At 42.4% G+C, this 144,179-nt stretch overlaps 2 protein-coding genes across 5 annotated transcripts; both read left to right on the top strand.

Moving 5' to 3' along the window:
* The first annotated feature begins 58,816 nt into the window (after positions 1–58,816).
* C1H21orf62 (chromosome 1 C21orf62 homolog) lies at positions 58,817–83,078 on the top strand. Of its 4 annotated transcripts, XM_045010321.1 has the most exons (3): positions 58,832–58,930; positions 76,728–76,872; positions 80,894–83,078. In XM_045010321.1, the coding sequence occupies exon 3, from the start codon at positions 80,936–80,938 to the stop codon at positions 81,608–81,610; it is 675 nt and encodes a 224-aa protein (XP_044866256.1). In that variant the 5' UTR covers positions 58,832–58,930; positions 76,728–76,872; positions 80,894–80,935; the 3' UTR covers positions 81,611–83,078. The 4 variants fall into 4 exon arrangements, with proteins under 4 accessions (XP_044866269.1, XP_044866256.1, XP_044866276.1 ...); XM_045010334.1 differs by lacking the exon at positions 76,728–76,872 and having other exon boundaries at positions 58,817–58,930; XM_045010341.1 differs by lacking the exons at positions 58,832–58,930; positions 76,728–76,872 and adding an exon at positions 62,379–62,469.
* Positions 83,079–102,411: 19,333 nt separating this feature from the next.
* PAXBP1 (PAX3 and PAX7 binding protein 1) lies at positions 102,412–137,054 on the top strand. Its single transcript, XM_045002335.1, has 18 exons — positions 102,412–102,946; positions 103,764–103,892; positions 106,294–106,470; positions 109,043–109,264; positions 109,907–110,010; positions 111,390–111,610; positions 112,563–112,752; positions 121,097–121,220; positions 124,294–124,393; positions 124,944–125,059; positions 127,002–127,201; positions 128,582–128,726; positions 128,880–129,001; positions 129,819–129,895; positions 130,220–130,286; positions 134,068–134,214; positions 134,670–134,824; positions 136,456–137,054. Exons 1-18 carry the CDS (start codon positions 102,430–102,432, stop codon positions 136,571–136,573), a joined length of 2,931 nt encoding a protein of 976 aa, XP_044858270.1. The 5' UTR covers positions 102,412–102,429; the 3' UTR covers positions 136,574–137,054.
* Positions 137,055–144,179: the final 7,125 nt, after the last annotated feature.

Below are 144,179 nucleotides of genomic sequence, written 5' to 3'. Positions count from 1 at the left end.
AGGAAACAACTATGCAGTAGGATGGTCATAATGACATAAAACATTTTTCCCATCTCTCATGTATATTATTCTGTTTTGTTAGACTGACTTAGCATCAAGCTTTAAGGTAAATATAATTGGTGATGTTATTTCTCGAACAGTTAGGCTATAGTTATTGGTATATACTATAGCAATTACTCGTAGACTGATATATCAATGAAAGGGCATAAAATCCTAGCAAATTCTAATTCAGTATGAAACATATAAATATACACTGCCTAAGTCTAGAAGGTTACATGTTGTCATCTTAATTCTAATGCTGACTGAGGGGAATGTCCATTTTTCTATTGTGAGAATTTTTTTGGTATAAATTTACATTTGGAATACACCTTTAAGTCCTTTTAGCAGACCCCCTCCTATTTTTTCATAAGGGGACAGATGACTGCGAAACAAATGCGAGTAGAATAGTAATAAAGATAGTGGGCTGAAATCTGTACAGAAAAAGCTCTTCAGAGCTGTTCCAGACTAACCCACTTAAGCCCCTCCCTGGGCTTCCTACCAACACTGGGCCAGACCCTCAGCTGAGCATATTTGTACTTTCATACTTCTAGATGCAGCTGAGTATTCCTGTTAAACTACCAGAGAAACGGGTTTATTACATTTACTTAAAGGTACAGCTACCTTAAAAATAACATTTTTTTTTGTATGATGAAAAATTGGTTGTCTGGACAATCTTCAAAGTGCTCGATTTGTATAACATCTTAATCCTCAGGAACCCGATTTTAGCTATTCTCAGTGTGGAGTATTTTTCCCCCTCAGTTCACACACCTTGAGACAAAGGCTATAGTTCAGATGAGGGGAGGGGGAGGGAATAGTTTTTTGTGCAGGATGCATAACAAATTTATTCCAGAGACAGCCTGAAATAGGCTGCACAAAATGGATAGAGTGTCTTCTTGAAGAAAAGGCCTCTAAGTAAACTCCACTGCCATTCAGAAGATTTGCTCTGACACTTAACAAGTGGTGCAGGAAGAAAGAAAAATCTGTTGTCAGGTTTGGGGTGTTTATCAGCTACCCTCTAGACACTTGACCTGATGCCGTGGACCCCCTAATCCGCTGATCTGCATGCTGCCAGTCTTGCAAGATTCAGGCCCACAACTGCTGATGAAATGGACTGGAACACTTGTACTAATACACTGATCCCTCAGTACATTGTGTGCCACTCACCTACTCCCGCCTCTTCCCCCTCCCGCCATACAACTCCCCCTACATTTAATTCTACTCACAAATTGGGAAATAAGTTGTTTGGGCTGGATTTGTAGAGTGAATTGTCCTACTAATGAAACAGTCTGTTCATTATACAGTTGTAGAAGGAAGATTTAGCGCTCCCATACCCCAAGACCCATGCAGGTTAACGTTTTTAGACTGACAATTGACAAAAGAATGAATAGCCCAACGCTGTCAAATCAGGCTTACAAACAGCTTGGCATACAAACAGTTACTGCTTGTGTGCATGTGGATTTAGGGTCCCCAGTCTCTTAATGGCACAGATTTGTAAGTACAAATCGGTCAGCCTTCAAACTGTTTGCAAAAGGAATAAAATGACCAAAAATTAGTTTGTTTTAGGCTTGTTCCCTCCCCTCTCCAGCAAGTAACACCATTAAAAAGGGGGAATGGTGTGTTATGGTAGCATCTACTTTCATGTTTTCTTGAGGGGAACATACCCAACTAACCTGTTTCTGCCATTCATAAAGTATTGTGCCCCCCTTTCCTTTCAAAGCCATGGAAAGTCCAATAGATTAATTCTAAGATCCGAATATATGAAGCATTCATTTAAATTATTTTAATACCTGCTGGTTAAAACTGTTCGCAATTTCCCCCCATTTTTAATTATTTTAATCATTAACTATAGTTATTCAGATTTCTGAACTCTTCTGTTAGGTAATTGTGTATGAACTAGATAAAAACAGTTTGATTTTCATAAGCTAGGTTGACTTATTTTGACTAATGAATTGAACTAAGCAGAAATCATACAGTGAGAGTATATGGGAAATTTTTACCAGATTTATCACCAGAGGGATTCTTTAAATCTGGATCAGTATTAATAAATTTTTCTTGTATTTATTAAAGCTGGAGCAGAAATAATAGCCATATGCAATATCACTCAAGAACTATCATTCTAAAGCAAAAGCCAAAAAATAGTAAGCCAATTTTTTTTAAAGGTAAACTCTAAACCTGTTTGAAATAACTTGAGAGCATTCTTCTGACCAGATGCACATTTCAAAAGTGAAAATGTATTTTAAAAAAACCTCCATCTATGCAATTTTCATGAGGAAATACTGTTTCTTCTTTTTGTTTTAGAGAGTGCATTGTGGCAGAATGTTCACTATGGAAGAGTTTGTAGTAAGCCCTATATTAAAATTTCCTAACACTTCCCCTTCTCCTATAGAAATATACTAGTGAAAAACTAAGAAGGTGCTTTTGAAAGAAAGGTGATCTGCAGTTATGAATGAGGAGATTGTTTTAACTCAACACAATTATTTGATCAGTCTGCTTTATATTAAATATCTCAGGGCAATTTACAAGCAAGGGATGCAGAAGGTGGTTTATCTGGAGTATCAACATAAATTGGCAGTACCAGGCTCGTATACATGATAGCCACATAGATCAAACGTGTTTCCAATCCTGACCTGATATTATTTCAAATATATTGGACAGTGTGTAAAATTTATTTAAACAGCCTTGTGAAATTGCCATGACGTTACCAGCAAAGGGACAAAATCTAAGCTTCTGCTCTTGACCATGATAACTGTTGAAAATGTAGGCTAGGAATTTTAAAGGGGCCTAGTCATACAGCTAACTCCCTAAAGCCCTTTTGAAAATTCCTCCCAAAAAACCTAATGATCTCTTAATCATCCACCAAAAAATGAAGTGGCTTGCCTCACCCGGAGAGGATGGATAAGTACAATTTTGCAGGACTATATTTCAAGTACTTATAAAATGGCCAGTTTTATTGGTGTTTAAAATATATTTGGCCAAATTCTCCATTTGGATACATGTGAGTAACTACCATTGGCTTTAATGGGAGCCATGCACGTGCATGTGCAAAAGTTTCCTCATAGTGTGATACAGGGGCCCTGATGCCCCACTGTATTGCACCAGTTGTACGTTGACGTAACACCACCGATTTGCATGTGCTTTGAGAGCGGAATGCTAGATTACACTCACACAGCTCCTCACATCTCAGAAGATCCCAGAGCACTTTCCAAGACTGCACATGAATTTGTTTGCAGTGTTGTGTGTTAAGTGCGCAATTTCAGTCAGCTATATCTCTTAATGGCTTTTAGACTGAGGGCCAAATTCTGCTCTGTCCTACGTGCAGAGCTAGTGGGAGAAGCAGGTGAACTAGTGTGAGCAGGAGAGGGAAAGGCGTCAGTGGGTTTGCGACTGGGAGGCAGAATATGGATGGCATTTTTGAGGGGTAACACTGTGAAATTGATGGATTTAGAGTGGACTGGGCTGTAGATGGACTTGGGGTGAAGGCAAGTATTTTACCCAGAGAATGTCACATGTATCATTGATTGAGGCAGAAATCCCATATTAAAGTGTTGTCATCCCATTATTCTCCATGTCACTGATTTCAGTGTGAGCTGTGGGTGTTCAGCAGCTCAGAAAATCAGACCCCAGGTGACTAAAATGGGCCGCCCAGAAACTGACGCACCCCAAATTAATGGACAGGCCTGAAAACATAGGCCTGCATGACTTGCCCACAGAAAGCCTGTGGTGCAGCTAGGAATAGAACCCAGATTTCCCACAGCCAGTCTTTTGCTTTAACCACAAGATCACCCTTAAATATACCATAGATGGTATGATCTGTCATTCTGTATTCTTTATGAAAATATTCTTATGATATGAATATGACGTAACTGAGATATACTTTATGCAAGATGGCTCATGTGAGATATCATTGAAAAAGTTATGATTTACTGAATGTGATTATCCAATTTGTATGCCTGTATCATTACTGTATCTGAAGTTAGGAATATTGACTATATATTTCAACTACACTACTTTAGGTGATGCCCACTGCTAACACTTCAGGTACAACAATGAAAAACCCAGATAGGGGGGATGGCCCATCAGGAGGACAATGAACTGTGAAAAGCTCCACTGACTCATGGACGCTGTGATCCTGCAGAGTCAGGTGGTCTTGTCATCTGATACTAAAAAAATTCCTGGCACTTCTTGTAACTTTCCACTGGAAGGGAAGGGGGGGGGGTCAAGTTTGGGAAAAAAAGGATTTCCACCTTATGTAAATCCTATTTAAGGGTGGGGAGGAAGGCAAACAGGATTCCTCCTCTCCGTGGCCTGTCTGCCCTAGAAAGTCTGCAAAAGGGAAAGCAAGGGAGGAATCCAGAGGGGTCCAATCTGAAAAGGAACATAACTGGAACTCTGAAACATGGAAACTTTGCAACCTGCCTGCAACAATATCTAGGGTGAGAAATACTATTTGTAACCAATTTCTTTAGTGAAACTAGCTTAGTTTGCGTGTTTGCTTTCATTTGCATAGTAATCTGCTTTGTTCTGTTTGTTACCCCTTCAGCCACTTAGAATCTGCCTTTTATAGTTAATACAATTTTTTTATTATTATTAAACCCAGTTTCTGTAATTTCTAACTGGGTGGGGGGAAGAAGTGTGCTCACCTCTCTCCACATTGAGGGAGGGGGCGAATTTCATAAAACCTTGGGTCTGTACCCCTTAAAAGGAGTGAGCACCAGAGTGTTGGAGCAAGTCCCTTAAGCGGAGTCTTCCCAGAGCTGATCTGCAGCTGGGTGTGACCCTGCCTGTGTGTTTGTGTTAGAGGAGGCTTTAATAGCCTGGCTCAGCAAGACAGGTAAAAGGGGGCCCAGGCTGGCAGAACTGGTAGACTTAGTGGTATCTCAGCACATCAGGTGACTTCCTAAGGGACATAACCCATCACACATGGCATGAGATGGGTGGTAGACTCACAGCATGTGACACGACTTCAGTCATTATAAAAGTATTGGTAGGAGCTTTTACTGTATTTCAGACTTGTTTGAGATACTGTAGTGTTAATGGCAGTAAGTACATTTTGTCTAGTATGTTAATGAGAGAATATGGAGTTTGTTTTTATATTTGAGAGAACAGTGCATCAAGGCAGTACAATAACACTGACTCAATGAAATGTTTTGGAACTGTTTTCCATGTCAATGTTGTTGGGCTTTTCATTATTTAATTCCAAACATTCAAACCCTCTTGATATATATTACCTTCCTATTCATAGGCTTCATGAGATCAGTAGACATCACAGCTATATGTACTATTTATAGACTATACTATTAAAACAGTGGTAAAATATATTTTTAATGGAAAGACAATATAATCCAATGTAACTACTTTATGATTATTAGTGTGAGGAAGAATGGAAAATATGAACTTTTATTCAGCCTCAGTTAAAGGTCCATGAACAGAAGTTCAATAGTAAGATTTAAAATTCAAAACATAAGAATAAGCAGCACTTCATTGCAGAGTTGAAAGATAATTGCACAATTAACTGCCTGGGGTCAATAATGCCAAAGCTGGATGCTTCTGACAGATAGGGATAATCAATGCAGCCTCTGTATAAAAGATGTGAAGGTAGCAATGGAAAATAACATAGCAAAAATGTTTCAGTGTTATAATGAACACCAGCCAAATCATTATTGATGTTTTACTTATTTTAAGTGTTCCTATGCAAGTATCTACTTAGATTAAATGTAACTTTAGAATATTGCCGTAAGTTCAGTATTTATCCTGATCTAAGCAAGGACATTAATTTGGAAGCTCAGCAATGTATTCCCATTTCAGTTTCAGCATGTACATGTGTAACTGCCATGAAAGCTAACAGGAATTCATGTCCTGGTTTCTAGAGGTGCTGAGAACCTGAGCTCCCATTGACTTCAGCCGGCAGCCAAGTTTGAAAATACTGGCCCAAGTGCATAAATTCCACGGCATCACGATGAGAATGTATTCCAGGAAGTCTCTTGATTACCCCAGGTTTGGGAGGGTGGGGGGATGTGGATATAAGGGCTTGGGGGAAGGAAGAGAATTCCACCACACATCCTCCGCTGCATAATCAAGCTAAATGTCAAGGGATGCAGGGATACACACTGCATATTAAGCCGTAAAACTTTCCATGTAAAAGATGAAAAACATAATCACAGTTTCACAGAATCTGATATTTATTCCTCCACATTATGATTTGCTTTTACTCTCCTCACTCTCTGTGCTGTATCAGTCATCCCTCCAATGGGTGGCTTCTTCCTGAGCCAGTCTAATCAATAACCAGTCACCTAGGAAGACGGTAATGAATGACCTAAGGAGGTATTTCAGTAAGGCATTTGATACCATTACACATGGGAAATTATTGGTTAAACTGGAGAAGACAGGGATTTATCTTAGCTAACATGCTCATTCATGACCTTGGCACGAAAAGTGGGAGTGTGTTAATAAATTTGTAAATGAAACAAAGTTAGGAGGTACTGCCAATATGGAGGAGGACCGGAATATCATACAAAAAGGTTTGGATGACCTGGAAAAATGGAGTAATAGAAATGGGAGGAAATTTAATAGTTCAAAGTGCATGGTCATACACTTAGTGACTAACAATAAGAATTTTTGGTATAAACTGAGGAAATATCAGTTCGAAGCAACAGAAGAGGAGAAAGATCTGGATGTATTGGTCGATCACAGGATGACCATAAGCTGCCAATCTAATGCAGCCATGAAAAAGCGTAAAAGAATCCTAGGGTGCATCAAGCAAGATATTTCCAGTAGAGATAGGGAAGAGTTATTACCATTATGCAAGGCACTAGTGGGAACTCATCTGGAATACTGTGTGCAATTCTGGTATCCCATGTTTAAGAAAGATGAATTCAGAGAAGGGCTATTAGAATAATTAAGTATCAGAGGGGTAGCCGTGTTAGTCTGGATCTGTAAAAGCAGCAAAGAATCCTGTGGCACCTTATAGACTAACAGACGTTTTGCAGCATGAGCTTTCGTGGGTGAATACCCACTTCTTCAGATGCAGATGTATTCACCCACGAAAGCTCATGCTGCAAAACGTCTGTTAGTCTATAAGGTGCCACAGGATTCTTTGCTAGAATAATTAAAGGAAGGAAGAACCTACTTTACAAGAGGAGACTCAAGGAGCTTGGCTTGTTTAGCCTAACCAAAAGAAGGTTGAGGGGAGATATGATTGCTCTCTATAAATACATCAGAGGAATAAACACTGCAGGTGGGGATAGGAATTATTTAAGTTAAGGACCAATGTTGGTGTCACAGGGTCAGTGCAGGCTCTCCCACTTTTGTCCCTGCACCCTGTGTTTAGGCTGGTATAATAAAGAGACTTCCACGCCTTCTTTTGCTGGATCACCCAAGTGTCTTTATTTACAGCATTCAGCTACTGCCCCACAGCCCCTCCCTAGGGTCTCCTGACTTTGAGGCTTCCTCCTTTGGTAAGGAGACAGCAATACTACCCTCCTGTCTCCTCCCAGTCTAGCCTCCCTCCAGAACTTTGTTCAGGGTTTTTATAGCCCTCCCATGCCTCAGCCCAGCTGTCAGTACTCAGCTCAGCATGTTCCTCTGAGCCAGCCCTGATTAGGGCTTGCAGCTGGGCTCACTGCTGAATACCTGTGTCTCTACCCTGGCCTCCTGGCCAGAGAGCAGACTGCTGCCAGCATTTTGGCAGGGCTTTAAAGGGGGTTTTACCCCTGCCCTGCCACAGCTGGCACAAAACCAAATGGATATAAACTGGCCATCAACAAGTTTAGGATTGAAATTAGATGAAGGTTTTTAACCATTAGAGGAGTGAAGTTCTGAAACAGCCTTCCAAGGGGAGTAATGGGGGGAAAAACCTATCTTGTGTCAAGATTACGCTTGATAAATTTATAGAGGGGATTGTATGATGAGGTTGCCTACAATGGCATATGGCCCATCTGTAACTGCTATTAGCAAATATCTCCAATGGCTGGAGATAGGACACTAGATGGGGAGGGCTCTGAATTACTAGAGAATTCTTTCCCAGGTGTCTGACTGGTGGGTCTCCCCCACATACTAACTGATTGTCAAATTTGGGGTCAGGGAGGAATTTTCCCCCAGGACAAATTGGCAGAGATCCTCTGCGGTGTGGGGCACAGGTAACTTGGTGGTTTGTAGTAGAGTAAATGGTGGATTCTCTGTAGCTTGGTCTTTGAATCAAGATTTGAGAACTTAAGTAACTCAGCCAGAGGCTATAGGCCTGTTACGGGAGTGGGTGAGTGAGGTTCTGTGGCCTGTGGTATGCAGGAGATCACACTGGGGGATCATGATCGTCCCTTAGAAGAAGCTTTTCCAGCCAAAGAAGCTTAATACCCTGGGCCTGATTCTCCACTGCTTTGCCCCTCTTCTAGTCATTTACCCCAGAACAAAATGGGTATAAAATACTATCATCCTGAATTGGTAGCACTCTCACAGCCGTAAATGACTACCAAGGGGCAGGCAGGGGAGACTCAGACCCCCTCTCTTTGCAGTGCTGTTGGTCCAGCAATATAAAGAAGATCAACTCTGAGCCTTCAGTTCGGATTCCTCACACCGATTCAAACTGAGCAATCGCTCAGTGGAGGATCAGACCCAGGTGGCCCAGCTGCCATTTAAAATACAAAGTGCCACAGGTGTGTAGAATGCTGTACAAACATTTCAGTGATAACATGGCCTCTTGCTACAGAGAGTTTTATGTCTAAGTGCCCGATCCTTAAGTCCTTACTCAAGATCTACTACATGACTTCTGTGGGAGTTTTGCTGGGCTAAGGTCATGTTGGGTCTATGTTCCATGCTGACAGAACGTGACATGAATGCAAAATATGTTGTCATGCATTCCATCCACCAGACAGTGCCACAATTGGGCCATTAAAATAAACCTAGGAGAACATTTTGTGAAACTATTCAACTTCAGGTGATTAAAAGGATTAATTTGGTGATGTTAAAATCACATGATTCATTATTCATCAGTTACGGGTCTAATCCACACAGCTGATTAGGGCACATCCTTTCCTCAAATTAGACACTAAAGGGACATTTTCAAGCGACCATATGGTTCTACTTCAAAAGTAGTTAGTTTACAAATTGAGCACATTGACTAATCATGTCTCTCGATGAAACGTGAATGAACACATCACATGTATTTGGGTGGTTGGGGGGGGGTTGTTTCAGTTTTTGGTTTTTTTTGTTTGCTTTTTTTTTTGTGAACAAGGCCTAATAAAGCCAGGCTTACTTTCTGGCTTGCTGTCAGAAGGAAAAGAAAGCTTCAGATAGTCTTCTTTGTTTCTCCCTTCTGAAATCATGCCGGTGGTGGCTCTTGCTGGAGAAAATGCTGGAATGGATGGTTCCTCCAGTGGGATTGGTTGTGACACACTTGGAATTCTTTGCTCTTCCCTCAGCAGAACAAGATGGGAGTTAATTATATCACCGCGGTTAAACGGAGCTAGAGCTTTGCAAACATTTGTTAAACCCCTGCTGAATATCTCTGGGAGTGGGTTGGGGGAGATGTTCCACAGCTTATAGTAGGAAAACGTAAAGGGACACTATTCCATCTGGAGCCCCATTAGGTGTAGTTAGTAATATGATGCAAAATGGGTGCCTGCGGTAATGCAGCTGATAGGACAGGGCTTAAGGGATGGGAACTGTGAATATGGAAAGACAAGTCTGAAGTCTGATTCACTTTATAAAAGCAATGCCTTTGAGCAGATCCGTGGTGGAGGAATCTTGCTAATATTAATACTCTGGCTGGCGTGCTGGATGGATTTAATAATTATTTTGAGATGGTGGATTGGCTTGAGACAGCCTATAGTCTTGCCCTTGCCAGCCTTCATACAACGTGAATGTTAATGGAAAATTTGGTTTCATGTTTATTTTTAATTTAGGGCCTAATCTATAACCCAGAGGAAAGACTCCCATTGACTTCAGTGAGCTTGGGATCAAGCCCTTAATCTTTAAGAGGCAATGTTTGGACAAATCAAAAAACAGAGGGACAGCTCTTCAGTGTAGTCAGTGGAGCTAAGACAGCTTCTACCAGCTGAGGTTCTGACCCAGACTTTTCAGTCACCCCATTGGAATACCAAAACTGATCTTCAAAATATAAATGATATTTTGACAAATTACCGTCAAATGGGAATCAAGTTCAGTTAAAATCACAGCCCATTTTTCTTACTGAAAAAACAACAACATGAGCAAAAGAGGCGGTGTGCTTTTCAGAGTGGAAGCTCCTTGGGGCAGGTGCTGTCATTTACTAGATGCTTGTACAAAGTTTGGCACAACGGGGCCTGTGATGGGGTGTACTGCTCCAACACTGCAGCCTGACACTAAAGAGTTAATAAAAAGAGTTGCGACTAAATGGCTGACTTAGTGACAGCTGGGATAAAAAACTGTAACCCAGACAGAGAGGGGTGGCTGCTGAAGAGGTGGAGAGCCACTGTGTAGGAGCACCACAGCATCAGGGAGAGAAAAACCACCCAGAGAGACCAATTACCTGGCAGAAGGATCCAGGGAAGGTTGCCCTACAGAAGCAATAGGCAGGCAATAGGTAGGAAGCAGCCCAGGGTGGCAGCAGGTGATCCAAGCAATCAGTCCTTCACTGCCTAATACAGGGTCCCTGGGCTGGGACCCACAAGAGAGGGTGGGCTTGGGTCTCCTCATCACCCTCCACAGGGGAGGGGAGCAGAGACAGTCAAGGCTCCAGAATTTGGGTGGCAGTCCCCACATAAGACTATTGGACTTCATTTTTGTCCCTGTTTTAGTTCCCCTTGTTCCTCCCTGGATGTAGACAGGAGAGGGAGATATCGGACCTATGGCTAGTGATTACAGGCCCATCTCAGGACCTTGAGGGTGAGAAACCTGTTATTACCCCAATAGGGGAAGGACTCAGATGACCCAGCCAGAGGACTAGAGCTGTAAAGAGAGCCTGGGCACAGCAGGAGATACTTCTGAACTGATACCAAAAGGAAAACTGAGGCAAAGCTGCTGTTACAAAACACCTGACCATGAATGCGTGCATTAAAGGGTGACAGGCCCCCAGCTGCTTGGCTTCTGGGCTCTTCCTCAATGAAAATGTTAAATAATGGTTAATAATTTGTGAGAGAATGGAAGTTGTCATATTCAGATCACTTCTCCTGTTTTTAATGAAAATGGCTCAGATTCAGACCCAGTGTAATTGTGTGAAGTTCCACAGAAGTCGAGCTGGTTGGGAATTCTTTGTCAAAATGTTTTTTCATTAGAAAATGCTAATTTGTTGAAATGGAGACCGGTTTTGACATATTTCTCGGTTTGAAAAAGTTTGGAAAAAAGGTTTTGAACTTGTCAGAATGCCCCGTTTCAATATTTTCTACATGAAAAAGTTCCTGTTTTCAGTCCAAAATGACTTTTAATTTTGAAATTTAAGTCAGTTTTAATAAAAATATGTTAAAAACCCCAAAAGCTCAAAATTGAAATAAAAAATTTTGAACCACCTGGTCTGATTTTTTTAAAAGAGGTTTGTTTTACAAACATTTTTGAGATTTCAACTTTTCATCCCAATTCATGGTGGGATAATTTTTTGGAAATCTTGAAAGTTCATGTGGGACAGGGAATCAATTTCTGCCCAGCTCTACAATGATATCAATTGCATCATAATTTTAAAAAAACCTTATTGTTAAAAAAATGGGAAGGGGAAACTAAAAACCAAGACACATAAGATAGCTGAGAATTTATCTGCCATAGAAACTTTATGAAACTACTTAACAGGAACTCAGACAAGAAAAGTGTGAATCAGAAAGCTAAAAGCTGAGAAAAAATTTCCTCTTATAAAAGTAAAGAGCCCATCTGTTTCAGGAATCTGGAAATATCATATTTCCCTGTGTGCCTTTCATTTCCTTTAGAAGCCATGGCATGTACTACAATTAATTCTTTACTCCTGAAGCTTTAAATAAAAGGTTGTTTCAAATCCAGAATGGCATCCACTAAATTTAATTAATTTCCCATGCAGCTTCCCTGGTAAAGGGGCAGCTGCTAATTGTGAGCAGCTTCTAAAATGTAGATTAGTGAGACTACTCTGGTCAACACAAAGAAGAGCATTACTAATTTTTTTCTATTTCTGAGCACTATGTAAATGACCATTTATAGAATGATTTTAATATTTTATTTTTATGTGAACATAGCATTTGGGAAAGGTGTTTGATTGACAGGCCTGGAGACTGAACAGCATAGGAAGCCGTCCCCATGAATGTTTATATTTATCTCATTTTTAAGGCTGATCATACATAATGCAATTAAAAATACATGGAATGTGTTTGGTACATTTACTGAAAACACTATGCCTCCGTGTTTATAGCGGGGAGGCCAAGCATGCTAAACCAGGAAATAAAAAAAATAAGCTTATGACAACAATGCTACATTGTAGATAAAACATATAACATGAAATATACTACAACACAAACAATAATCCATTAAATAATGTATTTAACAAACAACAATGGAAAAATATTATAGAAACTGGTTGCCATTCAAAAATTCAGCATGAACCAATAGTGATGGGTCTATGGTATTTGAGATATTTCAGTTATTTCACATTCTGGGTGTATGGAAAACGGGGGTATTTTAGCTACCACTGTGTAGTAATTTACCAAATGCTGACAGTTTGGTAGCAACCATGTAAGAGTGAGTACCAAATGCAACAATGGCTGACTCACCATTGCTGTAGAAACCTTATTTATTTGAATTTTATGGCTTTGTGTGCTTGATTTCTCAACTTTAGCATTGTGCCAATGTTGACATTTACATGTACATTCCCTGTTCTTATTTTATTGTTAAAGAAAAAAGTGAAAGGTTATGCTAAATTGCTTTAGTGGCACACCCTTAATTGAGGTATCTTTAAGGCCTTTACTCAGGAATCCTTAAACAGCTATGGGAACGTCAAGACTAATTCAGTCGGTATGGGCACAACATTCTAAACTGCTCAGCCTTTAATATGCATGTAGGAACAATCCATACTGGACAATTTTTCTTCAATTTTTTCATTGTTTTAACTTCACCAATGAGGACCATAAAAACAAATAATGTTAGATTATAACTTCAGCCATTTTTTGGCTTTGGAATACAACATGGCTATCACAACTCATGGAGAAAGTGTACTTTTTTCTCATTTGCCCCACTCAAAGATTGTTGAACTGATTTTCTTCAAATTTTACAAAATATTGTCTTCCAACTGAGACCACAGAGGAAAAGTTTCAGACCTAAATGAAAAATTAGGCAACCCCTCCCCCACCCAAAAAAAGAGTGGAGTTAGAATGGAATCTATGCTCAATCTTAACTATTGGATTAATTGTCATAAATTCTATACTGAATTTAAGGGGTTCAATTTTCTGCTTGTAGAACTCAATTGACTTCAGTGGAGTTATGTCAGCAGAGAAGATGGTTCAAGATTTTTAAAAATATTATACTAAATCCATTTTAGTTCCCATAACGAAAAACAATGCAATGAAAATGTTCTAATCTTTCTAAGATTAAACATTTTTTAACAGTATAGGAGTAAGATGCTACAAAGCTCCATGAATAAAAATGGCAAAATATGGTTGGGAGGTTTTTATCTATTTCAAGCACTCAGATGCAATGGTAAACAGGTTTGGAAGGAAATGAGAGAGAAGAAGAAGGTGATTAAAAGAAGAAATAAAATAAAGATGTGGATGAAATTCACCAGCTTCCCTCTAGTCTTTCTCTGCCATGAACATTCTACTTATACAGCCTTCCCTGTTGTTGTTGTAGCTGTTCACAAAATTTGCTAAAAATGCCAGAGGGTCTTATTTCTCATATACTCTCAGGTCCTTTTACAACCACAGCCTTAATGTAAATGAAAATCAGGTCCCGTATGTGCACAATGTGTGGGAAATAATTTTGTCTGTCTACACATTTATACCACGTTCATTACCATGATATCTCAGCATGTATTGGGCAAAGAACTGTACCAGCCACTCCCATGTATCCAGCCCCATGCAAATACACACATCTAAGACCAATACTGGCCAGAAAGAAGAATTTGACTCTCTCTCCACATTCATGAAAACTAGGCTTCTTGCAGGAGTGATGTATGTATGGACATTTTGGGTGAGTAAAGAAGGCAAAATAGAATCAGGTCATGCTATGTTCCCCTCAGGAGTGAGGGTAGGATTTTTTAACTAAATAAGTCAATATCATGAAATTTCACCACATATTTAGATGTAAAATGCTGATAATGTCTTCAAAAACTATTGCCAAGTCGGAGTGGTTTTAGAAAAACCACTAATGCCATAGCACAGTGGTCCCCAACCTTTTTGTGGCCAATAGCACATTCATGTTTTCAGAAGAGTGTGGCGGGCGCCAGCAATTTTTCAAGGCTTATTTTGTATTTGTACATTAAATAATATGAAAAACATCATATTTAATATTACATAATATATGAATCGCTAAGATAAAAAGGGTAATTTTACATGTAAAAGGTATTAAATTAAATTATTCGGCAATTACTCTTTCACCTTACCATGTGAATTTGCTCTTTTTTATCTACCTGTAAGAAAAATTAAGGAGTTTTTACAAAATAAATACCATAAACAGTTTTCATCTTATTTATTTAAAAAAAGTAAAACATTGTTGAACTGCTGGTCCAAATATATTTATTATTCTTACTTTAACACAGAATGAAGCCTGCAGCCCCGGAGTTCTCTGTCCCCGGCAGGCGGGGGGCCGCATTTTCTCTCCGGCTTATGCCACGGCCCCGCGCCTTCCAGGGACTGAGAACACTGGTGCCTGCAGCCCCGGAGTTCTCTGTCCCCGGCAGGGGCGGGGCCGCATCTTCTCTCCGGCTTCGAAGCCAGAGGGAAGGGCCCGGTGCCTGCTGGGGTCCGAGAACACCAGCACCTGCAGCCTGCAGCCCCAGAGAAGCCAGAGAAAAGCCGCAGCCCCGCGCCTACCAGGGACAGAGAAAGCTGGTGCCCTCAGCCTGCAGCCCTGGAGTACTCTGTCCCCAGCAGGTGTGGGACCCCAGCTTCTCTCCCCTGCTGGGCACTAGGCGGGCACCGCGTTGGGGACCACTGCTTTAGATGCTAGAAGGGTTTTAGCATGTTATTTAAATAAAAAACAAGAGTTTCAGGAAGTCATCTAAATTACCTGTTTCTTATGCTAAGAATCATATGGCCAGGGCCGTCCTTAGGATTTATGGTGCCCTAGGTAGGATTATTCAACTGGTGCCCCTGTGCCTGTCTTGCTATTAGCAACACAAACATAAGCTTACACTGTTGGAAAACTTGCCACATGCATGTTATTAAAACCAGTTTAACTTAATTAAGCACACTGTAGTGCTGATGGACTTGCACTAAAGAAGTAGCACTATAGAAAAAATTCTGATTTGACAGAATGATGCAAATAATATAATTTTTTTAATTTGTCAACATTTTTTTGGAAATTTATATGAAGAGGTATTGAAACAAAGATTAGTTGTTAATTAAAAGCAATCTTTCTGGCTTTTTTGGCTGCAAAATCAGTAATAATGTCATCGTATGACAAAGACAAACTGATGTCTTGTTTGATTGCAAGAATAGCAAGACCAGTCAAGTATTCCTGACTCCTTGTAGAGCGGAGATAGTTTTTAATGAGCTTTCGTTTTGAGAAACTCCATGTTACTGTTACAGGAATTGTCAGTAGAATACGAGTGGCAATGTACACATTAGGATATATGTCAACAAGTTTGCTGGTATGAATAAACTGTACAATGTCCATTATCGATTTTGCATGTGGCAACATTGATGACAGGGTATGCAATTCTTCATACAGTTCAAGTCCATTTAAATCAAAACGATCGCAGTGCTTCAGGAGGCTCTCTAGGTCAGGGGTCCCCAACACGGTGCCTGTGGGTGCCATGGCGCCTGCAGGGGCCTCTCAGTGCACCTGCGTACTGGCTGGCGGACGAGCATCCGCCGAAATCCCGCCAAAATTCGGCCACATTTCGGCGGCAATGCCTCTGGATGATGCTGCTTGCCGCCGATAAGCAGCGTCATCCAGAGGCGTCGCCGCTGAAATGTCGCCGAATTTCGGCGGATGCTCGTCCACTGCCACGGTCCTTTGTCTGGCACCTGCCAGATGAAAAAGGTTGGGGACCACTGCTCTAGGTTCTTGCACTTTGTCATTAGTTGCTCTTGTTTTCCTATTTTGTTGAATTTAGTCCTGTTCAGCCTGCTACCAGCTGAGTGAATGGAACCGCAGGCTGACAGCGGGTTGAGTGGCTCAGCCAGGGTATCAGCCTGCTCAGCCCGCTGCCAGCCTGGGGTTCCTTGGGGGTCCCCATGCCAGCAGTGGGTGCTGAGTGGTGCTGGCGGCCGGGACCCCGGGTGGCAATGGGGCAGCAGCCGGAACCCCAGAGCAGCGGCGGGCTGAGCCGCTCAGCCCGCCACTGCGTGCCATTGAAAATCAGCTCGCGTGCCACCTTTGGCATGTGTGCCGTAGGTTGCCGACCCCTGCTCTATACATTAGTAAGGAGATGAGCATATTACAGTTGTTGGAGGGCTCTATTTAGCAGTAACAAGGCTATAGGAAAGTCAGGGCAGGTCTACACTACGGGGGAAAATCGATATAAGATACGCAACTTCAGCTACGTGAATAACGTAGCTGAAGTCGAAGTATCTTATATCGAATTACCTACCGTCTTCACGGCGCGGGATCGATGTCCGCGGCTCTCCATGTCGACTCTGCTACCGCCGTTCGGGTTGGTGGAGTTACGGAGTCGACAGGAGCGCGTTCGGGGATCGATATATCGCGTCTAGTTGAGACGCGATATATCGATCCCCGAGCAATCGATTGCTACCCGCCGATACGGCGGGTAGTGAAGACGTACCCTCAGTCAACATTTTTTGTTTCTCTGATGAAAACTGGCCCGCTCCCGTCCCCATACCAAACTTGTCACAAATAATTGTCAACAACTTAATTTTCTGTTTTTGGCTAAGATATTGATTTTAAAAATAAAATATTGAAATTTAATTCAGGATTGTTAGCAAACTCTTTTGGCAAACAAAGTTGTTAAATGACCATCTAAATGGCAACTCAGTACTGCTTTCATGCTTGGCTCACCCCCCAGTCTGCTGGTCCAACAGCTGCAGTAGAGGAGGAGATAGGTGGAAAACCCCAAAATCCACCTCTTGGGGTGCAGAGTGGCAACAGCAGCAGCAAACCCTCATCTCCGATCACATGCCAATGGGCACCACCGCCAGCCCAACGGACCATGGTGAAGTTAGCACAGCATCTGATCTCAGGGATGGGGGCACCCATGGAGCCCCAGCAGCTCATCCTGCCCTGTGCAGCTCTCCCCGGATGAGATGGATCACTGCCAGCCCGGGGGAGAGACGTGCTACCCAGCTAGGGTGACCAGATCCAGATGTCCTCATTTTATAGGGCCAGTCCCAATATTTGGGGCTTTGTCTTATATAGATACCAATTACTCCCACCTAGGGTGACCAGATAGCAAATGTGAAAAATCGAGATGGGGGTGGGGGAGAATAGGAGCCTATATAAGAAAAAGACCCAAAAATCAGGACTGTCCCTATAAAATCGGGACATCTGGTCACCCTACAGGTGAGTTCCTTTCCCCACCCCTTCCCAGAGATCCCAGCAGCCCATTCCCTCCCTCAGACTGTGCTACATTCAGCTCTCTCTAGGACCCAGCAGCCCTGCTCTTATATGCTCCACTGCTTCCCATCTGTCCGGGCTCCCAGCAGAGCAGTGCCCCCAGACCTAGTGGTGCCCTAGGCGCCTGCCTGTTCTGCCTATGGCTAAGGACAGCCCTGCATATGGGACATAGTATTTACTCAGACTGTTTCCAGAAGGGTTAAACAACATATCATTGAATGTTATAAGTTACGCACAGGGTCTGCTGCTACTGTTGTAAATTTTCATTCTACTAGGGCAGTGGCAGCATCTTTTGCCTGCCTGAAACACATTCCCTTGGGGAAATTTGTAAGGCTGCTCCTTGGAAGTCAGTCCATATTTTACGGATTCGACTTTGAGAGCAGATGCTGGATTTCGTAGAGCGGTGCTTCAATCGTTATTTAATTAGGATTCCGCTCCCTCCTGCCAAACTACAGTACCTAGAAGCGGGAATATGCAGAGCCACTCAAAGAAGAAATGAAGGTAACTCACTTGTAAGCAGAGTTCTTTGAGGTGACCAGGGCCGGCTCTACAGTTTTCGCCGCCCCAAGCAGTGCACCGACTTGCCCCCGCAGGTCGGGGGGTGGGGCAATCCGTGTGCCCTTAGGGCGGCAGGCGCGTTTCCGCGGCGGCGGCAATTCGGCAGCAGCTTCTATGTTTAGGTGAAGCCGCCGCGGACAGCTAAACATAGAAGCTGCTGCTGCGGAATTGCCACCGCTGCGGAAACGCGCCTGCCGCCCTAAGGGCACACGGACTGCCCCACCCGCGGCGGCAATTCGGCGCTGCTTGGGGGCAAAACAGGGACTGCCGCCCCTTGCAGATTGCCGCCCCAAGCACCAGCTTGGAATGCTGGTGCCTGGAGCCGGCCCTGGAGGTGACTCTGCATAGTCACACTCCCCAGCCTCCTTTTACTCTTGCTTAGATCTTGTCATGGTTTCTCTGAGTTAGCAGTGGAAGGAAGTGGTGCAGTAAAGGACACAGCCCCCCTATAGAGCCTTGCCCTCAGACCATGCAGAGACGCTGAAGGGAGAGGTCCAAGAAGGAACATGTGCACTCTAGCAGCACTGCTTGGAGAAGGGTCTGCCATTGGGCTGCTCCAGGTGGTGCAGTGTGGATAAGTGGAGTCGTTCCAAGGAACTCTGGTTACAAGTAAATAGCCTTCATTTTTCTCACGGGCTCCAGGGCACCAAAGTATCTGAGTTCTCAACAAACTTTATTTGAATTTATTTGAGAGAGTGGAATTTTCCCCATTTTCCAGATAGGGAACTAAGGCGGTCAGATATTAAGTTCAACATTATTCACTAATTTTGGGTGCCCAACTTGAGATGCCTAGGACCTTATTTTTCAGAGTGCTCAGCATGAGACAGCATTTTATATGTTCAAAGCACAGCTCCCATCAACTTCACTTGCAGCTGTGAGTGCCCAGCACTTCTGCAAATCAGACTCCAGGGTCTCAGGTCAGGTACCCAGAAAATGATTGACAGATGAAACATTTGGTTTAAGTGTCTTGGCTAGCATCACACAAATTCTGTGGCAGAGGCAGAGATAGAATCCAATTTTCCAGGGCAGTATTTATCTGCCTTAACCATGAGATCACCCTTTCTGTTCCTGAAGTCCCCTGCCTCATTCATTACACGTCTTCCAACTTCATAACAAATGAAGCAGAGTCCTATAGACAAGAGCCTTGTCCACAACACAATTTTAATTCGTCCCCAAAGCAGCTAACATCCTGTGGGAAAAAAGCATGTAATCAGTTAGTTCATGACTGTATCCTAATGCATATGCTCAAGGGGTTTGAATTAAGGTTGTACAGGCAACCTGAATTCTGGCATTTCATAATCTTTAAGTGTTTGACTTTGCATCTTTAATGTTCGTTCAACATAGTTTTTTGTATGTAGTTTCTTGGGTTATTTTTAAAAAGTAAACTGAAAAAAACAGAAACTCCATCATGTGATGCCTATATAGGTCATCAGCAGGGCTGGACCCTTCAGATCCACCACACAAACCTCTGCCTTTGAGCTAATGGAATAACTGATAGCAGTATTATTAGGCTGTCATCCTCCATGTGGACCAACACTAAAGGGGGATGTGACACAAATTTTCCCAGTAGGTTTCATAGACCTTTGTTGACAGCACAAGAATGGTGAGACTCAGGAATCTTGGGTCCTACCCACACTCTGGCAGGGAGTGTGCTTTAGTGGGTACACACTTTTCAGCCCAGTATCCCAAACCATGACACCCCCCCCTCTTCAGCCCCATTCCTTTCAATCTATCCTTGTCCTATTCCCATTCTCCTCACTTAGCCAGGCTCAGTCTGCACCCCTCAGGCTTCTCAGCCAGGTTCCAGTCTCCTTGCCCAGCCAGTCCTACTCTCACCTCTTCCAGCTCTTCATCCAATCTTTCTTTCACTCAACCTAGCCCCCATTTTCCCCACCCCCACACACATACATTGCCCATCTGTATTGGCTCCCAGGCCCAATCTCCAGTGCTTCCCCTTTGTCCCAATCTCTTTGCTCAGCCAGTCCCAGTTCTCCCATCTCCCCAGCCCCCTAAGTCCTTTTCAGATCTGTCTTCCTGCTCCACCTCACTGGTTCAGTCCCTATCATCTTGCTCAGCCAGTCCTCGTCTCCTCCCAGAGTTCCTCATCTAGTCCCAGTGCTACCAGCCCACCTCCGTGTGGATCACTGTGGTTCTTTTTTTTAAAAAAGTATAATGATGTGAGAAATAACCTTTTGCTTATTGGGTTGTAATGCTCCCTATATCAGATGACCTACCAAGATAATAATGAAACATCTTTCTTTATAGATAAAGGTCCAACGGACCAAAAAGGACTGATGAAAGCAGTTGTTATTTAGTGGAAAACAATGCATGAAATGCCCATTTTACAAAAAGGAAATGTTTCTAACCACTGACTGTTAACAGACGCTTGAAACAATATGAACTCTGTTTCATTTGGTTAGGCTTCACCACATCTCCCTGGAACTGTAACTAATCCTATTAACTGAACAACTTCAAAGTCTTTGATTTGACACACATTGCAGGCATACAACAGATACCTCTTTGCTTCTAATTACCTGCTGGCAGAAGCTACAAAAAAGGTGTTTCTCAAAGAAATGGCCCACTGCCTGAGATAGTGCTTCAGTTGAACCAATCAAAAATCTCTTCCGTTACAGAATGCTGCTCAGAGGCAGGCAAAGGTCCTGTTTGAAGCAGTTAAAAAATTATTTAATCTGACCTCTTCTCATCGCCATGTTTAAGCTAGAAGAAACACTAGGGTTAAAAAACCTAAGGGCCATACTCCTGCAAGCCCTCTCTCACATGAATATTCCTTTTCTGAGACTTTTTGGATAAATAAGAGTCTGCAGATCAGACCCTAAGAATGGGTATATAATAACGGGAGGAAATAAAAATCCCAACTACATAGTCACAATAGTGAACAGGAAGATCACCTCCTTACCCACCTGCTTATAATGTGTATGGGGGAAAAACTGCATGACCCTGGGGGACTTCAATTGGAGTGACACATATATGCTGGAGGTTTCATGTTGCAAATACTAAAACATCGTTTGAATTTCTAAACATTATAGATGACAGTTTCCTAGTTCAAAAAGTGTTGTAGTCAATACAGGGAAATTCTATATCTTGACAGGTAAAGAGGAATTGATCACAGAACTAAAAATTAATGGTAACTTAGAGACAAGTGATCATGACTTGATCCCATTTATAGTGTGCAAACAGAATAAAATCTAGACCAGTGATATAGAAAAATTTAATCAGAAAAATGTGAATGATCATTTAGAATTATTTAAGACCACTTTACTGGATGACCAAAAAGCCACAATTGAGGAAGAAGGGCTATGTTGATTAAAAAATTGAGCTGGTTTAGAGGGGAAGTGAAGGCAGCTATAACAAGTAAAATAAATAATATATAACAAATGGAAGAAAGGGGAAGTTGATAATGATAAATATAAATATGAAGCTAGAAATTGTAGGAAATGGGTACGGTAAGCTAAGATACACAAGGAGCAATCTATGGCCAACAGAGTAAAGAACAATACGTCAGAATTTTTCTAAGTATATTAGAAACAAAAAGAATCCTAACATTGATATTGGTCCATTACTAGAAGTATATGTAGAATTATCAATAATAATGCGGACAAGACAGAAGTGTTCAATAACTAATTCTGTTCTGCATTTGGGAAAAAAACAGTTAAAGTAGACATATCATATGATAGCACTCTTTCCATTCCACTAGTATCTCTGGAAGATGTTAAACAGCTGCTGTTAAAGTTAGATATTTTTAAATCAGCAGGTTTAACTTGCACCCCATAGTTTTAAAAGAACTGGCTGAGAAGCTTCCTGGACCATTAATGTTGATTTTTCAATAAATCTTGGAACATCAGGGAAGTTCAAAAAGCTGGAAGAAGTGAATGTTGTGCCAGTATTTAAAAAGGGTAAACAGGATGACCTGGGTAATTATAGGCCTGTCAGCCTGATATCCCAGGCAAGATAATGGAGCTGCTGATACAGGAATTGATTAATAAAGAATTAAAGGAGGGTAATACAATTAATGCCAGTCAACATGGGTTTATGGAATGTAGATCCTGTCAAACTGACTTGGTATCTTTATTTGATGAGATTACTAGTGAGAGGTAATAGGGATGATGTAAAAATATAAACTTCTGTAAGGCGTTTGACTTGGTACATTTTGATTCAAAAACTAGAATGATAAAATTAACATGGTGCGCATTAAATGGATTAAAGGCTGGCTAACTGATAGGTTTCAACATGTAATTGTAAATGGGGAAACATCATTCAAAGAGTGTGTTTCTAGTGGGGTCCTGCAGGGATCGGCTCTTGGCCCTATGCTATTAAACATTTTTATCAATGACTTGGAAGAAAACATAAAATCACCACTGATAAAGTTTGCCGCTGACACAAAAATTGGAGTAGTGGTAAATAACAAAGAAGACAGGTCACTGATTCAGAACAATTTGGATCATTTGGTAAACTGGGCACAAGCAAACAATATGTGTTTTAGTATGGCTCAATGTAAATATATACACATCTAGGAACAAAGAATGTAGGCCTGCTTACAGGATGGGGGACTCTATCCTGGGAAGCAATGACTTTGAAAAAGATTTGGGAGTTGTGGTGGATAATCAACTGAACATGAGCTCCCAGTGTGACACTGAGTATGTCTACAATTAAACACCTGCAGCTGGCCCATGTCAGCTGACTAGGGCTCGCAGGGCTTGTGTTGAGTCAGCTGACTTGGACCAGCCCCAGGTGGCTAATTGCAATGTAGACATCCCCATTGTGGCCAAAAGGGCTAATGCAATCCTTAGATACATAAATGGAAATGACAGGCAGGAGTAGAGAGGTTATTTTACCTCTGTTTTTAGCACTGGTGTGATCACTGTTGGAATACTCTGTCCACAATTCAAGAAGGATGTTGATAAATTGGAGAGGGTTCAGAGAAGAGCCACAAGAATGATTAAGGATAATAAAAGTTGCCTTATAGTTATAGACTCAAGGAGATCACTTTATTTAGCTTAACAAAGAGAAGATTAAGGGGTGACTTGATTACAGTCTAGAAATACCTACATGGGGAACAAATATTTAGTAATGGGCTCTTCAATCTAGCTGAGAAAGGTATAATAAGATCCAATGGCTGGAAATTGAAGCTAGACAATTTACCAAGGGTTGTGGTGGATTCTCCATCACTGACTGTTCTTATATCAAGATTTCTAAAAGATGAATTAGGAATTACTTTGGTCTGTGTTTTCCAGGAGGTCAGACTAGCTCAGGAGTCGGCAACCTTTCAGAAGTGGTGTGCCGAGTCTTCATTTATTCACTCTAATTTAAGGTTTGCTACACACCCATCCGTTTTCTTTGCCCCTGTAAATCAGACAACTGCAAACACACATTCTGGTTATGCCACATTGACACCCCTGACAATACTCCTATTCAAGGACAATCATAGCTGTTGTCAATCACAGACAGTTTAGCATGGGACAGAAACTGGTTCCTAGATGGTTTGGGGGCAGGGATCATGTCTTTTCTACGTTCTGTAAAATGCCTAGCCTAGGTAAGGCACTGTTTAAACAAAACTAATTAATAATAATCGGAATGACCTGGCAATTTGGATCAAGGTGGAATATTAATTCTGCTGTATTATTAATTGGCTTGTTCATATGGGTAGGAGAAAATAAGAATGGCCCCTAACCTTCAACTAACCAAACCTCAGGTACAAATAAGGACCCTGTTCCTTCTCCTTAACTACAGCATGCCCACATCCCATTCTTCTCTCCATGAATTTGCAAAAGGAAGGCAGGGAGCCATGGCCTAGGAAAGCCACAGGGGGAGAGAGAGAGGTGAGTTCCAGTGTTTTGGGCCATTGCAGTAGCAAGCTTTTCATAAGGGGGATGGAAGGAACCACTGAAGGGATTTGGGCTAGGAAGAAATCCCAGGAGCCTATTGGAGCGTTCCATGGAATGGAGAAGGAAATCTTTCCAAGTCAGGAAACATTCAGAGAGTCATTCAAACTTCTGAGGTTCTTCCTTGTCTGCGCTGTTAGTGTGTTCAACACTGGGAAGATTTTACTGTAGTTTTTGCCTTCAAGATTGAGAAAAATGTTCACATTGTCAGTGTGCTAACGGGTCAAAAGATAGCTTGATATTTGTCACAATGCTGTTAAATAATATCAAATAAAGCAAACAAAAATTATCTATCATGGCCCCCGTCACCATAGTCTCCAAATGTCTCACAGTCTTTAATGTATTTATATTCACAATGCCCCTCTGAGGTGGAGCGGTGTTATTAGCACCATTTTACAGGTGGGGAAAACTGATGAAATTTCTACAGCTCAGGGACTCGGTTCTCCCATCAGTGGCCCGAGAGGATGGGGTGTATATTGTGGCCTCTGAACCAGCAAGATCAGCTACACACTATTGGTGATGTTTGCACCACTCTCCTCCCTGAGCACTCTCTCCTGTCAGCATAATTAATCCACCCACAACAAGCGATGGAAGCTATGTCGGTGGAAGAAGCTGGCCCACTGACATAGCGCTGTGCACACTACCACTTATGCCAGCATAATTTATATCGCTTGGGGGGTGGGATATTCACACTCCTGAGCAACATAAGTTTTGCTGACATAAGTGGTAGTTGTGGCATGCTGTGCCTGAAAGCATCACCCTGGCACCCCCATATTCACCACTGTCATATAATTAGGATATGCCTTGTGAGATATCCTTCTAAAAGTCTTGATCTGTTGAACATTTATCTCCTGTTGGATTGTATATGCTACCATCGTATGGGAAGTTATGAAGTTTGGCTCTGTATGTGTTACTGAAATATGGAAATACCCACAACCAGCCTTTCAGGTACAACAGTGGAGAAGCCAGACAGCGTTGATGGCCCATTAAGCGGAATCCACACTACCGAGGACTATCACAGGATCTGTATACAATGAAGACTTCCCAGAGGGAGCACGTAAAAATAATGGACACAGCTTGATTCATGTCATAGCAAAAGATCTTTCCAGCAAGCTGGGAGAACATATAAAGGAAGGGAAATGACATCATCATCGGTCCTCACTCCCTGCACAGCTCAACACCTGGAAACACGGCTGGTGAACAAAGACTTTGAACAGGGAGGTGGTCCCAGGCTGAAAAGAGGAATCTCAGACAGTGTCTGAAGGAACTACATCATCAGGGTGAGACACTTCTTGATTCAAATCCTGTCTAGTTTATAGAACTCAGATTGTGATTCTACTTTTATTTCTTAGGTAACCAACTTTGATCTGTACACTAACTACTTATAATCACTTCAAATCTATTGTAATAAATCTGTTTTATGTTTTACCTAAAACAGTGTGTTTTGCCTCAGGAACTAGAGCTGGTGCATGTCCTCTCCACACTGAGGGAAGGGTGGAGTAGGTAATAAACTTACACTGGTCAGGCTTCTGACCAGGGCAGGATCCTGGTACAGCTCTGGGGTCCTAGGCTGTGGGGTTGTGGGGAATTGGCTGGAGTCTCTCTATTGTTAGTTCATGAGAGGCTAGAAGAAGCATTCATGTAACTCAGCTGGGTGTGTCCCTGCCTGTGAACGTTTGTACAAGTGCAGTACCTGGACAAGTTTTCAGTTTGCCACAGCATCACAGTGTGAAAGGAGCCCAGGTTGGTAAGACTGAGGGTTCAGCGGTACCCCAGTTCCAGATTGCATCCTGGAGAACCCGTCACAGTAGTGTAGACATAGCCTATGACCAAGGTTGTTAGACTACTCTAACTTCCTGTGTGGACACTCTTATTTGGGAACAAACATGACTTTTTCTGGTTTATCTTAAACAGCTTTCAAAGTGACATAAGCCAAACCTGAAAAAGGACTCTTTTACCAGAGTAAGTCTTGGTCTACACTACCAAATTATGTCGGTATAACTACGTTGCTCAGAGGTGTGGATTTTCCACACCCCTGGGTGACATAGTTATACCGATTTAACCCCCAGTGTAAACAGCGCTATGTTGATGGGAGGACTTCTCCCATTGACATAGTTACCGCCTCTCTGAGAGGGAGAGTATCTACACTGATGGTAGAAGCTCTCCCATAGCTAGCATCTTCACTAACTGCTACAGCAGTGCAGCTGCACCACTACAGCACTGTAAGTGTAGACAAGCCCTAAGAGTGTCTACATGGGGAGTTAGTATCACTGTGGTTTAAATTTACACCCTTCTTTATACCAGTATAACTTCCCATATAGAGAAGCCTTTAGCCTGGGCTACACCATCTCCCCAGCCAGTGTTACCCATTTGGGGTTAAGGCTAGTTAGCTCCTTGGCAGAGAGGTGGTTGTGGACTCCATGGGCTACTGCTCAGTTTTCTAGGCAGAATTGCTGCCACCGGGTGCATTCTGCCCTGGCTTACATCAACAGAGACTGAGGGCTCAGTGCACCCTGAAATATATCAAAGTTTTGTCTGGATGTGTTTCCAATAACAGGTGCAGTGCAGATAGCTCGGCTAAATCACTGCGCCTAGAGGGCATTACATGCTGACGGCTTATGGAGCAATAAGAGAATGTTTTGATCAATGCATTTTATAAACTGAAAAGATATAGTGAGTGAAAACACCAAGTTTCAACTATTTAACAAACATCTATAGAAGGATGTGAATGGAAAACCTGGAATTCTATTAGGCTTATACGGACTGGTGCTCATGGAGATAGTTTGCTAACCAATCTTGCTCATGTTTCACAACAGAAGATTGGAAACCAACTGCTAATGTTCAGTGTCCACAGAAAAATAATCAAGTGTCAATCACTGGTTGAATATAAGACAGTGGGTGGCAGCAAGGAGGTTGCTCTTCTTACCATATGTCTTTTCTCTTGCATTGGATCCACTGTGGCATTTGTGAAGTGTCAGTACTTGATTCCTTCCATTACCTGGTTTTAATTAACCCCCTAAAGTCCCTTTGTGTGGCTGGTGATGTCAGCTGTGGCTCTGAATAGAAGCCATCCTGTCAATATTTTTCGGAACAAGCTCCTCCTGAATGGGCCCAATGAGCCAGCGGACTCTTTCCTCTTTAATCCCACATTTAATAGCACGAGCTGGTGACAATAAACAGCCCCTCCAGCCTCTTTAAGCTTGATTCCATTTGACATATCCAACCCTCTTTTGTCAGCCTCACAAGGACATTCCACCTCAATGTACTCCACACAAGATTCACTTCACAAGTGTCATTGAGATGAAACAGTCAGAGTACTGGGACCTGCAACTCTAGGCCTCAGCCTCCATGACCAGCACTGACACTTCTCTCGCATGCCTTTGTAACTATATACCTTCAGTGAATGAACCCATTTTATTTTCTAGAGCACTTGTACAGCTATAGTCATCAAAGCAATGCAACTGAATGCCACTTTATAAATTTTCTCTCTTCCCCCCATCCCCTTATATTCCTATAAGGACATGTTTTCATCAAAGAAGTAAAGGATTATAGATTTTGCCATGGCAACATGCTATTATGAATTCAAATGTACTGCTGGAAAGAAGGGAGGAAAGACATTTATTTCTCATAATTAAAATTAGAAAATGATTTAAAATTGCAATTTTACATATATATTTTTAAAACTAGAAACAGTGCTCATTGCAATGTCTCACTCTTCATTTTCTCCAGAGAGCTTTATTTACTTCAAAAAGAGATTTTGGGGAGTGGGAGAAGAAAGGGTTTTATTTACTTTTTCTAGTCATGAGGTTGCCATTTCACATGCAAGGTGTTTGGATCTGAAAGTCATTTGCTGCCTGGTGGAGGATTTTGCTATCCAAAAGGAGGAGGAAAGGTCAATGAGGTTGTTAATGCCAAGGAGCCATGTTTTAAATAAGGGAGACTTCACAAGCGAAAGCTGTGCTGGCTATTGCCTTTCATTTGTATTTACAGAGTTGGAGCCACTCGCACATTCATTAACTATTCCTTCAAATGCTCACTGCACATGGAATAAATGAACTAATTAGCTTAGTTTTAAAAAAAAGTCCTAGAATGTATACAATTGGCTAACATTGAGTTGAACACCGGGCAAAGAACACCTGTTAATATCTTTATTTATATGTTCCTATGAATTTATCCTCTTTGCTTATGCAAAAAGGAAAAAGAAAGATTAATCACAAAGTAAACACCAAACAAAATATCTCTAAGTCAGCAGATTACTGATACTCCAAGAAGAAGAGAGAGAAAACCAATGTGAACTTAAACATAGTTGTTTAAATCTCTGTTGCTATTTGCTAACAAACAAAAAGCCTACCAACCAACCAAAGAAAGTCACTAAAAGTCACTGTTCTGTTACAGCTATGTGGATATGACCTAAATTTTCAAAAGTGACTAGTAATTTGGGAAGCCTCCATTTCCAAGTGTTCAACTTGAAATAATTTTAAAGGGAGTCCAGTTTCCAGAGAGCAGGTGCTCAGCACTGTCTGAAAATTAGGCCCCATCACGTGTCTCAAGTTCAATAACCAAAAATGGAGGCACCCAAAATCACCTATATATTTATAAATATCCAGCCAGTTCTACTTTCATGGTCCTTTTTTAAAATACATTTCCTTAAAGTGCCTGCAAACCTAAGTCCTTCCCTCTAGGAAGTTTAAACCAAATTGATGATGAACACACCCACACCCACCCCATCCCTCTCTCAAAAATTATGGAACCAACAAGACATATGATAAGCATTACTGCTCTCTCACCAACTCTTTTATTGCAGCCCAACCCTAAAAGAAACTATCATATACTTGTTCTGGGTATAGGACTTCAGACATCAGAACAGACAGTCCCACAACTCTCACAACCATTTTAAAAAGTGTAATTTTTTAGATTATTAATAAATATTTTCTATGGACTCAAACACCTTTATGTTGTGTTAAACAACGTAAAGAATCAGTGATACACAATGGACAGTATGAATGAAATACTGGCCTCACTGAAGTTAGTGGCAAAACTCCCATTGACTTGAATAGAGCCAGGATTGTTAAGATTGGTGACGTAGACTAAAACATCTCTTGTGACCCTCCATACACATTACAATACAGGAGAAACCAGAGATATATTTGGAAGCCATGTAAATAAGTAATATGATCAGTAGTTATTAAGCTCTACTCAAGCACAAACATGTTGCTTTGTGGTCTCCAGCAATACCAGCCTGGCTTGTGATCTCATCAGTCCCCACACTAAGCACCATCCACCCTAGTACAGTCGAACCCATTTATCTCGACCTCGGTTAACTTGCCAACCCTATTAAGTCGACGTTTTACAAGTGGAACCGCCAAACTCCCTCTTTGTCTTATGGGTTTCTCATCCCTTATGTCGATTCCCCGAACCCTAATATCTCGAGCCCGGCTCCCTGTGTCCCCGACCCACCGTGTCCCCAGCCGCCTGCTCCCCGGCTCTCCAGCCGCGCGGTTCCCCAGCCGCCCGCTCCCCGCGTCCCCAGCTGCCCGGCTCCCCGCGTCCCCGACCCACCGTGTCCCCAGCCGCCCGGCCCCGCATACCCGGTTCCTGCCCGTCCCCGCCCGCCCGCCCGGCCCCGCATACCCGGTCCCTGCCCGTCCCCGCCCGCCCGCCCGTCCCCGCATACCCGGTCCCCGTTTCGCCACCCGCCCGTCCGTCCAGCCCCGCTTCGCCGGTCGCCGCTTCGCCGCCCGCCCGTCCGCCCGGCCCCGCTTCGCCGGTCCCCGCTTCGCCGCCCACCCACCCGGCCCCGCATAACCGTCCCCGCCGCCCGCTCGGCCCCGCATACCTGGTCCCCGTTTTGCCGCCCGCCCGTCCGTCCGGCCCCGCTTCGCCGGTCCCCGCTTCGCCGCCCGCCCGTCCGCCCGGCCCCACTTCGCCGGTCCCCGCTTCGCCTGCCGCCCACCCGCCCGCCCCGCTTACCCGGTCCCCGCTTCGCCTGCCGCCCGGCCCCGCTTACCCGGTCCCGCTTCGCCTGCCGCCCGGCCCGCTTACCGGGTCCCGCTTCTTTGGCTGCCCGGCTCCGGGTCCCCGTCCACGGCCGCCCGGCCCCGCTTCCCCGTCCCGCTTCGCCGGATCCAGCCACGTGCAGGCACCGCGGTAAGGGGGCAGGGAGGGGGTGTTGGAGAGAGGGCAGGGGAGTTCAGGGGTGGGGGGGTGGATAGGGGTTTATCTCGATCATCGGTTATCTGGACTATTTTTGGCAAACCCCTAGGCCGGCGACATAACAGGGTTCAACTGTACTTAGTTTTAATACAGCCAAATGCAAAGTTATACATATAGGAGCCAGGAATATAGGCCAGACCTACAGAATGGGGGATTGTATCCTAGAAACCAGGGACCCTGAAAAGGGCTTAGGAGTCACAGTGGAAAAGCAACTGAACATGAGCTCCTAATGCAATGCTGTGGCCAAAAAAACTATAATGCAATTCTGGGATGTATAAACATGGGAGTAGTGAGTAGGAGCATAGAGATGATTTTTCACTCCATACATAGACTTTAAGGTCAGAAGAGACTATCGTGATCATCTAGTCTGACCTCCTGTAGAATTCTGTGGAAGAATTCTTCTGTCCACCTAACTATTGCCTCTCAAGGAGGTGGATTACCTACGCCGATGGGGAACCCCTCCCATTGGTGTAGATAGTGTCTACGCTGAAGCACTAAAACAGTGCTGCTGCAGCACTGCTGCTATGCCACTGTAGCATTTCAAGTGTAGACAAGTCCTCAGTTTTCACTTATGGTTGCAGAGAGACACTTGAAGGCATGAAGCCACTGTATCCTGAATGTCTGATACCAGAAGGCACATAAAAAGAGCCTCACATTTATTATTTTAAAAAACTCGTAATTTTAAGTCAATCTTGGGATTTTTTTTGAGACCTGACTCAGGATTTTTGAATACTTGGGGTTGTGAATACTGCCTGTAGAAAACACGCTTGGTGATTCAGTAGGTGGCATTCCTTTTGAATGCACCGTCTATGTCTAACTGTGCCTTGTTTTCCTGTCACCATGTGTATGTATGTGAGAGCTTATGTATGGCTGTCATTTCCAATGGAGTTGAATGAGGTACTTCACCTGACTGGGTCTGTTAGACCTATCCTGTCATAAAGAGAAGTGTGGATGGGAAGCATTGGTATATGTAGCAGTGCTACAGCAAAACCCTTCCCAACAGGTACCGAATGCAGTTTTTAAAAGTCAGACTTTCTGCTGGAGCAGATCCTCGCTGCACCTCCAAGCTGAAGGGGAATGGCAAGATGTTTGTACTAGATGTCTCCAGCTCATGTTCAGCCTCATCTGTCGAATTAGGAGCGCTAAACATTATCTGGCACTTCTCACAAAAGTAGGTGATGTTAAATCTAGTGTCCTGGCTGAAATCCCATTTGGGTAGCAATTTTCTGCTTACCAAATTTCCCCCAGCCATGTAAGAGATCCTTCCTGAACAATTGTGTACTACTGGAATGAAGCTGGTACACTGTCACATCGTGTTGTTGTATTTAGGATTGCAAACATCATCCAGCAGCATTCTGCTTTACTGGAGACATCACTCCCCAGCTGACAATTATGTGCCTTTGCCATACAGTTACCTATCCATGCAAATTAAATAAAAACTTTTTCACGTGCTTAGTTTTAACCAAAATACCCCTTGTAGGTATTTTTGCTGGTGTGTGGTCACTGAGGAAGACCTGTGAGATTCTTTCTCCCCTGGCTAACAGAGACCATTTGTGCCACTAAGTTAACATGCCTAATCTCTAGAGTTTTGTCTACCCCACGTGCACTGCTGCAACTTGCAATCACACTGTGCTGTAGTGCAGTGCACCCTCCTTAACCATCCAGCTTCAGGTGCACACTCAGCACTCCCTGCACTCGCTGCTGGACCTGTAGATTGTTGCAGCAATTCTACAGTGTCCGACCCAGCTCCCTGGAACAGGTGCACAAAGTCTGTGGTTTACAATGTATATTTGCACCTGCTCAATTTTTTTGTTTGTTTCCGTGGATGCTAGGACGTTTCTGTCCTGCACAAGGAATGGATCCCAAACTGGGCAGCGGTTGCACCTTACTATACTCTCACACTCACAGATGCCATGGCAGAGGACCCCCAACACCCTGCCAGGCCCCCACTGTCTAATAGATTCAGGGCCTGGTAGCTCAAATCTTACTGTGAAAAGCATCGCTGCCTTTGGGTGGCACTACTCAAAGAGATACAGGACTTACATTTTTATTACTGTTACTCTTCCATTGTATGTTTTGTTACATTGATTATTTTCCTTTCTTTTGTTATTTAATCAGCTTAACAGTTGTGGGGGGTTTCTACCCCCCAGGTAGAATCATAGAATATCAGGGTTGGAAGGGACCTCAGGAGGTCATCTAGTCCAACCTCCTGCTCAAAGCAGGACCAATCCCCAGACAGATTTTTGCCCCAGATTCCTAGATAGCCCCCTCAAGGATTGAACTCACAACCCTGGGTTTAAGTATGCTGAGATGGAAGTGGCAGCACTCACAATTCAGTTGCAAGTCTCACAATCTTTGGTGTTTTTCTTACAGCTCCAGCTCTTGGAGTCATGTGACTATGTGAGACTCTCAGCTTTCTTTTTTTTTTTTTTAAAGTATCTAGTCTTTATGGGTGCAGAGAAAAGCTTGAAAATGTGATACACACACACACACACACCCTTTCAAAGCTCCTGTACAGAAGGCAAATAAAAAGACTTTTTAAAAAACATCTCTCATGATTTTTAAGCCCATCTCATGAATCTTTGGGCCCTGACTCATGATATTTGAATACTTGGGCTGCTGATGTATGTGCATGTGAATGTAGTGTGTGTGCTCTTTAATCTCTCACTGTTGGTCTTATGGAAACTTACTGGTCAAAAAATAAAATTGTAAAAAAAACTATAAAAGTGATTATTGTAAAAAAAAGTCTCAACCTGTTTTATTGTAAAAAGAGTTCTACATTGTTTAAACAGCCAAAAGAAAAATCAAAATCTATTTTACTTTGAATAGGACTCTACACCTGCATGAAGGAGATGTTAGTTGGCAGGTGAAAGACACTATGCCCTTCATTTTTTAAATTATTTTTAAAAAAAAATTGTCATTCAAAGATGAGCAAAAAGGTTCTCCCTTGTCAATTTCAAGGATTCACCAATGTACAGCTTTTCCTTATAGGCAAACCAAAACTTCTGCATGAGGACAATGATAATATTGTTCTTATAGGGCCTGGTCCAATGTCCTCTGAAATCAGTGGAAGGCATGTCTACACAGGGTATGTCTACACAGCTCTGAAAGCGAGTCTCGCAGCCCTCAGAATAGCGATGTGGATGTTGGGCTCTGAAGCTCACCCCAACTCCCTAGATTTCAAAGTCCAAGCACCAGCCCAAGTCTGAACATTAAGACAACATCCACACAGCTATTTTTAGCACACTAGCCTGAGCCTCACTAGCATAAGTCTGTTGACCCAGGCTGTGAGGCTGTCTCCCAGCAGCTGTGTAGACATACCCACATTGACTTGTGTGGCCTTTAGAACATTCCATGGCACGCCTTTCATCTGAACATAATGTGCTGGCTAGTACATTAGTTTCCTCTACTGACTGGGAAGCCAGACATGCTCATGTGTGTGAACATGTTGCTTTCAAAGGGGTGGCCTACAGAGGATATAAACCCTAGCACTCCTTCTACTACAGCTCCTTGAGATTCTCCTTGGGTTTTGGAGTTAAAGGTTCTGGCTTCTACACTTAATGTTGCATCTGCACAGATGAGGTGATGACTGTGATGTCTGTAGCTATGAATTAGTTAGGTATGGATTTTGATGGTCTGGACAAACAATAATTAAGCCTAGCATCACTTTGCATGGTGGCTAAATATTATTAGCTGGGTAAACTGAGGTACATGACTTATCCAAGACCATATTGCACGTCAGAGGAAAAGAGCAGAACCCAAAATGCTGTCTCCAACGTGCTAACCATTGGACCCACTCACTCCCAATCATAGGTTGGAGCACCCATGGAAAAGAAATAGTGGGCACAGCTCTTTGGCGGTGCTGCCAATCAGCTGTCTGGGGACACCGCCAAACAGCTGATAGGCAGCACTGCCAAACAGCTGTTTGGCAGCTCAGAGAGGGGTTTGGGGGAGGGCAGAGAGCAGTGAGTGGCAGGTGGGGGCCTCAGGGAGGGGGCAGAGTGGGGGCAAGAAGAGGCAGAGCAAGGGCAAGACTTTGGGGAAAGGGGTGGACTGCAGGTGGAGCCTCAGGTGGAGTGGGGTGGAGCATCCCTGGGGAAAAGGAAAAGTCAGCACCTATGCTCCCAGTCACAGGGAGCATGTGAGAGCTGAAGGCCACAATTAAAATTCAGCTTGCCACATCACATGAGATAATCTGAATGTTACCCATGTAACCATCAGTATATAATATTGCCCAGCAAGGACGGTTTCAAAGGGTTGGGAAAGAGTGGGATATAGTCCAAGTCTTAGGCCATGTCTACACTTACAAGCTTACAGCAGCACAGATGTACTGATACAGCTGCGCCGATGTAAGATCACTCGTGAAGCCACATTATGCCGACAGGGGAGTGCTCTCCCACCGACATAAGAAAACCAGCTCAATGAGCAGCAGTAGCTATGTCAGCAGGAGAGCATGGTTTTTTTCACATCCCTGAGCAACAAAAGATATGCTAGCATAGGTGCTAGTGTAGACATGGCTCTAAGTGTGTGCTGAATGCCAGAAAGCAAAGCAAGGGTAATTGCAGTCTCTCTAAAACACTGCTACAAACTCAGTGCTCAGACTCCTGTGGCGTCCACAATGCCAGTCAGATGTAATTTTAGAGGGAGCGTATTGCTTGGAGGTGGTGTCAGTTTATTCAGTCACTACCCTGCCCATACCTGGAGGCTCCTGCTCAAACTCTCCTTGTGAGACTCCCACTGCTCCATCTAATGAAGCTCACACACACTCTCCCTTCTTTCCTCCCAGCCATTCTCACTCCTACCATATTCTTCCTGCTTAAATAAAGGAAAATGTACAGTTTATTGCCACTTTTCCAAACCCCAACGCCTTGATTATGAGCTGGGTAAAAGCTTGGCTTACATATCCCTAACAGGGGCCCTGATTCTATATCCTGCATGCTGTGGCCTATACACAGGAAGTAGTAGAATGGAAGGTGAGGAAAGATGGTGGGAGTGTTTGCAAGAGCAAAAGAGAGCTCTCCATTACTGAGGTCTTTTTAATCTGTGTAACTGCATGTGGCTTGCTACAAAAGTGAACTAGAAGGCAATGGGCTGAAAGGGGCTCAGGAACACCGAACTAGTGAGTTTTAAAATTTTTGTCTGTGCTCTACTATTTATTAGTAAAGTCAGCCATGACACATTCAGCCATTTTGCAGTTCTGCTGAAGTTGAACAGTGGATAAATTATATTGACTCAGTGAATCAGTTTTTCTTTGCAAATCACAGTCTTGAAGACAAACAGGGGCTTGTGTTGTGAGTTCTTTAGGCAACTGCACATACAAGATACTTAAACATTTGACAGGGCCTCACTTGGGAAAATGTATGCTGAGGCTGTTGCAATAGCAGGAGCAATATTGTATTTAAAGTTAAACTGGTCATTTTGGAAGAGAAGTGACTTTGTAATCATAATCTAAACCATAAAGAATCATTTGGTGGCTGAAATTCACAGAATGTTGTGAATCTGGAGTACGTGTAAATTGGCCGCATTCAGAAGTGATATAAATGGCGGTGTATGATTAAACACTGATAAGAGGACATAACTTAAAGACTGAGGGAGTAGAAGGACAGGTTTGCATCAGCAAAATTCCTAATGGAAAGGTATATAAAAAAGCAGTAAAGAGTTAAACCAGGGATAATCTCAGTCATTGCTAGAGTTGGCCAGGAAACCAAAATTCAGTTCTGAGAATATTTTCAAGTTTTTAGAAATATTTTTTTATTCTGAATCAGAACAAAAAGCCAAAAACTCAAAAAAAATTGCAGAATTTCAGTTCTACACAATATTTTGTATCTGAAAAACTGAAATGTGTTTTTTCGGAAACAAAATATTCTCCCCAGGATTCTCGGCAGCCTGCCTGTGTTGCAATTATAAGTTATTACTTTAATTTGCAAGAGGTTTCCAGGTCCTGCATGCAGGCTAGGGGACTCTGTAGGAAAGCACGCAATCAGAGTCAGTCCACTAAGAGGTAGCTACAACAAAGTGAGGTGAGTTGTGCCTCTCTGCCTTAGAGAGCATCCTGCTTTCTCGCTCTGTGTTTTGTTTTTTAATTCCTGTGTGTTAAAGTTCATAAGAACAGCTGTACTGGGTCAGCCCAAAGTCTATCTAGCCCAGTATCCTGTCTTCTGACAGTGACCGGTGCCAGTTCTGGATTTTAAGAAATAAAGCATTGCTTTTTTTCAATTTTCCAGCAAGAATACTTCATGTTTTTCTAACTTCCCTGTTTGAATGCTGTGAACATAAACTGCCTAGCAGGCTGCAACATTGCCTGGGACCCTGAAAGCCCAGGCAGCTCTTGACTGAGGCTGATGTGATTCTTGTCAATTTCCCAGCTACCCACTACTGACTAGCCCAGGTGATGCTGACCAGACTCATGTTGTCAAGTTAACCTTCCTGGGGCCCACTGAAAGTTCATCAACATTGAATCATTTCCACTAAACGTTTTGTTTTTGACAAATCAGCAAATTCTGACTAAAAATGTTTCATTGGAATGTTTCCTATCAGCTCTGCTTATTACCTCCACACAGCACTACCCAGCAACACATGGGTGTTGATAAAGAGATATCACATATATATATAGAGAGAGAGAGAGAGATTTTTAGAAAGCATTTGAAAGAATGAACAAAATTGAGCACAACTCCATTAGAATCTATCACATTCCCTTTTATCATGCAAGCAACTCCCTCATCTCTAACAATGCTGCTTTGGAAGCATACACTACAGACAAACTGGGACCATCTCCCCCTGAATACTGAGTGCAAAAATGGATTTTATCCAAAAAGGAAAACTCAACTAACAGACAAAGATCCAGATCCTCAAAGGGTTGAGATAGGCACCTAAATTCCTTTGAGGATCTGGGCCCTGCTGCCTAAACATGGAGTCATTCAGAGGAAGAGACGTGGAAGAAAGGCACTTTTTGGAAACAGACTCTTTTCGCATTATTAACAGAGATGCAGGACTGATTTGCAAGCAGGAAAGGCAAATTCAGGGAACTGTACTAAACATCACCCAATAAAGTGATTAGCACCACCCAAGAGAGATTTGTGTGTAATGTACCCTCCAGCTCAACAGAAAATGACTCAAGTCAATGTAGCAGCGTTACTATGATATTTAGTACTGAGACTTACGTAAGGGTTTGTTAGTTATATTAACTGTCACAGAGCCAGAAGAAATGGAAGTAAAATATAATTGCATGCTGCCCTGGCTATCAATTAACACTGTTGTTCATTTTAATTCAGTGAAATTAATTGCTTTTCAAGAGTCACTTAAGAGTAATCCTCTAGAGTAAACAAAACATTTTATTAAAAAATAATTTCTCTGGGCCTATTTCTAGCATCTCACAGCAACTGGTATATGCTGAGAATGACCTTTTTGCTTAGAACAATTTCCTAATGAGTGCTCCCCATGCATCCTCCCTCTTCTCCTTCCAACAATTCCTGAAGAGTCACCTGCTCCATGAAATATTTTGGCTTTAAAGCCTACAGGTCAGTCTGTGCTGGTTCTGTAACCTATTGTCCTGGAGTTGTGCTTTTAGGCTGGGACAGAATCTCTTATTTGTTTGGCACATTATAATATAGGGCTGGGATTATCTTCATGATGAAATAAATAGTAATATACGTCATGACTGAGTGGGTACCAAACCCGTGGAACTTTCCCAAGGTCAGATACTGAATCAGCAGCAGAAGCAAAAATAAATCTAAGAATTTCTAACTTTCAGTTCAACCACAACACCTTGTACCCTTGCCTCCTGTATTTACTGGTTAATACACAGAAAAGCTTAAATGTAGTTCAGTATAAGGTCTCTCCTGTCAGAGACAATGTTTAACTGAATGTGAACCAATTTAAAAAATATTGTCTCTCTGACCACTACCTGTTCTTTCAGAGCCTGATTGCATGCTCATTAAGTCAATGGAAGTCTTTCTATTGATTTTAGTGGGAGTAGGACTGGATCCTAAGTGAATGTTCTTGGGTTTTAAATAAAAGTTAAAAATGTCAGTTTCATATACGTATCTCCCTCCTGCAGGATGATACGGAGTTAAGTTGCAGTACCCGGACATTGAGTTTATAATTATGACTTGCTGCATCTTATGTAGAACACACAGCAGCTCTGGAACTAATTGTTCAATGAAGCAGAGATTTTAAAGACGATACAGTACCTGTTGTGCATATTGGGCTAGAGACAGTCTATCCCTTTTCAAGTTGATAGTGCCTTGTTTTGGGATGGCCAGTTGGGAATAGAAAAGAGGGATTGATTTGATGAATCCCAAATGTGTATTCTTTAAATGGGAAAAGAGAGTTCTCCATTTTTCCTGTGTACATTATGCATGACTTATTTAAATTGTCATTCCTAGTGCGTGTAAAAAGATGAATGTGTAACCCAGAGGAAATGGAGCATTATAGAAATCTCGCATGATACTTGGCATAAGTTTACTGCATCAATATTTTCAAATGATTAGGATCTGATTGTCAGTCAAGATATGACTGTTTTCAGCATTTAAACACTGAGGTCTACTATTACAGGCCACTATTAATGGGATTTATTACTCTCAATGTGAACTTTCAGCTCTTAAAAACACTGAGAAAAGTAAAAGGAATAGAAATAGTCTCAAGTAAATGGAAAATAAATTCTTAAAAATATTTAGAAGTGAAACATTCTAGGTTTTTTTTTTTACTCATTTTAGATCAGATTTGTAAGAGGGTTTAATGTGTAGGTAAAATATTTGCCATTATTTCATTATTATTACTGTCTCAAAATCTGATGTGTTATGAATTTTTCTGTAAGTGTATTACTCAGCTAGGTGTCACTTCAGGAAAGTATTCCTATTCCAGACAGAACATTAAGTATATTCTTAAATCCCAGTGAAGTGTCTGGGTCTTAAGCATGTGCTTAACTGCTTTCCTAAATCAGGACCATCGGACTCTATTGTGTCTAATGCACAACCCACTTGTATTTTTATTTCTCTCTTTATTTCTATTTATTTTACTAAATAAAGCCTCCAACCCAGTCTCTGGGCTCCTTGGATAACTGTTCAAAATATTCAATTATACAGATAAATAAATGGATTATCTCACCACTCCCTAGACAACAGTACCCTGGTCACAGCCAAAAGGAACTAAAATTATAAACCCTCACTTGCCTCCCAAATCTCCCCCTTCTTAAAAGCCAGGGAGAAAAGACAGGGCTTTGCAGTGTGCCCTGAAGGTCAACAAACTAAGACTCTTTTGGAACCAGGGAAGAGGAGTGAATTCCAAAGGCAAGGGCCTCTCATGGAGAACAGCAGGAGGGCTCCCGCTCCAGGGCCCTAATTGAGCAATATGGCAGTGGGGGACTGAAGATATGCACCATCTCAGGAACACCAAGAGGCATTAGGCCTGAAGCAGACACAATGCCTCCCAGAAAACCCAATCCTGCCAGGGGCTGAGAGCCCACTAGCCAGCAGGAGTTAATTACAGAGTCCCTTGCCAGGTGAGGCCTAAAGCTGTAGAGAATGCAGTGGCAATACAGCTGCTACCCCACCCTAGAAGAGGGTGCAGTGTCCATGCCCTTATGCACATGGCCAGCTCCCTGAGAGAGTACAGGTGTAAGGCCCTGGCCCTGGCCCTGCCTTTCTTCCCTGTCCACTCTGGTGCTGGCAGTGGTCCTAGACTCGCATAGGCCCAAATCCTGAGCTGTGGCCAAGAAGCCCACAGTGTAACTGATGAGGCCAGGGTTTAAAGCTAGCTTTAACCACCGTGGTGCCCACTCGTTACTATTGATGACTAGCTACGCACAAGGCCAGTCCCCAAGAGTAAACCGGAGCAGCTTGATGACTCCTGTGCCTAGCACCAGCTGCCAATAGTGCAGGGAAGCCTCACCCATTTCCCCTTTTTTCTAGTCATGTGCCACCCTTCTGGTGGGCAAGAGAGAGGACAGCATAGGAGGTGGCTCTATGCTACTGAATGTCAGGAATCAGGGCCTGCAGCGGACCCAGTTTTCTGTTACCAGATTTGCCCATTACTTTGGGGTACGCTCATTTATTAGGGTTACTCTTCTGGGGGATGTCTGTAATTCTGTCAGTGTGCTGCTTGTGTCACTTGTGTTCTCATACGGAGCTCTACTTCTCCCTTCTGCAAGTTCCCTCCCAATGGAGCTATCCTGCAGGACCTAGGTTCCCCAGGGCAGGGTCCTTCCAGCCCCAGAATCAGACGAACACACACACACCCATTAACAGAGCGTGTCTGAGAGGACCGGGTCAATCAGCACTAACAAGCTGACCCCTTATATGTCCGTGGACTCAGCAGGCTGGGTCGAGCAGCACTTCCAAGCTGCCACCTTCCTATGTAACAGATTCAGTGTTGTACCAATATAATAAAAACCAGCAGGATCTTATTAAGAGGGATAAGGCAAAGATGCCACATTTATTGTAAATACCATAACAAAACAAAAGACAATGTTTTCCTACTTGTTTCTATTACTACTTATTCCTTATACACACACACACATATTCATTCACACAATCATTCATTCAGGTTCTGTATAGATGTTATAGTTACCAGCCTAGATGTTGCTCATGCCAAGTTACTGGCCAGGTACCTTGGTCATGAGGATGGAGCCGAGTCTGTGTCAGATGCATCTGATGCTCCTGGAGGTTGGTATCAGAACCATAGACTCAAAGTCCTCAATCTTTAGAGTCCAGTTTTATAGGGATTTTTCCCTATGTTAGTTCATAGGAGTTGCCTCATTCTGCTGTTGCTAAATCAATCAGCAGATGGCTGGCTCCATTCTGTCAGATGCTTGTTTTTCCTTCCTTTGAGGTGTGGTGGGTCATCTGGTTGATCCCACTTGACACCTTCTTCAGCCAACACTGAATTCTTCAGACTGGTAACTCCCTAATCATTCAGTCACATACATTCTCTATCTTAATCACATCTATTTCACTGTTTTGGCTTACTTAGAGTTAATTAATGTTTAACAAGTTTTATACAAAGTGTTTCTTTGAGCAGGCTTCACACAGACACAGCTGGTGGCTTGCAGGTTAGAATCACAAATTTACTTTTAACATAAACCTTTAGTTATGAGGCATCAATTAACAATAAGTCATTTTTCATATAAACCATGTCTAATATAAACCTTCTTTAATATCCCTACATAATCCCCCTTTTGACACTACGATATACATATATTCGTTAGTGTCACTTTCTATGTAACCTGTTTAAAAGAAGGTACTGTGAGGCAACATGGGTTTGTGATTCCAATCTATTGTACATTCTTTTTATCCAAAAGCACATGCTAAACATTTTAATAATACAAATACAATTTAATACTAAGACAACTATTAAGGGATGTAGCATTACTGATAGGATGCCAGTAGTGGTTGGGGACCATCCAAAGAATATATTATACCAGTAATAAGTTATTTGTTTAGTAAAAACAGTACTGACATTGCATTTACATTTATCTACTGGGGGCTGCTAACACTCTGCCCCTTGATCTATGATCATTACAGTAGTTGTTGTCATGGTAGGGCACAGGTGATCTGTTGTAAACAAACCAAACAATTATAACCAGGTGAATATAACTAAAACCATTACAATTGACTAAAGACCAGATATAACCTAAATACAAATCCAAACAATTATAGTTATAATAATTGGGAATACAATAAAACCATAACCATTACAATAATTGGGTACATTGACACATAAGATGAGGTCTAAGTTTGATGCTGCAATAGCCATCAAACAATAAAAGTTACTGAGGTTAGGACCTTTTTAAGCACACACAACAAATAAGATTTTGTTGGAGAACCACAGTTATGCAAGGTTAAGCTGATTTGGACTTTAACATTTATTTGCTAAAATGTTGCAGAATTCCCTATTTTTAACAGTTGTACTTAAGAGGTTTTTGGGGACCTGAAAGATGGGGCCCTGCAATTATGGGTCAAGGTCTTACAGGTTATGGGGGGCCCAAGAACTACCCTTTAGGACTTGGGGAAGTAGAACCAGAGTGTATAGAGAAAAGTGTGGAAAACCTAACAAAAAATAAACCTGATGCACTGGGGACCAAAGTCTTTTGGACACAAGTGGTGATTGATAAGTTGGATGGACATGGGGGAAGTAGAGAGAGAAAAAGACATTTGCTCTGTCTAGTGTAGTTTTTTTTTTTGGACCCAATGCTAGCACAGGACACCACTAGAGACAGACACAGAACATGCAACAGGGAACATGCAACACAGAACATTGAACACAGACTTTGTCGCGACACTATAACCATGGTATTTTATAACTCTTCAGCTGGTACCAGCTCTTCTGATGTGTTGGTTTTAGAGCCTGAAAAATAGAAACTTAGAAATAAATTAGCACAGTGCTTTCACATGGCAGACCCTGTTTAGTCTCTGCCACAGTGTGTTTGGTACTTGGGGCTACACAAATGCTAATTAAGTGGTGCAAAAAAAATAAATAAATTTCATTTTAAAATTCCCAGCCACTTTGCCATGGCCTGGAGGTCTGAGGCAGATGCAGGAATTCCCAGCCACTTTGCCATGGCATTCTGGCCCTGGGAGGAGGAATTTACCCAAATATCCCCCTTCCCACTCTCCAGAGGGGTCCCAAAAACCTGACCCTTTTGGGGTCTCAAATGTTTTTTTTTCTGATGTTACTGCTGCTGTAGGATGTGAGAGTGCTGTTTTAACTCTCTGTACCCAACCTTAAGGGCATCTAACTGGGTTTGAGTACTACATACATTTTTATTTCTCTGCTTTTGCAGCAGAGGCTTTAAATTTTAATGCAGTTTTTTGTTTTTACATTTTTCCAACAGTTGTGAACAACAACCAACAACCAACCAAAAAAAAAAAACCAAACTGATAAATATTAAGCACTATAACCCTTAATTCCTAAAAGAGCAGCTTACAATGGTTGTTTCACATATTTTTTTCCCATGTTTTTCGGGGGTCCCAAGCCTCTTTTTCCCAATGTGCCATTACTTTCCAATTTTCTACCCCTTTTTCCAATTGGGATAGTTTTTCTTTTAGAGCTATTTTCTCCTCTTTACAGGCTGCTAGGTGGAGGTAGCTGTCATTACAAGCCTTCCACAGCAGCCAGATCCCTGCAGCATCTCTTTTTACTGCATCTAGGGGTTTGCATATGAGGATATATTGGGCCAATCTATCCTCTAGGTCCAAAATGGTGCAGATATTTGCAAGGGCTTGTTCAGTCCAAGGACTGTGCCCATATCTTTGGAGAATTTGCTGAAAAGACGTTCTCTCTTTAATAAAAGGTGAGGTAGAAGCTACTTTTGACTTCATTTCTTCCTCTGGGACTGTTTTCCCTTGCCTTTTCTTAAACATTTTAAATTTTGTTCAGCGAGCAGCACTGTCTGGTCCCTGGGACCCTCTTGTTGCTCCTGATATATATATATATATATTTCTTTTTCTGCTACCTTCACGGAGGCCAACAGATTTAGTTAACAATTTTCCTACTACCCACACGGGGGCCAGCAGTTTTTGTTAATAATTTTACTTTTCCTACTACCCACCCGGGGGCCAGCAGTTTTTGTTAACAATTTTACTTTTCCTACTACCCACCCGGGGGCCAGCAGGTTTTTGTTAACAATTTTACTTTTCCTACTACCCACCCGGGGGCCAGCAGGTTTTGTTTACAATCTTATGAGCTCTTTATTTTCCTGCTACCCACACGGGGGCCAGCAGTTTTGGTTAACCAAGAATAGAACCGTGCTCTGTAGAGCCGGTTGTGTGCACACAGATTGGTTTACAATAAGTGAGGCAAAAATACCATAATCCCCCTTTCGCTATTCTCCACCAAAATGTTGTACCAATATAATAAAAACCAGCAGGATCTTATTAAGAGGGATAAGGCAAAGATGCCACATTTATTGTAAATACCATAACAAAACAAAAGACAATGTTTTCCTACTTGTTTCTATTACTACTTATTCCTTATACACACACACACATATTCATTCACACAATCATTCATTCAGGTTCTGTATAGATGTTATAGTTACCAGCCTAGATGTTGCTCATGCCAAGTTACTGGCCAGGTACCTTGGTCATGAGGATGGAGCCGAGTCTGTGTCAGATGCATCTGATGCTCCTGGAGGTTGGTATCAGAACCATAGACTCAAAGTCCTCAATCTTTAGAGTCCAGTTTTATAGGGATTTTTCCCTATGTTAGTTCATAGGAGTTGCCTCATTCTGCTGTTGCTAAATCAATCAGCAGATGGCTGGCTCCATTCTGTCAGATGCTTGTTTTTCCTTCCTTTGAGGTGTGGTGGGTCATCTGGTTGATCCCACTTGACACCTTCTTCAGCCAACACTGAATTCTTCAGACTGGTAACTCCCTAATCATTCAGTCACATACATTCTCTATCTTAATCACATCTATTTCACTGTTTTGGCTTACTTAGAGTTAATTAATGTTTAACAAGTTTTATACAAAGTGTTTCTTTGAGCAGGCTTCACACAGACACAGCTGGTGGCTTGCAGGTTAGAATCACAAATTTACTTTTAACATAAACCTTTAGTTATGAGGCATCAATTAACAATAAGTCATTTTTCATATAAACCATGTCTAATATAAACCTTCTTTAATATCCCTACATCAGCACATCCCTATCCCCACTTTCACATTACAATTGTTCTGGTAGTAACTCACTTGATGAGCAAACTCCTCAGGATTTTTGGCTGCTACAGGGATCTTTAGCTTAGGTAGGAGGAGCATTGCTGCAAAGCAAATGGGGAAACCAAAAACACAAAACAGAGAGAGAGTGAGAGAGAGCAACCAGCTTAACCATAAAAGTTATTTATTGCCAGGTCATAACCATACAAAGAGAGCCAAACAAACAAAACAGTACAATATTAAATCTAGCTTAAATTTGATTACAAAAGTCAGGTTTAGAAATCTATACCTCATCATACAAGTCAGGGTTAGAAAGCTATACCCAGAGTAGGAAAAAAAAAAACAGAGAGAGAGAGAGAGTTGGGTTCTCACCACTCTGTGAAGCTTGAACCAGTCGGGGGTCCCAAGTGTTGGTGGTAGCTGAGGCTCTGGAATGCTGGAGACAGGCAGAGGCCACAGCACGATCAGTCAGGAGAAGATGAAGTCCCAGGGGAACTGATGCAGCTTTTGGATCCAGGCATCAGAGCACTTACTTGAGCGTGGGTAGGGTTTTTTTTATAGGGAAACAACAATGGTTCAAGGGAGAACACTAGATTTGTTTACGGGTAAACTGATGGCTCAAAGGAGTATACCAGGGTTGTTTTGTTCAGGCTAGACCAGGGATCTCAAACTCAAATCACCACGAGGGCCACATAAGGTCTAATATATTGGCCCAAGGGCTGCATCACTGACACCTTTTCATATAAAGGTACAAAAGCCCCCCACCTCCACTGCCCCCGACCCCACCACCACTCCACCCCTTCCTGAGGCCCTGCCCCTGCCCCGCCTCTTCCCACCCCTTCCCCGCCCACATTCCAACCTCTTCCCCAAATCCCCGCTCCTGCCTCGCCTCTTCCCCGCCTCCTCCCCTGAGCGCATGGCTCCCCGCTCCTCCCTCCCACTCCTGGAAGGTGCTAAGCACTGCCAAACAGCTGTCTGGTGGTGGGAAACATCTGGAGGTAGGCAGAGGAGTGGGGACATGGTGTGCTGGGGGGGAGAGGGAGCAGGTGGGAGGGGAGCTTGGCGGCTGCAGGAAATAACTCTGCGGGCCGCGTGTTTGAGACCCCTGGGCTAGACAATAGGAACTGATCATTCCTGGCTATGGACGTTGTTCCTTCCAGGGAGCTCACAGTTCAATTAGGCAGCTTCCGTATTTTGGATACCAATAAAGGATTTATTACTAGAATTGGTCTGATAACTGCTGAGCTGGGTGTGTGCAGGCAGGTTCGTTAACATCTGGAGCAGAGATCCCCCATCATGCCGTGCTTCCCTGCTTTTCTGGTCCCAGAGTTCAGTGCGGTTCTTGCCTTGGAATCTCTGTTCTCCATTCTGTATGCTAATGGAGATGCTTCCCTGTCTCATCTCCGATGCAAAAGAGGCTAGGGGAGGTTCCTTAATCCTGTCACCCTTGTCCAGAGGGATTTAGGTGTGTCTCCCACACTGCCTTTTCATTGCTTTTTGTAAGTCTTTTTTCTGATCGGTTTTGGTTCAAGCAGAGGCTGAGGGTGGGGGTCTTTCATGAGTCAGACAGGCTGGATACTGCGCCCTGGTTCCCCAAGAACACAGAGCTGACAGGTAACACTTCAGGCAACCTAACAAGCACAGCCGGCCTGTAGTTGACTGCATGACTAGCTACCATTTGATTGGTGGGAAGAGTCATCAGATCAGCTCCTAAGCCCAGCAGCGGCAGTTTGGTGGCTGCTTAAAGCATTTGCCTATGGCTGTGATAGTTCCTGTGCCTGCTTGTTCCCAGCCTTGCCCTTGCACCCAGCCTTGGACCCAGCCTTGCCTCACTCTAGGTAACCCAGCTCTGTTCTTGGCTCTGGCTCTGACCTTGGGGCTTCTATTCCTTGCTACTGACTCCCTCTCTAACCACTGGGCATGACTCCTGCTCTAACCAGTATGTGCAACCACCCATGTCCCAGTGTCTAATACTGAAGGATCCCTCATGTAGTGGAGAGACGCTCCCATGGCAAGCTATGCTGGCGTTAGAGCCGCTTTGTGCCGGTGGTATAGCACAAAGCAACCAGAGTGCAGAATCTGCCTTGCGGTCTCTGCACTCAGGAGAACACAACTGTCAAATTGTGCCCATCCCCTGCATGGGGAAACAAGAAAGGGAGGTTCCCTGTGCTTTTTCCCTCTTTGTGAATGTGCACAGAGCTGGGTACAATCCTGACCATGTTTTACAAAAATTATTGCTTATTAAATAAAATGGGCCAAATTCTCAGCTGCTGTAGATTGTCCTGGCTGCACTGAAGTCAATGGAGCTATACTGATTTACACTAGCTGGGGATGTGACCCGTATTTGTATATGGAATGTGTCATTTAAACTGTGGTTTGGCAACAGATCAAGGTTCGAAGCTTCATGTATTTTCTGATGAAAATCTTGGTGAAATAAAGCACATTTGTAATGCTGTATCAAATTTTTTGCTGTAAAATGTAAGGAAGTGGTGCTAACAACTACAGGTCCCACTGAGCAATACCAAATTTCTGCGAGAAAGCAAGGCAAACAGTGCCCTCTATAGATAAAACTGTGATCATTACAGCTCTCCCTCTGACCCTCAGAAAATAACCCTGCTACTGCAACTCCACAGAAGCTGCAAAATGCTGACATAATAATAAAATAATTCATAAAAGGACCGATGTTTTGGAAGAACTATTTCTTTGCTCATTTATTTCCCTACATTACTATTGTTCAGTGATATAATGAAAATCCATTACTGTACAGTTCTAGGCTTGTATTTTTAAAAGCTTTAAATAATTGTGTCTAAAATCCTGTTTTGTTTAGACTAAACTCCTCTTTGTAATCAATAGGCTGACCCACTTACTATTATTATTAATTTGTTTCTACTGGCATCTTCAATGCACTCACCAAACTTAGATTGTAAGCTCATCAGGGCAGTGACTGTCACTTTGAGTGTCTGTACATTCCCTGGCACAATCGGCCCCCAATCCATGATGGGGTCTCCTAGGCAAAACCACAGTACAAATAATAAATAATAATAAAAATAGGCATAATCCCTGCTCTGAGGTGTTTACAATGACTAGCTGTAGTACATAGAATGAATTGTAAGAATAGAGCCTGGTTTTTTTGGAGGTAATAAGTGTTTTTATGTTATCTGGTCTTTGTTTAAACATATATAAAAAGCATATTTAACTAAGAAAAGACCAAATCCACATGGGCTTCAGATGTGTAGCTCCGTGTTTATTTTATGGGGTATTTTGCAATGAAAGGTCCAACCAGCAGATCAGTTCAGGAGAAAATATTTTAAATTTCAGTGTTTTTTCACTATGTCTTTACTGGTTTTAAAACAAAAAATGTAAGCAGCAAAAAAAGCTCATAAAAATAAAATAGTATAATGTAATAAAATAACAGCCAAGCAACTTTTATTTTGCAAAAACAAAATCCTTTATTGCGACCCCATTCTTGTCCAACACCCCATCCCTAGAACTCTCACTCACATCTGTGTTTTGTTTACATAAAAGTAAATTCCTCCCATGGTACAGGAAATCCCTCGATTGTCATTAATCCTATAATTGAGTGTTCCTATCATTGCAGTTTCTGGCATAGCAGTTTAGCAGACTTTTCAGATTGGGACACAAGCTTTCCCCTCTTCCGAGGATCAGTCTCTTTGCACAACCAAAGACAATTGTGGTCTGTTTATTAAAAGATTTAGATGTCTCATGCATAAATGAGATTTCATATAGGGCTCAGTTCTGCCTTAAAGGCACAGACATGTGCTGGGGACACTCCACAGCCATGGTGGCCAAGGAGGAGCACTGACACACCGAATGTTTCCTGGCGTTCTCTGGGCTGCTGGGAAAGCATGCACACTGCTACACCTCTTTATATGGTGCATCATACTTTACCCTGTACATTGGGCCTGTTTCATAGCCCAGAGGAGTCTGTGTATTCCTGAGAAAATATAAAAGGCAACTTCCCTTAGCAACTATGCCTGACCTTCAAGTGGGCTATGAATCTGTGCAAGGTAAAGCCTGGTTCTTTCCCCTATAGCTGTGCACCTGCACTAGCACAATTGTTGTGTGTGACTCCAGCGGGTACTCCAGAGCTTTCTTCTTGGGGAGAAAGTGGAGAAGGAGTGCATCTAGTTATGGCACAAAACATAAATAGCACTGGCCAGAATTTGTAAAGGGCTCTCAGCATCTAGCAGTTGTTGTTGTTCGCAGTGGGTGTTGCTTATTCAAAATCTGGTCTCAAATATACAAATACAGATTTCATAAAGCCACATAAAGTTAATAAAAATCACCTATTAAACCTAATAGATACATTGAATCCATCTAAGATGTATATGGGACCCATCACACACTTCAATGTATTTTAGCCCCACAGCACCCCATTTACAGATGGGAAACTGAGGCACAGAGTGACTAAGTGACTTGTTCAAGGAGACATAGGAAGTCTGTGGCAGAGCAGAGACTTGCACCTAGGTCTCCTAAGTCCTAGGCTAGTGCCCTAACCACTGGACATCCCTCTCTCCTTTAATGTACCTAGATGTCAAGCAATTGAGTGGTCTCAAAATTCTCTTATCAATTGTCTGCAATACCCAGCAAACATAAGCTAATTCCTTCTCACTTTTGCCCCCAGCCCTACCCCGACAAAGTCAAACAGTAAAACTACACTGGCAAAGTTCAACTGCCAACCCAGATAATATTAACATAGAATTATACAAGTCTGTGGCCTGGTCCTTAACCCTGATGGCAGTCCCACTGATTTAAGGACTACTCACACAAGTAAGGATTTGCAGGATCAGGCCCATGCCGTTCAATTCCTTAAAACAGTATGAAAAGTATCCCTTTTCCTGTGTCATACACTAGCATATGTACAATATTTGCAATATATGAAGAACATTTATTTCTTATGTATGTGTCTTGCAGAATTAAACTCCCCAACCCAGCTACTTCAGATATGACCAAGAAGATAGCTCCTGCAAGGTAAATATGTAGATAAAGAATATTTTAACTTGTGAGTTTCCATAGATTTGTGTTTGTTTGCATAGATTTTTGCAAGTAGTGTACAGAAGTCAATGTAAGCAGGGAGAGCAGGGCTGGCCTCGGGTTTTCGACAGGGCATTATATTGTGTGTGGTCCATATGGACTAAGCACACTACTCTGGGCCTCCTTCCAAGAAGAAGCTCAAGTAAAGTTCCCTAACGCAGCTTGGATCATTGCAGTATAAGCATCTCTTCATACCATTGGTATTCCTTAACCTTGACCTGGAGTGATCACCTTTAGGAGTGAGACAAACAGTAGATCAGCCTGAAAACTCATTCAGTCCCTGGCCTCTTTGCTGAGATTGTCCAGGGATGCCAGTTGATGCCAACTGTGGTGGTGGTTTTTGTTCTTTGGACACTTCTCTGCTAAGAACTAGACTAAGACCTACCATCTAACTTCACAGATGGTACTGAACAGTCACTATGTACCAGCCTTGACCAGCTTTTAGATGAGAAGAGAACATCCATTACTACTCCCCCAATCCATTCAGTATCCTGTGTTTTAATGTTGTTATATTTAATAAACCCTCCTTGCTTGTGTAGGTTCTTGTTGAAATGTTGCTTATTTCTATTGACCTATGGTTGTAGCAAGCCCTGAGGCATCATAAAGTTTCCCTCTGTTCCAAACACACTAAATAAAGAGAAAAGAAAAAGAATGTATGGTATAAGAGACAAGCTAGTTTAGCTCCCCAGGCCTATGACTTCCAAAAATTCTCCCTCAAGGAACTGTAAAACTTGAAATAATTTCCTGATTCAGGCACTGAATCAGAAAGATACTTAATTCTGTGCCTAATGTTAAACCTCTGACTTGTCATTCAAGTCAATGAATACTTACTACGCCTAAAGTTAGGCACGTGCTTAATCTTTACTTACCTAAAGAATTTAAAATATTCTGTCTCTTCCCTGTAATCAAACCTTCCAGAGGCAGCACTGCCCCCTTTCAGAAGCGGAGGGGTGGGAAGACACCACAGCCACTGGTACCCACAAGAATGTTATAGATAGATCAGATAGTAAATGGGGGTGAATTTGCTGTCCTCAGCCGAAAGAAAAATGTTCTTAATTTGTATGGAAAAAAATATATAAACATAGACACAACTAATCTTTTTCCTGTAATCTCATTAAAGACATGGGGTGAACCAAGGGACAAATGATATCAGTCATCTTAGATAAATGCATCACTAGCACTCTGCTCAGCATGCAGGTGGGAATGTGTTACCATTACCGGTTCTGGAAGTATATAGGAATAACATCAGTCATGCACTGCTGGATAAAAGCCAAACTTTGGCTCATTCCCCAGCCAGTAAAGCAGAGCTAAATACCGACAAGGCTAACACCGGTCACTCAATCTGGCTTGCAATTCAAGGTTTTGAGTCCGATCCTGCATGGGGCTGAGAGCACCTTTGAAGGCAATGGGAGTGGCAAGTGCACAGCATGTCACAGGATCTGGCCTTTAAGGAAGTTATGTCAATAAAGGGCAGAAGAAATCTGTATTTGATGGATTACTGGAGCCCAAGGATTATTATTTGGTTTTGGTAGCACCCATAATGTACTGCGTGCCATCCACACAGAAAAGAAGGCATGGTCCCAGTCCTAAGGACCTTGCAGTCTAGAGGCAGACAGACAAACACACAGAGGGCAAGGGACGCAACATCTAAGCGGAGTAGTCAAGGATCTCAGCCAACATCTTGACAAAGTAAGGCTACGTTCTTTTTTTAATGTGGGCAATATGAGTTGGCTGAATTCTCCATAGGCAGCAGAGCAGAAGTGGATTTCAATGGATGTTCTTTGTGGAAGAGCGCAGTATGTAAGAAGTCCAAATTCAGGGATGGACAAGCCTGCTGGAATGAGGGTTCACAAATTTCTTGAGCAATTTTTTAGTCTTGCAGAATTCACAATCTCATTCAAGATTGTGAACATTACCCCACCCCCATCCCCCAAATCCACGCTATGTTTTCTCCCTCACCTAGGGAGAGTTAGTTTAAAAGAAACTTAACTCTAAAATCAAAAAGAGAATCAGGGAAAACTGGACTGTTAAAATTATCCTACAATGCTATTATTGTGAAGTGGACCACTGACATCTAATTAGCACCATCAGTATAAAAGTCTAGTGTATTTTTTTAAGTCAACATGTAAAAAACAAAACACCACAACTCTTCTCCTTGCCAAAATCAGTAAGCTCTGTGTTACAAACAGCGGTGAAGGGGCAAATCAGCTCTTTTTTTTCTTTTGGCCACTTGGGTTAGAGTAATCTGTCACCGTGTAAGCAAAGCCATGGGCAGCAATACTACAAAGTACCAGAACACTCACATTTGAGAGGCAGTGTGCTCAAGTGCCAGGGGCCTGTAAATGAGGCCAGTTCTTCCACAGACCTGCTATGTGATCTGTGTCTCTCTTTCCTTCCTGCTATCTACCTTGTCTGTTTAGTTTGTAAACTCTTTGAGGCAGGGACTATCTCCCACTTTGAGTTTGTACATTGCCTTGTACAGTGGGGGACCACTTCTAGTTGGGGCGGGAGTGATAGTACTGTAATATACATAATTATAATAATAATTGGTAAATAAATGTTTTCTGTAACCCAGTAATAATCATTTCTCCATATGAGGCATTCCCTAGTTCAAAAGTCAATTTGCCAACAGACAGTAATAGTTGTGTATATATAACACTCAGTTATAAACTGAAGTGCAGCATACCACATGATGGCGCTATTGTATGTTACATACTTAAATAATTTGGGCATAACTTCCATACACAGCAATGTCAGATGAAGCATCTTGTGGAGGAGACCTGTGCCTGGGGAAACATTCTGCTCAGGCAAACTCTCAAATCTATCTCATTTGTGTAGATAAATAAACCTACTCTTGGCATTTTTAGCCCACTCAGAGCAAGACCTGAAGATAATGACATCTTGTTTTGCGACTACATCTGAATGTTTTGGCTTGACAATTAGCATTTCAAAGGCCAAGGATATATAACAACCTGAGCAAAGCAAACAGTATCTTGAACTGAATATCAGGATTAATGGTGCAGCACTAAATTAACTGACATTTACCTACTTGAAAGTGTCCTCCTGACTAACGATGTACTAATAGATGAGGATGTGAAGTCAATATTATCCAAAAAGCTAGCTCTGCATTTGGTTGTCTGCATGCTTGAGACAGGGCGGGGGAGGGGGGGGAATAGCATTTACACAAAGATCAAAATGAACAGACTGCTGTTTGGTGCAGAGACATAGCCATGGAATCAGTTTTACAACTGATTTAAATTAAACTAGTGCAACCTCTTTGCAGAAAAGGCCTAAAATTATAGCTGAAAAGGATCACAGAAAAAAATGTTTTTCCTGGATCTTTCAGTTTGTTTACTTTGTGCATTTGATAACACTTTGTGTATAGCTAGTTTCGCTGTCTGACCTGCAGTCAGTTTTCCCTGTAGTATGTGTGTGGGTGGGTCTTTCACAACTGGGAAGAGGAAAACATTTTAGAAAACAGGAAACTGTTTTTGTAAAACTCTACAAGTTGGCAGTGAGACTCACAGCAGGTGTTTATATCTGACACTGTTTTAAATTCATTTTAAAAAAAGGAAGTTTATGGTGTCCTTTTTGAAGGGATAGAGCTTAAAAACCATATGTTTGCCTTCCATATTAGAAAGTACAGAAGGGGAAAATCTGCTTTGTCTGCTCTGCTGCATGTCCGCTCAGAGACAGCATTGAGGAGATAGGAGCTAGGGCCTTCAAAACTCCCACTGATGCTGAGATCTGCATGAATAATGCATAGGAGACCCTCTGTCTCTATGCCAAACAGGGCCGGGTCCAGGCACCAGCTAAGGAAGCAGGTGCTTGGGGTGGTCAATACAAAGGGGCGGCACTCCGTCCGCTATTGGGGTGGCCCGTCCGGGTTTTCGGCGGGAATTCAATGGTGGGTCCTTCAGTCCATCTCTCCTCTTTGAGCTGCTGCCGAAGTGCCGCCGAAGAGGAAGAGAGGTAGTGAAGGACCTGCTGCTGAACTGCTGCCGAAGAATGGAGCGGCATAATTGAGCTGTCGCCAAAGTGCCGCTGATCGGCTTTTTTTTTTTTTTTCCCCGCCGCTTGGGGTGGCAGAAAACCTGGAGCCGGCCCTGATGCCAAAATGCTCGGTTCCACTCTACCTCCAGACTTTTCCCTGCTCTTGAGCATAGAAAATTTTCCAACCAGCAGATGTTGGATTCCTTCAGTCCTGCTTCCAACCTGGCAATGGAGGTCTAGTCACAGCTTGCATTGTTGCAGCTCTCATAGATTTTTCAGGATAAAAGAGAAAATCATTATTGATATAGGGATAGTTCTAGGCCCATCAGCTTTGACAACATCCCTTAAGTCATTGCTTCCCAAACTTTAGAAAACTTAGCTCCCCTTCATGAAAATAAAACCAGTCAGGGCCCATTACCTAGGAACTTGCTAATGCATGTCTTCATAATATGATCATTCCTCTCCTTTCATCCATGCTTTGAGCAGTGAATCTTTAAAGAGTTATCATTGGCATTTGAGCTAGTACCTATTAAAATAAATAAGCAGTACAGAGCTATTGTTTCAGGCTCTCTGCTAACTCAGGCAGACACTTCCTAATTGGTTACACTCAAGGCACATTTTATGTTTTGTTGGCAGTCATAACAGCTAGAGATTTACTCTCCCCCTGGAAAGCACTGCCTTAAAGTAAAGTTAAGGGTCTGTTTTAAACCCACACAAGTGGAGAAATTGAAACGTTGTCCTTATTTCACGACAAGAATGCAGTAAGTTGTAACAGATGCCTGGTATATCGGAGTGAAAATGCTGTATGTGCTATAACACAGGCACAATGGAGACAGAATTCTAGATACAACCGAAGTGTGGGATTAAAGTCAGACCTTCAGAGTGACTTCTAGTGCAGGTTTCTGCATGATTATGCCCTTTATTTTATTAACAAAAGTTAAGTCAGAGGAAACGTTCACCTGAAATCCATATGACTGTGTGGATCATTCTAGACTGTATTGACTCTATTAGGTCCAGCACCAGTCTTAGGATATGTCTATATTGCAGTTAGACATCCATGGCTGGACCATGCCAGCTAACTTGGGCTCATGGGGCTTGGGCTAAGCAGCTGTTTAATTGTGTGTAGACTTTTGGGCTCAGGCTGCAGTCTGAGTCCTGGAACCCTCCCCGCTCAGTCCTAGATCACCGGGTCCAGCCCAAGCCCAAATGTCTACATTGCAATTAAACAGCCCCTTAGCCTGAGCCCTGCAAGCCCCAGAGAGCTTTCATGAGCCAGCCACGGGTTTTTAATTGCCGCATAGACATACCCTTAGAGTTTCTGGTTTGCCAAGGTGAACAGATCAGAATGCTCTATATGAAGCCAGAGTGAGAGTTTTTAGCAGAGATCTTCACTAAGAAAATGTAAGCTTCAGGCTCTAATTTCAAAGAAAAGATAAGAATAGAAGCACATCATCTTCACAATACTTTGCTAGGTGGGATTAGTAAAATTAGCAGCCATTGTCCATTTATGTGAGGCTGTTCGATGCATGTTTAGGTCTCAGTATAGTGTATCTATTTACACGGAGATGATTAGGAAAAGGACTGGTTGATGAATATCAAGTCCCTCCATTTACCTTTTTGTGTTATGTATTGCTCATAGGAACCCCATGGAACTATGACACCATAGAGCTAATTTCAAATCTGAAGGAAGGCTGTGTAAATGGTGCTTTCAGTTCACAGTTGTTCATACAAAATATGTTTTTGGTTTCATTCTGAAGGGTTCAAATCTCCAAACAAAACTAAGCCAAATAATTCCATTTTTGCCTGGCTTTGTGTGGAAAACATGTCCAGGTATTGAACTTTGCCTGGTTTCCGACCGTTACAATAAATTACTCCTTCTTCATGTAAAATTTAGCTCAGGTTTGCCAGCAAACCTGAACAGTGAATCTGCACTGAGAAACTAGGCAAAACATTTTGCTACAAGTTTTCCACAGCCAGTCTGAAATCTATCTGAGCTGATCTTGACACTAGCTGAGGAAAATTAATCAAATATACAACCATTCGAACCCCACTCCAAGGAAACCTATCCAAAAACATAGGCCCACATTGTGGACCCACCTGTACAGCTGCATGCTGGGAAGAACTCAGGGGCTGCTGGTGAAAAGGGAGCAAAGAGTAGGCAAAGCCATTGGTCTCCATCCCTGCACATGGTAGCACCAAGAGCTGACCAGCCACAGGGAAGGCGTATGCTGGATTTCCTGAATGAGTGTTGAGAATTGCTCCTTGGAGCTCTGGAGGCACTGTGCTTCTCTGTGACAGAATGTCACCTGATGCTTTCCATGGGGTGGAACTAAATGCCACAATTGAGCCCAGAGGGCCTGATCTAAAGCTCATTGAAGTCAATGGATAGAAAAATGTTTAGCTTACAAGGAAAGGCTGTTGCTTTCTTTAATGATACTTACAGCTTTGTTTACAGCCCATTGCCATATTTCACTGGCAAAAGCCATTAGGTGGCATGATGGGCTTAGCAATGTTTACACCCTATGCCTCCCCCCCCCCACCTTATCCTTCTTCAATTGAAGTTAATGGCAGGAATGGGCCCAGAGATTCCTTCATTGGCACAGTACCAAATACTGCTATTGGCGCCATTTGTAATGTAAAAGAGGCTCTTCAGGGCATGGGTTGTGACTTCCTGTTTGTTTGCACAGCACCTGGCATGATGAGTGAGGCCTCTAACCACTATTGCAACATAATTGATAAATAATAAGTGTTTCAGAAAAGGGGAGTGAAGATGGGAATTCTAAATAGATGAGTGGTATCAGTGAGAAAACACACCTGAACTGGAAAGATTAGCAAAGAGAACAGATAGGCTCTCAAGAGTGTGATGGTGGAGTGAGCAGTCAGGAGAATAAGGGGATTGGAGGTGTATTAACAATTACACATATTGGGCCAAATTCATCACTGACTTATTTGTAATTCAAGGGCAGAATTTAACCCATCATGTAACATTAAATTGAAAAACAATATTGTAGTAAACTCTTCATATATGCTCTTCACATTTGTCTGATATAAACTACAAATGTTGTGCTGTAGCAAGCATGTTGTAGCAAATTTCTTTTTTAAAATCATGGTTTCTGAAATAAAGTTACCAATTTGATGATTCAGACTTCATAGTGGAATTCTTGGATGCAGAAATCAAAAGGCAAATTGTTAAATTCAAGATAGTTCTGAATTTCCCAGAGAAAAAAAATACTCAAACTCAACTCTTAAATCCATGGACTAAGTTCTCCCCTTCCAGCTGAACTGTGGCTCTCCTCTGTGCAGTATGAATCTCTATTAATTCATTTGTATTCAGTGTGCTTGCACAACTCCCATTAGCAATACAGATCAAAATGGAGAACTTAGTACTACACCTGTCCCTGACTGACTATGATATCACTGACCTTACTCAGGTAACACTCCAATCAATTTACAAAAGAGTTTGCCTAAATAAGCATTGAAAGGTTAGACCCTTTATTTTTAAATCTTCTCCCTTGCATCCTAATACCTCTGCCATTTATGCCATGTTAATGCCCTGCCAGAGAATTTTTGCCTCTTGCTCTGTTGTCCCAGGATTTACGGGGATTCCTCTAACTATGAATCCTTGTGACAGTGAGCTCTGCTGATATGTGTATGGTCCTTCAAACCCTTAATACTAGTCCCATTGACAACTCTGGGTGATGAGCACTACGCTTTGATAACATATGTTTGCAGGTTTGGGTCCTATGTGGTCTGGATAACAATAACACTGACCATGTGACATAGGTCTGTATTGCTACTTGGAACACCAGGTCAGGTAGAAACAGCTGTAGCAATAGCTCAGTGGTTTGAGCATTGGCCTGCTAAACCCAGGGTTGTGAGTTCAATCCTTATGGGGGCCAGTAAAAATCTGTCTGGGGATTGGTCCTGCTTTGAGCAGGGGGTTGGACTAGATGACCTCCTAAGGTCCCTTCCAACCCTGATATTCTGTGATTCTAAGTGGTTGACAGAGGCATTATGCTTGAGTACCTTAAGGGAAATTCCATTTGAAAATCTGCAGATTGTTCCAACCAGTTCCAGCTGGCCAAATAGGTTTTGGAAAGGAGCAACAGGTTTTGTGTACTAGCATTCCTGGAGCTACTGGCTTTCCACTTTAAACGAACCGAGCCTAGTCCAAGCCAGCAGAGAGCAGCAGAAGGATTCTGATGGAGCTTATGGAATTTCCACCCAGGTTGAGCACAGTGGCGCTAGAGAAGCACCCTTGGAAGCTGTGCCCTACCTGTACTAAAGCTTTCATTTGCACTCTCCTCGGAGCTGCTCTCCCAGCACTAGCAGATTGCATGGGGCAGGGAAGGATTCAGTGAGCCCTTTCTTGCCATCCTTCCAGGGCAGCTGCTCTGGGCAGTTTTAACTTGGTCCTAAATATTTAAAAGTAAACTATTTGTGCACTGAGAGCAGGTCTGATGCACAACCTCTTCTTTGTTAACCTGCCGCAATAAAAGTTCGGGGCTCCGTGTTTGCTTTCATATATTACAACTATAGTATGACACGTTTCTTGTGTGTGGGACACACTTTCAAGGTAAGTATAATGCTACCAATCAGGAGTATGGACAGAGCTAATAAAGACAGATACTTATCCTGCTGTGTTATTAATGAAATTGGTAGGCCTCGGCTGCTCTCCTGGTTGTCATAGAAACAGCCTGAGCTGTTGGCCTCTAGAAAACATAAAAGAACAGCAAGTGCAAGACCACACATTCCACCCTGCCTTGTAGATTAACCAGCCCGTCAAACAAGAGCAAAGCATCAGTAGGTAGATAAGGTCTATAAAGTGGACAGCCACACAGTAAAGAGCCTGACAAACTAAACCTAGAAAAGTAAGTACTTGTCTTTGTTTCGTCTTTTTTAAAAACATGCACTGCTGTGATTAAAGGAGTGGCATTTAGTGTCTTCTGCTTTTTTGCAACAGGCAATTTCTCTTATAGCACAATTATTTCCCTGCCATTAACTCTCTTCAGACTGAAAGTTGGTATTTCAAATACGTGGTTTTGTTTTCACAGTGAATTGATAGCAAATGCCTTAAGACAGGAGGCTTGTCTTCTATGTGCATATACAGTTAACTGTACATTTTTGGCTCACTATAGATAGTAAAGTAAACAAATAATAAATCTATAAGTAACAATGCTAAGGAATGATTTTACTATGGAAATAGTTAACCCAATCTGGCAAACTCTTTCTTTACACAAGTAGTTCCATTAAAGTCAATATGATTAATTCAGTGTGAGTAATGCCAGAATAGAAGAGTAAGAATTGGGTCCACTGTGTGTAATTTTCTATGACTAAAGCTGCCTTTTGAAAAGGAGTGAAAGAGGAGGATCAGGAAAGCAGCACGGATGAACTGTGTTTGTTCCTTGATTTAACTTGTAAATTCAGAATCATGCTAGTTATATGTTACACAATAAATGAGAAAAGCATTCTGCTGCTATTTGGCTCTGAAATCCTAGTATCAGTGACAAAAATGTATAAATAGGAATGATAATGCAATAGTTGAAGACATGGTGTGAACTATATATAGTTCTCCTTTCTAACTTCACTGTCAACTTAATCAGTGGTCATTACTGTTTTTCATCTTCTTTTTCTTTCTTTCTTTTTCTTTTTTTAATATAGGCTTTGACCCAAAGAAAATAAAATAATAAAATACACTTTTTACACTTACTAAATCTCTTTGGTCAATAGAATCTCCATTATTTTTCCAGCCTTGGAAAATGTTTTCTGCTTAACTTAACCTCTGCCTAGGACATGTTAGAAAAGGCATAAAGAAATAAAAATTAACTGCATGCAAGCTTCTTGTCCTAGGACCTGATCCTGCATACACATATAAGTGGTGTGGTTGGGAGGAGGGGGGGGAATTGATGGAATTTTTTGTTGCTGTAATAAAATGACTGTGCTGTTTAAAAGCTAGAATTAGCCCAATAGGTTCTGTAGTCAATAGCTTCATAAAACCCAGTGAAAATGAAAGAAAATACCAATAGAAACTAGTCATTTTGATGTTTCAACTTTTAGGTGTCCAACCTGAGACACCTTAAAGGGCCTTGATATCAAAAAGTGCTGAAGCACATACCCTCAGAACACATCAACCCTCCCTTATTTTTTCCACCAACCATACTACCTACATCTGTAAAGTTACTCATGCACATTTATAATGTAAGATGTCTCATATTCAAGATGATATACAATGTCTTAGATTGGACACCCAAAACTTGAAGTACCCAAAATCACTATCAGAGGGGTAGCCATGTTAGTCTGGATCTGTAAAAAGCAACAAAGAGTCCTGTGGCACTTTATAGACCAACAGATGTATTGGAGCATGAGCTTTCGTGTGTGAATACCCACTTCATCAGATGCATGTAATGGAAATACGAGGTTAGTTCAATCAGGGAGGATGAGGCCCTCTTCTAGCAGTTGAGGTGTGAACACCAAGGGAGGAGAAACTGCTTTTGTAGCTGGTTAGCCATTCACAGTCTTTGTTTAATCCTGAGCTGATGGTGTCAAATTTGCAAATGAACTGAAGCTCAGCAGTTTCTCTTTGAAGTCTGGTCCTGAAGTTTTTGTGCTGTAGGATGGCTACCTTAAAATCTGCTATTGTGTGGTCAGAAAGGTTGAAGTGTTCTCCTACAGGTTTTTGTATATTGCAATTCCCAATATCTGACTTGTGTCCATTTATCCTTTTACAAAGGGACTGTCCAGTTTGGCCAATGTACATAGCAGAAGGGCATTGCTGGCATATTATGGCATATATAACATTGGCGGACATGCAGATGAATGAACCGGTGATGATGTAGCTGATCTGGTTAGGTCCTGTGATGGTGTCGCTGGTGTAGATATGTGGACAGAGTTGGCATTGAGGTTTGTTGCATGGATTGGTTCCTGAGTTAGAATTACTATGGTGCGGTGTGTGGTTGCTGGTGAGAATATGCTTAAGGTTGGCGGGTTGTCTGTGGGCGAGGACTGGCCTGCCTCCCAAGGTCTGTGAAAGCGAGGGATCATTGTCCAGGATGGGTTGCAGATGTGTTGGAGAGGTTTAAGCTGAGGACTGTAGGTGATGGCCAGTGGAGTTCTGTTGGTTTCTTTCTTGGGCTTGTCTTGCAGCAAGAGGCTTTTGGGTACACGTCTGTCTCTGTTGATTTGTTTCCTTATTTCCTCGTGCGGGTATCGTAGTTTTGAGAATGCTTGGTGAAGATCTTGTAGGTGTTGTTCTCTGTCTGAGGGGTTGGAGCAAATGCAGTTGTACCTCAGTGCTTAGCTGTAGACAATGGATCGTGTGGTGTGTCCGGGATGGAAGCTGGAGGCATGAAGGTAGTCATCTGGGACCTCCCCAGATTGCCATGAGTTTGCAAAGATAATGGCCAATGGCTCTGCAATCACATCTGCCAACTTCTTTAGCACCCTCGGATGCAGCGCATCCGGCCCCATGGACTTGTGCTTGTCCAGCTTTTCTAAATAGTCCTGAATCACTTCTTTCTCCACAGAGGGCTGGTTACAATTATTCTTGTTCCCCTTGGGTCTGTTTTTTTATATTAATTTGCCTCACTTAATTTTAAACATCATAGCCCCAAGTCTCTGAAAATGTTTTCTTCCAACATCTACAAAAACATCTAGTGGGAGTGACAAGGCTGCTATGATACCACATGCTTGACTAAACAAAACACTAACAGTGTCAGTGACTGAACCCGTGGCATTCACTAGCTTGCTATTTCAAAAGAATGCTAATTTGCATCCTTCACATGCCCAGGCCTGAACAAGAATACTCATTCTGTGGTATCTAAGGCCCCAATCCTGCAAACACTTAATCACACATACTTTTACTTGCTTGAATAGTCCTACTGGAGTCCATGGGGCTACTCACATGAGTGAAGTTATGCGTTTGCATGAGTGTTTGCAGGATCTGAGTATAAGGTTACAGTTTTACATAGTTTGTCTTCAAAAGAAAAATTATTCAACCTATGAACAAGTCTGTGTCCTTATACCCAGCAGCATTCCTGCTACAACTGTTTGGCTGCTCCGTTTAGAGATAGCAGCCTTAACTTCCCCAGTGCAAGATATTTTAAATATAATTTTCAGTTTAATAACAAGTCATATTGTGGTCTTAAACCTGCAGCCTCAAAGTCTTTAGAACGTCAGCTTTAACCATTTGGTTATGAACCAGAGGCTATTAGTGCTGGGGGTTTTCTATATTTATCTGCAGTCTAACTACATACATACATAAACGGACTAAACAAAAAACCTCATAAGTCCTGTTCTGCCATCATCCTCCACTGTGAACCAACTACAGATTCCCTTACAGTAAACTGGACATTCTGGGCCAAACCCAGGACTTCTACTGCCTCCACAGCATGGATCCCACGATGGCTTCATGGTAAGGCCAGGTATCTCATCTGATATGAAGGCTTATAAAGGGCCTGACTCTCATTTACAGTAAGGCCCCTTTACACCATTATGCAATGTAAATATAATTTACACTTGTTCTGAGGTTTCCTTACACTGCCAGGTTGGATTTAGTGTTCTTATCATTAAGAACGTAATTTGTAATCCCATGAATTCAGTGAAGTTACTCATGTCCTTAATGTTAAGCACATGAATAAGTCTTTGCAGGATGTCCTTAGAGATGTGGTTTTACAGAGTTAGAGGTTAGGACTAAAGTTATGTCGAGGAAATTTGATAGGTTTTCATGTAAATATTAAGATAATCTTTATGCTGTGTATAGTGGGAAGAGGAGGGTGTCATTCTTGTTTCAAAGGCCAGAAAGATGCACATCAAAAACTTTGAGGTAGTTACAATTTGACATAAACACAACCATCTTAAGGAAATCCCAGGTGTTCTTTTAAATCACTTTTCTAGAGACAGTCAGTATTAAATCTAAAAATAATAATATACAAAGATGAACACAAGTTTGGAGCTCTCTTTGCTCATTAAGGCTAACTAATTCAAGTGCTAAAAAAGTTTGCTTTTTCCCCTTTCTTCTGCTTCTGTCTTGCGATTTTTATGTGAGAAGGTTAGTAACTTCATAACTTTTCTTGTGAAGATATATTTAAATAATACAAAGCAGTGATCCTCAGCCTGTGCCTTTTGAGCCTTTTCAGAGTTCTAAATGGGGCTCTTCTGCTGTGCATGTGTCTGAAGGGTTCTCTGCATGCTCTGTCTGAACCCTGTCAGAAAGCATGGAGTTGTGATTAATAATTCTCCCTGTCTACCTCATGTGTGTGTATTGCTCTATCTGGCATAAAGCTGCTGTGGAGTCAGACCCAATACCTGTGTGAATGCAAAATCTTTAATGTGGGAGGGAGGGATAGTTATTTTGAAATAGCATGGCCTGATTTAAGCCAACAAAACCAAAGGAAAATTATGTAGTGATGGCGGCTAGTCCACCCTTACTGTCGTGCTTACCTACTTATTGCAGCACATGAATTGTGAAATACAGCACATAGTTCTGACATCCTGTAATACCTATGAATAAGAGGAGAGATGGTCAGTCTTCATAGAGTTCTAATTCTAAATGTTTTTGCTTTTGTCCAACACCCTTAACATTATTTTGATATAGGTCTAGGATTGGTTGGGATTTTTTTTGTTTTGTTTTGTGGGTTTTTTTTGTTTTTTGGTTTTTTTTTAATTCAATTTGTGTTCTTTAGCCAGGCTCACAAAACTCTATGGATTTAAGCTCCTCAGTGCTTGATGCAGCACTTTCACATAGTCACATGTAAACACAAGCGATCAATGAAGATTTTTAATTAGTTTTTCTTCTGAATAGAGAATGAAAGAAAGCACCCTGTGAAGAAGTTAATTGTATAGTCGTGAGGCTTCCACTGAATGGGATTAGCTTCCCTGAGACAGCAGCATTCTTATACAACACCCACAGACTATTGCTTTTTTGGTTTCCCTAATATACAGCAGATCTGCAATTAACTGAAAAATTACTGGGCATGAACAAAGCAAATTCAAGCATTTAAAATAAGAAACAATAAATAAATAAAAATACCCCACCCCCAAATTCCCTTTATTACCAGAAAGCTGGTAAGAAAAGAGAAAAAAAATCATCTGGCAAGGAAGCTTTTTGGACAGCGTGCTTTAAAATGCTGAAAAACTGGCACAATATTAAAAATGCTTGGTTGAAACAATCAAAGCTGAATCATTCTGATGGTCAGTTTATGACCAATGTGACTTTCAGCTAGCTTTCCTTTTCTTTAAAAAAAAAAGCCAAATTTAGGTAATTTAAAATTGTCTATTCAGGATCAAATCCTCTGCTAACATATGCATGCCGAACTCTCTTGAAGTCAGTGGCATTGTTCCTGCTTATGGCAGTGATTAATATGACCTGTTGGATTGTTTCCATCTGAAAGCAAAAATTCTGCAGCTGAGGGCACAGCTTCTTTTCTACCTTGTATAATTGAATGGCCACATCACTGGAGCAGGTACAGGGGTGAAAGGTGGTTAGGTTTCAAAACCATAAGTAACTTAAAGGACTTAGCGGTACGGCGGAGTGCTGAGTGGGCATGGCCTCAACCGGAAGAGGTGTGGCCTCAACAGGAAGGGGCGTGGCCTTTCAAGATTTAAAGGCCCTGGGGCTCCGGAGCAATTTAAAGGGCCAGAGGCTCCAGCCGCTGCGGGGAGCTCTGGGCCCTTTAAAGCGCTGCCAGAGCTCGGGCGGTGCTTTAAAGGGCCCAGGGCGCCCCGCAGCAGCTGGAGCCCTGGACCCTTTAAATCACCACCAGAGAAGCCAGTCCAGTCCAGCTTACTTTCACCTCTGAGCAGGTAGCAGACTTGCTACCCCACTCCTATAAAGCTGGCACTCAAAAGATTGAGGAACTTTGGGGGAAAGTGCTGAGTTACATCTTTCCTCACGTTCTTGTGAGGAAAGAACAATACACTCCTTAGCAGTGAGTATGTATTGATTTGATCTGAATTGAAGTAACAGTGAGTCAGCATCTGGGGCAAGACTCTTCAAACGAGAAACAAGTTAAATCCAACACAGTAACTGGTTATCTATGTTTCTTACTTATCTTCTTTTATGCTCTGTCAGCAGGCATGTCTAGGCACAGGGAAAAAACTGGCCCAGAGACCCAATTCCGTGTTCTGAGTATACTTTTCACTATGCTCTATTATACATTGGTTTATAAAATCTGAAAGAGAATTGTATTTTTTTTATGTGATACTCAATACATCACAAGTTCTAGTAGCATTAGATATCCTTCAGCAGGATGGTTGACCATGATTCTGGTCTTAGACAGACAAACATACACTCTGTTTCTTGTTCAGTTTTCTTATATCAGAAATGTAATTCGTTTATTCTCTCAAAACACGGCTACCCCTCTGATACTCTCAAAATCTAGTTTTCAGTCTTCTTGGACTGAAAACTATTGGGTCACCTGCATACCATTCAGTAATCTAATTCCTGCACTGACCTTAATGATCACCTTGAAAGTTTCTGAATTTACAATCTTCTCTACTGGATCAGCTGCCTCTTGTGCTGGACATTTTTCAGTTTTAATGTATAATTGAAGGAAATTACACAAATGTAAATGTAAAGTTAGTCGGCCAAATATGTAACCTGCACTATTTGTCTTGTTTAATAGTTTGCAAAGTTCATTCATATGTACTAATTTTTTGAGGGGTGGGAGGTGGTTAGGTTTCAAAACCATACCCACAAGTCATTTCTTATCGGGGCGGCTCTAGATATTTCGCTGGCCCACGCACGGTGGCACGCCGCGGGGGTGGGGGCGCTCTGCCTGTCGCCGGTCCCGCGGCTCCGGTGGACCTCCTGCAGGTGTGCCTGTGGAGGGTCCACTGGTCCTGCGGCTCCACCGAAGCCACGGGACCAGCGGACCCTCCGCAGGCACGCCTGTGGGAGGTCCACTGGAGCCCTGCCTACCACCCTCGCGGCGACCGGCACAGCGCCCCCCGCGGCATGCTGCCCCAAGCACGCGCTTGGCGTGCTGGGGCCTGGAGCCGCCCCTGTTTCTTATAACTTGCAACAAAATGGAGGCAAAAACATTAGGGAGGAAATGGATATTACTAACATCTCACAAGCAACAAATGAGAAACAATATAAAATATATTTTAAAATTACACCTCTAAATTTTGGTGAAGGAAACAGAAGAGGTAGTTGGTTTCTAAATACAAAAAATAACTTGTAAATAGAGTCCCCTGATGTCAGGCCTGCCCTCTTGTCGTCTATCTGTGTGCTGAATGATTGTATCATAATGTGCACACAAGAGGACAGAATGAAGTTTGCATGAGCTTTGCAGCCTTAAAAACATATTTTAATGTTGTTTGTTATAACACCATTTCCTAGGTTTGGGGGAAGGGGAATTATGGAGGGGCGTGTGTGATTTTTTGTTTAAGAAAAAGGAAGAAACAGATTCTCCTGTGTGCACCTGTAACAGTCCCCCTGCCCCCTCACGAGTCATCAGAAAGGTTGGATCCACAGACTTTCAACACTGTAATACAGACTGCCACTACCTGAGCTACCCAGCTCCTGCCCCAGGGGTTGCTCTCAGCGGGAGAGACTGGCTATTGGTACCAAGGAGTGGCTGAGAAGAGCCCTGGCCCCATCTCTCTTTCCCCTCCACAACTAGATGTTGGGGAAGTTCCTACCCCATGTGGTGCCTTGGAGTGTGTGTATGCATGTGAATGGGCCACTGAGAGCATAGGCTGGGTTTGGAGATTAATGTGGGACGCTCAGCCTGGCTGTCTCTTCTCACTCCCGCTCCAGAAGCAGCATGAGCCTGGCCTCACAATGTTCAGTGATTTTGGCAGGCTGTCCAAATTTTCCTGAGGAACACAAGCGAGAGAATGGGAATGTGGTTTTTTAACATGTCATAGCTGAGCCAAATCATAACTGAATTTCATGGAGCCAAAAAAAAAGACATTCCCCCTGCCAAATATCAAAGGCCTTCTGCATACAATGGAGTTGTGAGAATTTATCAAAGAAAAGATCACAAGAATCTTTTATAATGGAAAATGTTATGCAACCTAAATTTAGGGCTTGCTACCAGATCCTCCAATAGAACTTTCACAGTGTTCTCTTAAGATACAAATATAAGGCAACACCAAGGAAATGAAATTTTAAAAATTACATTGTTGCAATATTATGGACGATATTTCATATACACAAAAGATGGATACATTTATGTTGTAGTTGTGCTGATCCTATGCTGGTGCAAATTAGCACAGCTCCATTGAACCTATACTGATTTTAGCTCAAGAACTGGCCCATAGTTCTCACAACAGCTGTAGCTCAGATACTTTGCATATAGTGGTCTAAATGTTCAAAATTGGCCTCTGCTTTGCACCCACAGTTTTTGATGTCAGTTGCTGTCATTTGTATATCTAAGTACATGACTGTACCTGGTGTTCCTTATGAAACTTTACAATCTCTGAAAACATCTGCTCAGTGTACAGTGGCAGTCAAAAAAGCTAACAATGTTAGGAACCATTAGGAAAGGGATAGCTAATAAGACAGAAAAATATCATAAAACCACTTTATAAATCCATTCTATGTCCATGCCTTGAATACTGCATTCAGTTCTGGTCACTCCATCTCAAAAATATATATTAGAATTGGAAAAAGTACAGAGAAGGGCAACAAAATTGATTAAGAATATGGAACAGCTTCCGTATGAGAGGAGATAAAAAAGACTGGGACTTTTCAGCTCGGAAAAGAGACAACTAAGAGGGGATATGATAGAGATGTATAAAATCGTGAATGGTGTGGAGAAAGTGAATAAGGAGTGTTATTTGCCTCTTCACTTAACAGAAGAACCAGGGCTCACCTAATGAAATCAATAGGCTGCAGGTTTAAAACAAATATAAGAAGTACTTTTTCACACAGTGCACAGTCAACCTGCACAGTGGCTGCAGAACTTTTGGATGTGCAAAGCCATCTTCCTGGAACTGTGTGTGAAGCTCGCACCAGCACTGCAGTGCAAGGACACCAAAATGAGAGCTGCTCCCTCAGTGAGAAGCATGTGGTGATTGCTGTGTGGAAGCTGGCAACTCCAGATTGCTACCAGTCAGTCGTGAATCAGTTTGCAGACAGGAAGTCCACCGTGGGAATTGCATTTATGCAAGTGTGCAGGGCCACTAATCGCATCCTGCTACAAAGGACTGTGACTCTTGAAAATGTTTGTGAAATAGTGGATGGCTTTGCGGCAATGGGATTCCCTAATTGTGGTGGGGCAACTGATGGCACGGATATCCCAATTTTGGCCCTGGACCATCTTGTGATGGAGTACATTGACAAAAAGGGGTACTTCTCTATGGTATTTCAGGTGCTTGTGGATCACCAGGGTTGTTTCACTGACATCAAGGCAGGGTGGTCAGGGAAGGTACATGATGCATGCCTGTACAGAAAGCTGCAAAAAGGGACTTTCTTTCCACACCAGAAGATTCCACTGAGGGATGTTGAAATGCCCATAGTTATCCTTGGAGACCCAGCCTTACACGGGATACTCCCGCTGCCCCCACTCCCCTGGTTCATGAAGCCTTACACAGGAAAGCTGGACAGTGGCAAGGAGCGCTTCAACAATAGGAGCAGCAAAGAATCCTGTGGCACCTTATAGACTAACAGACGTTTTGCAGCATGAGCTTTCGTGGGTGAATACCCACTTCTTCAGATGCAAGACTTGCATCTGAAGAAGTGGGTATTCACCCACGAAAGCTCATGCTGCAAAACGTCTGTTAGTCTATAAGGTGCCACAGGATTCTTTGCTGCTTCTACAGAACCAGACTAACACGGCCACCCCTCTGATATTCAACAATAGGCTGAGCAGGTGCAGAATGACCGTTGAATGTGCATTTGGCATATTAAAAGCACGCTGGCACTGTCTTTATGGCAGGTTAAACCTAAATTAGGAAAATATTCCCATGGTCATAGCAACCTGCTGTGTGCTGCATAATATTTGTGAGGCTAAGGGTGAAAAGTTTCCCCAGAGGTGGAGTGTGGAGGTGGATCACCTGGTGGCTGATTTTGAGCAGCCTGATACAAGGGCTATTAGAGGGGCACAAGGGGGCACTATTTGAACCAGGGAGGCTTTGAGGCACCATTTTGACAATGAGCACCAGTAATGGGTCTTTCTATAAAGCATTCTGCCACGCTTTGTTAACTTGCCGCCTTGCATGATAATTTTGATGATTGCTTCCTGACCGTGATTTGCAGACTGTGAATGTGCCAATTGCCACTGTGTATTAATTCCAGCAGCATCCACCATGTGTAGGAAACACATAAAGATTGATTATCTTTCAGAGAGTATTTTTTATTAAGTATCAATAAACAACACACAGAAAACGCTTTCTGGAAAGGGACATAACATTGACAAGGGCACTTCCCTGGTGGAGGCTCTCATAGCTGCGTGTAACTACAGCTGTCATTTTGGAAGCTGTCCAAAGGGGCAGAGTGAATGGGGTACTGTGACGGGCCGGGAAGATGCAAGGAGTGTGTGGGAGGAGTGTGGGGAGGACATGGCAAGCAGTTCTGTATGGGCTGCAGGAGAGTGGGGAGGCGAGCACACGTGTTCTGCCTGCAATGCTATTAGGGACTTGAGCATCTCTATTTGCTCCTCCATCACTTTTATCATCCACTCCTGGCCCACTACAATTTGCTCATGCCCCGCTTCCTCTCCTGACTAACTATTTTTAAATTTTCATTAATTGAATCTCTCATGCTTTGTGTTCTTGATCTGTGGCATGAGAAGATTGGAGCATCTCCCAAAACATGTCCTCCTTGCTCCTCCTCAGTCACTTCCTTATCTGGCAGAGGCGCTCTGCCGGTGTATAGGGGGTTCCCGTGAAAACCACACCTGCAGAAGCATAAGAAACAATGAACAGAGGCATGATTCTTAGTGCACTCACAGCTTCAAGTGATAATAGTAAAATACACCTCTTTCTCACTGTCCCTTGGAAGCACGAAGCTCAGCAAACACCCTACACATGGTAAGTTCAGCTCAGGAGTGGGAGGGGACATTCAAGATGGGGCAAAGGGTCTTGGTGGCTTTTTAAGGGGATCGCTGCAAGCGAGTAGGGACAAAATTGTAAATTCTGCCACCATTTTCCACATGCAGGGGTCATTGAAGCTGATATCTCATTCCTGAGGGTAAGCAAGGATGCATCTCCTGCATGCGTATGGCTTCAGACCCGGTCCTTATGCTGCTCGCCTGTGTGCTTCTTTGGTCCCTGCACAAATGATTGCCTGTTGGCACAGGAAAGTTTCCTACAATGGCAGAAGAAACAAAGCAGCTCTGCCAAGGAACCTCCGGAAGAGGATTGCCGAGTACCTCCAGGAAACTTTCCTAGAGATCTTTCTAGAGGATTCCCGTGAAATCTCAGTGTTCATTAACACACTGTTCTGCAGGGGTTTGTGACAGGGTGCTAAGCAGAAAGCTGCTTAGCCAACCCCCTGTCACTCCAACTCCAATTAAGGGAGGTGAATTGGAGCTGAGTAGATCACCTGGCCCTGACTGGGGAAGCTGGAACAGCTGCTGCCTCATCAGGCTGCAGCTGGATAAAAGCCCCAGCGGAAGGAAGCCAGGGGAGGAGCTGGGAAGAGGAGAAGCTGCACTAATGGAGAAGTAGCTTGTCCCTTCTCTGGCTGGTAGACAAGCAGAAAGGGATTGTATGTATTGTGTTGAAAAGGTGGTGGGAACACTGCTTGTAAAATAAAGCACCAGGTGAGCACTGCAACAAGGACTCGGAGTGACTTTCTCAGCCCAGCGGGGGCAGGAGGCAGGTGGGCCCAGCAGGGAACTTGCTACAGGGCCCCACTGCATAGATGTGTAGCAGACGCAAACACTGCTAGTCTTGTCCATTTCTATCCCTTAACCCACTTCTAGCATATAAAAGAGCAAAGGAGAGCTCTGCCTCATGTAAGCAAGCAGTATCAACTCAAAACAAGCACTTACCAGAGCTTTCCTCTCCTGCATCATGCACGCCAGAGACAGAGTGCTGGGACTGGCTCCAACCTTCCAGGGTTGAGAAGAGGTCCTGGCTCACCACAGCACAGGCCTGTTCCACCTCATCCTCAATTCCACTTTCTCGTCCACCACTTCACCCTCAGGGTTGAGTCCACAGATTGCTTTCTCCAGCCCCTGTGAAGTATCCACAGGACTCTTGGTGGAGGAGGTGGGGATGCCACAGAGGATAGTGTTCAGCTCCTTATAGACGTGGAAGGTCTTCAGAACAGCACCAGAGCAACGGTTTGACTCCCTTGTTTCTGGTACACCTGCCTCTGCTCCTTTATCTTCACATGGCACTTATGCGTCTCCCATTCATAGCCCTTATCCAACATGCCATGAGGCATCGAAGTTCCTACGGCTGGAGTGGAGCTGGTACTGCACAGCCTCTTCTCCCCACAGCACCAGCAGATCCAACAATTCAGGTGTGCCCTAAGCAGGAGAGCGTTTGCTGCATGGAGCCACCATAGTCAGCTGGGAAGATGCGATGTGAGCTCTCCAGGCCGAGCAAACAGGAAGTGGAATTTCAAAAATTCCCAGTCCTATAAAGGGGAGAAGGGGCGGTGTGATGGCGGGGGTTCAGGGAGAAGGGGCAGCGTGAGGGTGGGACCTTGGGGGAGTGGGCAGTGCAAGGGCTAAGCCTCAGGGGGCAGTGTGGTATGGGGGGATTGGGCCACAGATCAGGTGCCTCTGGCCCCCACACTTTTAAGATGCTTCTATCACTCCTGCTCTAAGGGGAAAGTGTCTAAGAGGTTTCAGGAGAGCTGTGGCACTTGTTCTGTGGTGTAGCTGGCCAGACTGAGGGATTCCAATGCCCAAGAAAGGATGTCAGATATGAGGTCTGCACCTGGGAGTGCATCTGAGAGACCCAGAGCTTGGAACAGTGACCAGTCAATACCCAGACCCAGGGGCCTTAGAACCACATGTGATTCAGTGGTTAGATCCAATCACAACAGACTGAAGTTCAATCAGAGCGGGGGATTGGCTCAGGCTCTGACAGTCACTGAAAGAGAGGCAACAGAAAACAAACAACAAAGGAAAAAAATAAGAAGAAATAGAAGAAGGAAGAATGCACAGAAAAGAAAAAAAATAGACCAAAGACAGGGGAAAGAGAAAGGAAAAAGTGGGAAGAAATAAAATGAGGAATGGAAGCATTTTTCTGGGGCATGGTGCATAGGAACATGAAGGGTAGGAACAGGGAGTGTGCAAGGTACCAGTCTAATGCAAGGTGAAGGCTCCAATATCAAATGCTGATGCACCTCTATTGTTCAGTAAAACTGTCTAGCCAAGAAGGAAGTAATACTGAAATGCTCCAGAATTTCATCTAATACCACTAGGCTGGGACGTCATACAGAGTGGGATTCACAAAGTTATTTAGGTGCCTAACTCCCATGAAAGTTAGCACCTAAATACCTTTGTGAATCCCACCCTCATAATCTCATATCATAATATGGGCCCCCTCAGGAATATGGGGAGAGCCGCAGATTTCTGAGCAGGATAGTCTTCTCCACTCAACTCCCTACTGTCATGGAGAAAAATATTAAGTGAAGGAGATAAATAGAACTAGAATCCAAATTGTTGGGTATGTGGAAGGAATTTGGAGTTGCATATTTGGCAGGTAGGAAATGGCTGTTCAACATTCACAAAAACCAAAATCCTGCCTCCAGCACCTAATGTAAGTGATGTAGCTGGACCCCTCCCTCACTCTTTGTCAGTCTTGTCTATTTAGACTGTAAGCTTGTCTGGGGGAGGGACAGTTTCTTATTATGTGTTTGCACAGCCAGTTATCCAATAGAGCCCTCTGTTTGTTTGAGGGCCTCTGGACACTGTTATAATGCAGTTAAATAAGAATACATAAATAATGGTTGGGATAAGATATATGGCCTTTGGTCACTGCAAAGCAGGATAGCCTCACCCCAATCAGATATATGCAGATACTTTCATTAAATTCAATAGCATCTCAGAGCAAACTTTAAATATGCAAACTTTCTTTTTCCTGCCGCATGCCAGACTGTGGCACTACTAATTTCCCCAGAGCTCCTGAACCTCTTGGTTTCCATCTGATGATTCCTTTTCACTCACTGGAAGGTGAAAGTTGTTTAAATTACAGCTTGATGTCTTCTGTGCAGTGATGGGCAACCTGCAGCCTGTGGGCTGCACATGGCCCATTAGGGTAATCCGCTGATGGGCCGCCAGACGGTTTGTTTACATTTGCATGGCTGCCCACAGCTCCCAGTGGCCGCAGTTCACCATTCCTGGCCAATGAGAGCTGCAGGAAGTGGCGGTCAGCACATCCCTGAGGCCCACGCCGCTTCCCGCAACTCCAATTGGCTGGGAATGGCAAACCACAGCCACTGGAAACTGCAGGCGGCCATGCAAATGTAAACAAACCGTCTGGTGGCTTGCCAGCGGATTACCCTGACGGGCCGCAGGTTGCCCACCACTGCTTCTGTGGTTTATCGGTTCTGTGACTGGTAAGCATGCAGATAGCTGTAAGTAAATGGGCTCCAGAGCTCTGGAGAACAGTAAGGGCAATCCAACTAGTCACAGGAAACTGGGAGAGGGAAGTGATTTTATTTTGTAGGGATGGTGGATTCTATTGCTGGATAGGATGGTTGGATGAATGCTAAAAGGAAAGGGGTAATAATATCATGAAAGAGCAGTGATAAGAAGAGCACTTCCTGATGGTGGAACCTAATTATTATTTCAGGCCTTGGCTCATTTCAGAAACTTGTAAACTTGATTAATTTTCCATCGCAATGGTAGTTCTGAGTGGCATAACTCAGAAGCTGTGTATAGCTGTCTTCTGTTCCTCTCCTTTTGTCTGCCCACTGAATTTATTTCCTCAAGGCACCATTTAAAAAAAGATTCCATGGGGAAGGATGGGAGAAAGCAGACCTCAGTCTATATTATTTATACATTTTGGGGTGGAGCTGGCAATAGCCTAACTTGTAACTGAAAAGAGGACATTATAGTCTTAGGCCATGTCTACATGTACAGCACTGTGGTGAAGATGTTCTATGCTGGTCTCCCATAGGCATAAAAAAACCATCCCCCGCAAGCAGCATAAGCTATGTTGGCAGGAGACGTTCTCCCACCAACATAGCACTGTGCACATGAGCGCTTATATCAGTGTAAATTATGTTGCTCAGGGGGGTGGAATATTCACACGCCTGAGGGACATAAGTTTTTCTGACATAGCGGATGTGTAGATGTAGCCTTACTTACACAGAGCATTAGATTTTCAAAGCACTGTAGAAAAGTTAACTAATTAAACTAGAACAGTTTAGAGACACTGTCAGTGCAATTGGGTAAAGGGTTTGCTCACACATTCAGCCCATCCCTTCACCAAGACGTCTTTCTTTCTTTCTTTCTGAAATGACATAGCTGCTGGTTCATCTTTTGGACAGTCCATTTCTTTGCTGAGTGGGATAAATTCTGATTCTGCAGAAGGCCATCCTGCATCCTGACACAGCTTAGAATTTTCCAATCCTAAAACTAAAACAGATTCTCACTGGAAGCAAAAGAATCCTATAAACGCTTGTTTAAACTGTCCCTGCACTTGGAGTACAGAACCTCTACATGTTCCAATCAGAAAGTATTTATCGGGCAAACAATTAATTAAAATAAATGATTGAACTAATTCTACATATCTGATATGAAAATATACTGATTTTCACCATTCCAGACAATTTTAAAGACTAAATATCGTGCATGAATTTGGACAAGTTTTACTGTCTGAAACTACTGGATCGAACAGTTATTTAAAAACAAAATCCATACCAGAGTCTTTCTAAGATCAGGAATACACCCACCTTCCTCGGATAATGTGGTCATACTTGGCTCCAGAATGAATATGTGAGGGTGGACAATTTCTGTTTACTGACTTGTCGTGGAAGAATAGTGTTCAGTCCACTTGCCAAGCACCAGTTTGAAATTCAAGAAGTAATGGTTCTTTTAGTTCTACAGTCTTTCAAAGTACAAATTGAAAAGCTGAAAAAAACCTGCATGTGGAATGCTCACAATTTCTCACTTTTATGGCAGTTGCTGATTCTCTGAGGGAAATATCATGTCTAATGGAAACAAATTGTACAGTGGCAGAGACTTTTCAATAGCCATGTATCATTAATATTTTAATGAGGAGTTCCCACAACAAAATGTCCCTGTTAGCCTGTGATAAACCCCTTCTTCCAAATGTGCCTGGGCGACAAAGAGGAATGGGGGACTGACTGGACAGTCTATTCATTTTTTTATGTCCAAAACACTGTCTCTTAACCATAGCCAAGGAAGGAGGGCAACAAATGTGTATGAAACACATTTCACTGGAAATGTTTATACTTTGTTTCTGAAAATATAGGGGTTATATTGATAGTACAGTGGAGTGTTTAACCAAGTGTGATTTGAAATGGGGTGTTGTGTACGACAGGCCTTTCAGGGCGGGGACTCAAGTTCCTTCTCTGGGAAATTTTATTAAAGTACCTGACATTTAATGCCATCTTCCTAATTCCATAGACTACTCTCTAGAAGTATTTTAAAGAGCTCCAGGGATAAATTGTCTCTATTAAGGTATTTAAGCAACATCGAGAGAGTGAGAGTGTGTGAGGAGGAGGGGTAGATTCCATAGCCCAGATTCTCTAGTCCTAAAGCCACTTTGTGCCATGATGTAACCTTGGACACAATGGAGAATCCAGTCCCATTAGAGGGCAGGAAATCACCCTAATCTTACCTTTAGTTTAGTGGTGGAATTTTAATAAGGAGCTTCTGAGTGTCCCTGTGAGCCCTTTCCAGCACCTCGTGGCTTTTAAAAACTCTCTAAACATTAATCCAAACTAAGAGAGTCTCCCTGCAAAGCAGTAAGACTTATGTTTCAGGAAGGTATAACCCACCATGAGTCGTGGGAGATCACAAAAATGTTGTTAAAATCCCCCCCGCCCTTTTTAAATTTAAATTTGAAATTTCAATGAAGAATCTTGTAAAAACAAAAACAAAACAAAAAACCAACCCTGAAATTGTTGGCCAGCTCTACATAGCCACACTTGTGATGACTAAACCAAATAGTTCAGAGATTTGGTTTGGCTAAGCAGGAAAAGGTTTGTCTACCTAGTTGAACCCAAAAGATTCCCATCCATGCATACTCTTCAGACCCCTTGTGTCCTGTATCCCTTTCTCTCAGGCTCATTTTCCTCACTTCACTTCTCCCCCACCAGTCTTTTAGAACTCTACTGCCTTCCCCTTTGTAACCTCCTCCACTTTTTCTTCCCTACAGACTCCCAGTGCCTTCTGAGCCTCCCTGATGCCTCATAATCATATTCCAGGTTTTCAGCTCCTCCAGACTTTCCCAGGGGGTCTCTCCTACCTATTGAGTTGTGACCCTTCTAACAGCCCCTTTTTTTTTCTTTTTTTTTGCAGAAAAGTTTGTTAAAAAATCAACAAAAACCTTTCTCAAACTCCTCAAAGTGTGCAGACAGCAGAGTAGTTTGAATAGGAGTTATGTAATGCACATGTCTTTGTAGATAATTGGAGGCTCAAATAGCAGTGCCGTGCAGGTGATTTTAATATTTTGTGCACACTCTGTAACCTACAACAGATATTTCACTGCCTGCATACTGCTTGCCAAAAACACACCAAAAGTTAGCATGCAGTACTTATTGCTATGATTGTTTCTGAGTTGCAGGGAACAAAAGAGGATAGCAAGTAGTTTTGGAGATAATGCTTCATTCAATACCAAGATATAGAACACAGCTTGTGACTAAACTAACTGTGAAACAGAATTTTCCTGTGTTGGCTGCATGAGAGTAACAAAGGAAAGCAAAGCTCAGGTGAGTGCAAAAAATTAGCAGAGGAATAACTAGTTAGATCTGATTAGAATTTATCAAAAAAAATGTTTTGCTTTTGTTTTTTGTCATGCCTATAAGCTTTCAGAACTTACTTGGAAAAATCACTAAACTCCTATTGATTTTGGTTGGAGTTTGCAATTCAGGAGAAATGCTGTGTTCCAGGCTCATATAGCACTTTAATTAAAATCTCTTTTATATACATTCATATTGCTGCTAACCTTATCTATGAATTTTGCTTGCAAAATACTATCTTTAAAACAGATAGATGCAGATCATACTTGGCAATGTGTGAGGGAAATATTACTGCATTTATTACACAATAATGATACTGTAAATATTCTGATTTATTTTATCATAGCCTTAAGACAAGGAAAAATGAACAAAATGTGTAGGTATGGTAGTAGAATTCTCATTGTAATGCATGATTGGATTCTTAGATGTTTGGGGCCAAATTCATTGCTTGTGTAACTGCATAATATCTGGGGAGTTACAGCATGGTTGTACTTGACCTTTGAAGTTTAACATTAACTAAATGGTCAGGTGGCATTTCTGGTATGTTGTGAGAGATAATGCAGTGGAATTTGGATTAAATATTTAATTTCAACAAGAAGCTGTCTGTATCCTGCATTCAAAAGAAACATGTTTTTCTAACTTTTAAAATAGTTGCTAGACATGGGAGGTGAGTATGAAATTAAAACACCTTGGCGTGAGCTCTTTAAAGATTGCTCTAGAACACTCATCTTCCTCTTTTCATGGATGTGTAAATCCTGGGGCATTTGCCAGCCATCATAATTTCTGTAAATATACTGGTGTGTGACCAAACATCAAAGAAATAAGTGGACTGAAATGTACCTCTTTTGTAAACTATAAATTTGGAATGTAATTGAGAGGACAATGAAGCCTATCTATCAAAATGCAATGATGTTTATAATTTTAAACATGTTCTTTGTTCGGTTGTCAGAAGGGACTGAATCCAGAATATCTGGATCCAAAGCATAGACTTCTACAATGTGAACAAAACCCATTAGTCAGGAGCTGTGCTCTGAGAATCAGCCACAGATTACTAATACAAGGGTAGTCTAACAAGATACTAAATGCATTTTAAAATATTCTGTTAATAGGGTGCTACACAAACTTTTGTATATTAAAAGGTTCCATTGTTTAATTAAATCAGGATTGTATTGGTACCCTGTGAATATTCATTAATTATATATGATTACTATTAGTTTCTTGCAGACCCCATTTTTTTAAACAATCAGCTTTTATTGTACTGTACTGGTTGATGCACTGGATATGTGCTCTAGAGATGAGAGAACATTTAAACATTCTAAGGGCTAAATTCTTCCCTCGGATTCAAAGAAGATTCTGGCTAGCTTCAGTGGGAACCACACCCCTGGGCAGAATTTTGTCTAATTGGTCCTACTGTATAAGATTTCAAATTAATAGGAAAAAAATATTCCCACCCATATATCTTATCTCTTATCTTGAGGCAGGATATTATGTATTAGTAGTAGTATTTACCATTAGTAGTACTGTAATATTTATCATGTGCGGCAGGTATAAGAGACCAGGGAGGCTAAGCCTCTCCAAACAAGATGCAGTGCACCTCTCTCTAAAGGCGCTGCTGCTGGCCCAGTGCCTTCAGAGTGCTGCCACCAAAAGGACATCTGGGCCATAGCCCCGTCCGTGCTCCACTCTGGCCCTGCTCCCGCTTGTCCTCTTCCCCCATGGCCGTGCCCCACTTCTCCTCTTCCCCCCAAGGTCCCGCCCTCATTCTGCCTCTTCCCCCTGAGGACCTCAACCCTGCTCACACCTCTCCACTCCCTCCGAGGAACGGTGGGCGGGGGAGATCTTGGGGGAGGGGGCGGAGAGGTGCGAGCAGTGAGTAGGGGGGTTTCGGGGGAGGGGTCAAAGAGGCATGAGCGGTGGTAGCCTCAGGGGAGGGGATGAAGAGGCACCTTTTCAAGATTAAAGGAGTCACTGAAACTCTGTCTATTGAAACGGAAGAGCAGAACATTAACTTAATGATCCTGAAAGTGAGACATTTTCCATGCCGTTGTCATCATGAAAACATAGATGTGATGATAATTTTAGTCCCGGTGTCAGGCTCTTTAGCAACTCTTCAGCATCAGGTTCATTCACGAGCAATCTCCGTTCATCTTCTGCTTAAAATTTATGTTCAGGAAAAGAGTTGTTGTATACTTGCTTGCATCATAATGATGAAAAATTATGGAAGTAAAGTTAGTTGAATTCAGATTTATGGCAAATTTTAAAAGACCCACACGCTTGCTTACGCAACCAAGTGTGTTTTTAGCATATTTGGACTGGTTAAATCTAAACTGTGCAACAGGTTAGATTCTGAAAAAGCAAATAAACTGGTAAAAGTATCTAAGAACAAATACAAAAGACTGGTGGGCCTAGCCAGATCGCAGACCGGAGTAGTCGATTATCGTGTTCTTGTGTTTTACTTACAAAATTGCAAGCTCTTCATTTTGGACAATGAATACCTTTTTATGGCTGAGGAATAATTATGCATATGAAGCGAATGTATATGTTTTGTGTTTTACTTCATAAAATCTTCATGGCTTGTCCTAGTTTTACTCAGAAGAAAAAGTGGGTTTTTTTCAGGATGATGGCAAATCACAACAGCCTGATTGTAAGATGCTGTCTGTATCTGATGTCTACACAGTACAAACACTCCATGCCCCTCCCAGCATGAGTATAAATAGCAGTGTAGACAGTGAGGCACTGCTTAGGTGAGTAGAGTAAAGACACACCAGAACCTCAGGGATGTGCTCACCACGGCTCTCTAACTTGCCCAGTCAGTGCCTCCCTGATCTACACTGCTATTCTTAGCAGTGTATTATTCCCCTGCCTCCCCCTGCTGGAGCCTTGCCCTGCTGCCCGAGTCTTTCACGCTGCTGGAGCATTTCCCTGCTGCCTCCCCCCGACAGAGCCTTTTTCTTTTCCTGCTGCTGGAGGGTTGGGACACTACACTGCTAAAAATAGCAGTATAGATGGTAGAGAGCTGTGTAGGGTATGTATCCTAAGGTTCTGTCATGTCCTTACTCATTTAAGCAGTGCCTCACTGCTGTTTATACCTATGCTGAGGGGCACGCAGTGTGTATAGTCTACATGCCACCATACGTGTAGGCTATGGCCTGAGAGAAGAATGTTCATATTGGTTTGGTACTCAACCATAGCTCTGAAGAGAGCTATAAAACAGTAAAGATTAAATGACTGAGATACAATTTGTTCTTTATAAACCTCCATGCCTTTATTATTTTTATTACAGGCATGCCTAGAGGCTCCAATGAATGTAGGGACGATATTGTGCTAGGTACTGCACAAACACAGAGTAATAGACAGTCCCTTCCCCCAAAGAGTTCACATTCTAAGGGCTAGATTGTCACAGCCCTTACTCAGCCATGCAGGGGAGTAAGAGGCAGTAAGACCCCACCTTTTACTTCCCTGCTCAGATTGCCCTCCACTGCAGCTAGTGTTGCGGGGGTTATTAGCACTCACTCAATATTCCTGGCAGCAAGCAAGTGCACTGGGAGGAGATGGATAGGAGCAAGGAGTAGGAGGAGCCCTATATCTTTGCCCTCACCCTTGTCAGCCAGAGTAGCTGGTGAAATGCACAGGGGGAAGTAAGCTGATCTATAAAAGTGAGTAAAACAATTTATTCCTCCTCCAGTGGAAGGGAATGGCTGGCAAGAAATCCAGTTGAGTCACAGTTTGTTCTCTGACCTACATTGGGATCAGTGCAGCTATGTGCCCCTCCTAACCTGATGAAGTGCTCTGTGTGGCTTGAAAGCTTGTCTCTCTCACCAACAGAAATTGGTTCAATAAAAGATATTACCTCACCCATCTTGTCCCCTAACTTAGGGTAGATTGTAAAGTGGCAATGTAGCCCTGAATAGACAAGTCAGACAATGAGTGGGAGAAAGTATTAACAATTAAGTGAACTCTAGTATAATAAAGCTACTCTTATTCTCATTAGGTAATGGCAAGTGATAAGAATCACTGAGTAAAAGAAGACAAGATGCCTGGCAGCGTGATGTCAGTATCCTGCCATAAGCACTGTTTCCTTTTGGTTGGCGTTCTTGGTTTCTGTCTTAACAGTTTTGTGAGAGGTCAGAAGAACAACACTCTGATTTTCACCAAGGAAAATACAATTCGCAACTGCAGCTGTTCTGCTGATATCCATGACTGTGACTACAGCTTGGCAAACCTCATGTGCAGTTGCAAAACCATCTTGCCTTATACAATTGACAGAGCCAGCTACCACAGTGACCTAACAATTTGGTTCACAGATACAACCGTGCTTGGAATGCTGTTGAACTTTACAGTGGTGCACTACCTGAAGCTTTCGCTCTGTGGCTCCACTCCTCTACCAAGAGAATACCTGGCCATTTTGGGATTGCGAAAGCTGCAAATAAACAGTGAGGTTAAGGGCCAGTTTCTAGAGCAAAATTTAACAATCTACAATAGCGGCGACAATGAGATGAGAGACAAACTGAAGGTGCTACACAAAGACAGGCAAATGTTTTTGTATATTTCTGTCTTGGATACATCTCTCTTCAACAGGTATTCTTTACTGAAGTCCTACAGTGTGGAAAATGTCTCCAGCATTACAGACCACTTTCCAAGTCTCCCATATTCTGATATATTTTCAACTACTACTAACAAAAGCTACGTTGTAACATTCATTTACTGAGCCATCTTCAACAACTTCAGCAGTACAGTAAGGGGGCACATTAACCTGTCAATAGAACAAGATATGGAACTTTTGCAAGTCTGCTGTGTTTGACCCAGAAAGAAAAGTAAGTGTGGGTCAGTTCTTACTGCACTCAAAATGACACTACTCAAGTGTGGGGTTCAAAATAGTTTGAACACAGAGAATTAATTCTGTAACCTGTTTCTTCGAAAACAGAGAAAATGTGTAACGATCAATTTTAAAAGTGATGTAACTAAGTTTTCAAAATGACTTAATTATTGTATGGTAAAGATTGAAATATGTTGATTAATTTCGTTATGAAATGCATTAGTTGGGCATATGAAAACATGACAATGTACCTTTGGGTATAGAACTACCTAATAATAATAACAACCCATCTGTAATGTGTTTTTACACATTCTGCTAGATATAGTAAATATGTGGAAAATATATAAGTAGTATGAATAGTAGTGAGTATATCTAGTTATATGTACTGAATCTCTTATCTTTTTACATAAAAGTACATGGACCTTTTTCAGTTATAGTTTGAAAGCTCACACCATTATTTGCCTTGGAAAACCATTAGGATAGTGTATGATGAGCAATTATGTCTCCTTATGAAGGCTGTTTAATTACTCCAGTGTTGTCTTAATTTGGTTCTCCATTAACACAAAACTTGGAGGTAGACAGGCTTCATATTAATTAAAGTAGTACTGTTGGCTGCACAGATGCAGAAATCTGACAGAACCTTTGGCACTGGTTCCAGCAGACCCTTTTATATAGGTTACCAAAGATGAATTGCCAGTGTTCACAAGAAGGCTAGGTTAATTATATCACATATATAAAGTATAATAAGTATCTAGAACAGCAGATCTTTACAGTCTTGTATTGCCAATAAGGGATATCTAACAAATCTTTCCCCCTTAGCTTGTGATAACACCTGGGGGAGTGATGGTGTTAAGGAACTGGGGAATCTATTAATTTGTTTTCCCATTTAAGAGAAATCCTTTCTCATAAATATAACCAAGAATGATGGCAGGGCCCCTGGACAAAGAACAGTATTCAGCTTGTGTAATTTGAAAAGAGAACAGGGGTGATAGTGTTGTAAGTAGTCAGAAGATAAGGAAATCTTTCCCTGAGAGAGATTTCAAAAATACTCAAAACTTGGCGCAGTCTGGTACATTCCAAAGCTGGGGGGGGGGGGGGGGGGGGAAATGCTCTCTAGAAGTATTTGTTAATGTCTGATACCAGTAGCTGATATCTCTGGCGGGCATGATTTAGCAGTTTCCAAAGCGAGGGTAAACTCACTCTGACCTCTAATTTCTATCTTTCTGATCTATATAGGTTGTCAGACCATACTCACTGTGATGTTGCACTCTATATGATTTTATGAAAATATGCTAATGTAACTGGAATATGCTTCATGCAAAAGGTTTCTTGTAAGGTATCATTAAAAACTTATAATCTACGGAGTGTGATCATCCTATTTGTATAAATGTAACACTCTTGTATCTGAAACTAGAAACATGAAATATAACTCTGAGGGCCTATTGTAATTATGCAAAGTGTGGGCCTTTAATGGTGGTTTGGAATCTTGATGACTCCAATTAACCAGGACAATTGTCTGCAGATGGCTCCGTTTTACTTGTAAGTCTCCCTGTATACAGTATGTGTGTGCTGGCAAGTGGGCAATGAAGTCTTACAGTGACATGTGATCATGTCACCTGAACTGGAATCCTTCTTCAGCCTGGTGCTTTTCCATTGAAAAGGTGGGGGTGGGAACCCAGAGAGGGACAAAGGATTCCCGCCTTATGCAAAAGAGAGATAAGTGGGTGGGAGAGAACAAGAAGAGTCAGCCATCATGAGGAATCCCCTAGCTACCACCTGAGCTGGAACAAGGGCTGTTCCAGGGGAAAGGACTGTGCCCAGACTAGGAAGGTGTCCAGTCTGTGAAAGAAACTTATTGAAACATCTCTCAGGGTGAGATTTTATCTGTATTCAGTTGTATTACTGTATTAGGCTTAGATTTGTGTGTTTATTTTATTGGTAATTCGCTTTGTTCTGTCTGTTACTACTTGGAACCACTTAAATCCTACTTTCTGTATTTAATAAAATCAATTTTTACTTATTAATTAATCCAGAGTATGGATTAATACCCGGGGGGGTGGGGCAGCTGTGCATACCTCTCTGTCAGTGTTATAGAGGTCGAACAATTTATGAGTTTACCTTGCATAAGCTTTATGCAGGGTAAAACGGATTTATTTGGGTTTAGATCCCATTTGGGGTTGGGCATCTGAGTGTTAAAGAAAAGAACACTTCTGTAGGCTGCTTTCAGTTAAGTCTGCAGCTTTGGGGCAAGTAATTCAGACCCTGAGTTGGTTTTGGAGCAGATGGATATATCTGGCTCAACAAGACAGGTGCTGGGGTCCCGAGCTGGCAGGGAAAGCAGGGGCAGAAGTAGTCTTGGCACATCACTTGGCAGTTCCCAAGGGGGTTTCTGTGATCCAACCCGTCACACTCACCATCATGATATCTTTAACTAGGAGCTTCTATTTTAAATTAAGATATTTTAAATTGAGTTAGGCCTTCCAAATGCAATATTTATTTATATCCATGAATAGTTGTAAATACCCTGATGCCATAAGTAACAACCAACATCATTTTACCTACTTTTTTCTCTTTACTCTTTTATTTTCTTTAGGGCTTTGTTTCTGATGGTTAGGGTGACCAGATAGCAACTGTGAAAAAACGGGATGGGGGTGGGGGGTAATAGGTGCCTATATAAGAAAAAGTCCCCAAAAACGGGACCGTCTGTATAAAAACAGGACATCTGGTAACCCTACTGATGGTGAGATTCAGCATTATTTTATTTTTATGTCTGAAAAGTAAAGACACATTTTCTCTTTTTTTTTAAAAACAGATTCCATCAAAGCACAAACCACTTGGATCTGAAGCTCCTTTCACCCTTCTCCCATTCACTAGACCATGGGTACTTACTCAATTTTTAACTCAGTCATTACGCAGGCAAATTCCCATTGCAAACAGCGAGTAAGCATAGAGTATATAACGTGAGTGAAAACTGAGTAAGAACCTCAGAGTTTGGCCCACAGAGAAGAAACAGCTCTTCTTATGCATTCTTCAATTTTATTTGCATATAGGACCTTTCATTCATTTATTTTTAGAGACTAAGGGTATGGCTACACTGACGAGTTGCAGCGCTGGTAGTTTGCAGCGCTGGTCGTCCAGCTGTGCAGGGCCAGCGCTGCAGTGTGGCCACACTGACAGCTACCAGCGCTGCAGTGTGGCCACATTTGCAGAATTTGCAGCGCTGTACTGAGAGGTGCATTGTGGGTAGCTATCCCACAGAGCACCTCGTCCTGTTTTGGCGCTGTTTTGCCGCTGAGTATTGTGGGAAGGGGAAGGAAGTGTGTGGGTCATTCCGCTTCCTGTTCCAACGCCCCGTGGTGCATCGCTTCACTTCCCAGCAGTACAGTTTCCCCATCCACGTTTCTAGCCATTGTGAGTGCAGCACGCTTTCTGTGTGAAATGGAGACTGAGCTGCTGAGGACTTTGCTGATGACTGTCGCCAGCACATCACGTTTGGCAGTTGAGCTATTCCTTCAGCTCCAAAGTGACAGTGAGGAGTCTGACGATGATCTGGATTTGCCTAATGCGGGTGACATGAAATTGCTTGTGGCGGTAACGGAAATGCTCAGCACCGTGGAACGCCGCTTTTGGGCTCGTGAAACAAGCAGTGAGTGGTGGGATCACATTGTCATGGAAGTCTGGGATGATGAGCAGTGGCTGCAGAACTTTCGTATGAGAAAAGCCACTTTCATGGGACTGTGTGCTGAGCTCGCCCCCACCCTGCGGCGCAAGGACACGAGATTGAGAGCTGCCCTGACGGTGGAGAAGCGTGTGGCTATTGCAATCTGGAAGCTGGCAACTCCAGACAGCTACCGATCGGTCGGGAACCAGTTTGGAGTGGGAAAGTCGACCGTGGGAATCGTTTTGATGCAAGTTTGCAGGGCCATTAATCGCATCCTGCTAAGGAGAACTGTGGCTGTGGGGAACGTGCAGGACATTGTGGATGGCTTTGCAGAAATGGGTTTCCCTAACTGTGGAGGGGCAATAGATGGGACACATATTCCTATTCTGGAACCACCCCACCTAGCCTACAAGTACATTAATCGCAAGGGGTATTTCTCTATGGTTCTCCAGGCGCTTGTGGATCACCGTGGGCATTTCATTGACATTTACACAGGCTGGCCTGGAAAAGTGCATGATGCATGCATCTTTCGGAACAGTGGCCTGTTCAGGAAGATGCAGGAAGGGACATTTTTCCCAGACCGAAAGATCACAGTAGGGGACGTTGAAATGCCCATTGTGATCCTTGGGGACCCCGCTTACCCATTAATGCCTTGGCTCATGAAACCCTATACAGGGAAGCTGGACAGGAGCCAGGACCGTTTCAACTACAGGCTGAGCCAGTGCCAAATGACTGTGGAGTGTGCTTTCGGCCGTTTAAAGGGGCGCTGGCGGGCGCTTTATGGGAAGCTAGACTTGGGGGAAAGCAGCATCCCTGCGGTTATATCCGCGTGCTGTACCCTCCATAATATTTGTGAAGGGAAGGGTGAAACATTCAGCCAGGCATGGACCAACGAGGTGCAAGTCCTGGAGGCTGAATTTGCACAGCCAGACAGCAGGGCTACTAGAGACGCCCACCACAGGGCAACAAGGATTAGGGATGCCTTGAGGGAGGAATTTGAGGCTGAAAGCCAACAGTAATGTTTTTTGCCTTGACCAGGAGTGATGTGCACTGGTTACAGTGCTTTTAAGTGCCTGTGTTTTCCTTGCTGTTTGTTACCTGTGTTTTCCTTGGGGTTTGTTATCTTTCACTTTATGCAATAATAAAAACTGTTTCATAATCAAAGAAATCATTTATTTAAAAAAAAACAAATAAACGGGCAGGGGGGTTGGTTGTTGAACTGTACATTCATAGTTTTGCATATGTACTGCCAGGAGTGCTGTTGTGCACCTCAGGATTGTACTGTTGCATGGTGATGGGGGTTGAGTGCAGAGGGTAAGGGTCGTAGTTCTCTTGGCTCATAGGTGACCGTACAGGTGTCGGGGGCAGCTGGTGATGGTGTAGGTAAGAACCTGGATGCTGGGGAATGGGACTTGGAGCTGACATTGGTGCATAGGGGAAAGAGGTTTGGGAGGGTGGGGGTTTGGCACGGTAGTGCTCTGCCTGCATTGCTACCAGTGACTGCATACAGTCTGTTTGGCGCGCCATGAGGTTTATAAGCTGCCTCGTGGTTTTCTTCAGCGTCAACGCCTTTCTCCTGCTTTCTGTTTCCTTCCAGTGCTGCATCTTTTCTCTCCATTCCTGCGCAGTTTTATTCTCTGTTGCACACTGGTTCATAACTGCCTTCACCAAATCTTCTTTGCTTTTATTAGGCTTCCTTCTCAGGTTCTGAAGCTTTCTTTCAGTCACTGATAACACCGGACCAGGACTAGTCAAGGACACTGTAAAAAATCAGCAAATGATACATTTTAATAGAGCCTGCATTGTGTATAATCTGAAGTTAGTTTCAAGTCTCACACTGTAGCATTCCTCAGACATTTCAAACACAGCTAGAGAATTCACAGCCTCCCAGAAATGGTAAGTTAGGGTACAGTGCCTGTTTTTGGGCTTTGTTAAAGGCAGGCAGCAAGCAGCACTTGGGGAAAGCAGCACTGCCATGTCCCTCAGGAATTAACCCTGGGGTTCCTGCCGCGGTTTGCTTGGGCAGGGGTGCTTTTTGCTTCATGGGTACAGTGCCTGTTTTTGGGCTTTGTTAAAGGCAGGCAGCAAGCAGCACTTGGGGAAAGCAGCACTGAAACACTCCCTCCATTTCCCACAGGAGTTAATACTTGAAGATATCTCCCTGCTGCGGGTTACCAAAGAAGCAAGGGAGGGTCTCCTACAACAATGCGGATTCCGCCCTGGCCCCTATGCAGCTTGCCTGTGTTCAGCCATGGTTCCCCCACCCCTCCTGGAACAGTGGCGCGGACGCGTTAGCCTGACTGGGACAGGGACCACACTGGCTCTCCCTTTAAACTTGGTCACGCGAATTGCCTATGCTCTTGCAGAAACTTTTGAAGAGATTACAGAGGCAGATTACCGCAACGTGATAGACCACATCAATGGGATATTCCATGTCTAGGCATGCAGGCATGCAGCCATACCACCCCCCCTCCTCTCCCAAAACCTTTGCATTGCAATAAAAGCTGCTTACCTGGGACCTGCTCCTGTGATTCTTCTGCACCAAGCCCCAGGGGCTGTGACTGGCTAGCTTCCTCCTGCCTTGAGAAGAGCTCCTGACTGCATGCCTCCTGGGACTCCGGGGTGTCTTCCCCCACCACAGTAGCCTCACTGTCTGCCTCCCCCTCCCCCTCCTCTACCGGCTCTGAACTGTCCATCGTGGTCCTTGGATTTACAGAGGGGTCACCCCCATAAATCACATCCAGCTCCTTGTAAAACCGGCAGGTCGTGGGGGCAGCGCCGGATCTGCGGTTCCCCTCACGTGCTTTGCAATAGGCACTCCGCAGCTCCTTTACTTTAACCCTGCACTGCAACGCGTCACGCTCATGGCCCCTTTCCAGCATGGCTCTTGATATCTGGGCAAAGGTATCATAATTCTTACGGCTAGAGCGCAGCTGTGCCTGCACAGATTCCTCCCCCCAAACACTGATGAAGTCCATCAGCTCGCCATTGCTCCATGCTGGGGCTCGTTTGCCACGTGGAGGCATGGTCACCTGTAAAGATTCACTGATTGCACTCCACACCTGGCTGAGCAAACAGGAAGGGGATTTTAAAATTCCTGGGGCATTTAAAGGGCGGGTCACCTGAGGCCAGGGCAGTAGAGTCTGACCTGATGAGCAGAGTGGCTGAACAGGCATTCTGGAATACATCCTTATACCCTGGAGGCCAATCACAGCACTGGTGTGTGGCCACACTTGATGACCAGCGCTGCAGCACCAGCGCTGGAATCCTTATTCCCCATGCCGAGTGAGGTGTACGGCCAGCGCTGCAGCCAGGGAGTTGCAGCGCTGGAAGTGCCCTGCAGGTGTGGCCACTTACTAATTGCAGCGCTGGTGGAGGCTTTCCAGCGCTGCAAATCGCCAGTGTAGCCATACCCTAAGGGAAAAGATGCCAATCTAAAAATTAGGCATTCTAACACTTACTTGTCCTTATAACATCCAACGACAATATGCCATAGTGCTGAGTGTCCATAGCCACGCTATTCAGCTTTACTCCAAATATCTAAAAGTTCTACAGGGCTATTACTAGGGCTATCAATTAATTGCAGTTAACTCAAGTGATTAACTCAAAATAAATTAACTTGATTAAAAAAGACGAATCACCATTTTAATCACATTGTTAAACAATGAATACCAATTTAAATGTATTATAAATATTTTTCTACATTTTAAAATATATTGATTTCAATTACAACACAGAATACAACGTATACTGTGCTCACTTTATATTATTTTTATTACCAATATTTGCACTATAAAAAAGATAAAAGTACAAGTACTGTAATTCAAACTCTTTATTGTGAAAGTGCAACTTACAAATGTAGAATTATTTTTTTACATAACTGTACTCAAAAACAAAATAATGTAAAACTTTAGAGCCTACAAGTCCACTCAGTCCTACTTCTTGTGCAACCAATCACTAAGACAAACAAGTTTGTTTACATTTACAGAACATAATGCTACTTATTTACAATGTCACCTGAAAGTGAGAATAGGCATTCACATGACACTGTTGTAGCCAGCATAGCAAGGTATTTATGTGCCAGATATGCTAAACATTCATATGTCTCTTCATGCTTCATGCCCCTTCATGCTTCAACTTGTAGATCTTTTTTTAACAGTGCAAATATTTGTGTTAAAACTTAATATAAAATGAGCACTCTACACTTTGCATTCTGTGTTATAATTGAAATCAATATATTTGAAAATTAAGAAAAACATACAAAATTATTTATAATAAATGTAATCAGCATTCTATTCATAGGCGTGTGTACGGGGTGTGCCGGATGTGCCCAGGCACACCCTAATGTCTCAAAAAAAAAGTGGCTTTGCATTTTAATTTAATCGCATGATACTTTTTTAGTTTTAAAGTATGCAATTGTTGTATTATTCAATAAGCGCCAAATGCATAATATAGATGTTGTAGAAATGTATGGAAAGCCCGCATTTGCTCGCAGCATGCGTCCCAACTACTGCGGCGCCCCATTACCATTGGTCCTCCCCTCCCTCTCCAACTACTATTCTAGAAAATTATTTGACATATATAAGCGGCCGCATCAGGCGTGCCCAGCGCAGTGTCTACAGCGTTTGTAATCTTTGTCGCGTGTACTCTACTGAAATAGCATAGCAAGCCCGTGGCTTTACATTTTAATTCAATCGTATGATACCCCATTTTAATTTTAAAATATGGATCGGTTCATTGTTAAGATAAGAAAAGGAGCAGACAAACTGAATTATAATGAATGTGCTGATAGTAGTGCAAATACCTCGGACTCCTCGGTTAAGAACTTACATGAAGATAATGCTGCCACCAGTTCCAGTGCGTGCAATAAACTGAGTAACGACCAACAGAAACAGACTTTGTCTCTTTGTTCAGGTCAGTGTAGTTCCTATTCAAAGCCATCAAACATTCCATCTGATGACCCAGTCTGTGATATTCCAATAAATAGATTAGAACGCCAGTCTCGATTATCTAGAGGTCCTTATCAGCCTAGATTGAGCATGTTTCCTAGAAGTAAAGTAGGGAATAAACAAAGAAGTTTTCAGTTCGATTGGTATGAAAAGTATAGGTGGTTAGAATATAGCCCATCAAAGGATGCCGCATTTTGCTTTTACTGCCGTTTCTTCTCCTCTAATGATCCAGCAAACAAAGGTCACACTGATCCAGCATTTATTGATAAGGGATTCAGAAACTGGCATAGGGTTAACGAATGTTTTAAAAACCACCAACTGTCAAAATCTTATATGTTGAGCTGTTCTTCGTGGTCAAGTTTTAATGAAGGGAAACCTATTGATGTATTGGTGGATGAGGGCAAGCAGGCTTATCTGTCTCAACAAGAAGAATGGTGCCATAACCGAAGTGTAATGGAGCAACTGATTGACATTGTTTTGTGTTTGGCAAAAGATGAGAGACTATTCAGGGGTCACAGTGAAAAAGCTGACAGTTTTGAGAAAGGTTTATTTCTAAATCTTGTCAATATGCTCCAAAAATATGATCCCGTAATGGCAAAGCATGTGCAACAATCTCCTTGAAATGCTACCTATCTGAATAATCGCATGCAAAATTATTTAATTGTGGCCTTGCACAATGTTGTGCAACAAAAGATTGTGTCTTCACTAAATGGAAAAATGGTCTCAATAATTGCCGACGACACTACTGACCGTGGACACCATGAACAGATGTCCATTGTGGTGCGGCATTTTGACAGTGAAAAACATAGTACAGTTGAACATTTTGTATCTGTTCAGAGACTATTAACAGTTGATGCTCAGTCTATTTTTGACCAGTTAAATGACGTCCTTGGCATTCTTAAAATTGATTGGTCATCAGTGTTATCTGTCTGTTTTGATGGTGCATCTACTATGTCTGGATGTACTGTGGGAGTTCAAATGAAATGTAAAGAAAGAAACAGTGAAATACTCTATGTACACTGCTATGTGCATTGTTTGAACCTCGTCCTAGTAGATGCATGCACTTCAAGTAAACAAAACAGAACTGTCTTTGATTTCTTTGGTGTTATTCAGACTCTTTATGCCTTCATGGAGGGGAGTCCTGTGCGACATGCAGTAATGGAGAAGATTTCACAAGAAGTAGAATCCCAGTTGAAGACTTTGAAGTCACTGTCAAACACAAGATGGGCATGCAGAGCAGAAGCAGTGGCTGCTGTAAAACAAAACTACTCCATCATTTTACAAGCTTTACAAGAGATTATCAAAACAACTCGCCTTGTTGATGCTAAAATAAAAGCCAGGGGCCTTATCCATGAACTAAATTCATTCAAGTTCATCTTTGCCCTTCACATGATGCACCCTATTCTCCAGATGGTGGTAAAAGTGAGTAAGGCTCATCAAGCTCCAGATTTCAATTTACTTACTGCAATGACAGGGGTGAAAAGCTTGCGTAACTCTTTGGCTGCGATGAGAAGTGGGCCAGAATATTTTCAATCTATTTTCAATTACAGTGTGAAAATGTGTGTAGAGAATGATATATCGATTCCCCCAGTTAAGAAGAGAAAAACGTCCACTCGGATTGATGACGCATTTGAGTCTCAGCATCACTTTGATACAAAAGAGGAGCAGGAGAGAATAACTTCATTTTACCCACTCCTAGACTCAGTGATTACGGGCATTGACCAGTGATTTGAACAGGAGATTTGTAAAATTGTGACTTCAATGGGAAAACTGCTGAGCTTAGACATTGGCAGGGACGATATGAGAATCATTGCTAACAAATTTAAAGTGTCCTTGGATGAGTTGGAAGCTGAAGTCGGATTGCTTCAGGGTTATGACGGATCTGTTCCTAAAGGTAGCACTACGAACACCACCAGAGAGTGGCTTGATTGGCTAAAGGAATCGGATCGGTCTTCTATGTTCCAGGCCTTTTACAAATCTATTCAATGCTTTGCCGTCTTACCTGTTACAAGCTGTTCATGTGAAAGAGCCTTTTCAAAACTAGCACATGTAAAAAACAAACTAAGAAGTACAATGTCCCAACAGCGCCTCGACTCACTCATGATTTTGTACACTGAACAAGAATTGGCTTCGTCAGTTAATTACAATGATGTGATTGAGGAATGTAAGTCCATAACACCTGGTGAGTGATGTCTCATTCTCTAGGACAGGAAGATGAAGAAACCTTAATCTGTTTTGGTCAATTTGGGTTAGCTCATTATCTGGTTAAAGATAAAGATCATGAAAATTGACTATATCTTTGTATACGCCTGGTTATCACTACAGCAAAAATTTGGTATTTTGTGTCTCATTTTTTAAGTTTGTATTTTTTAAGTAAAGTTTAGTTGTTAATTTAAAAAAAATTTAGTTACGTTTTAGTTTCTTTAGTTTGTTTGATGAATAAAAATAATGTCCTTTATGACTGAGTATTCAATAAATGTTCGCCTTTAAAAAAAAATTAAAATTATATTCCCTTGGTGCACACCTTAATGAAATGTGCTGCGCATGCCTATGATTCTATTATTAAGAGTTTGATTAAAACTGCATTTAATTTTTTAATCATTTGACAGCCCTAATTATTACTGATCTGGTGAAACCAGGTTAATTGCAGACGATTGCGTGGCTACTGGCAGTCCTGGGCTGGGCAATGTCCCCTCCTGACCTCAAGTCCAATCTTCAGGGCGCTATGTGCAGGGACTTTTTCTCAACTGCAGACTATATGACCAAAAAATCACCAAAAGTGACTTCAGTGCTCTCCTGGACAGTTCTCAATAATACATTCCTATTATTGATTAAATCAAACCATCTTATACCCAGTAGTCACCACTGACAATGCATATGAAATGCCTCCAGCCTCCTGATGTCTTGTTTAAGCAACATCTATGTTTCAGAATCAGATCCATATAAGAGGCTCAGAAGTACACAGGTTTGATAAATCCGTACTTTTGTATATAGTTTCACCTTCTTTTGGCTCCAGGGCCTGTGCAGGTCCTTCGTTGAGGCTACTAAACCGATTCTCCTTAGGATGTCTGGCTGGCTACAACCATTTCATGACAACTTACTGTCTGGACAGATGAAATTGTCCACTATTTCCACAGTTTGTCTAGCAGCACAGCTATCTTGTATTACAACTTTTGCACTGACACTCTGGATTTTTGTTTTTGCCCAGGAAATCCTTAGTACCAGGGCAGCTGCCACATGCAGGAAGCTCTCTAGTATGTCTGTAAGGTCATTTGCACCCTGGCTGAAGAGGATGATATCACCCGCATAATCCAGTTTGGTAAAAGAAGTTGATCCAAGTTATACTGGTATTTGTGAAGACATGTTCAAGGAGCCAATCCATTGGATGGCAGAACAGGGCTGGGGGCAGGACATATTGAGTAGTACAAGTACAGTGATATGGTCCAGTATGCCATACCAGTAAGATATTTATAGTTGGCATGGTATACCGGAAAGACATAGGAGGAGCCCACTCCCAGTACTTCCACGCAGCTGCATGTCCTGTGTCCTCCTGCCTGTGGTCTACAGGGGTGGGGGTGGGGTGCTGGGAGCAGTGCAGCAGCCATGCTGGAGGAGCTGCTGGCGTGGGGCAGCCTGGCGGCCCCATGTTCTTCTGCTCCTTTCGCCACTGCAGTTCCGGAGAGCCCTGATCTCCCAGGAACCACAATAACGAAAGGAGCAGAACATGATGCCGCCAGGTGGCCCCACGCCGGCAGCTCCTCCGGTGCGGCTGTACCACCCCCAGCCCTTCCACACAGCTGCACCTCCTGAGTCCTCCTGCCTGGGGTCTGTACAGCAGAAGTCTCTGGCACAGTGGTAGGAGGACAGAAACCCCCACTCCCCGACAGGTAACATGGGATAGATGTGGATCATGGGGAGAGGACAGGGAAAGCACGGGGGCCCCAGGCTGGGGGTGGGTGGAGTCATGTGGGAGGTCACGTGCCCCCCCCTTTGTCTCCCTCCCATGAGTGCAGCATACTGGCAAGAAATGATTTCTACTTGCACCACTGGACATATCCCTGCTTCACCCCAGATCTAATGTAAAACCTGTCAGACCTATGGGTCCCTCATTGCATCCGTGCCCGTGAGTCATTATGTAGATCTTGAATTAATCTCACGAAGATGTCGGGAACACCATTGCCTCACAGGGCCTTCCACAGGTCAGATCTATCGACAGAACTGAAGGCTGCCTTTAGGTCTATGTATGCTGCTGCCAAAGGACAATTGAATTCGTAACTGATCTCAGATAAAAGATGAAGAGGAAATATACCGTCCATTGTAGATCACCGAGCAGTGAAGCCTGAATGCTCTGAGCAATGATGTTTTACAAGGAAAGGCTGGAGCTGGGCAAGTAGGAAACATGTAAAAACTTTCCCAAGAACATTAAGCAGAGTTATTGACCTGTAGCTGCTGCACTCAGTGTGTGGGACTTTCTCCTTATAAAGTGGGTTGATGATCCCCTCCTTTCACTCTACTGGTACCTTCACAGTAGTCCACGCCTGGACAAAAAGTTGGTATAATGCTACACTTATGGGCTCTATGGCACACCTGATAAGTTTGGGTGTTATGCCAGCAGTTCCAGGGGATGCCTGTTTCACAGATTCTATAATATCCAGCAGCATTCAAAAAACAAAGATTCAAGAGGAACAAAGGAAGCCCCCAATCCTGCAAACACTTACAACCATAAAATTCCATTGATTTCAATCGGACTACTCCGAGTTAAGAATGTGCGTGTTTAATGTATTGGAACCTAACTCATCTCAGCCAGACAGTGAATCAGCTACAAACAGCCTCCTTTCCACCTGCCATCTCTGGGAATATGCCCTCAACCTTCTACAAAAAATATTTTAAATAAATAAAGGGCTTTTTAGTTGATTTTGCCAACTCTCATGATTTTATCATGAGTCTTGAAATAATTGGTGTTTTCTTAAAGCTGCAGATCCTAAAGTCACATGTCTACATGAGAATTCCAGCTTTCATAAACAAAAACAAATTTCTAGCTGATTACTGAGAAAAGCATGGAAATATGTCCCCAGTGTATCTTAAAGGCTCACAAACCAGAAGGCAAATAAAGAAAAAGAACCTAAAACGTATTATTAATTTTCATCTCATTAGTTTTCACCCAATTTCATGATGTTGAGGTCTTACTCATGATATGGAGCCTTTGGGGTTGCTTCATAAATGCTAAGGGCTCAGTTCTGAATTGTGGCTGAGTTGAGAGAGACATAGTTCTTCATGAGCAAGCAAGAGAGACTAATCCAGATTGGTTTTCTAGGAACTCCAGCCACCACCTCTCTAAGCAAGCTTATTAAGGTTGAAAACACAAATTGTTTTTGGCTGATTAATAATCCTGAGGCAGAACACTCCTGTCTTAAAAATTCTCAGAACTGGTTTATACAAATTAACTAATTTGTGGATGTTAGTACACCATATATAAAAACTGATATAATCACAAAAGTCTAATAGATTATTAGTGACTATACTGTGAGGGTCTGCTGCCCTCTAGTAAAAAAGCGTTGAATAGCAAAGTAATTAAGTCTTACCATTACAACATCTTTTAAAATGGAAGCATGCAGTACTCATAAATATGAGCTCTGGCTTTGATGGGAAGGCTAATATGGAAATAGGAAAGCACATAAGTCTTCCAGATACTGTAACTTAAAAGAAAACTGCACTTAGTTTTGCTCAGAGTAATGTTCTGAATAAAGGTCTCATAATATAATCTTCAACCCTATGCCCAGCTGAGCACAAAAGAACTCTGATCGGGAAGTAGGGAGGAATCCTTCCTCCAGCCTATGAGGGGGAAAAGAGCTGCAAAGTGGCTACTACTCCAGCTTAATAGCTGGGGTACCCTCTGCAGTCCTCATGCCCCTCTTCTGCAGACACCAAAGACTTGAAAGTCTGTGCAGTGGTCAATCAACCTTCTCCTTACCCTACCCTGTTTCTGCTGTGCTCTAAAAAGACTGCTGCCTTAGGAGATGCCACATAGCTGGCCTCCAGTGTTGCACATGTACAGTAAGTCCTCGCTTAATGTTGTAGTTATGTGCCTGAAAAATGCGACTTTAAGCAAAACAATGTTAAGCGAATCCAAATTCCCCATAAGAATTAATGTAAATGGGGTGGAGGGTGGGGTTAGGGTCCACGGAATTTTTTTTTGCCAGACAAAAGACTATATTATATATATATATACACAGTATAAGTTTTAAACCATTTAATACTGTACACAGCAATGGTGATTGTGAAGCTTGGTTGAGGTGGTGGAGTCAGAGGGTGGGATATTTCCCAGGGAATGCCTTACTGCTAAATGATGAACTAGCACTCGGCTGAGCCCTCAAGGGTTAACACATTGTTGTTAATGTAGCCTCACACTCTACAAGGCAGCACAAATGGAGGGAAGGGAGACAGCATGGCAGAGCGAGACAGAGACACACACCCTGTGTGTGTGAGAGAGAGAAACATGCATTGCCCCTTTAAGTACACTGACTGCACTTTAAGTACATTGCCTTTTTAGATCAGCAAGTTGAGATAGCAGCTACTGCCAGCAAATTCCCTCCATCTGAGCCCTGCCATGTCCCCCCCTGCTCTGTGGAGCTGGGCCAATGGGGTGAAAGAGCAGTGGGGAGTGGGACACCCTGACATTAGCACCCCCTCCCCCTCGCACAGCAAGCAGGAGGCTCCCGGGAGCAGCTCCATGGCAGAGGGCAGGAGCAGCACATGGCAGTGGGGGGAGGGACAGCTGAACTGTCCGGCAATTGATAGCCTGCTGGGTGGCTGCCACACAGGGAACTTAAGGGAGCTGATGGGGGGCTGCTGGTCCACCCTGGTTCCAATCCCTCACCAGCTAGCTAGCTCCAACAGGCTGCTCTTTCTGGAAGCAGTGGACAAAGCAGGCGGCTGCCAAACAGCATTATAAGGGAGCATTGTGCAACTTTAAATGAGCATGTTCCCTAATTGATCAGCAACGTAACAATGAAACAATGTTAACCGGGATGACTTTAAGTGAGGAGTTACTGTAGACATCATGTGAGCTGCAAACTGCCACTGTTCAGGACTCTTCTCATCTGCAGGTGAAAGGGAGGATTTGGGCCATACATAAGCACCACTATTTCTGGCTCTGTCTTGAAGCAAATAATATATCTTTGTGAAACAAGTATCGGGGTCCAGGTAAGATGCCTAAGAAATTGTAAACGACTTTCCATGCTTTAATACTGGTTGAACAATTTGATGAAGACCTGTAGTGTTTAACAGTGTATTTTCATGAAAAGGTTAATGTTTACATATGATTCTCTATCTGGCTCAGTTTGCGGCATGTAAGGAAAATGGCTGCCATAAAGTCTTTCAAATTAATGTGTGCTTCTCATTAGTGGGAACATCAATGAATTAAATATATTAAAAAATCGACACCAGTGCAAGGGCTATGGAATGGTTTTTCTGTCACTCAGTAGTTCAGCTATAACCTATAAATTTAGAACAGCACAGAAATTAGTTATATAGCACCTTTCCTATTCAACAGGGTTTACAAAGTGATGAGTTAGATGCTGGCAATACACTGACTGTGTAAGCAAGGGGATTCTGGAGGAACCTGCTCTTCTGAGTGACCTTGTCTGCTTCTGCTTCCCATTTCAGCCCCTTTAGCTCTCCATGCTGTCCATCATCTTTCAATCTCTCCCACTGATTCTGTTCCCTACTTCTGCCACTCCCCGTACCCATTCTTTCCCCACCACCCCAATTTCCCAAAGTCTCTGCTCCCCTTTTCTAGTATTCTCACCTTCCTTGCCAGCAGAACACACCAGGGCAGCCAGCCAGAGGTATCTCTGCCTCCTCCTCCCAGCTACCCTAGGCTTACTTGGATCCAAAGGAGGGAGCTGTGAGAGCAAAGGGAGATGGAGGTAGTCCGCCTGCAATTTCTCTACTATAGAAGCCAACTGTGGTTGGAAAGAGGATCTGTTGGTGTCATAAACAGATAGTTAAGGGTTAATGCCTCTTTTACCTGTAAAGGGTTAAAAAGTTCACCTAGCCTAGCTGACACCTGACCAGAGGAACCAATGGGGGAACAAGATGTTTCAAAAGGAAGGAGGGAAGTTTTCCTTTGTTTAGAGTCTCAGTTTCAGCCGGAGTGGAAAAGATCAAGGAACCAGCCTCTTACCAGAGTAGTAAGTTTAGAAGGGAATAAATAGGTTTATGTTTATTTCTTTGTAACCTGTCTTGTGCAATTAGAGGTAGAATCAAATTGGATATTGGGGTATTTTCATTGGTGTACTAAGTTTTTGCCCAGGGGAACATCCTCTGTGTTTTGAATCTGTTGTCTGTGAGAGTAGCTGGTATGCTAATCTCTCCCAGAGGGTTTTCTTTTACCTTTCTTTTCTTTAATTAAAAGTATTTTTCTTAATACCTGATTGATTTTTCCTTGTTTTTTAGATCCAAGGGGGTTGGATCTGGATCCACCAGAAGTTGGTGGGAGAAAGGAGGGGGAATGGTTAATTTCTCCTTGTTTTAAGATCCAAGGGGTTTGGATCTGTGTTCACCAGGAAATTGGTGAAGTCTCTCAAGGCTACCCTGGGAGGGGAAGGTTTTGGGGGGAAAAGGGGAGTTCCAGATGGAGGGATCTGGATAGTAGCAGCGATACCAGATCTAAGCTAGTAATTAAGCTTAGAAGTGTCCATGCAGGTCCCCACATCTGTACCCTAAAGTTCAGAGTGGGGAAGGAACCTTGACAGTTGGGAAGTTCCTGAAATCTTGCTAGATGCCTGATATCCTAGGAGGATTGCAGGGATGCCTTGGGAGCTGTTAAACAATGTCATGTGAGTTGCTAACTCTTCTGATTTTAGATGCTTTGTTTCAAATTGTATTATTTTCTGATTTCTACCAGCAAACTCATGAATTTTGCTTAGTTAAAATGACTGCCATCTCTGATTACTTCCAGTGGGAGGGACTGACTAGGCTGCCCTCAGTTCTGATTAAACCATTTCCTGACTACTACCCCTAATAAAGATGGCCCCCAACTTCCATTTTTTCTAATAAGACAGAAGCCAGGCTGTCCTCAGGGAGGATGGCTACTCTTAGTGCTTATAGCTGATGAATGGTGAGTAAACATGGGAAGGGAGGCTGCAGGGAGATTGAGGAGGGAGCACTAGGGAATAGGAGAAAGGAGTCTCTGAGGGTTACAGGGTTGAGACAGAAAAGGAAACGGAGGGAAATGCAGGGAAATGAGCACAAGAAGGGATACAGCAAGGACACATCCTGTGCAATTATAGTTGACCCCTGGGATGTTTTAAGGCCCACTGAATTTGAACTCTGATGGGACTTGTGTATGATAAATATATGACCTTGTCCTGATAACTTTATTAGTGGGATACTTTTATTTTGAAATTTAAACTATAACGGGGAATTAACCTCCCTCACTGGCGGGAGAGGCTAAGACCCAGAAACTGGAAACAGAACAAAACATACTCCTGGGGAAATTCTGTACCATTGCATATGCACAGATTTTATGTCCCCTGCAGGTTTCTTTGCTTCCCTGCCTAAAAATGACTTTCTGATGGGGAAGCAAAGGGAAGTCACAAGAGCTGTCATGCAGCCCTCCCCAGCAATATGTTTCCGGGGGCCCAGCAGAGAGAGAAATCACTGTGGGGCAGGAGGTGGGAATGGGGAAGACCTGGCTGGTGGCTCCCACCCTGAACTGGCTCAGTTGCTAGTCCCGGCTGGGCTGGGAAGGACAGGACTTCTTCTCTTGCATGACCCACCCCTAGATTTCTCCCCTGGCTGAAGGAAGCTCTGCAAACTCCCACCCCACCATCCTCTGCTTCCTGCACTCATCACTCCTCAGCTGCAGGGGAAGGGATCCCTGTACAGAATGCTGCTCCCCCATCTGCCTAACCCCTATGCATCCAGATGCTCTCCCCATATCCAGACCCTCCCACCAAGCCTCACTCCCTGCACTCAGAACTCCCCCCGCATGAGTCCCACTCCCCCTGCACCACCCTGATGAGTCACCTGCACCCAGATCTCCACCCCGCTGAGCCCAACCAGTTGCATCTGGATCCCCCCCACTCAAATTCCCCTGCTGAGCTCTAGCCCCCCCCACCAAGACCCTCCCCACTGAGCCCAAACCAAGTTTCATATGGACTCCTGCAGAGTCCCATTACCATTCCACCCAGAACCCCCAACGAGCTCCTGTGCACCCAGATCCCCCACTGAGCTGCCTGCACCCAGATTGCCTCACACAGAACCCTCTCAACCCACACCTGGATCCCCCCGGCACTAAGCCCCTCCACACTTGGATCCTGGCTTGCTGAGCCTGCACACACCTTGCACGGAGGGTCAGGGCCCTGCGGTGTTTGTAGGACAGGCCTGGTCTTTGCACTGTGTCAGGGCAGGGTGCAGCCTCCCCGCTGAGTCTGTGGGTGGAGGGGAATGCACAGTGATCTCTGTGCTGCCACTGGCCTGTGCTCCCCAATGCCATGCTGGAGCCTCCACATTTCTTTGACAATTTGCAGAATTTTAAAACAGTGTGTGCAGAATGTTTGTGTGCCTGTTTGGCACAGACTGCACTCAGGCGTGGAACCACCTCTGCAGCACACTGTCGCTCAACCACGCCTGGCTACACATGTCAGCACCGGCAGGGGCCACACACACTGGTTCCCTGCACGCTTCCCCCCCGGCAACGGGTCCTGCGTGAGGGCACGCTCCGCCCACCCCCTACCCCGAGCCCTCTGGACCTCTTCATCGGGCCCCTGCCCCGTGGACCCGACCGGCCCCCCCGCCCCTTCTCCGCCAGCCGGCTGCACGATCTGCAGCCGGTCCATTTCCAAACCGCGCCAAGGAAGCAGCTCTACGCGCTCGTGCTCCACACCCTTCACTTCCTCACCCTCGTGTCCCGCCCCAACACCAAGTGGCGAGACCTCTTGCCACCTCTGGAGGGTGAGGAGCCCCGGTGGACCAGCCTGTACTCCACCCTGTTCCTGAGGCCCGTCGGGGACATCAGTTGGCGGCTCTCCATGGGGCCGTGAGCACGGGTGTGTACTTGGCACGGTTTACCCGTCCCAGACACCTGCCCCTTCTGCGGCGTGAGGGAGACCCTGGCGCACGGTTACGTAGAGTGCGCCAGGCTGCAGCCCCTATACCGGCTCCTCACTAATATCCTCTTGCGTTTCTGGCTGCACTTTTCCCCCCACCTGCTTCTCCATGCACTCCCTATCCGTGGCCCCACGAAGTCACGGGACCTCCTGGTCAACCTCCTCCTCGCCCTGGCAAAAATGGCCATCTATGTGACCAGGGAGAGGCGGTTGGCCAATGGAGACTCCTGCGACTGTGGGACTTGTTTCTGATCCTTAGTCCGTTCACGTCTCCGGGCGGAGTTCCTCTGGGCGGCGTCCGCTGGCTCCCTTGACGCCTTCGAGGAGCAGTGGGCGCTGTCCGGGGTTCTCTGCTCGGTGTCCCCATCAGGCTCCCTTCTTATGACCCTTTGACCGCACTCCTGTCCCTGTTCTTTTATTAGTTGTCCCCCGCAATTAGTGGGTTTCTGAGGCCCTGTGGAAGCTCCCCTTAGGCTGGGGGGGGGGGTTCCATTAGCATGGGGCGGGCTTTGCCCGCCCCGTTTCCTGGAAACCCAACAGATTCCTTCCCCCCCCCACCCCCCGGCAACCAGTCATGGGGCAGCGGTGCGAGGTTCCCCGGCCCCTCACGGACACAAACCCGCAGAGGTAAGTCCCCTCCCCCACCCCGGGCGCCCTAGGCGAGCCAGGGGCAGCGCCGAGCGCCGCTGCAGCCAATGGGAGTCAAGTTTCCACCGTCCTCAAGCGCGCTCCCTTGGCTCCGCCCTCCCTTCGAAGGCCGCCACTGCAGTCACGTGATCGCTCCCCCCTCCCTTCTCTCCCCGCTCACATAAGATGGCGGCGGCTGTGCAGGCGCGGGTGGGCGCTCTAGTCCCCCGCCCTCTATGGTTGCGCGAGGCACGCTAGCCCGGCGCGGCACTCTATGGTGCGGCGCGCAGTCGCTCCCCCTTGCCGCCGCTGGGGCTGGCCGGGCGGGCCGGCAGGGGGCGCTGTGACTGCCCGGTTATCATGCTCTGGGGAGGGGGAGCCGGGGCTGGGCCGCGGCGCGCTGCTGCTGCGGGGCGAGTGTCTGGGCTGCGCGGTGCCGGGCCCGGCGGGATGTTCCGCAAGGCGCGGCGGGTGAACGTGCGGAAGCGGAACGACTCGGAGGAGGAGGACGAGGAGCGAGAGCGGGACGAGGAGCCGCAGGAGCCGCTGGGGGCGGACGGGCCCGGCGAAGCCGCCATGGCCCAGGCGGCCCCGCTCCTGCCGCTTCCCACCGGCTGCGTCCCGCTCGCCGTCCCCGCCCTGACTACGGGCTACGGGGCGGGGAGCGGCCTAGGCCCGGGCTTCGGCCCCGGCCTGGCCGCGCTGCTGCCCCCGCCGCCGCCGCCGCCACAGCCGCCGCCACAGCAGGGGAACGGGCTGCCGGGGGCCGGGCGGGCCAAGGAGCGGGAGCGGGAGCGGAAGCGGCTGCGGGAGAACAAAGAGGCGGCGGCGGCGGCGCCGCGGGCCAGTCTGCTCAGCTTCCAGGACGAGGTGGAGGGTGAGTGGGGCCGGGCCGCGGGCGGGTCGCCCCGGCTGCACGTAGCCAGCCCCGGGAGGCCGTGTCCCGTCGGGGGTTCGCGGCTACAAACCTGCCGTCCGCATGACGGCTTGTGCCCCCGCGGTGCTACGCGGGAGGGGAAACGGCCTATCGGTCCATCAGGCCAACCCCCCCCCCGCCGGTGTAGATCCTAGTTCTTCCTTCCCGGGGCCACGTGTGACTCTGAATTTACCTACTTCGGTTTTATATTAAGGCAAAATGTTGAACGTGTGGTTCCCCCACTAAGGACTAAGTGGAAAGGAAAAGTAGCACTTAAAGGGGGGGCATCACAGGGATTCACAGTATGTTGTTTGGGTAATAAAATGAGTGAAAAGGTGTCAATTTTTTATATAAAAAGTGCACATGTGGGTTTTTTCGTTTTGCCTTCTGTTTTTGAGCCTTTAAGATGCAATGGGGGTGGGTGGGTATTTTTATGTCTTAATCTGCAACTGACATAGTTACGAATGTTTTGATGTTCTTGAAGCTCAAACTCCTGGAATCACAACAGCTTTGTTATCACAAGGCTTATGATGAAATCATGAGAGTTTATAGCACTGAAAATATATGTAATTGCAGGGCCTACATGTCAAAACTTTTTATAGTTCTTGTATTTAAACTTTGAATTTAGATTTGTGGGATACTTTTGTTAGTAACTCTACTATGAGGTTGTGCTGTGCACCACGTGAAAAGACTTGACAGATGGTAAATATTTTTGTGAGTTGTAGCTGACCAATCTGTTCCCAGGTCACTTAATGTTTTCTGATTTTCTTTGTTAAAGAAGCTGAAGAAGTTTTTAAAGTGAAAAAATCAAGTTACAGCAAAAAGATAGTAAAACTACTGAAGAAAGAATACAAAGAAGATCTTGAAAAATCAAAGGTTAAACCAGAAGTCAATTCTCCAGCAGATGGTAATTGCAAAATTACTACTAGTAGTAACTTGTATTAGCTGAAAGATTAAATACTGTTCCTAAAAATGGGTTGTGTTAAAGATGCAGTGTCAATTCTGTAGGGGGACTGAGCATTTTACTACCTAGAGTGCTCTACATATTCAGAGCAGTCTGTATAAGCATTAAGTTAATCCTCCTCATAAGCACCATTTTGGCATAGATTAAATTTATCCCCATTTTGTTGATGTGGAAATAGATGTCAAGAGGTGAGGGCTCTTACTAGAAAGCTACACAGTGAATCCTCATTAGAGCTGGGATTAAAACCGTGTAGTTCTTGACTCTCAAGCCTATGCTCATTTCTTTAAATCACTCTGTACTTCTATTTTCTAACAGCTAGAATTTGGAGCTGCACCTAGCACACTCCTCTCCCAGGATGTATCCTCTCAACACAGGTGTTAAAAAGAGAGCATTGAAGTGAAATAGAAAATTGAGGGGTTGGCAGAGTGGAATTCCTTATGTTGAGATCCTATGTTAGAAGAAGTGACCTGTGTCTGTGTATTCCAAACTAAGAACTGGAACAATGAGCATGGGGAGGGGAGGCAGAGACTGAGATGGGGGGAGGGATAGCTCAGCGGTTTGAGCATTGGCCTGCTAAACCCAGGGTTGTGGGTTAAATCCTTGAGGGGGACATGTAGGGATCTGGGGCAAAAATCTATCTGGGATTGGTCCTGCTTTGAGCAGGAGGTTGGACTAGATGACCTCCTGAGGTCCCTTCCAATCCTGATATTCTACGATTCTATGAGAACAGGCTGGAGGAGTGGTTGGGCAAAAAGCTCTCGTACCATTAGAGTACGCACCCTTAGAACCTGCAATAGAATGTAGGGTTCCTAAGTTTCACCATTCCTGCTGTCAGCTAATAACCTACTACTGCTATCAGTTACTGTTAGCTTGGGTGGAGAGTCTGTGCTATGAAGGTTCATGGCCTGCTGATGAATAATGTGAGACTCAGTATGGTTTCAAATGATGGAATTTCTATTTTTTCAGTTTGCTATTTAAAAAAAAAAACCCTAGGAAATTATAAAAAATTCCATTAAGGGAATGTTAATTATAAAATCAAGCACTTAAAAGTGAGAAAATGCCAGAATGAAGGTTGCATTTGCAACCTTCATTTGCCACTGTGTGTATGTTGTTATGATAGTTTATGATCATGTAATTAAAGACTAACTTTGCCCCATGGGATCCCTGCCTCAGTCAGTGCACAAAATGTATGTTGCTCAGGGAGTCAATCATGGTTGTTTAGTTAATAAGCCTGTTGTCTTTAGGACCCCTGCATCACTTGTGGCAGAAAATCTAGGCCTGCCCAGGGATGGCATGTAGAGAATGAGGCAGAGGACTGCAGAAAGTAAAGGGATGGTTTTGTAGTTTACTCAGTTGAATGGAACTGTGACGAGCTGGATTCTATCCCTACCTCTGCCATAGAGTTCCTATGTGATGTTGGGCAAGTCATCTAAACCAAACTTTTTACAGATGGCTACTGTGTTCTCCTCATTTTTTATTTTATTTTTATTTTTTGGTGCCCATCTTGTGGCAGTTGGGGTTGGATTTGCAGAAATGCTGAGTGCATTCAACTGCAACTGAAGTCAATGAGATCTGTGCTCTGAACAAATAAAGAGCTATGAAATGTTAAATGCTCTGAAAATTCAGGCCATAGGCATCTCACATTGGGAACCCAAAATTAGTGTACATTTTTGACAATGCCTCTGTGCCTGTTCCCCTTTTGTAGAATGAAAATAATGTTGCCTTACCTCACATGGGTGTTGTGAAGATGAATGTATGTTTGTGAAGCATTCAGGTGTTACAATGGAGCGTGTCATAGAAAAGCCTCTGTTGAAATGAATAATTATGTCTTCAAAGCAGTGTTTGAGTGGTGTGCAGTAAATCAGGTCTGGGGCCACACACAGATTAATGAGAATAAAATAAAATATTGGACAGCTGCGCATTCAGTGGGTACTGTCCATCTTATGCAGTGAGTGAGGCAGGGTTCCTGTGCAAAAAAAGTGTGTGTTCAGTAATTGAAGACTGTGATAATGCATATGTATGCACAGGCAGCCTTAATTCTGACATTTCCTGGCTCTCAAATGCTTGACTATGTGAACTTAATACTTAATGTTTTCTTGGGTGTCTTCCTATCTGAGACTGGCCAGACTATATAGTGTGAACTTGAGAAGATGTAATTGTTTTTTATTGAAGCCACAACATGTGTTCTTCCCCTTGTAAGTTCAGTAGTTAAAAATTAATGCGATTGTCTGTATCTTGCTTTAGATTGCTGGCTTAAACGTTAGCATATCTGGTAGTATTCTTTAAAAGTGCTTTTAAAAAATGTTCACAGAAAGAAACTGAGTTATAGGCTTTTCTCTTATAGCTGAACAGGCCATAGAGAGAATAGGACAGGTTAAGGATGCAAACCAAGAAGATGGGACTGCAAACAGTGAACAAGGTGAAGAAGAGATGGAAGTTGAAAGTGAGAAGGAGGAAGAAAAGCCTAAAACTGGGGGAGCATTTTCAAGTGCTTTATCATCTCTGAATGTTCTCCGTCCAGGTTTGTACTTTATAGTAAATCTAATTTAGTGGGTATGGAAATGCTGTCTCTAACACTTGGAATGTAATTACTGATATCCAGTCAGCTGTATGCACTCTTCCCAAGCTCAGTGTCTACACATCTTCGAACAGATACCAGAAATGAAAATTTAAAAGTAAATGGAAGTGTCCACTTTCCAACGTTCATCTGTATTGTGCTGGTCCTGTGGAAGAATATAATTGCACACTGTTTTTGAAGAATTATGAAAACTGAACTGATTTAAGAACTAAAATAGGATCATTTAATTTCCACAGTATCAAATACCAGAGTTTAATGTGTTAAAAACAAAGGCTGTAACAAAATGTTTTGTTTTTTTTAAGTTGGGTATTTATATGAATTCCTTCAGGTGCCAAGTTCGTAGAGTAATATTTCAAAATAAATCAAAATGAAGCATAGCTCAAACTGGAGTCTCTGGTCTTTAAAAAACTAAATAAACACCCCTGTTAGTTACAGCATTTGTTTTTTCTAAAACTTTGAAATATTGAACATCCTCAAAATCCACCTCTATTTTTGATAGTTCTCCAACCAACCTATCAGAATATCTTGTGGCGCAGGTTGGCATTATCCTTAATTTAGGCACCAGAAAATGTTCTTACACTTTTGACCCCGTATTTGAGTGTATTGACTGCTGTTAACTTGATTAAATAGAATAAGAAACATTTTCTTGAGACCCTAAGGGCCAAATAAATCAGTTTAAAACATTATTCTTCATGGATTTAATAACTAGAAAATTTGCACATAAGGAAACTTTTTTTGACTGGGGAAATAAGGTTGTTGCCTGCATGTTCACAATCCACAGACAGCCATAAACATGAAATAGAAGGAAAAGATCTTTTATACGTATGCCTAGTTGGGGGAAAAAGATTTCTCCAGTCAACCCACCAGACTAATCTGTTTTGCTTTTAGAAGAAATAGCAAACTGATACAGTGGGTATACTTCAGGTAACTTCACGTCTAAATATATTACCGGTTCTAGCATATTCCTCCTTTTAAGTGAAGGAAATATTTTAATCTGTATTCTCAAGAACTGGAATTAATGTTTTAAGCGTTTTTACTGAAAATAGGTAGGTGAACTTTCCAAACAGAAATTTCCTCTCAAAATAATGTAACTTGGGTACACACAGCAAACTAAGACTGCTTGTACAGAGTTTTCAGACATGTCTTGCGCCTTGTTTCCCTTATTCACCCAACTTTCCTTAGTATCTTTGTCCTACTCTGTCAAATTCTATGGCAGAAGTTCTCAAACTAGGGTCGGGACCCCTTAGGGGGTCATGAGGTTATTACATGGGGAGGTCGCAAGCTGTCAGCCTCCACCCCAAACCCCACTTTTCATCCAGCATTTATAATGGTGTTAAATATAACAAGTGTGTTTAATTTATAAGGGGGGTCATACTCAGAGGCTTGCTATTTGAAAGGGGTCACCAGCACAAAAGTTTGAGAACTACTCTTTCTGTGGTAATCTTTCTGAAGGGACTAAACCTTGAGCAAAATGAGAGGAGAGCTGCTCTCTGTTTTTACCTCCTCACACAGCTCCAGACTCTTATTAAGAAGCTACCCTTTCTCTGAGAGTACCTTCCTAGGGGAATCACCCTCCCTCCCAGCCTAATGGGCTGAGGGAAGCAGAGTAGGGACTTTGTTCCACTGCTGCTTCTGGCTGTTACTGGGAGAGAGATGCCCAACCAGGACTTCCTATTCCATGCCAGTGACTCCAGGAGGAAACTCCCAAGGGCTTACCACAGAGGCTGAGGGAAGCAGAACAGAACTTCCTATTGGAGTGGGTCCAGCCTCCAGAGTCCCAATCTTGTTTAGCACTACTGTAATACTAATAACAGGAATTCTAGACTGATGAACCTTGATTTGCTGATTTATTGGAAGGTTAGTACCATTTTGGCTCCCCTAGTCATCAGGAACACATGAGCAAGGGAAAAGAGCTGCCACCAACAATAGTTTGTGTCTAAACTTAGAAAATTTCAAGAAAGAATTGAATCTAGAAAACTATTCACTTGGCTATATCAGCGATATGCAACAGGTGATGATATGCTGTATGTATGAAGCTTGTATATACTGCTGCATTTTCTGAAAGCCTGTGAAATATCTTTCAGGGCTTGCCTATCAGAATAGGTTCTTTTGGATTTTTTCTCTGGTTTCCTGAACAGGGAGAAAAAATGTTTGCCCTTCTTGCCCCTGGAATGTATTAAAGAAGGCCTGAAACATATATATTTTTAAATTGTCTTCTATTTTTCTTGTGGAATATCTTGTCTTCCCTGTCTTTGCTGGAGGACTCTTAAGTTCTTAAGAGCAGAAGGGGGACCTTTCTTAGGCCTCAGTGGAAAGGGGTGAGAATGCTTTAACCATTAAAAATCTTTTCTGCTTGGATTCATCTGTTTTTCTTACTGATAACAAATACTGATGAGTCGATGTCTGCAGTACCATTTTTCTCAGCTGGTGTGGCAGTAGACAAGTAGCAAAGAGTCTCACTGTGAGTTTGGTTGCAGTGATTGGCTGTTTAACCTTGTTAAACGTATGTTTCCAGGAGAAATCCCAGATGCTGCTTTTATTCATGCTGCTAGAAAAAAGCGTCAAATGGCTCGGGAACTTGGGGACTTTACGCCTATTGACAACGAGACGGGCAAAGGCCGCCTTGTTCGAGAAGATGAAAATGATGCCAGTGATGACGAAGATGATGATGAGAAGAGAAGAATAGTATTCTCAGTGAAGGAAAAATCCCAAAGGCAAAAGATTGCGGAGGAAATAGGTAAAACGTTTTTTTGAAGGAAGGTAGCATATCTAATAAATATAGAAACTATTTTCATTGTAGGTTACTCACCCTGACCTTTACAAGCCCTTAAACAAAATGTTCTGCATAGCTAATAGCAGTTCTGGTTTCCCATAATCCACATTGTACTTTGGTATAGAATATTTTATTTGAACTCAGTGTCATAAAACTTTAATGATCCATTTGAAAGAATTATGGTAAAGTAGAATCTAGCTAATAAACACCCTCAATTTGCACACGAAAATGGCCCCTTTTTGCTTTTGAGCAAAGCTTTGATAGCACAGTGCTTTTCTGAAGTTTCATGAAAACTTAATTATACAAAATATTTGTGGTGAACTCTTAGGTATAAACTAATTAAAGCTATGCTTGTCAAATGAACAAAATGTATCATGCCATATTATTCTTTTGATTATTTACTAGCTAATGTGTAAATTAACTTATGGCAGATCTGGTCATGGAAGATTAGCAAGGTTCTACTGCATAGGCTTGTAATAAACATTAGATGTTTTTTCTTACTCTGTTTATGTAAATTTAACTATTGGAATTTGGAATGAAATATTCTTGGTATATAGCCATTATCTCCATTTTTATCTTGTCTGTTCGTTTCCCCTGTGTGCTCAGGTATTGAGGGAAGTGATGACGAAGCTCTCGTAACTGGGGAACAGGATGAAGAACTCAGTCGATGGGAACAGGAACAGATACGAAAAGGAATTAACATACCTCAGGCATGTATTCAAATAGTTCAAAAAAGATGGTATATTTTTTGGAAAAGGGTTTTTAACGTTTCAGTGCATATACTGACTAAAACTTCCCCAAACTCAAACCAGTATTGTGCTGGCTGGTATAATTTGATCTGATGAGATTAGTGGTGTAACTTTAATTTATAAAGTCCTCTCATATGGAAGTAGATGTCTTGCTCCTGCTTTCTATTCATTATGGAAGAGTAATGAGCATTGTGGTAGCATTGACCAGCACTTACTAGCTAACTAGGGCCAGTAAGTAACGAAGCTTTGAAGTAGGCTTTGTTTTATTCTTCCAGTCCAGAATGTTAGGCATGCATGGCCCGATACTGCTGCAACTAAAGTCAATGGGAGTTTTGCAACTGAGTTCAGTGGGAGCAATATCAAGTCACACTGGCAAGATATTACAATAAACTCTAAAGCCTTAATAAACATACATGTTCATCCCAGATGCACCAATGCCTGAGCCTGGTTTTGACTCGAGCTAGGAGAAATGTTTTTGCCAAAAAATGCAGATTTGGGTTGAATGAAAAAATATGTGAATTCATGTTGGATTTACCAAACTGGTTTGGTGGGAGGGGAATGTGAAAAACTTCTTGTTAATAAAAAAAAAAACAACCACCCAGAAACCTCAAAACATTCAATTTTGACACTTTTAAAACAAAACATTTTGATCTTTGTATATTCAAATCAACATTTTGTTTCAAAATTTACTACTTTTTTGACATTTCATTTTGGATTCAACGAAAACTTTCTGACTCAAAATTAATTTTTTTTATTAGTACGGTCAGCAAACTGAAAACTCATTTGTACAGCTCTACCTATGACCTCTTGGGAAGACTCAGTACCTGTGTAGGATTATGCCTTGTGGTAGCTGCGATTCGTGGCTTTTCAGAAATGGTGAAGTAGCTGGCCCAGAGTTGGAAGGGGACACTAGTTGGCCTTGAAAGCTGTTTTCTGAAATTGTTTAAGGGCTTTTATGATTTGTAAGGGTTGTTATGCTGTATTAACAGCAGAGATTAGTACAGCCTAGGATATTTAGTAATTGGGTGTTGCAGGCTTGCTGAAAGTAGAACTCATTCAGTAGTATGCCATGAACTATTACTACAAATAATAACCATGCTAAGAAATTCTCCATGGAAGAGATTGCTTCTGTTAATTACTGTACACCATAATTCTGTGACCATCTTGGCTCTGTTTGTTCCCATCTATCTTTTTCATTAGGAGGTTATGAAAAATTAATAACCATTGTGATTTGAATAACTTCAACCTCTGCATATAACATGTCAAATCTAAATTACAAAATAATGTTTTTAAAATGAGTAACATAAGCATTTTGAGTATTACATGTCTTGTTTCTATAGGTTCAAGCAAGTCAGCCTACTGAAGTGAATAATCTGTACTACCACAACTCTTACCAGACAATGTCTTATGGTTCATCATATGGCATTCCTTACACTTATGCTGCTTATGGATCATCAGAGACCAAGTCTCAAAAAACAGATAATACACTTCCTTTCAAAACTCCCAGTAATGAGATGACTCCTGTTACTATTGATTTGGTAAAGAAACAGCTTAAAGACAGGTAGGGCAGACCATCTTTTTTAGACTTAAAAGACTTGTCCTCTAGCTTTCTGTTCCCTCAGGCACCCTTTAATCTTGAGCAAATGCAGAATTTCATCGCTGGAAAACCATTGACTTGGCACATTTAAAAAAAACCAAAATGAAGATGACATTGAAACTTTGTTCAAAAGTCTGCTTGGATTTCTTCTGTGGAAGTGACGCTTTTAAAATGTGGCAATTTGATCTTTTTGAAGACAGATCTGAGTTGCATCTTCTGGATACTGAAAAATCTTGTCAAGAATTGAAAGGACAGTGAGATATTTAGCTTACGAAGTAACATTTTTATAAAGTGTGTAAATCAGATTTTTTTTCTGAATACATAACAATTTTACATTTTAGGCTAAAATCTGAGGGTTTTTTAGGGCTTAAACATTGTAATCTCCTTGTTAGGTATCAAAAAGATCCTGCTGGATGAACAATCCAATTGCAATGAGAAATATTTTAGAATGAACAGCCCACACTTTTTGTAATATCTTCAAAACTGGTTTGTATGCCCCTTGTCTTAAAAACTTTCCATTAGCTGAAGTGAGTCTAGTCAGTGCAGTATAATAAAGGCTGTGTTATAGATATTTCGTGCTAGATATAGCATAATGCCTTTGCTTCTAATTTAATTTCTTAAGGCTCAGTCTTGCAAGGTTCTAAGCGCCTTCAACTCCTGTTGAGATTAACAGGAGTTGACTGTACTCAGTACCTCGTGGAGTCTAGCCCATTGTAACTTAAGCTACTCTCCTTGCTGGTAAGAACTAGAGAAGGGAGAAAGCATTGACAAATTACAGGCAGTGAATGTATCTTGAAAATATTTTCCTTATAGAAATTTGGTACTTGTGCTCTCTTACTCTGAAACAGATTAATATCTCAACAGTTTGCGTTATATAGACTTTTCGATGTAAATTTATCTATCCATTGTCCCTCAGGTTGGATTCAATGAAAGAATTGAACAAAGCCAATCAGCAGCAACATGAGAAACATCAACAAAGCCGAGAGGACTCTACCAAGGCAATTGAACGATTAGAAGGGTCTTCTGGGGGTATTGGTGAACGGTATAAATTTTTGCAAGAAATGCGAGGGTATGTCCAAGACTTGCTTGAGTGTTTCAGTGAAAAGGTAAGGATGCAAAAACATTAATCTCTTTTCAATAAAACAGAAGTAGGGAAGCTTAGTACAGGCCAAACACATGCCTCCTTGTACTTACACACACCCCAAATAAAAAAATCTGAGCATACTCAACAGAAGGTTTGGTTTTAGAGGTGATGAAAAGTGACTTTTTCATCACACTAAGCTTGTAAAGAGAAGTCTCACTTTTACAGTATAACAGATCTCTGGTGTACTTCCAGTTGGAATGTAAGTGCCGACTTGACTGAAATGTGGTTTTTTTAGAATGTTTAAGAAATTGATTTTATTTTTTTTATTTACTCAAACACTTCCATATACACAGATTGGATGCCATGTTAATGGATAAAGTTAGTATCCATTATTGGTGAATTGTTAGATTGCATTGAGGTAAAACAGGGTTGAGGTGCAACACTGACACTTTTTGGAAGCATTAATGAGTGCCATATAACACATTTCTGCTTTTTGCTGTAAATGTTCTGCTAGTAGACGGCTTAAAATATTCAGCAGTCTGTTTGGCTGGAAAAGTTTTAGAATCAGCATAGCTAGCTGAAAATTTCAGAATTTTTTAGCGCTTTTTTTTTTTTTAAGGCTGCTCTGTTGTATACTTGAAAATTAATTCTTCCAAGTTAATCTCCCATGTAAGATAATGGAAATATCCTTTATACTTCAATTCTGTAAACATTAGTATAGTTAATTGTATGGAAATCTAATCTAATTTACTGTAGTTAAATTTGGTGAAAAGATTACATGCTAATAATCTTATGGGTCATGTGTACATTACACAAGTGAATTGCAATGCAGAGGGGAGAGCATAGATGTAGGCTTTATCACTTCTCTTTTCCTGAAAGTGATTTCTATGTTATATGCAATAGGGAGTTATTTATTACATAAATTACATAAGCCAACAGAACTGATTATTTAAGATGGGGAAAGTAGCAGCTTTTACTTTTCTGTCTGTAGGCTTCCCTTCACACCTACTAAACATTCAGGTTGATAAAGTAATTGATTCTTACTATAGTGAGATTAGCCGCTGTCTGTTGCTGGTGGAGCTCTTCAGAAAATCCCCCATCTGTACTCTGAATCTTCACCACTACGTATCAAGCAGAATGCCTCTGAACAACCGCTGTGTAAGCACTTGAAACACATTACTCTCTAACTTTTTCTCTGAACAGAACAATGCCAGTTGAGACTTCATCTAATCTTTTTAATGTTAACAGTTAAACCAGTGATCAACCATTTAGGGGAAAAAAATTGGGAATAAGTAACTACCTTGGTCCTCAAAACTGAGCTGTGTGGAAGATGAACTGTGTTTATTTCATTTGATCCACTAGCCATGCTATATGCTGCTTAACTGAAGAAGCAAAATTTTTGAACCTGTAGCATTGTTAGCTGACTATAGGTAATGAAGTTGACAACTTATTACTGTCTCATTTTGTTTTTGTGTGTCTAAAGTACAATCCAGATAAATTATGGACTTGGCTTCTCTTCTCAGACCTTGTCTTTATTCAAAATTGCACCAGTTTAAAGGTGTGACTTTTTTAAACAACTGCAAAACAGTGTGGACATCTAATTTGTTTTAAACCAGGTTTATTTAAAAAAAAAAAAGGTGTCCACACCAGTTTGCAGTTTAAATCAGTCTTAAAAATCACACTTTTACATTGGTGCAGTTCCGAATATGTACAAGACATTGGTCTACACTAAAAAACTAACTGACCAGTAATGGACCAAAACCAGTTCTAATACTAACAGTTCAGTTATTTTCAACATTGGTTTAGGGGATCTGTTGCTGACAAACATGGGCAAAAACTGGTCAATTTCCTACTATAGATGGAGGTATTTGAGACTTGAATTTGTTAAATCTACCTTCCTTTAGTATGTCATTGTCTGCTCTCATCTCTCTCTGGATGTTCTATAGATGACTTTTTAGGGTAAAAAAAGGCCTTAACTTTAATATTTGCTAAACCTCGTGCCTATATAAAGCAATACTTTCAATAAGTTGCCAAAAAAATTACATGTAAACTAAGCCCTTGATTCTACAATTGACTGCACCCAAGCATACTCTTGCATCCATACAGAGCAACTTTGGCTTCGGTTGAAGTCCACAGAGGTACATACACAGAGTGAACTGTAAAATTGGGGCCTAATGCAGACAATTTGACTAATATTTAAATATAACATGAAATACCAATTGTTGGTATTAAGTATTCTCATGGTTCTATGTATTCCCTAATTCTGTGGCCACAGAATTTGCACTGGAATCCACAGCCCGTCTTTCATGAATCTGTAATGTGTTATTACAAAGATCTGTAACCCATGAAAAGATAAAACTGTGGGGCAGCATAAAATAACATGGAGGCAGCCACACTGCAGAATTTTCATATTAGGTCGTTAAAACCTCTTTTATTTTATTTAAATGAAACTGCAGCAGTAAAATTTCCAGTCTGAATTTAGAGATGCAGAATTTAGATTCAGGTTGCGCTGGGCCTTGGGTATCTCATGTTGGCTTTATTTTGTGTTAAATTTTATTATAATGCAGTTCATTTACCACTGTAGAAAACTTCACAGAATAAATTTTTTATTAAAGCTAATGTTAAAAAAATTTATATAATACACAGGTTAAGAAAATAGTGTCTGTACATCTGGGCATAGTGCTTAGATATCCACAAATACAAAGTTTGTTTTAAAAGTCATAAGATACATATAATGCATAATCAGCAATAACCCAAATTTAGGTGAATAAATTTAACAATACAGTTTAGATATTAGAATCCAAATACTCAGGTACATCACTCATGAAAAGTTTTACAGAGATGGTTGTGGAAAGTAAAATATATCAATGAGTGAAGATTGTCCTATAGTAATTGAGAATTTAGGGTAGGTTTACTATTGACGTAACTGGTGAGGATTGTGGTTAGTCATTTTCACATTAATGCTGGCACTACAGGGAAACTTTTTGCATGAATGAGCACAAATGGGTTCATGACAATACATTTTTTCTTCACAAAGAGATTGAACAGAGAGATGTGGAAGTTCTAGTGGTTTATAGACTTACTCCTACAATAATGAGAACATTTTAGTTCTATAAAATTGATCTCGTCTCCCTGCTATCCCTGTACCTCCCCCTTTCCCCCTCCCTGGGGGGGGACAGAAATCTTTATGAATTATTTACTTTTTTTACTTAGCATATTTTTAAGTATCAAGCAGTTTTAGATATGAAAGAATTGCATTTCACACAGTACTGAGGTGAAACCTATACTGTAGTAACTGTTACATACTTTTTAGGATCAAGTTGAATCATAGGACTGGAAGGGACCTTGAGAGGTCATCTAGTCCAGTCCCTGGCACTCATGGCAGGACTAAGTATTACCTAGACCAGGGGTAGGCAACCTATGGCATGTGTGCCGAAGCGGCACGCGAGCTGATTTTCAGTGGCACTCACATTGCTCGGGTCCTGACCACCAGTCGGGGGGGCTCTGCATTTTAATTTAATTTTAAATGAAGCTTCTTAAACATTTAAAAAACCTGATTTACTTTACATACAGCAATAGTTTAGTTATATATTATAGACTTATAGAAAGAGACCTTCTAAAAACATTCAAATGTATGACTGGCACGTGAAACCTTAAATTAGAGTGAATAAATGAAGACTTGGCACACCACTTCTGAAAGGTTGCTGACCCCTGACCTAGACTATCCATGACAGGTGTTTATCTAACCTGTTCTTAAAAAATCTCAATGGAGATTCCACAGCCTCCCGAGGCAGTTTATTCCAGTGCTTAAACCCGGGGTTCTCAAACTGGGGGTCAGGACCCCTAAGGGGGTCGTGAGGTTATTACCTGGGGGGTTGCGAGCGGTCAGCCTCCACCCCTAACCCCGCTTTGCCTCCAGTATTTATAATGGTGTTAAATTAAAAACACTTATTGGGGGGGGGTCGCACTCAGAGGCTTGCTGTGTGAAAGGGGTCATCAGTACAAAAGTTTGAGAACCACTGACTTAACCACTCTGACAGGAAATTTTTTTTCCTGATGTACAACCTAAATCACCCTTGCTGCAATTTAAGCCCATTGCTTCTTGTCCTATCCTCAGAGGTTAAGGACAACAATTTTTCTCCCTTTCCCTAGTAACAACCTTTTTATGTACTTGAAAACTGTTATCATGGCCCCTCTGTCTTCTCTTCTCCAGACTAAATAAACTCAGTTTTTTCAATCTTCCCCAATAGGTCATGTTTTCTAGATCTTTAATAATTTTAGTTGCTCTTCTCTGGCCTCTCTCTAGTTTGTCCACATCTTTCCTGAAATGTAGCACCCAGAACTGTACACAGTACTCCAATTGAGGCCTTATCAGTGCAGAATAAAGCAGAAGAATTATTTCTCATGTCTTGCTTACAGGACTCCTGCTAATACACTCCAGAATTATATTTGCCTTTTTTGCAAGAGTGTTACACTGACTCATATTTGGATTGTGATCCACTATGACTCCTAGATCCCTTTCTGCTGTACTCCTTCCTAGGCAGTCATTTCCCATTTTGTATTGTTCCTTCCTAAGTGGAGTACTTTACATTGGTACTTATCGAGTTTAATCCTGTTTACTTCAGACCATTTCTCCAGTTTGTCCAGATCATTTTGAATTTTAATCCTATCCTCCAAAGCACTTGCAACCCTTCCCAGCTTGGTATCGTTCGCAAACTTTGTAAGTGTACTCTCTGTGCTGTTATCTAAATCATTGATAAAGATATTGAACAGAACCGGATCCAGAACTGATCCCCGCGGGACCCACTCAATATGCCCTTCCAGCTTGACTGTGAACCACTGAAAACTACTCTTGACAGTTTTCCAACCAGTTATGCACATACCTTATAGTAGCTTCATCTAGGTTGTATTTACCAAGTTTGTTTATGAGAAGGTTATGCAAGACCGTATCAAAAGCCTTACTAAATTCAAGTTATACCACATCTACTGCTTCCTCCCTATCCACCAGGCTTGTTATCCTGTCAAAGATAGCTATTAAGTTGGTTTGACATGATTTGTTCTGGACAAATCCATGCTGACTGTTACTTATCACCTTATTATCTTCTAGGTGTTTGCAAGTTGATTGCTTAATTATTTGCTTCATTATCTTTCCGGGTGCTGAAGTTAAACTGACTGGTCTGTAATTCCCAGGTTGTCCTTATTTCTTTTTTATAGATTGGCGCTATATTTGCCTTTTTCCAGTCCTCTGGAATCTCTCCCGTCTTCCATAATTTTTCAAAGATAATTGCTAATGGTTCAGATATCTCCTCAGTCCAGCCCCTTGAGCATTCTAGGATGTATTTAATCAGGCCTTGTTGTCTTGAAGACATCTAACTTGTCTAAGTAATGTTTAACTTGTTCCCTATTTTAGCCTCTCCTTCTGCTTCATTTCCCCTAGCATTCAGTATATTAGATGTCCAATTGCTAATAGCCTTTTCGATGAAAACTGAAACAAAGTCATTTAGAACTTCTGCCATTTCCACATTTTCTGTTGTCTCTTCTCTCCCCCCCCCCCCTTTCCTTCCCCCCGATTGGCCTACCCTGTCCTTGGTCATTCTCTTGCTTCTAATGTATATGTAGACTGTTTTCTTGTTACCCTTTGTCTCTAGCTAGTTTAATCTCAGTTTTGTGCCTTGGCCTTTCTAATTTTGTCCCTACATACTTGTGTTATTTGTTTATATTAATCCTTTGTAATTTGACCTAGTTTCTACTTTTTGTAGGACTTTTTAAAATTTCTGATCATTGAAGATCTCCTGGTTAATGCAGGATTTAGCCCTTAACATTGACTTATCTTCCATGGATAATTCCATTGATTTTGCTGAAACTACTTGCATGACTAATGCTCACACAACTAAGTTTGCAGAATCATGCCTTAATACTATTTTGGTTTAAAGCGGAGGGAGAATTTTAGGCAGAATGTAACAATTCCTTGTCCTGGCTAAACTTCAATTCAAGTTAACACCTCTTGCATTACCTGCAGTGCTATAAGATCTGGAATGATCACAGATTATCAGAATCCTGACTGCATCTCATCCAAGTGATGGCAACTCCCACAGCAGAGTGCCCCACAATGCCATGCTGTCATTGGGATTTAGCTGACTTAAGTTGGGTTGAAGAGTGCCACCTGCTGATTTGGTGCAGTCACTTCTTGCAGGAGCTAGGTGGTCTCTTATTCCAAGACTTTTGCCTTCATGCTGCTTAGTTTGTGAGATGTTAGAGGGTCACAAAACAAGGAATGGCTTTCAGCTATCCTACCACCACGATTAACACAACACTGTTTTTGGCTCTCTTAGAAGGTAAAGATATTGGCCATCATATCTTGCTTTTATTGTATAGATATGGAAAAGATGTGGGAGGGTGAGACCATTTGTGGACATCCAACTGTATAGTTAGTTAAGTTGTATTGTAATCTTAATAATCACAGTATTGATATATCACCAAAGCACACTTCGGAAATAATTGTAAATAAAAACTGATGCAAATGGAATGAGATACTGTGCACAAATCTCTGCACATTGATTTTTTTTTCCTGTTTTATTTTTTTGAGAAAAGAAGGTAACAACCAAATGTTAATGGATTAAATACATATGAATTTTAAAACTATAACAATGTAATAGGTAGTGCGAGCCATCAGGGTTGATCACCAGCTGCAATATTGTGGATGTGAAGAGTACTAACTCCTCAATTTATTTGGTCCCCAGAAGGAATCTGTTTTGAATGTATTCAAACACTCACGCATAAGTTTAGTTTGTCTTTTGAAGTTCAGACACTGATTGGAGGAAACCTCTGGGGACATTTTTAAACATTCTTTCAACTCTTCAGTTAAAATTTATAGAATAAACTACTCACAGGAAGAAGCTATTTTCTTTATGAACACAAACCACAATAAAGCTAGTATATGTACTTCACCCTTCAGTTAACATTACTGTTTGGTTGCATCCGTTTATGAAAAGTCTTGTAAATCTGAGTTCAGAATTTATTTAACTCTAGAAATTTTTTAAATTTCTTTGTAATTTGCAATTAGTTCAAGAAGCCGTTCTGACCTGTCGGTGCTGATGTTCTTAGTCCAAGAATGCTAATGTGAAGAGCTGACACTTTTCTTTTTTCCCTTGCTGTCAAGGAAAACCTGACTTGTAGTTCCTTTGGGTACCTGCAGTGGCCATTTCAGCTACAGTACCTTTTAGTGTTAAGCTTTGTTGGAGGAGTTTTCCAAATACTGACTCCAGTTCTAGGTTAGTTCAGAAAACATTTTTCTGAAGCCTTTCTTTATTTTTAAAAAAAAAAAAAACCTGGGATTTTAGGTAGCAGTAAAATGCTTGATCTAAAGAGCTGAAAGATTTTAAACTAGACATATCTCAGAGGTAAGGAGGCCATACCATAAGTGTTTAATGCCAGATATGAATACATTACAGGCGGTATCTTGCCAAATAAACTGAGAATGACTGTTTGTTTATTGTATTCAAATAGAAATATGGCCAGTTTTAATTCCTTGGTGCCAGGAACTGGGATCACCCAACATAAGCTATGAGGCTGCTGTTCAACACAGTAAATTCTAATTGCTGTAATATACAATTACTTTAGAAGTAAAGGTACAACTGAAATACATTAGTCGTATTCAAAAGTGAGTAGCAGATCATCACTGACTTAGACTCCAGTCCTGCAAAGATTTACACAAGTGCATAGCTTTCCTTACATGACTAGTACCATTGAAGTGAAAATTATGCTCTTGAGTAAATTTTTTCAGGTTTGGAGCATCCATTGTCATACACAATAGCATGTGGATGATGTTTCAATGATAAAATTCAGTAATAGTAAATGTGCTGATATCAATCATTGGCATTGATTTAGTAAGTTCTGTGTGTTTTATTTCTGTACCGCTTATTGTCAATAGCGTACTTTCTCAGTAAACTAATTTTGAATCAGTATTTAGAATCTGCTGTTTACAATTAGCAGAACTCATTTTTACATCAGCACAAAACACTTTTTACAAGTACATATAGTGAAGACAATCCCACGGAATACATTTGTGGCATTTATACTCTAGTTCTGCATCTCTTTAAATCAGCCGTTAACTTACTGTTCAGGCTTTTCACACTGCTGCTCAATCAATGAAAACTATTGTACAACTTTTGTATTATAACTGAAAGCCATTATTATAAACTCTGTCAAATGCATGTATTGGCTCCAAAGATATCAGCTGGTAAAAGAAAACAACTGATGTATCTAAAAACTGCAACAGCCTACATTGCATCTTGGAATAGTATGGTACCCCAGACAATTAGGCACCTGAAGAGTTTGATATTACGTAGTGTGTTATATTTTTACAGGTGCCCCTGATTAATGAACTCGAGTCAGCAATGCATCAGCTGTACAAACAGCGAGCTTCCCGCCTTGTCCAAAGACGACAAGATGATATTAAAGATGAATCTTCGGAGTTTTCAAGCCATTCAAGTCAGTCCATCTTGAAGGTTTTTATTATTCATTAAACAACCTTGTTTACTTAGTATGGTTGAATTTAAAAATAAATACTGTAGAGCATGATTGACTTAAAACTTATCTTTTGTGACGACTAGAAGCAAATTCAGATTTTAAAGTATTCTGAGTTTTGTTTAAATACTGAATCATTCTTACTCTTGAGACTTTATCTCTCCTATCTGCTAGTCTTAACTATATATATATATATATTTTTCTCTTTCCTAGCATTCAGGATATTTGAGAGTAGTGATGTTTGGAATGAAACTTTTTCCTTATGTCAGGCTCTCTTTTGACCTACTTAAATTAATGTAGATACATCATGAATTTTGTATCTACCATTGATTTCCAAACAGGATTTTTTAAATGTTAATATTCTGAAGACTTTAAAAAAGTACAGTTTATTCTGTTAGCAATAAGTGTTACTGTTCAACAGTGTAAGTTTCAGACACTTAAAAGAAAAGAAAAAAGAAAAAGCACTTCAAAGCTAAGGAGGCTGGGGGATAGTTCCTTTCTGCTCTTAGCCAAATTTAAGTTGCAGTATTCAGATACTAACTTTGTAATATTACAAATACTTTATACACGTTGGAAAGCCTCCTTTTGAGACCATTGCTCCAGAAGTGGAAATCAATTTTTAAAAAATTGGTCAGTATCTCCGTTCTAGTGATGACTGTTAAATGCGTAAAATAAGTTCTGCAAAAAAACACAGATGCTCATTTTATCTACCATTTCCTTGAGAATATTTTATTCTACATACTAATGATATCATGTAAAATTTCACTCAGGTGCTTTTGAAAACTTTCCCTGAAATTGGTAGATCTGGTTTCCTGCTTTTAAGGAGATTTCCATTTAAAAAGTGTTCTTGCCCTCAGTTGTGTGGTGGGTTTTTTGTTGTTTTTTTTAATATATGTAGAAAACATGTCCTCTGAGCAATCAGACTTCACCTTAGTCCCCACTTTCTGGTATCCACATCTATACCCATCCATCTATTTAAGAACAATAGAAAATGGATTTTGTGCCTCGTTACAAAACTACATTCTCATGCCCACTGCAAGTCCCTTTTGAAATAATATTCAGCATGTTCACAAAGCCTTATTAACTCTAAAGTTAAAATCACTCGCCCTCTTTTGAGAGCTCAGTTGAACATGGGCCTCGTGCTGGCTCTCCCATTTACCCTGGGTGCATTGCTTTGAGGCCAGTGATATGCCAAGTATGCTCTGAGCAAATTACTTAGGGAGCCTACAGTGGGGCATGTTGGATTAGAATGTGATTTTTTTGGGGGGATGGGAAGAGTTTGGATACTATCATAAAGGCGAAGCCTTATCTGAAGCATGGGAGTCCTGAGGATATATTCTGGTAAATAGATATACATGGCTATATTCCTGAAATGTTTCAGTCCTGTCCTCTTCTCCACCAAGACTGGTAACAAGTGTCAGTCAGTTTCTCAATCAGAGGTGCACAAACACATCAACTTGACAATCAGCTCACTTTACTCCTTAAACCAAAAAGTTGTTACCTTTGGAATGGACTTAAACAGGTTCCCCAAATGGTTACTTTACTCTGTCTTGTTACAATAGGTAACATAATCTTGACAGATATAACATATTGAACAAATTACAACTTCACCCATGCTCAAAAACAGCCGTTCTCAAACTGTGGGTCAGGACCCCAGAGTGGGTCGCAACCTTGTCTTCCGGGGGTCGCCAGGGCTGGCTTGGACTTTCCGGGGCCCAGAGCCACAGCCCGAGCCTCAGCACTGGGGCTGAAGCCTGAGGACTCCAGCCCTGGGTGGTGGGGCTTAGGTTACAGGCCCCCTGCCTGGGGCTGAAGCTCTTGTGCTTCCACTTTGACCCTCCCGCCCAGGGCAGTGGAGCTTGGGCTTTGTCGCTCCTTCTGCGGTCATGAAGTAATTTTTATTGTCAAAAGGGGGTTGCAGTGAAATGAAGTTTGAGAACCCTTGCTCTAAATCTCTTGTTTTCTGAAAGGATTTACCCTTTCTTAAATAGGAACACTAAGACAAATCATCATTAACATTCTTAAATGATGAATGATTTGATAACCTGGTTTGGTAAGAATGCATAACTTTATTTTTGTGTAGTTTGAGGCTATTGTTGAAATCCTGTGATGTTTATATTCTAGAGGGTGGATCTGGTATCAAGTAATACTTGTGAGAATTTATCTCAAAGGTTAGACAAGCTGGAGACTCTTGTGTTAATTTCAGTCAATGGCTTATCACTGGCTTCACTGATGAAGAGCAGAATTTAATGTAGCTAATCAGAATGATCTATCATTGAATTGTTTAAAAAAAAAACATGGAAAAAAATTTAAGCTTTATTTCCTAGCTTCAGATATACACCTCTACCTCGATATAATGCTGTCCTTGGGAGCCAAAAAAATCTTACCGTGTTATAGGTGAAACCGCGTTATATCGAACTTGCTTTGATCCACCAGAGTGTGCAGCCCCCCCCCCCCCCCCCCGAGCACTGCTTTACTGCGTTATATCCAAATTTGTGTTAATCGGGTCGCGTTTTCTCTAGGCAGAGGTGTATATCAAACCTACACGTAACTTAGTGAACTCGATTTTATTTCAGGGAGAAAGACTAAATGAATAGGAGTCTGAGATACTGAATCTTTGTTACAGGGCTGCCTTTCTCTTCCCTCCCCCTCTTCTCTTCTCTTTTTTACTCAGTGTTTTTAAAATGTTGCATGCTGAATGCTATATTTATAGTAGCAGTACAGTTTTTCCATTTTTGTTGTATCAAGCAGTTTAAATATTTACTGCTTTAGGCCATGGAGTGTTGATAAACCTGTGAGCACCAGTATTAGAGGGGAAGACTGAAGTGTGATGAAACCAGATTTGTGTTTGAATAAATTTGGAGTATCTTCAATTTGAGATTCCAACTTCCATCACTACTTCTCTCAACCTCTAGTAGCTACAGATTCAAACATTTGGGTTTGTCTGTTTTCAGCTGCTTCAAAATATAGCTGGACAACACATTATTCCCTGTTACTGTAGATGAGTGTTTTAATTTCAATCAATGTAATCTTGCAGGTAAAGCACTGATGGCACCAAATCTTGATTCTTTTGGACGAGACAGAGCACTCTATCAAGAGCACGTAAAACGGCGGACTGCGGAAAGGGAGGCTAGAAGGTACAGTACTGAGATTTCCTGACTCTATTGGGGTTGCACCCAAAGGCTCCATGCAGTATCATGGAAGTCCCTGCATGATGTAATAACATGTAGGAAAGCACTGTCCCCACCCTGGACAACTTAGAGACTATTTTCTTTGTGTAGTAATGGAGAGAACATTTCAGTTAAATGACAAAAGTACATATCTGGTTAGTTACAGTTCTCCTTCCAACAAAACTTTCTCCTTTCATCTTAATCCCTCTGTCCAGGCACCTCATGCCTCAGCCCATGTGCTTGCCAAGGATATCCTCAAAGAAATACTCAGGCTTAGTATGTGGAAGCAGCCAATCAGAGGGTGCTTGCTAAAGTTACCGAAAATGCCTATAAGCCACTCCAGTCTTGCTGCAGTCCTTACTGCTTTTCCCTAGCTCCCATGGTGAGAGATGGAGAGGCTGTCTTTATTTTGGCTCTCCTGGGGTCAGAAGCAGGACCAGCATGGCTAAAACTGTTGTTCATTTGTACAAAGATCTTAATGATTAGTTTATACTGTAATTGTATTGCTGCCTTATAGAACCCGTCGTAGGCAAGCAAGAGAACAAACTGGGAAGATGGCAGATCACTTTGAAGGCCTTTCTAGCGATGATGAAGAAACTTCAACAGATATTACTAATTTCAACATGGAACGAGGTTAGAAAAGTCACTCATTAACTGAACATGGAAATCCTAAAAAAAAAAAAATGAACGTTACACAATATGGATTTTTTCTAGACTCAGAATGACAAGATAACAGAATCACAACAGTGACTTGAAGTTGTTTTTTTAAAAAAGCATTTAATAAGAATATGGAACTTGATGGGGACGATATCCACTCTTAAAACCAAGTTTAACAGACCTGTTCTAAAATCATGTACAAACTCAATTTATTCTATGGAGATATTCTAGCTAAAATAGAGGAATTGCTCTTCCTCCCTTCTTGCTGAACAAGCTTGTATAGTAAAGGGTAACAACATGCCTCCTTCCCCACACCATCATATAGTTTTGCACAAATTCAGTGCTCTACTTCTTTGCAAGTCTGAGTGGTTTCTATTGTATTATGAAACATATGCTCCCTCTAATGACAAAGAGTTAAATGTTTACATTTGTGTGGGTTTTGGCAATTTGTTGTTCAATAGGGGACACTTGAACTCTATCTTCTAAAAAAACCTATTTTGGGGTGATTTTTGGCATGATATTGTATTATCCCTTAGAATTCTGAAGTCGCGGACCTTGGTAGGTGAAGGACAATGTCTTTTCTGAAGTTCTGCTTAAGTGTCTATAAGCTTAATGACAATTTTTATGGAGCTGTGTTGCACAAGTTGAAATTTTAATATTTTTTTCCTTGCATACATGTAACTAAATGGGCTGTGTAGTGACTAAGCCCTGTAAGCCTATAACTCTAAAATTTCCATTGTTTTAATTGGCTGTGTTTTCACGAAAACTGCTATCAGTGCATAAGAGTAATCTGTTTGAGTTTTGTAAAGTGGAGTGTCTGTTTAGGTTTTTTTGCAGGTACAATAAAACTTTGTTAAAAACAATATTAACCTCAACTATCTAGTTAAAAACTTAGTGTCTGAACTGCTGTTTTAACTTGGCTTCTTGTGCATATATATGAGATTTAGAAACAGATACTGTGCCTGCTCAGTATCTATTAAAGACTTTTAGTATATTCATATGACACACACCATAGATTCATTTTGGATTGCAAGATGCACAAATGGCGCACATATAACTGGGACATAATGGCAGTTAAAGATCTCTGGGACAACTTAATAGGTTCTTAGTTTAGGTATCGCTGTTGTGGGAGCCCAGTGTAAAAGATACAGCTATATGGTACTGCATTGTGTAACACCTCTCATTGGTTTCCCTTTTGGAACTGAAGAGCTACAGGAAGGGCCCTTTGAAGTTTTTCCCCTTTATATTCTTGATGCTCTAACTCTAAACATTGTTTACAACAAAGAGAACTAGAGCTGCAGGAAGAAGGAATGACTAAAATGAAGAGAATGTAATAGTGTAAGACAAGGGGTGAGAGGGAGTAAAAGGATAAAGCAGGAACTTGGACAACTGCTAGGCTAGCAAACCATTAGTACGGTAAAGATACAAAAAAGTTCCTGGTAATTGTAATGTTCACTAAATGTGATACATGTATATTAACATTATCAACAGTTCAATACATTCTAAGATCCACATGTCCGAATCCACGCTTTCTGGAACCCTCATTTGTCTGGCTAGTGTTAAGGATGCCCCATCACACTTAAAACGTGGCGCACAGTTCTTCATTTTCACCCTTATTTATCATTATTGATACAGTCCCACTTCTGGCTACTACTGAAACAAAACTGACGGTGCTACAAAAGCTTACTAGATCTTAATATAAAACACAGACACTTATAGCACTCAGGCACTGTTTGCGTTGCAGTGTGTGGGAAGAATAGAGGAGCAGAAACTAGAAAACTGAATTTTTTTTGTTGCTTTTTGTCAGTTTCTAAGCTGAATCTCCTTTAATTTGCTTGAATAAACCACCTTATGGAAGCTCTTGCAGACAATAGAACATCAGCTTGTTACCTAGTTCTCTACACTTTTTTTCCCCTAGATCGCATTTTGAAGGAGTCCAGCAAAGTTTTTGAAGATGTACTAGAAAGTTTCTACTCAATTGACTGCATTAAATCACAGTTTGAAGCCTGGCGTTCCAAATATTTCTCTTCTTACAAAGATGCTTATATTGGCCTCTGTTTACCAAAGCTGTTTAATCCTTTAATAAGACTTCAGCTCCTTACCTGGACTCCTTTGGAGGTAAGATACTGTTGTTCAAATTAAGTGAACTGTTGTATAGTAGAGCGTCACTTTTTCAAAACAAGGTGAACTACCCTCGAGGTCTTTTCAACTATGCCATTCTCAGGTCTTGGGCCTCAAGCTTATAAGGGTGTAAGCTCTTTAGGCAGGGACCTTGTTTTTGTTCTGTATCTATCACATCTAGCACAGTGTGGTCCTAGTCCATGGTTAGATCTCCCAGGAGGTATTGAAATATAATTAATATCTTTTTTTTAATGGAATCATATGATTAATCCATGCCATGATTACCGCAGCCGGTCTGACTTAAGTTCAACAGCTGCCGTTATTTTTCCTTTGGGAGCAATGACAGTGGTATCCAGTAACCAAATAGCCTTCTTAAAGCAAAGTATTTATTTAGAACAAAAGCACTTAAGAGAAAACAGATCTTAAAACATTTTAAACTTGTTTACTGTTGAGTGTACCTTCTGAATAAAATGAGCTATTTTATTTCCCAGTTAAGCATGTAAGTATGTTGAAAACATGCCAGATGGCTTTCCACTTATGATTTTTAATGATTTGGCTATTCATTTCACTTACGTGGGAATATAGAAACAGGGCTGATACCAGGAAGGGGATAGGAGGTTATAAATAATGTTACTAGATGTACCCCAGTATCTGTCCATGTGGAGTAGAATCACAAATCTAATAGTGTGTGGATACATGAGACATTTTGGTGCTTGCAGGTTTAACCATTTATGTTCCATAGGCTACAAAATGGGCACATAAATGTGGTTTTCTTATATAAAATAGGCCTTTTTCTTCAGGATTCTGTAGTTAGTGTGGTATCACTAGCGTGTTCCATACTGGAGTTTGGTTACCACTCTGTACAAATGATTTGTATGCCACGAACATAAGAAAACAAAATACTTTACATCTCTCTGAAGTAAGTGAATACCCTCCCCATTTTGTTAATGGGGAAATTAAGGCAAAGTGGCTTACCCTCAGTCACGGAGAATCAGTTGCAGAAATTAATAGGACTTAAGTGTTTTGTGCTTAACTAAGGTATTTTGGGCCAGATAAAAATGCAGACAGAAGTCTGCATTGAATTCCATGTGAGTTAGGTGCCTTTGAAAATTCCATTAGGCGCCTAAACCCCTCTTAAAAATCTGGCCCTTTGTCTAATGGCTAATGTGCTTAATATTTTTAGGATATCTAGGATACTTGGCACATAATTCCAAAGCTATTTTTTTTTTACAAGGAGAAAAAAACGTAGGTCTTCAGGTGTATTATGCTGATGTTTTAGGATGGCTAAATAAGTTATTCAGGCTCTTTAAAACTACTGTTGGCTTCAAACAATGTTTAAATGTATGGGATTAACGTCTGCCTAATTAATTTTAATAGAGCAAGTGTCAAGATTTTGAGAGTATGTTGTGGTTTGAATCGTTGCTATTTTATGGCTGTGAAGAACAGGAGCAAGAGAAGGATGATGCTGATATTTCGTTATTACCTACCATTGTGGAAAGAGTTGTTCTCCCTAAACTAACAGGTATAACTGAAATGCTATTTTGTAACTTCTACAAATATTAAACCATAGTAAATTCAGGAGAAAACAACTTTCGTATGATTTAACTGTCTTAATACCTACTTTTTGAGCACCTGCAAAGAAAACTGTGTAGTAATTCTTAATTATTTTTACTAGTACTTGCTGAAAGTATATGGGACCCTTTTTCTACAACACAGACATCTAGGATGGTAGCGGTTACACAGAAACTAGTAAATGGATACCCTTCAGTGGTAAACGCAGAAAACAAAAACACACAGGTAACATTTTTTTTTCTCAGTCACACTTGTTTGGGAATCTGTTATAGAGTTTATGCAGCATAATGAGACACATTACACACACTGGAGCAAGGAGCAGAGTCTTACAACTAATGGGTGTGTCAGTGCCCAATTCCATAGCACTAAAGATCCAGTGCAGCAGCTGAGGGAAGTTAAACAAGGAAGGGAGCTAAGCCATTTGAGTCTGTACAAAATGTACAATAGGATTTGAACAGGATGATTCAAAATGTACCAAACTTAGTTATGGAGCTATAATTTCACTTTAAGGTTCAGTTGGAAACACCGTTGCTTCTGTTTTCATAGCATATTGTATTGATAGAACCTTCTCTAGATTGAGTGCCACATTTGCTTGTCTTATATAATAAAAACTTTGACAACTTAGTGATATTTTGCAGTGTCATAGCTGTATACTTACAGTATAGGAGTTAACGGAATGTGGATGCAAACCTTAGAATAATAAGAGACCTCCCAGCAGAGTTGATAGATTAAGACTGTGTAAGACCCGGATCCTGCAAATTGTTAAGAATTTGTTTAAAGTTAAGCACAGGACTAGCCACATTGACTTATGTTCCCTTTAAATTGAAGTCCAGTATTTTTATTGACTTGTTAATTGTAGATATTTCCAATATTTGACTTCAGTAGGACTACTCGCATACTTGAAGTTAAGCATGTTTATGTATTCTGCTGAATTGGGGATTAAAGCACTTCTCTTTAGAAGTTAATAAAGCAGTCTTTAATTTAGCTGACAACCAAAGCAGGACTGCAAGAATTTTTAGCATTTTCATCTCAACTTTTTCAGACACTTTTGAAGGCCCTGTTACTTAGAATGAGAAGAACGCTAGATGACGATGTATTCATGCCATTGTACCCTAAAAAGTAAGTTGCTTGTTAAATGTGCAAAACAGCCATAAAAATCTTGATTGGCAATACCAGTTGCCTTTTGTCTTGCCATATGGTAGCTGAGGCTTTTTCATAGCTCTGGGCTGATTCTTAGTTTTGGGTTATAGTGATTTTTTTCAGGTTTAATAACATACTGTAAGAATGTAATGAGGTGAAAATGATGAAAAAAATATTTGAAACTTTGGAATTTTTACTATAGTCTGCCCTCCATTCATGAAAATAAGAGTAGTCCACAACCTTCAGACTGAAATTTTTATGGTTACTTATTAAACAAGTTTAGAGAAATCTTTTATTTTCCAGCATCTTAGAAAACAAGAACTCTGGTCCTTATTTGTTTTTCCAACGCCAGTTTTGGTCCTCAGTGAAGGTAAGCCAACAAAAATATCTGATGAGGCCTCAGGCCAGGTACTGCTACCATAAAATACACTTAAATATTTTAGAGAATTACTTAAAAATGCATATGGTGGAAGGGAGGTTATGGGAAAACTTAGAAAAAAATTATTTCTCTAGACTAATGAAACAGCTATATTCAGTACTTTGAGTGGGGTAGATAAGTACAGATATAGTGAACATTTGTAACTTTAAGATATACATTTTAATTTTAAAGGTTTAAAGGAAATTACCTTTTAACAAAATTTCATCCCCTTTTAAAACCATCTCTAATACAAAGAGAAGAGAGATCTTGGACAGATCACTTTGTAAATGACGACTATTTTCAAATTATGCATTACATATTTATTTGACATACAAAGCAGATCAGTCTTGATAGTCCAAATGATCCAAAAAAATAAAAAAATAAAATCTGACAGTCTAAAAGTGTGCGGGCAAAATATAAACAGGCTAGCTAAAATGAAAGGTCTTGGTTTGGGACAAAGGACAGAACAGCTACTTTGGTTGTGTTTATTTTTAACTTTTAAAAAAGTAGGAAACATCAAACTCATTTTGCACAAGTGACACCTTTTATTTATCCCATCGGCTTTCACTCACTGCTTGCTCTAGAATTATAGAACAATTGTAATCTTGGTCTACTTGAGGCCAGCGGGATAGAGAGAAGATGAAGGAATCACCCTGTCTTCACAAATGCATAGTCAGAAGGTGGCCCCCTTCCCTCCTCCCCCGCCCCCCTTTAGCGACTGTTGAAATTGGAGACAATGGTCGCTTGCCCTTTCATTTGAAATAAAGTATATGAACTCAACAAATGAACCAAAAGAGTGGATGCATAGATTTAAGTTTGTCTTAAACTCCACAGATTTCTGCAAACAGTATAGATCTTGGATTTTCCAGTGGTGGGTGTAGGGACTGAATTGGGAAGAAATGGGATTGTTTCTCCAACTTCTAGATATGTTTGAAAATCTGTTCATATACATAACAATACTTGTAACATTTTGGCAACAAACATTTCGATTTAAAAGTGTAGAGTTTGTCACTTTTAAACTTTTCTTTCTTTTTTACTTTTTTTCATGGGTCTGAGTGGATGTATATTCTAAAGGAAAAACTGGGCATGGGTCTCAGTTCTCAAACATTAAAATGAAAGTGATTTGTAGAAGATCAAAATTGGTCACATGTTCATGATCTTGCTGCCTTTTTTAAAGTAAATTTAGCTACATCTTGAAAGCAGTTTTCATCAATAACCCCCTCACTTCACTATGATGTGGTAGGAAAATGTCATTTTACAGATGGGGAAAGTGGCACAGAATAATTGTGACTTGACAAAGCCATAGAAGTCTGCGAGAGGCAGGATTAGTATTGAGTTCCTGGCCTTTCCAGTTCTGTGCTAAACCATGAGACCAGTGGTGTCCAACCTGTGGTCTAGGGCAGTGGTTTTCAAACTTTTTTTTTTCTGGGGACCTAGTTGAAGCAAATTATTGATGCCCATGACCCAACGGATCTGGGGATGAGGGGTTTGGGGTGTGGGAGGGGCTCAGGGCTGGGGCAGCGGGTTGGAGTCCAGAAGGGGATTAGGGCTCTGTGCTGAGGGTACAGGCTCTGGGATGAGGGGTTTGGGGTGCAGGAAGGGGTTCCTGGTTTTGGGGGCGGGGGCTCATGGCTGGGGCAGGGGATTGGGGCACGGACTTACCTCTGGCAGCTCCCGGTCAGCAGTGCAGGTGGGGTGCAGAGGCAGGCTTCCTTCCTGTCCTGGCATCACAGACCGTGCTGCGCCCCAGAAGAGAGCCAGCAGCAGGTGGCTCTCGCATGCAGGCACCTCTTCCACCTCTCCCTCATTGGCTGGTTCCTGGCCATTGGGAGTGTGGAGCTGGTGCTTGGGGCAGAGGCAGTGCATGGTGCCTCGTGGCCCCCCTGCCTAGAAATCGGACCCATTGCTGGCTGATTCTGGGGCACAGCACGGTGTCAGAATAAATAGGCACTAGCCTGCTTTAGCTGGGCAGCACCGCCGACGGGACTTCTAATGTCCTGGTCAGCAGTGCTGACCAGAGCCGCTAGGGTCCCTGGGTGCTGAGCAAGGCAACAGAGTGCCTTATATGCCGCGACCCAGTACTGGATCACAACCAGAACTTTGAAAAACACTGGTCTAGGGGCTCTGAAGCTCTACATTGTCAAGATTGTTGGTCAGGACTGCAAAGTGTCACACATCTTGCATGACACTTCCATTTGACAGCTTTGTTACTTATTCTTTACAACCTGTGAGACATCTTAGTAAGTTGCCAGGAGTTGCTGTGGCACTTGCTGAGCAGGCGGCGAGGCCTCACTGCCACCCCTGCTGGATCAGAGTAGGGAAGGAGCATAGCAGCAATGGTAGCACATTGAGGCAACAGAGAGAAGGTGAGGGGCCTGGTACTGATCCCAAGCTCTAACAGCTATCTACCAGCTTTCCCCCAGGTACTCCCGCAGACCTTTCCACCCAGACAGCCCCAAGTCACCTACCACTGAAACCATCCCATGCTCCCAAACACACTCCAACATATCTCCCCACAGCAACAGCAATCAAGTTTAGTGCAGCTGCATGTCCTCCCCTTTCACTGTTTGGGACAGATTGTATTGACTGTAAGCTGAAGTGTCTGGTTATGTTCAGGTTTGCAAACAAGCAAAATAGCCTATTAAATCTGCATAAAATGTCACACACTGAGCAGTACAATTCGACAGCTATGCTGTTAAGAAAACTGGTATTTATTTCATTTAAAATGTTGCTCCCTATAACTTTTTAATGAAATATTTTGCATCATCCCTGCTGCTCCAGGGAGGAAGTAGGAACAGGCACATCCTCCCAAACTGCCTTCCACTACTTTCTTTGAAGCCCCAGCTGGAGCTTTTGTGTGAATTGGGAGTGCTCTGAACTGCTGCTTTCACTTTGCAGGGTAGGGTGCCTGCTTTCTTGCCAGACTATGGAAGCTCCAGAAAAAAGGGATCTGGAGTTCCACTAGCTCTGATTTTGCTTAGGGGAGCACCTATCAAAAAAGTCTCTTAAACCCCACATAGCCACGGACTGCAGCACAGGAGAATGGAGATCAAGTTGAAGCTGAGAACCAACAGCTCCCTTATTCTCTGCCTCTGCACTGGTCTGCAAGATGCTTTAATTTGTACCAGCTGGCATTGGTTCCCTATGGTCCATATTCCAGTTGGAGATAAAACACTTAGCCACTCTCCCCTGTACAACATGCCTTCTGTACGAATGGCTGTTGGGAGTCAAGTATAGGCACTACCCATGCTGTCTGTATGATAATGGGATTTTTCCTGTGCCAGAGTTGTTTGCAGGTGGTACAGAGGAAGCCAGAACAGGGCAGAGTCTGCCCCAAAGTATTGATTGTGTTTTTGTTTTGTTTAAATTTGTTCAGCTCTCAGGCTGAAAAGTTTGGACATCACTGCACTAGACTACACTTAATAGACTTTATAGAACAAAGTTTGGTTGTAAAAACCTTGATTTGCTCTTGTAGTTTCTTTTTATATATTTTCCATAGACTGCTCTGTAATCATCATTTTTGTACAAATCCAGTGTTATAACGTTGGGAAGAATGACATCTCACTGGTTCTATTTAGTCATGAAACTGACTAAGAAGTTTTTCTTTACCTCACCCCGATCAGTACATTTAAACATGTCTTTTTACCTGCTTAAATTTTTTTTTCTAGTTTATCAATAGTTGCTTGTTTTGCCTTCAAATATTCAACACTTCCATTGTCTCTGATGTCTTTAGTTGCTAGGAAACTTTCTCCAGTGGTATGGAATCCTTTCAAACAAAACTCTACAGGAGTTATCGATAGATGGCCTGCTAAATAGATATATCCTTATGGCTTTTCAGAATTCTGAGTATGGAGATGACAGCATTAAAAAAGCTCAAAGTGTAAGTAAAATGGAACAAAATATACTTAGAAAATGTTTTTATGTATAATATTTTCTAACTCTTGAATTTCCAGTCAAGTAAAATGTATATTTGGAGCCCTAGTGGGAGACTATTCAGTTTCGTGTGTTTAGCCTAAGATTTCCAATGTTGTTGCCCATATCTCTTTTTACAAATAAAACAGTTACTATGTTTTCATAGCAGACAACTGTTTTTAATAGAAGAATTCTAATTTCATATAATGTATCTGTTTATTGCTATCCTCAATATTGTTGGTGATATTTTTAAGATATTGATTAGTATGTGTTGCTAGTATCTTATTTCTCACATTGGTGTTTAATATGTTAACCTTATTGTTTTAGGCCTTACCAGTGCCAGTACTGGTATCAGACCATAGGTATTAGTCATCTTTCTTGCCTTTTTGCTGTTAACACATTTTCTTCTTCCCTCATCTCTAGGTAATTGCTTGCTTTCCGAAACAGTGGTTCACTAACCTAAAAGGGGACAAGACTATTTCCCAGTTAGAAAATTTGTGTAGATACCTTGTTCATCTGGCTGATACAATTTACAGAAACAGTATTGGATGCTCTGATGTGGAGAAAAGAAATGCAAGGTAATTTATTTTGAATCATTTAATGCAATGGCATCTCATGCTTCTGATATACACAACACAAAAGCACATGTGCCATCATATATATTTTTCCCCTTTGGGAGGAGTTCCCCCCTTTTTTTTTTTTTAAAGTTTAAATAGGATCCTTAATATGGTATCAATGGCTTTTGGGAATGGCTAGTGTATTGTATAAAGGTTATTTTTAATTTGCTCCCATTGTGTAGTTCTGCTCTAAAAAATTACTTGAAAAGTAGCATTTTGGGATTTTGTTTGGTTTTGATGGTTTCTTTACAAATTTGCTGATGTTGTAGCTAACTGTTTGCCAAGCAAATTCCCACCACTGTCAGCAATACAGATTTCTGTAATCCAAATTGTATTCTTGTCTTAAACACACCTGAACATTCTCAGATAATATTGTTTAACCCTGCTCGTGAGAATCACCATACCTAAAAGCATAAATGGGATTAAATGCCCATATGTGACTACTAGAGGTGAATTGGAGGTGGTGAGGAGAGAGATTCTAGTAGAAAATGAGTCTTTCGATAGTCGTCCTAGTTTATAAACTGGTATTTTCTTTCTACGCTAGCTGTTTGTCTGGCAAACTGACACTGGAACTGTGGATAAATACTGAAAGGGTAGATGGCTATTGAGCCAAAAGGATTTCTTTCTGATATTCTAGTTCCAATTAATTTTAGTCATCTTTGCTATGTGCTGATAACTTTTATTAAGTATATGGAAATACACAATAAATCCCAAACTTTCCTGGTAACAGTTGTGCAATTGGCCACTGATCTATATTGACTTCATCTTACAAAATTACATAAATGTCCTTATTTCCCTTTGCAACACAGCTATTCATCTAGGCTCCTCCATTCCATAGTAACTGGGGAAATATTACTCTACTACATTCTATTTCAAAGCAAAAACAACCATCAATTACTTGTGCCAAAAGGGAAACAAAACATCATAACCCATGTTTGCATCTGTTTGTTTCTCTGAGTGCTGGACAGCACTTCATAGTTCAATTTGATAGTCCCATTTATGGTAGATTTTGAATTTCTGTATTCATGAAAATTTCTTTGGATAGTTAAATTTCATGTCTGAATCTTGTTCCTTTTGTGGGACTTTTAAAAAATTTTCCTACCAGGCTTGTACGTCCTAGATTGATAGGAGTTTGTTTACTGTGAATCTGTTATTACTACCCAATCCAGGTCAATCTATTACAAATGTGTAACAGTATTTTTCTCTTGTGGCATGCACAAAAACTGCTCATTTTTTACATTTTTTTGGTTCAAGCAGTGTGTGTGTTAAATGGAGCTGTGACTGACTTTCTAACACCGCATGTGACCCAATAATTTATCCTGAGACTATACTATGTCCAAATAAGCCATACATATGCAGCTTGTCTTCCCTTTGTTTCTAGGATTGCTGTCCCCAAAAGAGACTTTTTTTTGTTTTCATATCTAGAAACACCTTAATTTCAATGAGCTGTATTTAAAATAAATATATATCCACAAGCTGGCTCACTTGCTGTGAGAAAAAAGAATAAGCAGTGAAACATTTCTAAAATACTATTTGACTTGTGCAAAATTTTGATTTCTAGTTGTATTAACTTATTTTTTCCCATCATTTAGGGAACACATAAAACAGACAGTAAAGCTTCTAGCAAGTATTCGAGCGCTGGACCATGCTGTGACAGTTGCAAATGAACATAATGTGAAAGAGTTAAAGGTTTTAATTGAAGGGAAATAACTTTTAGATGACTCATTTTGAGCTTTAAAACCATTCCTGATGTGTAATTTATGTACATATGTAAAGTTTCTTAAACTGTAAAATATCCTTGTTTTAATACAAAGTGCATTGTTACATACATCATCCTTAATAAGCATTGATTTCTTTAAAAAGAGAAAAGGAATCCAGGAAGACCATCTTTCCAGCAGTCAGACTTCCCTTAAAATCTCTCAACATATTGTTTACAAAAATATTTTGTACCCCATAACTAGTCATCTACTCAGTTAATTGTCCCATGATTAACTGGAGTATGTGTAATATATAATGTGTAATATACAGTATGCTTATATTTATACCACCCTGTTACTTTCACACTGGATATAGTGGTCTTCTGCTGTTGAAATAAGTGTTTCAGTTGCTGAAATTTACTTCAATAAACTGACTGCATTATTGATCAAAAGGGCTGGCAAAATATATGAGAATCAAAGAAGCTTTCACATAGCACCTAACATTACAAAGCAACTGTGCTTCACTCAGACTGAAATAGCTTAACTTTACATCTTGTATTCAGAGTTAATATGGATCTTTCTTCAGACTGTTTTTAAAATCATCATTAGCATAGTTTTTGATGGAAACAGTAGTCTGATGACTTAAAACATAAGTTACCACATGTTTAAGTTAAATGGCAACACTGTGTGATGCTGTGTGCCCCCCCTCCACTCAATTACTCATCTTGAAGGGGGCAGCATTTCACTCATGGATCCTGGACCCTCATCCTTTGAACAACTCCTCTAAATCTACTATTTGTGTTCTGTTGCGTAACTTATATCTTTGATTTAGATGTGAAATATATTTGCTCAAACATGGGTATTTCTAGAGGTGTAAAAGCCAAACAAAGGAAACAAATATTTGAGTCAATATAAATATCACACAGTGAATAGTCAAACAACTTTAAATTTAACACTTCCCGTCAAGTAAGACCATTTTAAAAAATGGACTAGCTTACAAAACAAAATGGCCGTTTAGGTATAAGAGCTGTTTTTTGTCAGAACACTAGTGACATCTTGGAGTCCCAGGAACACTAACTTGCAGTCACTGTCTTGGACAAGCTATTTCCAGGTGTGCCCTATGTTAGTTGGGAATTGTAGCAATAAATTGGCATACTGAGTAACATTATAATCATTGTATTTTATGCTCATGTCATGTGGTATAAATTAGGATATTAAAAATGTACAATTTGTAACATGCACACATCATTTGGAAACCAAACAATTGTTTTCTGAACTTGGGCTGTTGGAGCACATTCAGAGTATCTGCTTTTAAGAATCTTTCCAATAAACTTGTCTGTCATGGAGCTGTCTCAGTGAAACCTGTGAAGCTTATTTTGTTCGTTCCTTGGGAGAGAGGTAAAGGAAGAAATCTGCATGCTTGTTGACTAATTTTTTTAACAAATAATGAAGGAAAAACTTGAATTGGAAGGAGGATTTTGAAATATACCAAAGCCATATTGTCTTCGGATGGGATCTCATTACATTATTAGGATCAAAATCCACCTTTTATAGTGGAATTCTGGTTGCAATCTTAGTTATGGAGAGGCTATACCTCTTAGTTACACACACCTGCAGAGCTGCAGCAAGAACCCTGGTCCTGCAGTTCCTAAATTCAGAGTTTTATGACTACAGTGGTTGCTAGCTAAAAGCAACAGCCCTGAATATTCAATGGTACTTAATTTGTTATTGAGTGTAAATAGCTAACATTTTTCATTACTGCAACTGCATAAAACATACTTGACTCCTTTTAAAATCTTGTAAAACTGAGTGCCTTCAAATGCAGTTTTAATCAAAGGGGTTTAAAGACTGTACCACTGTAAGTGCATATTGTTTTATAATATATTAGGATAAAACTGTTAAGTACTCAGTCAGCTCCAGTTGAGGTAGAGCTCTTATCCCCTAGAGCAAGACTTCCTCGATAATTGAATTGTGGGGTTTAACAGGCATTATATAAATGTTCAATTTTCTGTGGCCTGAACAATGGCTGCAATCTAATACCTTATCTGGAAAAGGAATTCTGGCAAATTCAAACATCTCCACTGTGGGCTAGAATGTACTATGGCAGGGGCAGTGTGGGGAAATGGAGGCCATATCAAATCATTGTCTACATGAATATAATAAAAAAACCCACAAACCCAAATTGCTGTATGAGCCATGGCTGATGCACTACCATAGTATCTTGTGGAGGAGACAGTGAGAAGCAGAGTAGAACCCCACCAGTGTCTCTGACTGGTACTTCTAATGGAAGACCAGATCTGTACGAGCAGCTGATTCTATTATGCCCTATGAAGCTGAACACTGTTTTGGCCTTGCTCTGCTGTCCAATTGTGTCCACTCCATGCAGAGGGGAATTTTGACTCCGAAGGGTAGCAGTATCTCACTATGCTCTTTGCACTTAACTTTCCCTGAGAGGGCACATGCTTTACAGAGCAAATATTCTCCCAAACTCTAACCACCTGGTTGTCTTTACTGTCCCTGGAGCTAAGTTTCTATGGAGGGAGTGGCCCCTTCTTTCCACCCACTTGTTCCTCTCTGTACCAAGTAGCAGTAGGTGTTGTTATGACCCTTAAAAAATAAAAATGCCATCTTGCAGTTGACCACATTATTTCACTGATTAAATCTGTGTACTATATTAATCAGGCTGGACATTTTCAAGACCACTTTATTAGAAAGCTGCTGGTACTTACAAAGCTTCAAGTCATGGCATCTTGCATCAATTTGGGTTCTCAAACAAGTCATATTTACAGGCCTGTTGAGTACAACACACACACACCCCTGCTTTTTCATTACAGTAGAGTGATTTTTCTTAATAGATTGTCAGATTATAAAATTGCAGTTTATCAGTATGTATTTTTCTCAAAAGAAAATGTTTAACAATATTGTTAACTATAGCTAATTTACATTTTTAATGAACACCAGTGTGTGGTGGCATGCTAAAAAGGCAAAACAAAAGGAGTAAAGGTAATTCTAACCTCATTTCTTAAGATGAATGTAGGAATGAAATATTTAGAACTATGCCAAACTTTTAAGTTTAGTTAGTGAAGGATGTAGAAACAAGTACTATGTTCAATTTCTGTTCCTGGAGGATACAGTGAAACAGCTATACTTTTTTTTTTCCATAATTTGTGGCCATTTAAAGAAAATCAGAATTTATTGCCAAATGCAAAACACTGAAATCCAGCTATTTATCATTTAAGGGGCTACTTGATAACAGGATTATCCATCTGCTACATTCTGATGGTTTTCACTGCCAACTAATACCTATATGAAATGAATTCTAGGGTCTCAATCCAGTTTCCTGTTATCCATATTACACTTGCCATCTTCATTGTTGCAGCAGAGAGAGCAAGGAGTGAATGCAGATGGAGATGGAACTTTTGTGTATCTTGAGGAGGTCCTTTTGAGATTAAAGATGCTGTATCTAGAGGATAAGTGCAGAAGCTCCTATAGTGCTGATTTCACTGCTCTACAGGCAAAATGCTTCTGAAATAAATGTAGTCCAACTTTACTAATTCTGGGTCACTGAGAACGAAAATGATGCTTAAAATTGTTGATTGGCTCTAGTTTTCAAGATATGCTATTGGGTCAGTATATACGACCCTTAACTTGGGAATAGCGGAGGATAAGTGAGTTATAAAGGGAAGGGATCTCAATTTAAACCAGAAATGACTAAAATACATCTTTGACTGGATCTATGAATAAATCTATGACTGGGTTTGGACAGTACTTGCTTTTTAGGCAAAACAATGAATGATGCAATCTGAAGCTGGTATTGCATCATACATGATATGAATTTCATCATGTTATTCCTAGAAGTCATGGATGATGCAATCATAACGAAGCTTACATCACTCTGCTGAACAAATTGCCCTATATCGGCTCTAGAAATCATACAGTGTTGTGCTCTCTTATTTGTCAGAGTTTGATTTTGCAAAGGGACACATTTCTGTTTAGCCAAAGTGAGCAGAGATGCCTCGTACTTGTGTGAACAGTGCAGATAACTTCTGCTATGTTTGTGGTGAAGTGACTTTTGCATCACAAAAGCACAGTATAACCACTATGCTTAAGAAAGCCTATCACCTTTATTTTGGCTGCAAAATTGGAGATCAGGACAAGAGTTGGGCCCCACACATATGCTGCAACACTTTTGTGCAACAAATCTTCACCAGTGGTTGAAAAGGAAATCTATCCAAATCATTGGCACTGCAAAAGGCAGAGAGCCAACAGATCATACCAGCAATTGTTACTTCTTCTTCGAGTGATTGCTCCTATGCATTCCAGTTAGGTGTGCGCGCCACGCGTGCACGGCATCTCGGAACTTTTTTACCCTAGCAACTCCGGTGGGCCGGCTGGGCGCTCCCTGGAGTGGCGCCGCTATGGCGCTGAATATATACCCCAGCCGGCCCGTCTGCTCCTCAGTTCCTTCTTACCGCCCGTGACGGCCAGTTGGAACTGTGGAGTGCTCTCTGTCCTCCACAACCCTAGCTCTCGCTATTTGTTTGTACATAGTTAGTTTAGTGATTAGTTTTACAGTTTTGTTAGTTAGATAGTTAGTGTTAGATAAGGTTAAAAGGGGGGTTTCCCCCTTTGCCTCCCCCGGTGCGGGCTCATGCCCAAAGCACTGGGCTTTAAGCCCTGCGCATCGTGCCAGAAGCCGATGCCTGTCGGAGACCCGCATGACGCCCGGCACCGTCCGCGCCGGCACCGCGAGCTTCCTCGGTGCAGAGCGCACCGGCGGCACCAAGCTGCTCAGGCACCGCGGCCCCGCAGCCTCAGAAGGCGGCTACGAAGACCCGGCACCGCTCGCGCTCGCCTTCAAAAAGACATAAGCTGGCGAAGGCGCTTGCTAAGGCCCGCGCTGAGGACTCGGCGAAAACGATTGCACCACCTGCGGCCCCCGCGGTGGCCGTGCACAAGTCGTGCACCGGGCCTTTGACTCCGGCACCGCAAGGCCCGTCAAGTCCGGCGCCGCCACGCTCCCCGGTACCGACCGTGGTTGAGCCCTGGCTGCCGTCGACGCCGGAGACATTCTCTTCGGCGAGGGAGCTGATTCAGCTCATAGAGGCACCGAGCCTCCGGCCCCCGGCACCGCCGGTGCGGGCTGTCGTGTCGGCGGGAAAGCCGGCCAGAATGACCCGGCCGCCCTCTCTGGACAGACGACATGGACGGCACACCCGGTCCCATGGCAGATCTCCGTCCCGTCGCTCGCGATCTCGGCACCGCTCGCCATCGCGGTACCGATCGCCGTCGAGACGTCGGTCGCAGTCCCGGTACCGCTCGTCATCGCGGTACCGGTCGCACTCCCGGCGTCGCACCAGGTCCAGGTCGCCATCGCGTCGGCACCGGCGGAGGTCTCCGTCCCGGCACCGCTCCCGGCACCGCAGATCCGGATCCAGGTCGAGCTCCCGGCACCGGTCGAGCTCCCGGCACCGTGACGGACGTCGCTCCCGGTCGCCATCCCGGTACCGAGCGGACCAGCATCGATCTTCGCTGCCATCCGGGGACAGACTGCCTTATTCGGCGGCGCACTCTGTCAGCGCCTCGGCACCTCCATGGCCATCCCGCCCCGCGGCGGTCGCTTCCAGGACGGAAGGCTACGGCCACCTGCCGCCCACCCCACAGGGCCATCCTCAAGGGGCACAGCCGTGGGGCTTCTGGGTTCCCTGGGCCCAGTATGAGACTCGGGGTGCCATTCCCCCCGAGAGCCCCAGCGTCCGAGCGCAGGGTACCAGAGGCGACAATCAGCCGACCGGCCCCTTCGCCACCAGGTGTGGGTTCCATACCGCCTGAACCCCAGGGGCATGCGCAGCCCGACCCTCCTGACGAGCAGGCAGCGGATCCATCGTCGGAAGCGGTTATCCAGGGCTTATCCTCCTCGTCCTCATCCGATGAGGCGGTGGCCGGGGCGTCGACCAAGGAGCCTCCGCCCATAGACTTGAAGGCGCACCAGGACCTACTTCGCCGCGTGGCGACGGCTATGGCTCTACCGGTGGCGGAGGTCCAGGAAGACGAGGACCCCATAACGAATGTCGTTGGGGCAGAGGTTCCAGTGCGTGTCGCATTGCCATTCGTGCGGACGATTCAAAAGAATGCCACCACGCTCTGGCAGACGCCTGCGTCCGTTCCTCCTACGGCCCGTGGGGTTGAGCGCAAATACTCTGTCCCTCCCACGGGCTATGAGTATCTATATACTCACCCGACCCCGGACTCGTTGGTCGTGCAGTCGGTCAACGACAGGGAGAGGCACGGCCAACCTGCCCCTGCGCCCAAATCAAAGGAGGCGCGGCGTATGGACCTGCTAGGCCGCAAGGACTATTCTGCTGGTGGTCTGCAGATGCGTATCACCAATCAGATGGTCCTCCTCGCCAGGTACGTCTTCGACATCATGGCGTCCCTGGCGAAATTTACGGAGCTCCTGCCAACAGCCTCCCGCCAAGAGTTCGCGGCGATGTTGGACGAGGGAAGGAGATCATCTAGGTCCTCCATCACGGCCGCCCTCGACGCTGCGGACTCCGGAGCTCGGACCTTAGCCTCCGGAGTGACGATGCGGCGCATCGCCTGGCTGCAGTCCTCCACCCTGCCGCCGGAGGTCCAATATACGCTGCAGGACCTGCCGTTTGACGGACAGGGTCTCTTCTCCGAAAAGACGGATTCCCGGATCCAAACCCTAAAGGACGGTCGCGTTGCCATCCGCACCCTAGGGATGCACACGCCGGCAACTCAGCGCAGGTCCTTCCGGCGGCAACCCTCCCGGCCCTTCTACCAGCAACGCTATCGGCCATACAATAGCCGCCGACCGGCTCAGAATCGCCGTTGTCCTTCCGGCAATCGGCGTAGCCAGGGCCAGGCCTCTTCCAAGGCCCCTCAGGGGGCCAAGCAGACCTTTTGATGGGACGCTCGAGGACGGCCCATCATTCTCACTACCGGATCCTTCCCCTTTATTTTACAACTGCCTTTCCCATTTCTTTTCGGCGTGGTCCCAGTTAACAACGGACAGCTGGGTGCTTCAAACAATCCAGTCGGGATACCGCCTTCAGTTTGTTTCGCCCCCCGCTTCCCACCCACCCTACCTGTCCCTCTTCAGGGACCCCTCTCACGAGCAATTCCTCCTACAGGAGGTCCAGACTCTGTTGAGCGTGGGTGCCATAGAGGCAGTGCCTCAGGACAGGCGGGGCAGGGGATTCTATTCCCGTTATTTTCTCATCCCCAAAGCGAAAGGAGGGCTACGTCCTATCCTGGACCTTCGCGAGCTGAACAAGTACCTACTCAAGCCCAAGTTTTGCATGGTCACCCTGGGGACCATCATTCCCTCTCTGGATCCGGGAGACTGGTTTGCCGCCCTCGACATGAAGGACGCGTACTTCCACGTCGCGATCTACCCTCCACATCGACGTTACCTACATTTCGTGGTGAACAACGCACACTACCAGTTCGCAGTGTTGCCATTCGGCCTATCCACCGCACCGAGGGTGTTTACCAAGTGCATGGCAGTGGTTGCCGCAGCCCTCCGCCGTCGTCGGATACATGTCTACCCGTATCTCGACGACTGGCTAGTTCGCGGACAGTCTCGACAACTG

The sequence above is a fragment of the Mauremys mutica genome, chromosome 1, assembly GCF_020497125.1.
Source record: "Mauremys mutica isolate MM-2020 ecotype Southern chromosome 1, ASM2049712v1, whole genome shotgun sequence".
In the NCBI taxonomy this organism is placed as follows: Eukaryota; Metazoa; Chordata; order Testudines; family Geoemydidae; genus Mauremys; species Mauremys mutica.
This window is presented reverse-complemented; position numbering and strand designations above follow the sequence as displayed.

Bases quoted from the DNA above. Each gene is read 5' to 3' on its own strand.
- PAXBP1 (XM_045002335.1), top strand. From the start codon at position 102,430: ATGCTCTGGGGAGGGGGAGCCGGGGCTGGGCCGCGGCGCGCTGCTGCT. The intron at 112,753-121,096 runs GTAAGGATGCAA...ATATTTTTACAG, and splicing joins TTGAGTGTTTCAGTGAAAAG to GTGCCCCTGATTAATGAACT. The intron at 125,060-127,001 runs GTTAGAAAAGTC...TTTTTCCCCTAG, and splicing joins TAATTTCAACATGGAACGAG to ATCGCATTTTGAAGGAGTCC.
- C1H21orf62 (XM_045010334.1), top strand. From the start codon at position 80,936: ATGCCTGGCAGCGTGATGTCAGTATCCTGCCATAAGCACTGTTTCCTT.